Raw genomic sequence first — 144,179 nt, forward strand, 5'->3', positions numbered from 1 at the left:
GCGTCACACAGAGTCAGACACGACTGAATCGACTTAGCAGCAGCAGCAGCAAGGTACTCAAGGTACTCAAGGAGACGACAGATGTTTGGATCAACGTGATCCTGTGTGTTAAGTTCTATAGGGAGATGGGTATGTATGAGATGCTGCGTGAGCACACAGGAGAGTAACTAAGTTTGATGTTGAGCAAGCTGCCCAAAGGAGAAATCTTAAGAAAAGAGTGAGACTTCTAAAGGAAGTCAAGAAAGAGGTTTCAAACAAAGGGAATATGTCCCTGACCCCACTGGCTGCCCCTTTAAGCACCATTTCCTCTTCAGTTATTCCTTGCCATCGAAATCCCAACTTTGTTTGTATTTCTAGTAGCCTCATGAATCACTTAAGGCTTGAGTAAGCCTTAGAGATTAAATCTTGGTTAGTCTAAGTCAATAGGAACAGTTCTATTACCCTTTTCATGGTTGGTTTAGAAAAGATGACTTCATTCCATCCTGGTCCATGAGACTGATTTGAGAGATGATTTTTTATGGGGATTCTGGGACATCTCATGTGAGGATGGGGTGGTCTTTTCTGGTTTTTATATGCTGCAAAGTCAGGATATGATGTTTGAAACTAACAGATACACTTGTCACCACAAGAGACAAATTTGATAAAAAAAAAGGGGGGGGGGGGCAAAAAAACAACAATCCTGGAACCACTAACTGGAACTAACTCTGATTTCTTGTTGTGTCTCATAATAAATCACTTTATTTCATAAGTAATTTTGAATTAATGGATAAATAATAACAAAGGCTTTAGGGACAATAAATTATCATAGTTCCATAATCCTCATACTTACACGAAGGGCTTGGCTAATGTTTCTGGAATCCTTATTGTACTGAACTGAGTAGTTAAGGATGAAAAAGCAGCAATTTCCCTGAGGCTATGGATGAAACACCAGGGCCAACTCTCACAAGCTTGAGACACCAATAAATAAAGAAGAAACTAGTTTGATTCTATGGGAAAATGCAAGATGCCCTAGCCTAAATATGAATGCCAAAGGTAAATTTTGCTAATCTCTGGAAGGGTATAGAGCAAGTGAGTCTGGCAGGAAACAATAGATTGGTCTCTCTGACTTTAGTTCCTTTAAGTTGGCAGGCTCACCAAGTAGACTCACTCCTATAAAAGCCTGCCCTTAAACCGTCAAAGCTTTAATCATGAACCACTTGTACTGATTTTGTTTCACCAAGAGAATCATTTTCAGTTTATGGTTTCACCATGATCTTTGGTCTAATATGCTCAGGGCTTCTTCACTGTTTTTCCCTCCACTCTTCCCCAACACTCAATTTGACACTCCATCAACATCTGGGGCTTCCTCAAAAAAAACATCCTACCATTTTTGGTCAACTAGAATCATCTCCTCTGGCACAGACCACTCTGAACAAGATCTGCTCCAGCTTTATGAAGATTCTAAACAAGATCCACCAAAGTATCTTCTTACAGAGATAGAAAACTGACCAAGTTATTTGAAAAAAGCCCCATTCTTTTAATTTACTGATATTCAACATGTACTTAGGCTTCCCTGGTGGCTCAGATGGTGAAGAATCCGTGAAGAATTCAGATGGTGAAGAATTCGCTGGGTTGAGAAGACCCCTAGAGAAGGGAATGGCTTCCCACTCCAGCATTCTTGCCTGGAGAAGTTCATGGACAGAGGAGCCTGGTGGGCTACAGTTCATGGGGTCACAAAGAATTGGACACGACTGAGTAACTAAGCCAAGAAACATGTACTTGGTTTTTTGAACATATAATAGCAAAAAATTATCAACCTTACTTTTGCAGAGAACATTCAGTTATCTCGACATCAGTATTACAGTATAATTGTTGAACCCACATCAATTCATATTGACATAAATTTAGAATATGTACATGTACCAAATAATAAAAAATAGGTATAATAAAAGTAAATAGTCATGGTGTTTATTTTCCTAAAATAGGTACATTGGAGCAGATGCTTCAGAAAAGTGCTTAGATATTAACAGGACAAAACCCTGTCTCAGAAATATTTTTATTAAAGAAGATCTAGCTTTTTAGGATAGGCTTTATAATTCTTTCTTAAGCACAAGAGAACATTTCTATAAAATGGACAAAACCCTATTTTCTTAATTCTCACTGTTTTCCAAAACTATGAGCCAGACTGGAAGCTGTAGGAACAGAAACCTATCACTCTTGTTTGTTCTGAAATTCTAGTGCTTAAAAAAATGCCTCACATATAATGGGTGTGCTTCTCTTTAAATATATATATATATATATTTGGAATCAGAAGTCTGAGTACTGCTTTTCTAAAATAAATTTTTTATTTATTTATTTTTGGCTGTTCTGGGTCTTTGTTGTTGCTCGCAGGCTTTCTCTAGTAGGGCGAGTGATGGCTACTCTCTAGTTGCAGCGCATGGGCTTCTCCTTGGGATGGCTTCTCTTGTTGTGGAGCACAGGCTCCAGGTGCATGGGCTCAGCATTTGTGGCTTGCTAGGTTGCTCTGTGGCATGTGGAATCTTCCCAGACTAGGGATTGAACCCGGGTCTCCTGCACTGGCAGGCAGATTCTTATCCACTGCTCCCCCAAGGAAATCCCTGAGTATTGCTTTTGAGTAATATGTGAACCGTGAACTTCCAGATGTTCAAGCTGGTTTTAGAAAAGGCAGAGGAACCAGAGATCAAATTGCCAACATCTGCTGGATCATCAAAAAAGCAAGAGAGTTCCAGAAAAACATCCATTTCTCCTTTATTGACTATGCCAAAGCCTTTGACTGTGTGCATCACAATAAACTGTGGAAAATTCTGAAAGAGATGGGAATACCAGACCACCTGACCTGCCTCTTGAGAAACCTGTATGCAGGTCAGGAAGCAACAGTTAGAACTGGACATGGAACAACAGACTGGTTCCAAATAGGAAAAGGAGTACGTCAAGGCTGTATATTGTCACCCTGCTTATTTAACTTCTATGCAGAGTACATCATGAGAAATGCTGGGCTGGAAGAAGCACAAGCTGGAATCAAGATTGCCAGGAGGAATATCAATAACCTCAGATATACAGATAATACCACCCTTATGGCAGAAAGTGAAGAAGAACTAAAGAGCCTCTTGATGAAAGTGAAAGAGGAGAGTGAAAAAGTTGGCTTAAAGCTCAACGTTCAGAAAACTAAGATCATGGCATCTGGTCCCATCACTTCATGGCAAATAGATGAAACAGTACAAACAGTGGCTGACTTTATTTTTCTGGGCTTTAAAATCACTGCAGATGGTGACTGCAGCCATGAAATTAAAAAACGCTTACTCCTTGGAAGGAAAGTTATGACCAACCTAGATAGCATATTAAAAAGCAGAGACATTACTTTGTCCACAAAGGTCCTTCTAGTCAAGGCTATGGCTTTTCCAGTGGTTATGTATGGATGTGAGAGTTGGACTATAAAGAAAGCTGAGTGCTAAAGAATTGATTCTTTTGAACTGTGGTGTTGGAGAAGACTCTTGAGAGTCCCTTGGACTGCAAGGAGATCCAACCAGTCCATCCTAAAGGAGGACTGATCCTAAAGGAGATCAGTCCTGGGTGTTCATTGGAAGGACTGATGTTGAAGCTGAAACTCCAATACTTTGGCCACCTGATATGAAGAGCTGACTCATTTAAAAAGACCCTGATGCTGGGAAAGACTGAGGGCAGGAGGAGAAGGGGACTACAGAGGATGAGACGGTTGGATGGCATCACCAACTCGATGGATGTGGGTTTGGGTGGACTCTGGAAGTTGATGATGGACAGGGAGGCCTGGCGTGCTGTGGTTCATGGGGTCGCAAAGAGTCGGACATGACTGAGTGACTGAACTGAACTGAACTGAGTACCTGATGGTCTGAAAACACTGAAGCAGACTGTGAGGGTGCTGTTATGCAGTGAGTGTCACTGTGCTTCCGGAAGACTATGACCTATTTCTGATTTCGACCACGGACTCTTAGATTTGAAGGTAAGTGAAGAGGTCTTTTCAACCTCTTACCCACTTTAGCAAAACTGCAGTTTGTTTCTGCTCTTTTTGGTTTTAGTTTGCTTGCTACATCCAATCATTTGTCTTAGGCATTCTTTTAAAAGAAAGAAAAAAATTACTCCATCTTCTATATGACTGTATTTTCCGATCCAGAAGAATAGTTGTCTTTCTGCACATGCACATCCCCAATTTTTTTATGACATTGCTTCTTGACTCTCATCATCTTGATATTTAATCCTTTCACCTTTCTCTGGGACATGGAAATCTCCTTTAATATGTGGTATCATGAATTGAACTCAGTACTCCTGATTCACTCTTTTTTTAATCCCAGTTAAAAATATAATAAATCTAGAGAAAACTTAAAGGAACATTGTATTATTCGCCTGTATTAACAAATATTTAATATTCTCTTTGAGTTTTTCTTTGTCCATATAAAAATATAACATTTTTTGCCTGAAGCTTTGCTAAGTTGCTGACATTAAAAAAAAAATTGCCCCTAAATATATTTGTCCCTAAAAAATAGTATGTATTTTATGAGAACAAAGACATTTTCTCACATTATCACTGTATCATTAACACATCCAAGAATGTAACATTGCTATGACAATAAACAGTCAACATTCAAATATACCTAACTGTCCAATTGTTATTTATAGGTACTTCTTTTTTCCCTGTCCCAGGATCCAATCAAGGATCATGGTTTACATTTGGCAGTTGTGTCTCTTTAATATTCTTCAAATTCTCTCACTTTTCTTTGATTATTTTCTGTTTAAAAAGACTTTGGGGCTGATGTCTTACAGAATATTCCACAACTGGAATTGGTCTGATTGCTTTTTCATTATTAGATTCAGGTTAAACATTTTCAAAATAATACTACATAGGTAAAGTTGCGTCGTATCACTCTACTGCATTAAGTGGAGCATGGTGTCAGCTGGTTCCATTTCTGGTGGTAAACATTTTTGTCATTTGATCACCATCATTTAACATGGTGTTCCCAGACTCTCCTTTATAGAGGTCAGTATTCTCCTTTGTAATTAATCCACATATAGGGGGTAATATTACTTTAAGACTATATGAGCATCTTGTTCTCTAAGATTTATACCTACAGTTTTAGCATCTATTGATGACTCTTGCCTTCATCAATTATTACACTGGCTGGTGCAGCAGTTCTAATTTTATCTCTTTAAACTTTACTAGCTGGCATTCTAATATAAAGAAGAGCTTTGCCTTTCCTGATGTGCTTTGTGTGCTTTTCATCTCCTTTGTTCTCAATATTATACTCCCACCAAAGGAGCCTAAGATTGCAGTAAATTATTTCTCATAATTGGGTCACAATGGTCACTCAAAGAACAAATTGCAGTTCCATTTGAGCATCTAGAGTTTTAAACAATTCAGTATATATTAGAGCATTAAAGTGTAAGAATTAATTAGATATGTCCTACGTAATTCATAGGGGATATTGCTATTTCTTTAGCATCCTGACTTAGTTAATTTTTACTTTTTCAAAGCTCTCTACTGACAATGTATTTTTATCTACTGTCTGTCACTGAACTGTAGATACATGCTTAGCAATAAAAATGATCACATAATATTGCTGAAAATGATTGTAATTCTACCCATAGCTACAAAGTCATTTGCCAATGATTTTCCCCACATCAGCATTATATGTTAACATGTTAGGGCACAAGTGTTTTTTATTACATGGTAACATTAAATAAGAATTATAAACACTAAATATAGGAATAACATGGTACAATTGCGACGTAATACTTCTCTGCAGAAAACCCTTGATAGAGATACTGTTAACATTTAAGCATATTAATTATCAGAAAATGTTCTAAATGGTTTGAAATTAGGATTATCTGGCTCACCTTTTTTTTTTTTCCCAGAGAAAACAACAAAGCCTAGAGAAACTAAAAATCACTTCTTTATTTCTTTTCACAAGGACACTTCTTTTCAAGGACACGGGTTTTTTCTTTTTGGTTTGGTTCATAAAATCACAGAGATTCCTGAATTGGTGTTTCTCTCATGAGTGTCATCATCCCTCAAGCTTACAGAAGAAACAGATGTGGCTTTTCTTCCCATAAAGACTGTATGAGGCTGCAGCAGTTAAACATACTTCTCAGCTGCATCTTCGCAACTGCAATTTGGCACTGCTTTTTAATTTATCAAATTGAAAAACACATAAGGCAAAAATTATGAGCCATTTCTCTTGTTATTATACTGATTATACAGATTCAGCATGAGCAAGACAGATGCTAATTTGTGCATAAAGCACATTCCTTTTGACAGGAAAATATATATACATTGTGGTTGAAAAAAGACAAGGGTAGTGCTAAAAGCATTTTTTGATTTGTATGGAAAGTTTTCAGTTAAAGACATGATCTCCTGCTTTATCACATCACTAATAATTCCTAGATATAGAGTGTCAGTAAAGACACCCACACAAATCTCTTCCCATGGAGCCTGGTGAGCTTGGCAATTGAGATATTTGAACCAGGATGAATCCAAGCAAATCACAGAAGATAGGTGTGATTGAGAGAAAACAATGAGGTCATCTGTGTCCCAATTTCTTGCACCATTTCTTCTACAGAAATTCCAGTGTGACCTTCAGCAATTCCCTTAACAGCTTTTGGTTTCTGTTTTCCCATCAAGATGTTTGGGTTACATGCTGGCTGTGTACCTTTCAGCTATAACATTTGATATATGGATTTTATTTTTCAAGCTGTGTAGAATGAGTTTGTGATCTAAGCATCTTTGAACTGATATAAATTCAGAGTCAAATAACCCCCATGACAGGTGGATTTTCCCCAAATCCCATTATGACCCAGAAAATTTGGTATTAAAAGCAACTTTCCTCCCGATAAACTTATAAGCACTTAAGTGTCATAAATTCAAGACCCAGTCAGTGGAACAAGAATGATGTCTGCCAAGAATGATGGCAAAGCAGAGTTTTAGAAGAATGGAAGATTAAAGCTTAAAGTGAAGAGAATGTCTGTGGTGATGGATGAACTTCTCCTATTTAACCTGTAATAAAAATCATACTCTTCCTTCAAAGCCTAGTCAAAAAGCTACTTACCCTATAAAAATGTCCCGATTGCCCCTCACCAACCCTATTTTCCATTCAGTTTCCTTTCCATTTTGTTCTATCTTCCCTTCAGTGCGGTCTTCTATTAAAATTAACTATTCACATGTCAATTTCTCCCACTGTTTTGTAAATTTCTTGAGCCTGACACTTCTCTTTTGCTTTTGTGTTCATTCTTTTTACTTTCTTACAATCAGAGGTCTTGGTAAAAAATGTGAAACGAATAAGCTACTACCAACTGAAAGAATTTGGGAAAGTTCAAAAGGAGAGAGGAGATGCCATTAATATGGTCTATCAACCTTCCAGGATCCTCCTTGCTGGAATCTTACCTCCACTGAGTGATGTGCATACCACCAAGAAGGATCCTGAGTCAGAATGATTGACTACAGACAACCTGGAAACGAATCCCATCACCATAAAACCCAAGACTGAGCCACGTGGCACAGCAGTTCTCCTGGGTTCCCTTACCCTGCTACTCTTCACCAAGGCACCCCTTTCCAATAAAGACTCTTGCTTTGTCAGCATGTTGTGTCTCCTCAGATAATTCACTCCCAAGCATTAGACAAGAGCTCACTCTCAGGCCCTGCTTCCTACAACAAAATGATTAAACTGGCCAGTTGTCTTGGTGATCACTAGATGCAATTTCTAAGTATTAGCCTCATTACTCAAAAAGTAAATAATCTCACATCAATAAAAAAGAATTAACTCCTCTTTACTGCATTTGCTATTGATTAATGACATGTATTTTCCACTCTCTGTTCTCATTATGATTGTAGACAGTTAAGTACTCATCAATTTCTGGCAGACTAATGTTAAGATTTACCTGACTGAGCTTCTTGAAGTCAGGGATCATGTCTTGTCCAGTTCTGCGCTGCCGGCATTGGTCATGACATCTGGCACTAAGTATCTGCTCTATTAAGGCTTACTGCATGGAACAATCCTGACCTAGGGAGCTGGGTTAGGATTAGACGGGGAGCTTGGGGAGAAAACAATAGATTAGTTTTTTTCTTGGATGAATTCAAAAGAGACTTCCAAGAACGTAAACAAGGGATTGCAGCTCCCAGTGAGCCACACTATTTGCAATATTTTCAGAGTGACTAGTCTTTAACTAACTGTTGTTGACCCCGGAGTAATTCAGGGTGGGGAAGTGTTTAGGGCACTGACCCCTGAACAGTCCTAAACCCACATGTAAATTCAGTCTGCCCTCTTCATCTGGGGGTTCTGATCGGTGGACTCAACCAATCATGTAGTAGTATAGCATGTATTCTTGCCTGGAAAATCCATGGATGGAGGAGCCTGGTAGGCTGCAGTCCATGGGGTCACTAAGAGTCGGACACGATGGAGCAACTTCACTTTCACTTTTTACTTTCATGCACTGGAGAAGGAAATGGCAACCCACTCCAGTATTCTTGCCTAGAGAATCCCAGAGACAGAGGAGCCAAATGGGCTGCAGTCTATGGGGTTGCACAGAGTCGGACACGACTGAAGCGACTTAGCAGCATAGCATGTATTTACTAAACTAAATTTGCATATAAGTAGACCTTCACAGTTCAAACCCATATTAAGGGTCAACTGTAGTCTCATTTCAACAATGTATACTTTTTAATAAACTTGTATCAAGGGATGTGAGACAGTGAGTGTGAGATCATGAGATACAAAAGGAATCATTTAATATTCTAAACTGAATCATCTAAGGTTATCTCAGTCCTGAATATTCACTGGAAGGACTGATGCTGAAGCTGAAACTCCAATACTTTGGCCACCTGATGCGAAGAACTGACTCATTTGAAAAGACCCTGGTGCTGGGAAAGATTGAAGGCGGGAGGTGAAAGGGCTGACAGAGAATGAGATGGTTGGATGGCATCACTGACTCCATGGATATGAGTTTGAGTAAGCTCTGGGAGTTGGTGATGGACAGGGAAGCCTGGCGTGCTGTAGTCCACAGGGTCGCAGAGAGTCAGACATGACTGAGCAACTGAACTGAAAGTTATCTCATTTTTTTCTTATTTTTAAAAATATCCCCCAAACAGCATTTATTTACCCATTGAACTCCAAAAGATATACTTTGAAAGTCTAGTATTTTATAATCATCCATTTCGATTGACATGGGCTGACACATAAGGATGACAGCCAAAGAGTTACAAAAAATAAGTCCATGACTCTTAAATAATCGTAACCTCCCCCCACCCCTAAAAGTTACAGGTATCAAAACTTTAGATGTATTGCATTGAAAAGAAGGTTTGTGCACCTCATTATTTAAAGAGGGAAAACAAGGTGCAACTTAATCGTCATGTGAGGCAGCTTATTATTAACCAGATGGAAAGAAGAAAGGATCTCTCTGTCTCAGCTTCCCGCACAGTTTTCCATCAGTTTAAGAAACAGGCGAGAGCAGTGAATTCATTTTTGCATGTACAGACATACTGCTTTAACAAACATTACCAGCTTGTTTTAAATGAATCATTTAAATAACTGACTGTTAAATAGCCTGTGTCCGCTACTTCTCCCTTCTAACTTCCCCATTGCTTTCACCTTCATTTCACTTAGATCAGCAGGCATAGTACTGAAAAGGCCTCCTTGGGAATGCACCTGTCTGCACAATTGGAAAAGGAAGCTTCCACAGGCTCAAAGCAATGCCAGACAGTGAATTTGTCCAGAACTGCTTCCTGGGAGAGCAGAGAGTAGATGTGAGTAGTCCGAGTAGCTATACTGCCACACAGACAAGTTTAGCACTAGATACTCAGTGATTGTGATGAGGAAGGACTGGCGGGACAGGGTGGGGTCAGGACCGAGGTGCCTGCGTTGTTTTCTCCAGCTTCCTTGTCCTGTTGGTTGCTCCTCCAGAGGGTGAGGTTGTCTTGCAGCAGCAGCATGAAGAGCATGTAGTCCTTCTGGATCTCTGTGTCCAGAGAAGCTGGACATCAGGAAGCTGAGGCCTGGCCTAGCCGGATGGGGGTGCGTGGGCTGCAAGTGCTCTTGGCTGATTGCGGAGGCTTCCTTTCCACAGAGTGAAGAGTTTGGGACTACATCGTTTTTCTTCTCACCGGAACCCACCCCTGCCAGGTAGCGACAGGAGTCGCCTTTCATCTCCAGGGAGAAGACTTTACTCTCACACTGGAAATCACTGTGGTTCCTGATGAGGAACTTGTCCAGAAAAGCCAGCATGGCGTTGCACACCGTTTCCAGCTCCTTGTTGGTCTTCGCTCGCTAAACCTTAACCTTCTTTAGTTTCTTCTCATTCCCTGTCCGCCATGGTTTTCTGGTTGATGATCCTCCAGGAAGACAGTCAGGCAATGCCCACGTTCTTGTAAGCCACAGAGAAGAGGTCTCGGTCTTCAGTGAAGACGGGTTCATTGAGGCTGGTCGCTTCCTTCATCGCAGAGGCTTTGGCCAGCCGCAGTCGCAGCTGCTTGTGGTGCCCCTTGTCGTTGTGGCCGGGCCTCTCCTGGCGCCGGGCTCCCTCGCTCGCCCATGGCGCAAGTGCTCTTGGCCACCGCAGAGGCCACTGCCACTGTGCACGCGCACAGTGGCTTGCCTTGTGGTCCAGGCTGCAGGTGGCAGGCAGCTCTGCTGGCCCGCAGCTCTGCTCGCCTTCTCGGCTGCCTAGACCTCTGGGCTGGGTTGTTTCATTTTCATATTTGTCTGGAGTGTCGAAAAAAGTTTATAATTCCTTTTTCCTCCTTTCTAACATGATTGAGATCTTTTTTATCCACTTCATGAGCTGATCCATAAAATGGATAGTATCTGTACTCTTCACTTAAATAGTGTCTGACTGAACTATAGGAGACAGCATGTGAGGGAGCGTGTGGGAAATCAGAGTCTGGTACAGCTGGCTGTACCTCAGTCCCTCAGTCAAGTGCGACTCTTTTGTGACCTATGGACTGTAGCCTGCCAGACTCCTCTGTCCATGGAGTTTTCTGGGCAAGATTATTGGAGTGGGTTGCCATTTCTTCCACCAAGGGATTGTCCCCTCCCAGGGATCGAACCCCGATCTCTGAGTCTCTTGCCTGGCAGGCGGATTCCTTACCCCTGAGCCACCAGTGAAGCCCACAGCTGGTTGTGCACTGGTCAAAAACCTAGCATAAGGGAGTGATGCCTGGGGTGATTTTTGGCAATTTTTAGTATATTCATTACTCAGTTTCCTATTGTTTCATCTACATGGCAGAATATATAAAGACTATATAGAATGTGATTTTCTTTATATTATGTATGATAAGAATACAGGAAAATATTCCCTCTATATGCTCTGAGGTCTAGGGTCTGAATAACATCGGAAATGCTACATGCATCACTTAGATATTCTTAACACCCATTAGCACATCAAGAACCTTTGAGAAGTTGTTTAACATTGTTATCCTAAAATTTTCTATGTGTATTTGACCATTTTGCATTTTCTTTCTCCTTCTTCCCTTCCCTATCACTCTTCCTCCATCTTCTACTTTGACAGAATATCTAATATTAATACTATATTTTAACCTCTGATGTGTTCTTTTGGAAGACCTGTAGATAGGTTAGAATTTATTGTGAAATAAAATCAGGCTAGGAGAAAACTATAGCATAGTCTAGATTGCATAGATCTGATAATTTACTCTCATGGAGTTTCTTTTTGATGCTATATTCACTTAAAAGTACTATCAAATCTACCTTTATATTTGATACAGGAATGCTATTTGGAAATATTGTCCATCCCAATGTTCACTGCACATGAAAGTGTTTTTTAGAAAAATTTCTGTTAATTGCTAGTGAAAATTTGCTTCTTCCAAATTAAAGCATCAATAAATATATAACCTCAGTTTACAAGATGTCAGGAGACAGTTGGTTTAAGAGTGATTATTTAGCAACTTAGTGATATTCACAGCAATTACAACTTCTTTTTTTTCAGCTGTGCACTTTCAGTGTCAAGCTTGTTATCAGGCTAGCCTATGTCATTGTTGTTAGGTGTTTGTAGTAGCACTGGGAATCAAATCCTCTTAAGAGTAACATCCTAAAGAGTAACATATGCCAAATTTTCTCAGAGAAATCTAGCTAAATGCAAAGGAACATCTCCAGAGAACCCCCAGTTATCTCCTACAATTTCATTGGCCAGAACCAGGTTAGGTGCCGAGCTACAACAAATACTAGCAGAACAACTATTGCAGAGGAGATGAAATGACCATGGCTAGCTTAGGTTAACCGTAATTTACCCCCAATCTACATAACTACCATAATAAAAATGTTTTTTTTTTAATAAGAAAGAGACAGGAAGAGATCTTGAGTAGGAAACATAGTGTCTATTCGAAACACTTCCAGGGGCTCCTTTTCACTTAAAAATAGAAAACAGATTAAATTTATAAGCCATACATGTATCTTTATGGCCATTCTACTTTATGGCCCTTTGTTCTACTTTTATGTCTTAATCTCATTATCAATTAAAATTTATTTTCCTCTTGCTCATGGTTTTTCTGTACTTTTTAAAAAATGTATAATTCTGATGTTTTAGACTTCACATGTTTTTCAAAATGATATATAGTATATGAAAACTAGAGCTATCAGATACAAACTAGGGGATGGAATGTGATTAGGTAACTGTTCTGTGTTTGAATATACAGGATTCATTGACATTCCAGCAGAACAGTTAGAAAGTACTTTGGGCCAAGCCTTTAAAAACATGGCTGTGGTAATCAACTTTCCTAGCATGATAACCGGAGAAGGCAATGGCAACCCACTCCAATACTCTTGCCTGGAAAATCCCATGGGTGGAGGAGCCTGGTGGGCTGCAGTCCATGGGGTCGGGAAGAGTCGGACATGACTGAGCGACTTCATTTTCACACATTGGAGAAGGCAATGGCAACCCACTCCAGTGTTCTTGCCTGGAGAATCCCAGGGACGGGGGAGCCTGGTGGGCTGCCGTCCATGGGGTTGCACAGAGCTGGACACGACTGAAGTGACTTAGCAGCAGCAGCAGCATGATAACACTGAATATTCTCATGTAATTAACATCTCTAACTTACAGAAAAGCAGCAGTGGTGGCACTCTAGGTAGAATTTAATTAGCCAAGACAAATAAATTAGGTTTCGTGCTTTATCAGGATAGAGGAATTGCAGAGGCTGGTTTGGAAATTTCAAGCCATTGAATATGCCATTTGACCTCTCAAGGAAATTAACTTTTCTAGCTGCCATTCTGAAAAGTTCTAATTAAGCTAAATTGTTATTATTGACTTATTTGTTACATTGGATGTCATATAGGCAACTTTCTTGAAATTCTGGAAAATCTTTCAAATGCTTTTCTTCTTAATGTACAACTGCATGATAGGTGAGATGGAAGGCAACTTACGATGGTACATGTCAATTGGACCATAGAGAAGATTTACAGATTTAATCATACAGATCCCCAAAGATTCACTTTATTCTTTCCATATGGGGACCCGATTTGAATTACATTTCCTTTTGTACAAGAGTCTTATAGGATAAAGAATGCATGGAACATTTGAAAAAAATTAGCCTATGTGGTAATGGGAAGAGACAGATGTTGGAAAGGCAAATGTGGACTCATTTTATGGGGAACTAAATAAATAATGGGAAGACTTACATAAGAGTGACAGTTAGTAGTGATCCTAAGGGAAATGATTCAATTAAATAATATATAGGACAAAAAGTATTAGAAAAGGATTGGTAGGTAGAAATATAACTAATTATAGGGTTATGCAAACTTGGAAACACTTTGTGTGGTTGGTGCTTGAACTAAAACATATTTCACCAGTACAATTACTTCAGCAGAAAGTAGGAAGTATGTGTTGGAATCAGCAAGGGCCCTGGAGGGCACAGACATAATGAAGAGGAAGAGAAAATTTGATATTCTTGCAGTCAGAAAAGAGAGAAACGAAATGAAGGGTAGATGTCTTTAGGAAGAACAGTTAAATGTATGTGATTATAATGTGTGATACTTAATAAATTTTTCCTATGTGATAGGTAATGTATGTTTTCTCAACCTCCCCATAAAATAATTGATAAAAGCTGATGTTTCTCACTAATTCTTTGTGAGATAGCAGGCATTTCAGGACTGTAACAAAGGCTGAGTTCTGGTCTCGGGTTAGTTCAACTGAATCTTGGAAGGACAGCTACTTAAGATTTCATCAGTTGGATTTTGTTCTGTAAATGGACTTATTTCATGTTTATTTATTTCAGTTTTGGAAAGAGATACTGCTTTTTATTTTTCTCCATGGCAGACATCTGGAGTTATCTTGGGCTCTGCTCTGTTCTCCCATCTCACCAACACTTCTTGAAAAAGGGCCTTCTGTTTGGGGGATAGGGGTGAATTACTCAGGTATATGGCTTTATGGGCAATAATGAGGGGCAGTAGGGCACACCGGTTCAGCATTTCTGTAGTCTTTGAATTAATTACCTTGATTATTTTGTCTTTGGACAGCCCCTGCTGTTGGATGACTTCCTATGGAATACTGGGGAACTTCTCTGGGGTTTTGCATGAGATTCTTGGAATACATGGCTTTCACCTTTGTAGTAGTCCTCTCTACCTGTTTTGGGTTTTGCGTGTGTGTGTGTGTGTGTGCACAAACATATGCATGTATTTTAAACACTCACTCTCTTATTGATTCCAATTTCCAACAATTTCATAAAAATTTTTTTGCCTATCAAAATAATCTCTTCTTGTTTCTACCTAATGTCTATTTATTTTTATTTCAATTAGAGTTTGGAAGGAAAGAGAAGCATGTGAGATTAGTCAACTTAGCCATCTTTAACCAAAGACACAGGTATATATTCTTGACAGTTTAAAACACTTTATGTTCAGGGTGTACATTGGGCCCCTCCAATGAACTGGTATCCATTTTTTTCTTAACAGGTTACAATATTAAAATTGATTCAGTTGTTCATATTATCATCATTTAGTCATTAAGTCATGTCTAACCCTTTTCGATCCCATGGACTGTAGCCTGACAGGCTCCTCTGTCTGTGGGGTTTCCCAGGCAAGAATGCTGGAGTGGGTTGCCATTTTCTTCTCCAGGGGATCTTCCCCACCCAGGGATTGAACCTGAATCTCCTGCATTGCACGCAGATTGTTTATCGTCTGAGCCACCAGAGAAGCCCTCATATGTCATACTTTCTGGCTAAGGGGAAAACATCCTTTTGGCCCAGGAAAGCTCTTCCTGGAAATAACCTGATGTATACCAGTTTTTATATAACCCAACTCACGTAATTCCTGCTTTGGTTTTAGACATTAGCCTAAAGCAGGATTTGATTTAGTAAACAACAGTTAGTCAACTTTTGTAGTTATTGATCAAGGCATTGCATCTGCATGTGAAAACCATCATAAGTAAAAGGAAGATTGATGGAATATGAGCTGGTACCGTACTTCCTGCTTGCTAATATCCTTTTATTCCCCTTTTAGAGCTAGAATATTAAATTTTGACTTATAGGTAATTATTGCTAAGTGCATATTCAAGCTAATAAAGAATTATTAAACACACTTAGTGAGGAATCAATTTTCAAAGTGATTGAGTCAAAAGACGCCAAATATGGAAAGGTCTTGAGCATAAATAAAAAGCCCTGAATATAAATCTTGATGCTGTCACTCTTCATGATATTTTTTATGAGAGAGTTACCTGTGCTACTGCCTTCCTCCCAATTTCTTCCTCTGGGAGTAATATCATCTTCCTAGGAATAATAGTCATTCTAGGAGTGTTATCATCCTTTCATTGTTGTTGAGAGTAAATTAAAGCATCCATAGTATTTAATAGGACTTCCCTGGTAGCTCAGACAGTGAAGAATCTGCCTGTGATGCAGGTGACCTGAATTTGATCCTTGGGTCAGGAAGATCTTCTGCCCACTTTAGTATTCTTACTTGGAGAATCCCATGGACAGAGGACCCCGGCAGGCTACAGTCCATGGGGTCACAAAGAGTCGGACACAACTGAGTGACTATCACTTTCACTTTTCAACATAGTATTTACAATAGTAAGTGCTTAATAAATGTAACTTAAACTGTTATTGCTATTTTTGCATTCCACCCTCCTTCACATTGTCCTAGTCTCCTTTAGCCCTAGTTCCTAGTTCTCACCTCTGTGTTGGGATCTCTGCAGTCTTACACACTCCTTCTGGGATCTCTGCAGTCTTACACACTCCTGTCACTCTTATTCTCACATTCAGCACTGTTCATCTTTTTCTTGATTTACTGATGATCAATCTTAAAGGGAAAATTGTATCCCTTTGTGCTTTTTACCTTTTTCCGCCTAAACCCCCCAAACCGTATTTTTGCTTCAGTAACCTCTCCTGCAACATCTGCCCCAAGGCTGGGCTGGAAATGCTGGCTAACAGAGCATGCTGGATGGCAGGGTTTTTGCATTTAGTCAGTTAGTAAAAGTAAGTAATTATGAAACACAGGAAATGTAGACATGTTATATAAACTCTACTAAAAATCATATTATTTAAAAAGAAATATATTGCTAGTATTTTCACTTTTTATATTTATCATATAAAAGTTTTAAAACTAATCTCAAAAATATACAAGCAACTCCTACAGCTCAACTCCAGAAAAATAAATGACCCAATCAAAAAATGGGCCAAAGATCTAAATAATGTATAGATATAAGCCAGCTTTTCTTTAAATGTTTCCTCCAAGAGACTGTTTTGGTATTAATAATGCCAAAATGGGATTAATGATAACAAATGGGAGTAAAAATAAATTAACAGATTTGAAATTAAAATTTTATACATTGCACTCTTCCTGGCAAGGCACAGACATTCCTTGAAGCTCAGCCTAAGCAAACTCTCATTTACCACTCCCTTTGTTCACACACATGTGCGCTCACACACATACATACACACTCAGATGCAAAAACCTGAAATTTTTATGTAGTATCTACATTTTTGTTATGCATACAAAAATTTGATCAGAACGTAATAGCTGAGACAAAATTGAGTTATAACACTCACGCTATCACCCGGATCAAGAAAAATTCACCTAAGACATTCTACACAAGTATTTTTGATTTTTTTCTTTTCCTATCTTCTCTCAGTATTTCAGGGGAATGGACAACAAAAGTTAAATTACTGCTCTCTTAAACCTAGTCGTCATTGTCAGCTGTGCAAGAAAACTCCTCAACAACTAAAGGTATCACATGTCACGACAGAAGAGATAATAGATGTTCAGAATTCCCATTCTGTTTTTCATGTGTCTATTGTGAGTAGAAAGTTTAAAGATTTGTGAAGAAAACAAACTTATGGTTCCTAAGGAGGGTAGGGAGGGGTGGGATGAACTGGGAGATTGGTACTGACATATGTAAACTACTATGTATATAACAGATAACTGATGAGAACCTTCTGTATAGCAGAGAGCTCTACTCAAGGCTCTATGGTGGTATAAACAGGAAGGAAATCTAAAGCAGAGGGGACATATGGCATACATATAACTGATTCGCTTTGCTGTACAACAGAAACTGACACACCTTGTCAAGCAACTCTACTCCAGTAGAATTTTAAAAGTTAGAAAAATAAGATTTACAAGAACACAGTTTGGAAAAGCAGGAATAAATTCTACTTGTCATGGAACTGTAAGTCAAATATTGTTCAAACTCCAAAACATCTCTGCAGGATTTCCATATAGTGATGTTTTGGGAGACTCCTGGAAAAAAAATCTCTGACATTTGGTCTGCAAGATGAGTCTCTATCTTGGATATAGTTGAATGAGTAACTTCTACCAGTTCATTGGCAGTTGAGTTTGAGTTTCTGAAAAACACTCAAGTTGATTGATACATTTATAAACTCTAGAGATTTTCATTTGAGCAAAAAATGATTTTAAAAAACACAATGAGGCAAAAATTTGGCTTCAAAGTTTCCATAAAGAAGATGCAGAAAGCTAAATGTAACAAGACTTGTAGCTCAAGGATGTATATGTTCTGCTATGACTATAGTTCTGTAGGTTGCATCTGCACACTGACATTAAATGTTTTAATGTTTTTTAAGACTTAAAACAATGTTATGCATATAGTAGATATTTATGTGCCTTTGGAATGTCCTGAGCCCCTTTCCTATAGTGAATTTCTTACATTATGAATCCTGCTTCCTAAGATGAAGGCCATAAACATGTTTTTCCAGGCTCCCTTGCAGCTAAGGTACAGATGTGTGACCTTGACTCTGCCAGACACACATTAAAATATGAGGTCTCTGATTGGTAGAGAGTGGTGTGAAGAAGGTAGTGCAAGGGGGATTCAAGTCTGATGATGAATTTGATTGCAGGTAGATGCTCAGTTTCAGAAGCAGCAGCAGCATGCGGCCTAGGTTCCAGCACCTGATGTTGGAAAGACAAAATACAGAGCCTGTGCCCTGCATGCAGGCCTAGTGTCCTCTAGAGTCATTTTGTCCCACTCCTAGTTATATAGCCTTTAAGCCTGATTCTTCAGAAGTCTGTAAGCTATCTGAACCCCTCTATTAAATTTCTTTTCTACTTGAATGGTTCAGAACAGCTTCTTTTGTCTGCATCTCACAACTTCAATTAGTACAGTACCTAAAACAATGGTACTATCAATATTACTGCTACTACTAATAGTTTATATTTGTATAGAACTTTTGTAATTTTAAAATAACATCTGACTTCCCTGCTGGTCCAGTGGTAAAGAATCCACCTGCCAATGCAGAGGACATGAGTTCCATCCCTGGTTTGGAAAGATCCCACATGCCACAGGGCAGCCGAGCCCTTGTGCCACAACTACTGAGCTCATGTGCCTGGAGCCTGTGTTCTGCAATAGGAGAAGCCTTCACAATGAGAAGCCCATGCACCTCAACAAAAAGTAGCCTCCACTTGCCACAACTAGAGAAAGCCCTCATATAGCAACAAATACCCAGTGTAGCCAAAAATAAAAATAAAATAACATCTTTTGTGTCTTGACTTTCAGATGATCTCTTTCAATTCTCATATCACCTTTAAAACCTGGGATGTGGTAGTTTCATCTGACATGTAAGGAAGCCATAAAACAGCAAGGCTAAGTAGCTTGTCTTGTCACAGAGCTTCCTGGTGGAGACAGAAGTAGAAATTAACATTATTTTTGCTTTGATTCTATTGGCTTCACCATTATTTAATCCCATAAAGAAATGAACTTTTCCCCTAACCCTTGCTCAAGCTCCTTGATTTCTTACATGCTTAATAATAATAAAAAAAGATTCCACCAGAGAAACATTTTGCAAGTAGAATTATTGGATTTGTAAACATTCTGTGTTACAAGTGACTTGCATCCAGCATCTACTCATCTTTCTCCTAGGTGAATGTTCTCTAGTGGCGGGGGCAGTTACTTATTTCCTGCACAGTTCCTGATCTCACTCTCCTCTGGCTCCAAAGATGAGGGTAAGATTTATACCCATGTAGAGTGATTGGTTCAGAAGGCAATAGCAACCCACTCCAGTACTCTTGTCTGGAAAATCCTATGGACGGAGGAGCCTGGTGGGCTGCAGTCCATGGGGTCCTGAAGAGTTGGACACGACTGAGCGACTTCACTTCCACTTTTCACTTTCACACATTTGAGAAAGCAATGGCAACCCACTCCAGCGTTCTTGCCTGGAGGATCCCAGGGACGGCAGAGCCTGGTGGGCTGCTGTCTATAGGGTCTCACAGAGTCGGACACGACTAAAGCAACTTAGCAGCAAGAGCAGCAGAGTGATTGGTTGAGGGAGGAATGGGGACATGATCCAATGAGATGCCATTTGGATAATCCTGGAGAGGCATGTTATCCTCTGCTGGTTTTAAACATGGAAGGATGCAGGCCCAACCTTCATAATGTATAGGTAAAGTTGACCCAGAGAAAAGAACTGAGAGATGGGTCCTGATGTCATTGTGTGAGCCTTTGATTCCAGCTGTGCCTGGGAGTTTCAGTTACATGAGCCCCTAAATTACTTTCATGCTTAGTCCAGTTGGATTGGATTTTTTGTAGCCAAAATAATTTTAATTGATCATCTGTGCCCTTCTAACTTTCTTGGGCTTCACCAGTTCTGCATAATCCAACAGAGCAGTAGTCAGGCCAAGAGATAAGTCAACCAACTAGAAATCTAATTTTCTTTCACAACTTAGTTACTATTTTTTCAGGAAAGGACCCCAAATATTGTTTTCCCAAATGTAGATAAAGATTTAAGAGGATAGCAATAGATTAGACTTAGGAATGTATAACTTTCTCAATATTTCCTGCATTAGTCCTGTCCCTACTTTATTAGTAGTCAATAACCACTTAGCTAGTCCCTTTCTAAATTTAGAAATTGCCTTATAATATCCATTAATAGACTTAACAGAAAATACTCGTAATGTTTTTTACATTCTAAGCAATTTATTAAACTTGCATATTCAAAACCTAGGTCCTTGAGATTTTAAGTTCAGTTCAGAAATTTATTGTACTTCTGCAAAATTTTTGTAGCCAATTTTAAGGCATATTTAAGTGAATTTGGGTGCCTTTTACAAACTGTATACCCATATTCTGAAATAATTTAAACTGCATTCATAAACTTAATCATTTTCTGTAATTTTTAAGTACTTTAATATCTGACTCACACAAAATCTTCTTAGTATTTAAATAACTTTCATAACTAATATATTAAAGTTAAAAATGTGGCAGATTTAATGTTAAGTAGTCAATAACTTCATGCAAAGATGGGCTCAATATAGGACAGAAATGTTAGGGACCTAATAGAAGCAGAAGATATTAAAAGAAGTGGCAAGAGTACACAGAAGAACTGTACAAAAAAGATCTTCATGACCCAGATAATCATGATGGTGTGATCACTCACCTAGAGCCAGACATCCTGGAATGTGAAGTCAAGTGGGCTTTAGGAAGCATCACTACGAACAAAGCTAGTGGAAGTGATGAAATTCCAGTTGAGCTATTTCAAATCCTGAAAGATGATGCTGTGAAAGTGCTGCACTCAATATGCCAGCAAATTTGGAAAACTCAGCAGTGGCCACAGGACTGGAAAAGGTCAGTTTTCATTCCAATCCCAAAGAAAGGCAATGCCAGAGAATGCTCAAATTACCTCACAATTTCACTCATCTCACATGCTGGTAAAGTAATGCTTAAAATTCTCCAAGCCAAGCTTTAGCAATATGTGAACTGTGAACTTCCAGATCTTCAAGCTGGTTTTAGAAAAGGCAGAGGAACCAGAGATCAAATTGCCAACATCTGCTGGATCATAGAAAAAGCGAGAGTTTCAGAAAACTCTATTTCTGCTTTATTGACTATGCCAAAGACTTTGACTGTGTGGATCACAATAAACTTTGGAAAATTCTTCAAGAGATGGAAGTACCAGACCATCTGACCTGCTTCTTGAGAAACCTGTATGCAGGTCAGGAAGCAACAGTTAGAACTGGACATGGAACAACAGACTGGTTCCAAATAGGAAAAGGAGTACGTCAAGGCTGTATATTGCCACCCTGCTTATTTAACTTCTATGCAGAGTACATCATGAGAAACGCTGGGCTGGAAGAAGCACAAGCTGGAATCAAGATTGCCGGGAGAAATATCAATAACCTCAGATATGCAGATGACACCACCCTTATGGCAGAAAGTGAAGAAGAACCAAAAAGCCTCTTGATGAAAGTGAAAGAGGAAGTTGAAAAAGTTGGCTTAAAGCTCAACATTCAGAAAACGAAGATCATGGCATCCGGTCCCATCACTTGATGGCAAATAGATGGGGAAACAGTGTCAGACTTTATTTTTCTGGGCTCCAAAATCACTGCAGATGGTGACTGCAGCCATGAAATTAAAAGACGCTTACTCCTTGGAAGGAAAGTTATGACCAACCTGGATAGCATATTCAAAAGCAGAGACATTACTTTGCCAACAAAGGTCCATCTAGTCAAGGCAATAGTTTTACCAGTGGTCATGTATGGATGTGAGAGTTGGACTGTGAAGAAAGCTGAGCGCCAAAGAATTGATGCTTTTGAACTGTGGTGTTGGAGAAGACCCTTGAGAGTCCCTTGGAGTGTAAGGAGATACAACCAATCCATTCTAAAGGAGATCAGTCCTGGGTGTTCACTGGAAGGACTGATGTTGAAACTGAAACTCCAATACTTTGGCCACCTGATGCAAAGAGCTGACTCATTTGAAAAGACCCTGATACTGGGAAAGATCAAGGGCAGGAGGCGAAGGGGACAACACAGGATGAGATGGCTGGATGGCATCACCGACTCGATGGACATGAGTTTGGGTGGACTCTGGGAGATGGTGATGGACAGGGAAGCCTGGGGTGCTGCGGTTCATGGGGTCGCAAAGAGTTGGACACGACTGAGTGACTGAACTGAACTGAGTCAGTAACTAATAAATTTAGTAAGGTGTTATCGTAAGTCAAAAGTCAACTCAAATGCTGCTTTTAAATTGGAATTACAAGCTGTGGCTCTAGTAAGCTAGATGTTAACAACTGTATAAAATCCTAAATTTTCACAGATTCTTTCTTAATCACTATGCAGAGTTAAGCAAACTGTACAGTTATAGGAAATAGTCCTCACAAGAACCTTTACTTCAGACACTAGCTGCAAATTCAGGGTCTCCAGTGCCACCTTCACTTAGGACCAGCTGGCTGCAAATTCCAGGATTCCCATGGCCACACTCAGGTTTGATAATTTGCTACAAGGAGTCACAGGAATCATTGAAAGCCACTGTACTCACAAAGATTATACAGGGACAGTGTACAGGACAAAATTATCCAAAGAATGTTACATTAAACAGAGTCTAGGAGGGCTTCCCTGGTGGCTCAGATGTTAAAGAACCTGCCTGCAATGTTGGGAGACCTAGGTTCGATCCCTGGGTTGGGAATATCCCCTGGAGGAGGGCATGGCAACCCACTCCAGTATTCTCGCCTAGAGAACCCCCCATTGACAGAGGAACCTGGCAGGCTATAGTCCATGGGGTCACAAGGAGCTGCATGCGACTGAGCATCTAAGCACACACACACACAGGAGGCCTCCACACAGAGCTTCTGGTCATCCCCTCCTTGTGAAGTTCTGTACAGCACTGCCTCCTCCTGGCTGTGATGTGTAACAACATGCAGGGAGCACTGCCAACCAGAGAGGCTCACTCCAGCTGCTGGTGTCCAGAGCTTTTACTGGGGCTCAACCGCAGACTGCCTACTTTGGTCTAATCTTTTGTCTCCAAACCTTCCTGATGTCAGGCTAATGCCTTTATTTTCTAGTTAGTCTGGAGGTCAAAACTGATTAGCATGACTCAGAGCCACCATAAGAAATCAGTGTTAGGTTCTCTGGTGGTCAAAGGCCCCAACAAACAGATAGTTTTATTGATACCAGGCTGGGCATGCCAGGGGGTAGAGCTCACCTTCCACAAGACAGACTTTATTTGTGTAGGATTAATTCATCAGTACACAGTGCTGAAGTATATTCCTCTATCTGATTTTCCTAAGTGTTTCTAAGTGATTATAAATCGTATGGGTTTGAAAGATGCTTTCTGTGGAAGGTAATTACTATCCCAGTAAACTGAGATTATGTTTCCCTTTAGTTTTTCACCTGGCATGAGTTCTGGAGTTGTGGCCATCTGAGGCACTCCGTGTTGTTCACTGAGATGACTATATTGTTGGCTTTGTCTTCTTAGAACTTTCTGGATTTGGGCCAAATTTACAGGTAGTCAGATTGGTTTTTAAATGAGAACCTTGAGATCTACAGGTGAAAGGTTTCCTAAGTAAAATGAATAAACAAACATTTTGTATTCTGCAAAGTGGCATATACTGTTTTATATGCATAATTTTGATGTTACATTAGCAAGCTCCTTACGAGAGAAATGGGAATTCCCTGGTGACTAAGATGCAGGAGACCTGAGTTTGATCCCTGAGTCAGGAAGATCCCCTGTAGAAGGAAATGGCAACCCACTCCAGTATTCTTGCCTGGAAAATCTCGTGGCCAAAGGCGCCTGGCAGGCTACAGTCCATGGAGTCACAAAGCGTCAGACACAACTGAGTGACTTCACTTTCTTTCTTTCACTTTAAGAGAGAAACAGTAAATTTTCATTTTGTTGTAGTAACTGTAAGCAAATTCCTTCTAAAGCTTACTTACCAGCCATGGTTTGGACATAAAGAGTATTAATAATGCTTTGAAGCAATTTTGCAACATAATAGGAAATCATCATTTTGGGATCCTCTGATTTCTTTAAAAAGCTTAGAGATTTGTTTCTAAAAAGCATGGTGACAACATACAGCTGTCATTATGGGCTCAAAACAAAAGGAAATCACTTATTTGTGTGGATTTGGGAAGCAGGACACCTAAGCACACGGTAAGGCAAGTCCAGCCCAGATGGCTGTCTGACAAAACTCATATTTCTTGTCAATAGTACAGCAGGATGCCTCCAAAAGTGGGAAGTTAAGTTAGCAAATTCCACGAGCTGTGTCTTTGTGTTCAGGCCATAGATTATGTACTCAGCCTCTTAGACTCCAGAAATTAATTGTAGCAGAGCTCATTACTTCACAGATTTGCGTATACCTCTCCTTTGCCCTAGAAAATAGTTTCCAAAGATTAAATGTGAGGTTTTAATGAAGTTATCTTTTTATCATTTATTTTTAAAATTCCTAGCTTCAAATCCCATTGTTAAACTGGAGTTCAGTATCATTTTTACATGTGGAATTTACTGTCACCATCATATCATAGCTAACATATCAGCATATCACATCTGAAGCAAACAAAGTCAGAATTTCAGCCAAAATAATGTGGGATTTAGATGAAATAATAACTAAATATATACTGTTTTATATGCATAAAGAAAATCCTTAGAATTACAAAGGAGGCCAGTTATATAGTAATATGAAAGTGAAAGTCACTCAGTAATGTCTAACTCTCTCCAGGCCAGAATACTAAAGTGGGTAACTTTTCCCTTCTCCAGGGAATCTTCTCAACCGAGGACTGAACCCAGGTCTCCCTCATTGCAAGTGGATTCTTTACGCTGCACCACTAGCAAAGCCCACATGGTAATAGAGACATCAAAAACCCAGAGTTGATATACAAATGCACATATATTCTATTAGAACATCAATAGTAAAATCTACAGTGGTCTAGTAGTTGCCTTAATTTCTATGTAGCAGTGAGCAATGGGCTTCCCAGGTGGCGCAGTGGTAAAGAATCCGCTTGCCAATTTAGGAGATACAAAAGACGCAAGTTCGATTCCTGGGTTGTAAAGATGCCCTGGAGTAGGAAATGGCAGCCAGCTCCAGTATTCCTGCCTGGAAAATTCTGTGGACAGAGGAGCCTGATGGGCTACAGTCCGTGGGTTTGTAAAGACTCAGACAAGAGACAGAACACACACACACACAATAAGCATTAAATAATATCTGCAACAATTATATAGTAGTAACAAAGGCTCAAGTAATTCTATTATTACTACTATGGTAATAAATTATTGCTGTTGGTCAGTCGCCAAGTCGTGTCTGACTGGCGACTGAGCACGTCAAGCTTCCCTGTCCCTCAGCATCTCCCGGAGTTTGCCCAAGTTCCTGTCCATCACATTGGTGATGCCGTTCAACCATCTCATCCTCTGTCACCCTTATCTCCTTCTGACCTCAATCTTTCCCAGCATCAGAGTCTTTTCCAATGTGTTGTCTCTTTGCATCAGGTGGTCAAAGTATTGGAACTTCAGCTTCAGCATCAGTCCTTCCAATGAGTATTCATGGTTGATTTCCTTTAAGGCTGACTGGTTTGATCTCCCTGCTGTCCAAGGGACTCTCGACTCTTCTCCAGCACCACAGTTTGAAAGCATCAATTCTTTGGCACTCACCCTTCTTTATGGTCCAGTTCTCACAGCTGTACGTGACTACTGGAAAAATCATAGCCTTGACTATACAGACCTTTGTCAGAAAAGGGATGTCTCTACTTTTTAATATGCTGTCTAGGTTTGCCATTGGAGAAGGAAATGGCAACCCACTCCAGTATTCTTGCCTGGAGAATCCCAGGGACAGAGGAGCCTGGTGGGCTGCTGTCTATGGGGTCGCACAGAGTCGGACACGACTGAAGTGACTTAGTAGCAGCAGGTTTGCCATAGCTTTCCTGCCAAGAAGCAATTTGCTTCTTGTCTTCTAAATATAGGGTTTGTTAAATTTCACTTAAAGGTTTGTGAAAATTGAGATATAATGTGTGTGTATGTGTCCAGGGAGTGGATGATGTTGGCCAAAGACTGAATTCTACGTAAATTGGTTTCAGAAATGCAAAAACTACCCTCTTTTAACAGGTGGCTATCTAAATGGATTTTGAGAAATGACTTACAGTTTGCAATTTCTCCGACTTTACCTCCCTTTGTTGTTCTCAGTCTGTTTCCTCCAAACTGTTAAGCAGTAAAGTAAAGGCCCCCCAAGGGTGCTTGGGCGAACTGAAGGAGATTATTTTTGTACTTTATTGATACCCTTGGCTGTCAAGAGAGTCAGTCCTCCAGTTCAGAATGGTGGCAGCTTCAAAGCAGAAAAGCTTTCAAAAAGGATATGAAAACAAGCTCAGAGCCTGGAATCTGCAGCAGACAAGGAAGGAAACTTGGAAAATTGGTCCAGCAAGGTAAATAGACAGAAGGCCTAAGGGAATTCCTTGAGAACAACTTAGAATTCATTGCTTTCTTGTATTAAACACATGAATTTTACCTCTTATATGAATGCAGTATATATCTGTCAATGTGTACTTTGCCTATTTGTATGTCTATGTGTGAGTAGTTGTTTGATCTTCTCAAAAAAAGCCTACTGTGTGCAGTGTTACTCCACACTTTAGAAATGATGGAACTTGAGGCACTGAGATGTTAAAGGCTTGCCTAAGGTTACATACTTTGTAAGGAGCAGATTCAGGCTTAGCATATAAAGCTTGTTTCTTAACACTTTCCCACATGGATAATTGAAGGGATTGGGCTGACCAAGCCTTGTTCTGGTGTACAAAATGTTTACACGGAGCTTTCAAAAGGTCCTTAAAGGTGATTTTTAGTATGCTAATTTTCGTTGACATACAAGCATTTTATGCTGTAATGCCATTAAAATCAGATCAGATACTACATATATGAACTTTTCCAGAAATTACCAAATGTATGGATTTCTCCCTTAGTTAATATTGTACCTGATTCTTAACTTCAAATCTTTCCAGCACAGAGTGAGAAGATTCCTCTAACTAGCCATGGGCTTCTCCAAATTACCTGCCCAACCTCACGTAGAGTTGATGCATGAGCTAGCAGTGCATGAAGAAGTTCATTACAGAAAGGAATTGGATTTGATTAATTTTTTCTAAACACTGATTGACTACGACAGTCCATTTTGCTAACATTCATATTGCAGTAAAGTTTAATTGTGGATTATTTCACCATAAGGCAAACTAGACTGACATAAAGCAGAGAATGAAAATTTACAGTGTTGTGTATATATCTATTTCTAATTTTCTGTTAGTTGCTTTTCTATATTATTTATGACTTTAGGCACAGACCTTTATGAATATACACAATTGTGTTCCTAAAATAAAAAAATTTTTAAAAATTGTTAAAAACAAAGAAATAGATCATAAGAAATACAGGATCAGTAGCCAATATGACCCCATCTATATGTACACATGAACTTTTCCCTATTGACATGACATTAATGGTCAGGTCGGTCAAAAAATAGATAAACCAATGTGCCATCTGATGTGGCTGTTTCAGAATAATGATTTTGCTCTTACGTATCACTGGGGTGTGAGGATGGTAGAAAGCTTTTCTAACTGCAGGACACTAGCTTAATACATTCTGTCACCAGACATTTTTCTTTTTTTCTTTAATTTTTTTCAAAATGCCTCTCTATTCATTTACCTCTTAAAGTGACTAAAGGATTATAGATACCGCTTTGGAATTAGTTAGGCTCATCCAAGACACTTCCTATTAGTCAGAGGAAAAAAAAAATTAGCTTGTAAAGGAGCTCAAAATAAAATTAAAAAAAAGTGAGTGGAGAAGGAAGATGGTGAGAGGGACATTCAGGGGCAAAAGTCCATATTTTAATGGTGTGTCCAAGTTCATATTTAGTAATTGCTGTTCATATTGGCTTTTGACCCATAAAAATTTGGATAGATATGCCAATCAGACAAGCACTGAATGAGAAGTGTGTGCACATTAATCTCAGGTCCCCAAACAATTCTGTTTTACTGACATACCTTGGGTATTGGATGATACTGGATATTAAAATAATGAGCAAGACTATTAAATTGAAAATACGAAGTTTTCAAGTTTAAATCAAATCTTGTCCTTGTTTGATCATCACAACCCGCAATAAAAAAGATTTCCTGGTTTGTTTCAGTAGAACAGGCATTTGAGGAGGATCAGTAGGTTCAGTTCATTGTTATAATTAACATCTGGGTTGATAGCTTCAGCAATAAAAATTCTGGTATACTAGAACAGGGAACCAACTACACAGTCTTGTTCAAAACAGTAAGTACATGTCTCTCACTGCATTCTTTCGAGGATGAATTTTTGTGCCAGTTTCTTTTTAACACTTCATATGAAAACGTGCACACTGATATTTTAAAATTTTGTTCAACTTTGTTTTAGTGTCCCAAAAATACCAGTTTGCTCTAGAATCAATTAAATAAATAATTAAGATCAAAGTAAAGAAAAAAAATTTCCTCTAATCCTTTCTCCTGCTGTCATTATACCTAGGCTAACCACTGAAACATATGGGTCCACGTCCTCCCAGACATATACATTGGTGTGGTAAAGGACCTGCGGGCCAATGCAGGAGATGTAAGAAACATATGGGTCCACATCCTCCCAGACATATACATTGGTGTGGTAAAGGACCTGCAGGCCAACGCAGGAGATGTAAGAGATGTGGATTCAGTCCATGGGTCGGGAAGAGCCCCTGGAGAAGGGCATGGCAACCCACTCCAGTATTCTTGCATGGAGAATACCATGGACAGAGGAACCTGGCAGGCTACAATCAATAGGGTCGTAAAGAGTCAGACACGACTGAAGGGACTTAGCACACACGTAACTGAGTGACTGAGCATGCATGCACACACAGTGTTTCCACATATATTCATATATTTCTGATGCAAAATATTCAATATCTTCATTTTAGAAACAAATTGAAAAAGTTGCATCTTTTAGATCTTTACTCGAATAAAATTTCTGATTTCCTTCTCGTTCTTTCCTAATTGCTTATAATTTAAGCTTGTAGCAAATAAATGTACAATCAAGCTAATGATTATTAACCAGCTAATTGCCAATTAAACATTTTTTTTTTTTGAGAGTCAGATATGTTTCCTCTTAACGTTTCTGAGTTTAAATCAGTACATTTAAGTATATTCACTGAAGGTTTATAACACGTCCAGGAATAATATAAGGGCTAGAAGCAATAACAAAATATAATAACTGATCTCACCATTTAAAAGTGATTTCAGTGTGCCCAAGGATACAAAACAAACATTGGGAATAGATTGGAGAGCAGCTGATGCAATGTGGAAGAGAGACAGTGAAGGAACAAACCCTGAGAATTAAAGACACCTCTGAGAAGGCTTCAAGGGCTAGAAGGAGGCTGTTGACCCTGAGAGACTTAAACCTTAGGAAGGAAGGAAGGGAAAATAATTTCAGGCAGAGGAAGCAACATGAGCCAACGCATGAAACTGATAATGATCTCGGTGTGACAGGCCTTTACACAGTGGGAAAAGGTGGTAGTGAAAATTTGATGTGGGAAGTGACAAAAGAAGTATCCATTATTAAATTACAACATTTTGATTTGAAACCATCTGAATGAATGATTTTGATTTATTGGAAGCCTTATCAAATATCATCTTCATCATCTCTCTAGCTCTCTATGGAAATATTCAAGTGCCTGCTCACATCCCACATATCTTTCAAATCAAATGTGCCCCACACTGCATTCATCATAGCCCCTCTATTGAATGCCCCAAATTACCACAATAGAGTCTGTTAGTAAAGCAAAACCTAGCTTGTGCTTCTTGAAGCAAGAAAAAACCATGAATCTAATAGAGTCTTACAGTGTCTTAGAAGAGGAATATTTACAGAATTTTGGCTTCTAGGCTTAGGTGGCATAAGTTGGTTCCCCCAAGACAGAACTAATTGGGGCTGCACAAAATCTCCCTAAGAACTTGATAAGTAAAGTCTTGATAAGCAAACTTTTATTTGGTAAGTGGGCTGCTGCTCAGGTGAACAGCCTCTTATCTTTAATAAATCTATCTGCAGGAATTTCCTAACACAATTGATGGAGCTGTTTTTTGCTTTACAGCCTTATCTTTCTCTGGAAAAGTTTTCCCGGAACAAAGAACTCTATCATGTTGACATAGGTGGTCTGCAGGCTTGTCTAAGTCATGTGGACACAGATGGTCTCAGTTCTCACCTCCCTAAACCAGGTCCTTCTCAGATGTTTCCTGCCTGAGTCACTGGTAACACCCACCACCCTGCTGCTCTCCCGGGGAACGAGCTTGACGTCATGTTCACTTCCCCATCCTCTGATGCAGGCTGTCACTCTCAGCTCCCATACTTCCCAAATGTTTACCAAATGCTCTTCCAGCATCTCTCCTGTCTCCACACTTTCTTTCACACAAAGGTTAAAGTTACATTTCTAAAATAAATAACTGCATGTATAACTTCTCTCCTAAATGATTTACAATAGTTTCATACTTTATATATGTATATGTGTGTGTGTGTGTGTGTGTGTGTGTGTGTGTGTGTGCGTGTGCTCAGTCGTGTCTGACTCTTTGTGACCCTATGGACTGTAGCCCACCAGGTTCCTGTATTCATGGGAATTTCCAGGCAAGAATACTGGAATGGATTGTCATTTCCTTCTCCAAGAGACCTTCCTGACCCAGGGATCAAACCCACGTCTTGTGCGTTTCCTCCATTGGCAGGTAGGTTCTTTACCACTGAGCCACCTAGGAAGTCCATATATAGCCCATACAAATCTATGTGTATATATAGATGTATACATGATGGTTTCATTAATCAATTGCATCTGAATTAAACTGGACAAAAAGTTTCCCAATACTAAAAAATAAAACCTGAACTTAATAGCATTGACTTCAAGACCCTCCCTGAGCTGATCTCAACCTCTTAATTCACTTCATATGATGCTTTTTGTGTGTAAATAGTTTCCTTAACACAACACAGAGTTTTCAGGGTTTTGTCCTACCTGATACACTCTCTCCCTTTTCTCCACTCAAAGGTCCTTTATTCAGTGTTACAACTCTCTGTTTCCTTCCTATTGCTCTCTATCTTCCTACTAGTCTCCTTAATTACCAACTGATTTGATTAGTGTCCCAGGGTTATGTCCTTGCCTCACCACAGTTTGTTTGTCTTTTTTTCAAATGCTCTCAGCTATTTTAATGCATCTGTCTCCTCATATTTGGTGGTTCTCCAATCCACATCAATCTTCCCTAACTATCCTCTAAGCTCCAGATGCAAATTCACTGTGCTACTCACAGCCCCTTGGGATTCCTACAGGCATCTCAGATTCAACATGCTTGAGACCAAATGCATCCTTCATCCTATAACTCTTATCACAGTATCATAACCCAGAGAACAAACCTAGGTGCTAGTTCCCTCACCTCTCACATCCCATCACTGACCTTGCTTTGCCAAATTTACTTCCTTAGAGTTTTTCAGGTCTTTCCCATCCCTGGAGCTCGTCTCTATCCCTCTACAGTTGCTCCAGTTCATGACTCACAACTCTTGCCTGAGATTTGGTGACGACTGCCTAACTGCTTCTCTGATACCTTGTCATTTTCATATGCTATGCTATGCTAAGTCGCTTCAGTCATGTCCAACTGTGTGACCCCATAGATGGCAGCCCACCAGGCTCCCCCGTCCCTGGGATTCTCCAGGCAAGAGCACTGGAGTGGGTTGCCATTTCCTTCTCCAATGCATGAAAGTGAAAAGTGAAAGTGAAGTCGCTCAGTTGTGTCCGACTCTTAGCGACCCCATGGATTGCAGCCTAACAGGCTCCTCTGTCCATGGGATTTTCCAGGCAAGAGTACTGGAGTGGGGTGCCATTGCCTTCCACTGAGCCACCTGTGTTTCTAAAATGTAAAATTGCTGTCCCCTGAAAGTCTTCAGTGGCTCTTCAGTCCAGTTCAGTTCAGTTCAGTCGCTCAGTTGTGTCCGACTCTTTGCAACCCCATGAATTGCAGCACTCCAGGACTCCCTCAAGACTCCCTGTCCATCACCAACTCCCCGAGTTCATTCAAACTCACGTACATCAAGTCGGTGATGCCATCCAGCCATCTCATCCTCTGTCATTCCCTCTTGCCCCCAATCCCTCCCAGCATCAGAGTCTTTTCCAATGAGTCAACTCTTCTCATGAGGTGGCCAAAGTACTGCAGTTTCAGCTTTAGCATCGTTCCTTCCAAAGAAATCCTAGGGCTGATTTCCCTTAGAATGGACTGGTTGGATCTCCTTGCAGTCCAAGGGACTCTCAAGAGTCTTCTCCAACACCACATTTCAAAAGCATCAATTCTTTGGCGCTCAGCTTTCTTCACAGTCCAACTCTCACATCCATACATGACCACAGGAAAAACCATAGCCTTGACTAGATGGACCTTTGTTGGCAAAGTAAAGTCTCTGCTTTTCAATAGGCTATCTAGGTTGGTCATAACTTTTCTTCCAAGGAGTAAGCGTCTTTTAATTTCATGGCTGCAGTCACCATCTGCAGTGATTTTGGAGCCCCCCAAAATAAAGTCTGACACTGTTTCCATTGTTTCCCCATCTATTTCCCATGAAGTGATGGGTGGCTCTTAAAAGCCTACAAAGTACAGATAAGCCTCTTCAACATGCAACATAAAACCTTCTATAAAACCTGGTCTCTCTGAATCCGTGCTATATCATGTGCCTTGTGTTTTGCATTTCAGCAATTATGATTTTTTTTTGCCTTTGAGATTATGTTTATGTTTCCTTTGCCTGGAGTTTATTTATTCCCCAAGTCTTCTGAATAACTCTGTTATTCTTTAAAAGTCCATTAAGCATCTTTCTAAGGGAGACTTCTGGGATAAGATGAATTCCTCTTTGTATTCTCATAGCAGGGATGTACTATTGAACATAACGTAATAACATTATTTCAGGACAAGGAAATGGCAACCCACTCCAGTATTCTTGCCTGGAGAATCCCATGGACAGAGGAGCCTGGCAGACTACAGTCCATGGGGTTGCAAGAGTTGGACACAACTTAGCAACTAAACCACCACCAATGACATTATTTTTTATAGGCCAATTCTGGTGCATTCATAGGACTTGGACCTTGTTTTGATTCTATCTAATTCATTTAATCTTCACAAACATACAATAAAATAGGTGTTTTAATTATTATCATCACTTTACCTGTGAGAATTTGAAGTTTACAGTTTAGTGACTTTCCTAAGCTAGCAAATAACAGAGCCTGAACTTAAGCCCAGATCTGCTTGAGTTTTAACTATTATTCTATAGTAAGATGATGATATAGTGAGTTCAGTGTCTACATATGGTATATACTCAATGTAATTTAATTATTAACCAAATGCATATTATTCATTTTTATATATTTAGTATATAAGTTACTGTAAGTGTTCAATAAATGCTTCTTTCTTTGAAATAAAAGATGATTCTTATCTTCTGAGTTGTATTAAATATTCCTTACACAAAGATTTCTGTGCTCCAAAAGCATTTGTTTTTAATTTTTATAACAGTAATTTGAGTTTCATTACTGTGAATCATTCAAGTGTTTGTGCTTCTTATGACCATAAACTTAGGGTCAGAGAATATATGTATTTCAGATTATTTGTCCACATGTCTTCCAAATGGTCTTTCCAGAATTAGATTAGAATTAGATTATCAAAGTATAATATAATTTACATACATAGAGTTGTATAGATCTTAAGTGTTATAATGAATGATGACAAATGCAGGCACTTACCCCATCAAAATATAGAACATTTTAATCAACCCCAAGAGTTTTTTAAATTCCTCTTTCAAATCAACTAGTGTCCCATCCAACATGGAACACCCATTTTCCCCCTTGGCTGTTTTAAGGATTTTCTCTTTTTTATTCATTGTCAGCAATTTAATTACGATATGTCTTAGTGTGATTTTTGTTATGTTTCATCTGCTTGTAGTTTGTGAGTTTTCTTGGGTCTGTGTTTATATTGCAAATCAAATTTTGAAAATTCTTAGCCACTGTCCCTTCAAATATTTTTGTGCCGCACCCTATCTCTTGACCTTTTCTTAGATGCCAATTACATATTTGTTAGACCGTTTGATATTGTCTCATTGATCACTGAGGTTCTGTTCATTTTAAGTCTTTTTTCTTTATGTGTTTTTTGTGTTGTTTCTATCACCTGATCTTGAAACTCACTATTTTTTCCTTGTGTTGTTTCTAATCTTCGTTAGGCCCATCCAGTGAATTTTTATTTTATTGTATTTTTAGCTATAGAATTTCATTTGGTTCTTCTATATGGTTTCTATTTATTTATTTACAGTCTCTATCCTTTCCCTCCCTATGTTATTGCTGTTGTTCAGTTACTATGTCATGTCCCACTCTGCAACCATGGACTGTAGCACACCAGGCTTCCCTGTCCTTCACTATCTTTTACAGTTTGCTCAAACTCATGTTCATTGTATCGATGATGTCATCCAACTGTCTCATCCTCTGTTGCCCCCTTTTCCTCCTGCCCTCAATTTTTCCCAGCATCAGGGTTTTTTCCAATGAGTTGGCTCATTCCTCCATATAGTTATGTTTTATTTTCAGTCTTTCAACATGAACATAGTTATAACACTATTTTTCACTGTCCTTGTCTGTTAACACATTTGAATCACCTATGTAAGTTATGGTTCTATGGTTCTGTTTTTATTTACTGATTTTTCTCCTGAGTATAGGTCATGTTGTTCTGCATCTTTTCATGTCTACAAAGTTTTTGCTGGATCCTAGATATTGCAAATGCAGTATTTGTGAAGGTCTAGATGTTCTTTCCTTCCTTGAAGTGTGTTGAGTTTTATGTCAGACATTTAACATCTTTGAAGATCAGTTTGATTCTACTGAGGCTTTCTCAAGCTCTTCTTCAACAAGTTGAAAGTCTATTTTGCTGAACTAGCCCTACTCTTTAGCAGTTGTCTTTCTGGAGTCTCTTCAGAATCTCTTGAGTGTTTAAAAAAGATTCTTTACTATGGTTGGTCAGTATTCAAATGTCTCTCATTTGAGAGACAACTGGCCCTATGCCAGTTTTGGTGGTGAGTCTGGTTAGAGCTCCAGGTATTTGTTCACTCTTACTAGCACTTCTTTGCCATTTTCATATAATCTCATCCTGGATGTATGCAACCTAGAATTAAGCTAAAGATCTACAAGGGCTCAGGTTGATTTCTGGAGCTCTTTCTCTGTGTGTCTCTCTTGTTGTCCCTCAGCTACAAGTGCCTCTCTCACCTCTGATCTCTGTCTCTTAATCTCAGTGGAACCACTTTGCTTTATTTCTGCCTTGTCCGCTTCTGTTCCAGAAGTGCCTTCATGAAGCAATCTGGGTCATTTGTGGGGTTCTTCTTATTGGTTTCCCTTTTCTCATAGATCAGAATCCTGTAATGCCTGTTTTCTGGTATATGAAAAAATTACATATTTTAACCAGTTCTGTAGTTATAGCAGGAGCTATAATCCAGGATCAGTTAACTCCACTATGGCTAAAATTGGGAGTCATTAAAATTAGATTACATTAGAAAAAGTAGCTGCTAATGTTATAACTTTATAGGCTCAGTGATATTTGTGGCAGGATAGAGAATCAAAGTATTACATTTTAAAGCACATTTAAAGGATATATTGATCACTTCATTCTTATTCTTATTCTTAAAAGGACTTCTACAGTAGTTATTTTTTCTATAATCTCACCAAATAAACATTTTGACTTCTATGATGTCTTTCTTTTGATTGTGTTATTATTTGACAACAAAACTGTCAAAGGCTGTTGCTCAATGGTGAGTCAGTGGCTCTCTGCAAATTTTATTTGCGCTAAAGCTATTCCTCATTATTCATAAAAAATAGCTTGTGCAAAAAAAAAAAATACTACCAAAGATGGTATATTCAGGGTATATGATGGACAGGATGCATCTTACTAAACTCATCTAGTCCACTGAGCTGTGATGAGCATCTTCCTTTATCTGGGTGAGTGAGCACATGGTATGTCTCATTTAAAAACCAAAACAGTTCTCAGAAATTTATAGTAGCATGAAGTCATAGTTTAGTAACATCTTTTGACAATAAGCATGTCTATAAGAAAGAGCTTGAGTTGACTAAGGAAGGATCTTTGGCAAAGATTTCAAAATGTTGCGATGACATTGTCTCTACTAGCAGGTTGTTTTCAGCTTTGTTGCCTCTCATGAAGAACTGAGCAGAAGATAGCCATGAAACCCAAAGAAAATGAATGACTTGAAATAGCTACTCTAGACTGTGACTCTGATCAAGTGTTTTATAATTGAGGCTGAAGAAAATAAAAACACTTTTTTTGAATCTGGGGAAAAATATGGAGTAGTAGTAAGTTTTGGAAATATAAATGTAATGTATAGAGTAGGTTTTATGGCCTGAAGTTACTTGGAGTTTAGAAGGCTTAGAGGAATAAAGTGTTGGTCTTACTCAATGGGCTTTGGAGGGTGAATGGTGGACACTATGAAAAGGGAAATATGCGCTTTCAAAGCCCTCTGCATAGCAGAATGCAGAGGTGGAATATTGGAATTCATACCGTGAGCAAACTTTTTTTTTTACTTTCAAATGTGTCTATGACTCTGTCAAGTCCCCATTTTAACAAACTCTTGAGGGGACTGATTATTTTGAACCAAAGTGAAAGTGGAGTAACAGTTGAAATCTTGCTATATTCAGAGCTGGTAAACCAGCTGTCTGAGACGGCAAAAGGAAGCCTTTATTTGTGGTGCTTGTTGATTTTGGGGGTGCAAATATTCTTACCATGATCAAGTTTATATTTCCCAGATTTTAACAACTGGCTTAAAACTTGCTGACACTTTTATAAGACCTATGGGCAGCTTCAGCACACCAATAGCTATATGATATGGTACAGTGCAAGAGAGGTTGTGATGATCTTAGTTTAGAATTCTGGCCCCATTTTTTGTGAAGTATGACCTTGGGAGAATAACCTTTCTGGCTGTATCCAATAATTTGTGATTTATTAATACTACAAAGGGTTGTTGTGCAAATTGAATGAGGTAATGATTGAGTGCTCAATACAATTCCTGAAACATAATAAGCATTCAATAGTTGGTAGCTATTATTGACTATATGGAGTTTTGAGATATTACAATGCAGTTACAGAAGAGTAACTGCTTTTTTAATCTGAGGATTGAGAAAATAAAATACCTATTATGAATTCTGTAATTTTGGCAAAAATATTTTCATTATAAAGTGAATAGATATAGCAGGCTTATCTTACCTACATTTGAAACATTATTTGTATTTATTCTTACTACAGAAAATGCTGGGATGCAAATGGGTTTTTAGATATGTTTTGATAAATTAATTGTTTCCTAAGGGTCAAAGATTCATAATTTTGTAACCACTATACTAATAATTTTGCAGTGAAAGGTTGAGTGAGGCAAACGAGTCATCACCTGCAGAGATGAGTGAACAAATGAGTTGATACAGGTCCCTGGAGTTACTACTGCATATTCACAAATGCAGTTTTCTAATCCAAACATCTAAGCACTTTTCTGTACTTGATGATGGAATTTCAAGTAAGACTCAATTTTAGGTAAATTGGACGGAACTGAATTTATTTTTCTAAGAGTGTATAATGTTTCATGAGGAACAGTACTTTTACTTCTGTTTTTCAGAACCTTATTCTTCTGAGGAAAATATCAATATATTTTTATCTATTAAAAAATACTGATGAAAGTGGCTCATATAGTAGATTTCTTAGAGTAGAAATGTCTTTTTATCAGAATCCTTCAAGAGCTTTTGCATTTTGAAGTTCACTCTATTATTATTTTAGATATTTTGTTCATTTAAGGCTCAATCCAAAGAACACTGAATTTTTAACTCTCAGTTAATGTTTTGCTCCTTTAACAATGAAAATATCATGAAAATTTTATAAATGTATTTCAAAGGGTAGCATGAGAGTATTTCTAGAGCTCTTTTTGGGGGTAGAAATAACAAGATCACCTTTTTATTTTGATGCTACTGTGCCAAGCCTATCAAAATACATATATTACAGTGTAATTCATATTTAACAAATGGCTATGATTATATTTGAATTCAAGCCTATCAGAGGTAATAAGACTGCAGCTACAATAATTCAGAGTAATACAGACAGCATCCATAGATTTCTCTAGCTTTCCACTTTTGTGTAATCATAAAGCTTCCCAATTACACTGTTGGAAAATCACTGAAAAATGCAAATGGATAAGAGGTTGTCAAGCAGTCGTGGGAACTGGCAAGAATAATAATGTTGGCAGTTCTGTAATCACCAAGCATACAAAAGCTGACAGGACAAGCACTTTCCTACCAATTGACTGAATATATATTATTGCTGCATGTTTTAAAAAGCACAGGTGGCAAAACACCATTTTCTGAGCTGGACTTTAAAGCATTTTCAGACTCATCATGATTTGCTGACTGGCAGAAAGAAAGAATGCTGTTTAATATTGAATTAGTTATTCCATAATCAGCTGTGTTGAATGCATTATAAGGACACATTTCTTTTTCAGCAAAGGAGCAAACAATACACAAAATATCCTACTAAAAACAACATTTTTTGGAGCCAGTCTAACTTTCTCCATTGATTGGGCATTATCCAAGGAGCCATGAGGACTGTTTCCCTGTTTGGAAAGTTCTGATCACTTGGTGAGCTGGGGGCAGGACCTGGAGGGCTCCATAGCTGGATCACTCATCAGTGAGCCTCATATATTAGGTTGGCCAGAAAGTTCTTTTGGGTTAAGATTGGACAAAAACTCAAATGAACTTTTTGGCCAACCCAATATAATGGAGGCAAAAAGGCAAGAAAGAAAACTGAGGGGCAAAGATGATTCTGCTGTCTGTCCAGGTGCCCAAGGTCTCAGTTTACCTGCCTCTAAATGACTTTTTTTTTAAGGGCCTGTATTTGTTTCCTGAAGAGGGGATGGCAGCTCACTCTGGTATTCTTGCCTAGAGAATCTCATGGACAGAAGAGTCTGGCAGGTTACAGTTCATAGGGTCACAAAGAGTCGGACATGACTGAGGCAACTTCGCACCTTAGCATGTATCTGTTTCCTAGGGCTGCAGTAAGAAAGTATTACACGCTGGGTGGCTTAAAACAACTTCGGTTTATTTTTTCACGGTTTTGGGGAAGCGAGAAGTCAAAGTGTTGCAAAGGCTATGTTCCCTGTGAAGTCTTCCGGGGAGGATGCCTCCTCGCCTCTTCCAGCTTTGAGTAGCCCCAGGTGAACTTTAGCTTGTGGCGATGGAACTCTACTTGCTGCCTCTGTCTTCACATGGTCATTTTCCCTTTGTGTCTGTGTCTTTACAGAGTGTTCTCCTGCGTGTGTTTATGTGTGTGTCCAATTTTCCCTTCTGTAAGGATACCAGCTGTGTCCTGTTGGATTAGGCTCACTCTGATGATCTCATCTTAAATTTGATTATAACTGTCGAGATTATATTTCCAAATAAATTCATATTCTCAGGGACCAGGATCTAACATTTATATTTAGGGGACACAATTCAATTCACAGTAGACTAGGAAACAGATTACTTTTACATTCTAAACAAGAGAGTTAAGTCAGTTAGAGTAATAGGCTAGGAGTACTCTATGGGCTTCCCAGGTGGCTCAGAGGTAAAAAACCCACCTGCCAATGCAGGAGACACAGGTTTGAGTTTTGGGTCAGGAAGATCCCCTGGAGAAGGAAATGGCAACCCACTCCAGTATCCTTGCCTGAGAAATCCCATGGACTGAGAAACCTCTCTGGCTGCAGTCTACAGGGTTTTAAAGAGTCGGACACTAAGTGACTGAGCACATGAGTGCTCTAAAATATTTAAGACAAAAAATAAATTAATGGAGTGTGAGTCATCACTCATTTAGCATTATAGGAATTTATGAATGTCCTCTCTGCCAGACACACACTGGGCATGCCAACACAGTGATGAACACAACAATGGAGCTTGGAGTTTTGTATATTGGATAATATTCAGTTATTCAATATAAATAATATTCAGTTAATCATAGTTGAGTTAGATCTAGTGAAGAGAAAGTTTGGGATGCTAGGAGAGCATATACTGAGAGGATTTAATGTAGTTAGGAAAATCAAAAAAAGGTCTTTGAAAAGCAAGATAAGTATGGTAATAGTAGCAACAATAATAGAAAATAATGATGGACATCGAATGGTGGACAGCAGGTTTTGGAGGGAAAGTTATGACTTTGATTTGGACACTCTGAATCTGAGAGTAGAACTATGATTTCTGAGGTCTCCATTATAGTGGTAGCATTTTAAACTGTGGAAGTGAGTGAGTTTGATGGGTAGAGAGAAAAGCGTATGAGGAGGATGAGGGCTTTACTGGGTTCCAAGGCTCTCCAGTACTTAAAGAGCAAGTAAGAAAGGAAAACAAAATTGGAAAAGTGAGAAGGAGGAGGTAAATTAGAAGATGTGCCATAATGTGACAGAAGCCAAGGGAAGAGAGGATTTCAAGGCAGTAAACATGTCTAAGACTTCAAGTAAGATGGCAATTGAGTAGTGTTAATTATACTTCGGAGAAGGCAATGGCACCCCACTCCAGTACTCTTGCCTGGAGAATCCCAGGGATGGGGGAGCCTGGTGGGCTGCCGTCTATGGGGTCGCACAGAGTCAGACACGACTGAAGCGACTTAGCAGCAGCAGCAGCAATTATACTTCATAGTGTAAAAGTTATCAACGCTTTTATCAAAAATAATCTTAGTGATGTGGAGAGGGCAATGCGTGTATTGAATGAATGAACTGGTGAAATAAGGAAGCTGAAAAGTAAGAATTTTGTACCTACTTCAAGAAGTTTGACTTTGGGAGAAGTGAAGGTAGTGGCTAAAGGTAAAGTGGAATCTTGGTGTGTGTGTGTGTGTGTGTCTGTGTGTGTATACATGTGCACCTATTTAAACAGATAGTTTTGGTTTAGATCAAGCATAAATACTCATAGCAAGGATTCAGTGAAGAGAGAGTTATTTAGATAAAGAGAGACATCACCAGCCTAAGATTCTAGGAAGGTTAAAGGTGGTGGGATTCATAACAGGTGGAAGGGTGAGGGAGCAGATTTGGGCCCAGGAAATTGAAAGTTTGTATTTCATGGATCCCAGTTGTTTTGAGGGATAAGAGGTGAAGTAACCTGCCCTGAGTGTAAAGAAGACAGACGTGCCAGTTTGTGGAGACTGAAGTAGTCATTGCAGAGATGGAAGGCAGTCATAGAAATCCAAGTTTGAAAGCATGTTGGTTCAGAAATCTTTGTCATTCTGTTTTCCAGATGTATTTCAAATGTCTAGAATGCGACTGGTGCATAGCCCACACTTTGCACCTTGTTGAAAGACTGTTTTGTGAATTTGAGGTTGCAAGGTGACCATTACCTAAAGGCCAGAACACAGGAACAGAGTTCTGTCTTTGTTTATATTTGACCTTGAGTCCCTTTACACAAGTTGAAGACAGTTCTTAGCAGACTTAAAAGGGACTTCTGGCTGTAGGAATTTGAAATGGTGTGAAGAAAGGTAGCCTATTCTGTACTACAATTTATATCTATAAGAAAAGATTACATACATTTTCAGCCTAGTTTGGTTCACTTATCTAAGTTCTTGCTCTCTTTCAATTTCTTCTTTGCTTTAAGGCATCTTTGACAAGAACACATCCACTTTGAGGAAGCTTTTGTCAAAGGATTACCACTTCTTGTTAAGAAATGCGTGCACCTGAGAGAGATCTGTCATAAAATGAGTGGCAATTATTCTGTGTTTAGAATTAGTATTGGAAGTGGTAATGGCATGTTACTTCCATGCTTTCCATATGTCACTTTAGTCTGTGCAACAAATGGCTTGAGTCAGTTTTGACAGCTTTTGCCACTTCTGATGGAAACTTGATAAGTGACTTGACGATATCAATTTTTTAGTGTTAAGCAACTCAACTCTCAATTCTGAAGTAAATATCCTTGTATTGCCACACATCCTGGTGGTATTACATAGGCTTCTCTTTCAATGCTTATATTTTATTTTGGAATTAAAGTTAGCATAATCATATAGTAATTTTCATTCTTGATAATGATTTAATAACTTTGGATTCACAGAGAGCAAACCTACTAAAATTGTCCCGGGAGCATATATGTGAAGATGTGTGATATCTTGATTAATTCCTGCACTTAATTAATTCTCCCTGTCCCTTTTTCCAGTTTGCCTGTGTCCCTCTCTCTAATAACAATTGAGACCCATCCTTTGACAATATATTTATAAATGATAGCACTTTCTTTTCCAGATTGCAGTATTGAAAATAAAATTTAAAGTATTTTATATTTTAAAAGGGCTCATCGCACAAAACCAGTAATTCTCAAAAAGATGTAACATACCATCAGTGATAAAACGCTCTGAGTAAGGCTGTCAAATATATTTAATTATGAGAACCATGTTAGTAGCCTCATAATAGCTTTTATTTGGTAGTTTAGAAAAATGCTATTCCTCATCCAGAATCAACAGCTTTTAAAAATTTTTTTTCAATGCAGTTTGTTTTCTGCAAGGAATAACTTGTACATGAAATGCATTTCAGAATAGAGCTTAATTCCCTCTGAATGGCTTGAGTATAAGTGACTCATTATGGGCTAAGTGACAATTAATTCATTTTCATCATTCATCGATTCATTTCAACTTTGGTTAGGCAAATTAACCACCTGAGGTGCACCTGTTTGAATGCATGTGTTAGGCTTGCATATAAAGTAACTACAGAAAAAAACAAACAACCCCCCCCCGCCAAAACCTGTTTCTATATCCTCAGGGACAAGTAGAGTGCATTGCAAGTGATAAGTGCTTGATAAACAGTTACCAAAAAAATTAAAATTTGCTCAAATTCCACTATTACTCAGTGGAATTTGAAGTGAAGTGCATATTTCTACCATGTATTATTTTACCATTCACTTTTCTGCTATCAAAAAGTCTACAGCAACTATTGCTGAGATATTCTTCCATTAAGCATCTAATGCGTATTTAGAGTAGGTGTAGTATTCAAATAGCTCATCTAACTGTAAGAAGTGTGGAACCTATAGCTACAGAGAAAAGAGTTGTAAAATTACAATGACTTTAGCACCTAAGACTTGCTATGATCTATCCTCAAACTGCTGTGACTCCTAATGGTCAAAACAGAGCCTTGAACTGTTTTAAAAAACTATGTAGGGAGAGGAGCCAAGATGGCGGAGGAGTAGGGCGGGGAGAACACTTTCTCCCCCACAAATTCATCAAAAGAGCATTTAAACGTCGAGTAAATTCCACAAAACAACTTCTGAATGCCGGCAGAGGACATCAGGCACCCAGAAAAGCAACCCAACTCTTCGAAAGGAGGTAGGAAAAAATATTAAAGACAAAAAAAAGAGACAAAAGAGGGAGGGACGGAGTTCTGTCCCGGGAAGGGAATCTTAAAAAGAGAGAAGTTTCCAAACACCAGGAAACCTTCTCACTGCCGAATCTGTGCCGAGCTTTGGAAGCACAGAGGGCAACATAACAGGGAGAAAAAATAAATAAACAATTAAAACTCGCAGATTGCGAGCCCTATGGTAACTCCCCCAGGGGAGAAGCAGCGCAGACGCCTGCATCCGCCATTAGCAAGCGGGGGCTGGGCAGGGAGGCGCGGCGCGGGCTGCATCGCTCAGAGTAAGAATCTGGCCTGAATACCCTGAGCGCTATCTGAGCGAAATAATTTGGGCTAGCAAACCAGACTGTGGGATATCTACCACGCGAAAAGCCAGCCCTAACCTAAGACCGCCAGGCCCGCGCACGGAACAAAGGACTGAACAGAGATAGCCGGCTGCAGGCCTTCCCCCTCCAGTGACAGGCAGCCAGAGCCGGAAGGGGGCAATCGCAGCCCCAGAGAGACATTATCTATAGAACTGTAAGCAGGCTTCTTTGCTAACTAAAACTTCTTGGGGGTCTGGACGGTCAACATCTGCCTGAGAAGGTGCACCGGTTTTACACCCAGATAACGGAGTGGTGGGGAGGTGATAAGTCACAGCATTGGCGCTCGCCAAACACCTCATCACCTGAGCTGCTCCGACCTGGGAAGAGCACAAAACGCAGGCCCAACTGAGTCTGCGCCTCTGAGGACTACCCGAGTGCCTGAACCTGAGCAGCTTGGACCTGGGAGGTACATGCAGCCCAGGGCCGGCCTCGGATTGTTCCCGGCGGAACAACCTAGAGCCCGAGCAGTGTGGGCAGGGTGGTTACACGCGCCGTGAGCCGGGGCAGACCCAGGGTGGCTGAGGCACTGAGAGCCCACGCCAGTGTTATTTGTTTGCAGCATCCCTCCCTCCCTCCCCACAGCGCGACTGAACAAGTAAGCCTAAAAAAAAAAAAAAAAAAGTGTCCTCCACCGTCCCCTTTGTGTCAGGGCAGAAACCAGACACTGAAGAGACCAGCAAACAGAAGAAGATATAACAGAGGGAAACGCCTTGGAAGCTACAGGCAATAGATCAAAACCCTGTGGTTACTACGGACTACATAGGAAGGGGCCTATAGATCTTGAGAAATATAAGTCTGACCAAGGAACTAGCCAAAAATGAACTGAACCCACAGCACCCACAACAAAACCAAGAAAGTCCTAGATATATTTTTATTATTTTTACGATCATTCTTTCTTTTTTTTTTAATTAAAAAAAAATGTTAAGTCCTCTATTGTTCCTTTAATTTTCACTTTTATAACCTATTACTTTGCAAAAAAAAAAAAGACCCTATTTTTTTCTTCTTCAGCAAACTTCATATATATATATTTTATAATTTTTTGATCTTGTTTTTTTTTTTTTTCTTCTTTTCTTTAACATTGTATTTTTGAAATTCCAAACTCTACTCTAGATTTTTAATTTTTGCTTTTTGGTATATGTTATCAATTTTGTACCTATAGTTTTTTTTTATATAATTTCTGTGACTTTTTTTTTCTTCTTCTCTGTTTCTTTCTCTTCTTCTTTTATATAACATTGTATATCTGAAATTCCAAACTCTACTCTAGATTTTTAATTTATGCTTTTTGGTATTTGATATCAATTTTGTACCTGTATTTTCTTTATAATTTTTGTGACATTGTTTGTTTTTGTTTGTTTGTTTTCTCTCTTTATTTTTCTTTTTTTTTTTTAACATTGTATTTTTGAAATTCTAAACTCTACTTTAGATTTTTAATTTTTGCTTTTTGGTATTAGTTATCAATTTTGTACCTGTACTTTCTTTATAATTTTTGCAACCTTGTTTGTTTTTTGTTCGTTTTTTCTCTCTTTCTTTTCCTTCTTCTTTTCTTTAACATTGTATTTTTTTTAAATTAATTTTATTCTATTCTCAAACTTTACATAATTGTATTAGTTCTGCCAAACATCAGAATGAATCCACCACGGGTATACATGTGTTCCCTATCCTGAACCCCCCTCCCTCCTCCCTCCCCACACCATCCCTCTGGGTCGTCCCAGTGCACCAGCCCCAAGCATCCAGTATCGTGCATTGAACCTGGACTGGCATCTCGTTTCTTACATGATATTTTACATGTTTCAATGCCATTCTCCCAAATCTTCCCACCCTCTCCCTCTCCCACAGAGTCCGTAAGACTGTTCTATACGTCAGTGTCTCTTTTGCTGTCTCGTATACAGGGTTATCGTTACCATCTTTCTAAATTCCATATATATGCGTTAGTATACTGTATTGGTGTTTTTCCTTCTGGCTTACTTCACTCTGTATAATAGGCTCCAGTTTCATCCACCTCATTAGAACTGATTCAAATGTATTCTTTTTAATGGCTGAGTAATACTCCATTGTGTATATGTACCACAGATTGCTTATCCATCCATCTGCTGATGGACATCTAGGTTGCTTCCATGTCCTGGCTATTATAAACAGTGCTGCGATGAACATTGGGGTACACGTGTCTCTTTCCCTTCTGGTTTCCTCAGTGTGTATGCCCAGCAGTGGGATTGCTGTATCATAAGGCAGTTCTATTTCCAGTTTTTTAAGGAATCTCCACACTGTTCTCCATAGTGGCTGTACTAGTTTGCATTCCCACCAACAGTGTAAGAGGGTTAAATTCCAAACTCTACTCTAGATTTTTAATTTTTGCTTTTATGTATTTGTTACCAATTTTGTACCTTTAAGAACCCAATCTTCAGGACCCATTTTTCACTAGGGAGCGAGATTACTGGCTTGACTGCTCTCTCTCCCTTTGGACTCTCCTTTTTCTCCACCAGGTCGCCTGTGTCTCCTCCCTAACCCCTCTCTACTCTACCCAACTCTGTGAATTTCTGTGTGTTCCAGACGGTGGAGAACACTTAGGGAACTGATTACTGGCTGGATCTCTCTCCCTCCTTTTCATTCCCCCCTTTTATCCTTCTGGCCACCTCTGTCACCTTCCTCCTTCTTCTCTTCTCTGTATAACTCCGTGAACATCTCTGAGTGGTCCATTTGTGGAGTGCACATAAGGAAGTGACTACTGGCTAGCCCACTCTCCACTATTGATTCACCTCATCTCATTTGGGTCACCTCTAACTCCCTCCTCCCTCTTCTCTTCTCCATGTAACCCTGTGAACCTCTCTGAGTGATCCTCACCATAGAGAAACTTTTCATCTTTAATGTAGATGTTTTATCAATGGTGCTGTATAGAAGGAGAAGTTTTGAAACTACTGTAAAAATAAGACCGATAACTGGAAGCAGGAGACTTAAGTCCAAACCCTGACTCCAGGGAACTCCTGACTCCAAGGAACATTAATTGACAGGAGCTCATCAAATGCCTCCATACCGACACTGAAACCAAGCACCACACAAGGGCCAATAAGTTCCAGGGCAAGACATACCAAGCAAATTCTCCAGCAACAAAGGAACACAGTCCTGAGCTTCAAGATACAGGCTGCCCAAAGTCACCCCAAAACTATAGACATCTCATAATTCATTACTGGACATTTCATTGCCCTCCAGAGAGAAGAAATACAGCTCCACCCACCAGAACACTGACACAAGCTTCCCTAACCAGGAAACCTTGACAAGCCACCTGTACAAACCCACACACAGTGAGGAAATGCCACAATAAAGAGAACTCCACAAAGTGCCAGAATACAGAAAGGACACCCCAAACTCAGCAATTTAAACAAGATGAAGAGACAGAGGAATACTCAGCAAATAAAGGAACAGGATAAATGCGCACCAAACCAAACAAAAGAGGAAGAGATAGGGAATCTACCTGATAAAGAATTCCAAATAATGATAGTGAAATTGATCCAAAATCTTGAAACTAAAATGGAATCACAGATAAATAGCCTGGAGACAAGGATTGAGAAGATGCAAGAAAGGTTTAACAAGGACCTAGAAGAAATAAAAAAGAGTCAATATATAATGAATAATGCAATAAATGAAATTAAAAACACTCTGGAGGCAACAAATAGTAGAATAACAGAGGCAGAAGATAGGATTAGTGAATTAGAAGATAGAATGGTAGAAATAAATGAATCAGAGAGGATAAAAGAAAAACGAATTAAAAGAAATGAGGACAATCTCAGAGACCTCCAGGACAATATTAAACGCTACAACATTCGAATCATAGGGGTCCCAGAAGAAGAAGACAAAAAGAAAGACCATGAGAAAATACTTGAGATAATAGTGGAAAACTTCCCTAAAATGGGGAAGGAAATAATCACCCAAGTCCAAGAAACCCAGAGAGTCCCAAACAGGATAAACCCAAGGAGAAACACCCCAAGACACATATTAATCAAATTAACAAAGATCAAACACAAAGAACAAATATTAAAAGCAGCAAGGGAAAAACAACAAATAACACACAAGGGAATTCCCATAAGGATAACAGCTGATCTTTCAATAGAAACTCTTCAAGCCAGGAGGGAATGGCAAGACATACTTAAATGATGAAAGAAAATAACCTACAGCCCAGATTATTGTACCCAGCAAGGATCTCATTCAAGTATGAAGGAGAAATCAAAAGCTTTTCAGACAAGCAAAAGCTGAGAGAATTCTGCACCACCAAACCAGCTCTCCAACAAATACTAAAGGATATTCTCTAGACAGAAAACACAAAAACGGTGTATAAACTCGAACCCAAAACAATAAAGTAAATGGCAATGGGATCATACTTATCAGTAATTACCTTAAACGTAAATGGGTTGAATGCCCCAACCAAAAGACAAAGACTGGCTGAATGGATACAAAAACAAGACCCCTACATATGTAGTCTACAAGAGACCCACCTCAAAACAGGGGACACATACAGACTGAAAGTGAAGGGCTGGAAAAAGATTTTCCATGCAAATAGGGACCAAAAGAAAGCAGGAGTAGCAATACTCATATCAGATAAAATAGACTTTAAAACAAAGGCTGTGAAAAGAGACAAAGAAGGTCACTACATAATGATCAAAGGATCAATCCAAGAAGAAGATATAACAATTATAAATATATATGCACCCAACACGGGAGCACCGCAGTATGTAAGACAAATGCTAACAAGTATGAAAGGAGAAATTAACAATAACACAATAATAGTGGGAGACTTTAATACCCCACTTACACCTATGGGTAGATCAACTAAACAGAAAATTAACAAGGAAACACAAACTTTAAATGATACAATAGACCAGTTAGACCTAATTGATATCTATAGGACATTTCACCCCAAAATAATGAATTTCACCTTTTTCTCAAGCGCACATGGAACCTTCTCCAGGATAGATCACATCCTGGGCCATAAATCTAGCCTTGGTAATTTCAAAAAAATAGAAATCATTCCAAGCATTTTTTCTGACAACAATGCAGTAAGATTAGATCTCAATTACAGGAGAAAAACTATTAAAAATTCCAACATATGGAGGCTGAACAACACGCTGCTGAATAACCAACAAATCACAGAAGAAATCAAAAAAGAAATCAAAATTTGCATAGAAACGAATGAAAATGAAAACACAACAACCGAAAACCTGTGGGACACGGTAAAAGCAGTCTTGAGGGGAAAGTTGATAGCAATACAGGCACACCTCAAGAAACAAGAAAAAAGTCAAATAAATAACCTAATTCTACACCTAAAGCAACTAGAAAAGGAAGAAATGAAGAACCCCAGGGTTAGTAGAAGGAAAGAAATTTTAAAAATTAGAGCAGAAATAAATGCAAAAGAAACAAAAGAGACCATAGCAAAAATCAACAAAACCAAAAGCTGGTTCTTTGAAAGGATAAATAAAATTGACAAACCATTAGCCAGACTCATCAAGAAACAAAGGGAGAAAAATCAAATCAACAAAATTAGAAACGAAAATGGAGAGATCACAACAGACAACACAGAAATACAAAGGATCATAAGAGACTACTATCAACAATTATATGCCAATAAAACGGACAACGTGGAAGAAATGGACAAATTCTTAGAAAAGTACAACTTTCCAAAACTGGACCAGGAAGAAATAGAAAATCTTAACAGACCAATCACAAGCACGGAAATTGAAACTGTAATCAAAAATCTTCGAGCAAACAAAAGCCCAGGTCCAGATGGCTTCACAGCTGAATTCTACCAAAAATTTAGAGAAGAGCTAACACCTATCCTGCTCAAACTCTTCCAGAAAATTGCAGAGGAAGGTAAACTTCCAAACTCATTCTATGAGGCCACCATCACCCTAATACCAAAACCTGACAAAGATCCCACAAAAAAAGAAAACTACAGGCCAATATCACTGATGAACATAGATGCAAAAATCCTTAACAAAATTCTAGCAATCAGAATCCAACAACACATTAAAAAGATCATAGACCATGATCAAGTGGGCTTTATCCCAGGGATGCAAGGATTCTTCAATATCCGCAAATCAATCAATGTAATACACCACATTAACAAATTGAAAAATAAAAACCATATGATTATCTCAATAGATGCAGAGAAAGCCTTTGACAAAATTCAACATCCATTTATGATAAAAACTCTCCAGAAAGCAGGAATAGAAGGAACATACCTCAACATAATAAAAGCTATATATGACAAACCCACAGCAAACATTATCCTCAATGGTGAAAAATTGAAAGCATTTCCTCTCAAGTCAGGAACAAGACAAGGGTGCCCACTTTCACCATTACTATTCAACATAGTTTTGGAAGTTTTGGCCACAGCAATCAGAGCAGAAAAAGAAATAAAAGGAATCCAAATTGGAAAAGAAGAAGTAAAACTCTCACTATTTGCAGATGACATGATCCTCTACATAGAAAACCCTAAAGATTCCACCAGAAAATTACTAGAAATAATCAATGACTAGAGTAAAGTTGCAGGATATAAAATCAACACACAGAAATCCCTTGCATTCCTATACACTAATAATGAGAAAACAGAGAAATTAAGGAAACAATTCCACTCACCATTGCAATGAAAAGAATAAAATACTTAGGAATATATCTACCTAAAGAAACTAAAGACCTATATATAGAAAACTATAAAACACTGGTGAAAGAAATCAAAGAGGACACTAATAGATGGAGAAATATACCATGTTCATGGATTGGCAGAATCAATATAGTGAAAATGAGTATACTACCCAAAGCAATTTATAGATTCAACGCAATCCCTATCAAGCTACCAACAGTGTTCTTCACAGAGCTAGAACAAATAATTTCACAATTTGTATGGAAATACAAAAAACCTCGAATAGCCAAAGCGATCTTGAGAAAGAAGAATGGAACTGGAGGAATCAACCTACCTGACTTCAGGCTCTACTACAAAGCCACAGTTATCAAGACAGTATGGTACTGGCACAAAGACAGAAATATAGATCAATGGAATAAAATAGAAAGCCCAGAGATAAATCCACGCACATATGGACACCTTATTTTTGACAAAGGAGGCAAGAATATACAATGGATTAAAGACAATCTCTTTAACAAGTGGTGCTGGGAAATCTGGTCAACCATTTGTAAAAGAATGAAACTAGACCACTTTTTAACACCATACACAAAAATAAACTCAAAATGGATTAAAGATCTCAATGTAAGACCAGAAACTATAAAACTCCTAGAGGAGAACATAGGCAAAACACTCTCTGACATACATCACAGCAGGATCCTCTATGACCCACCTCCCAGAATATTGGAAATAAAATCAAAAATAAACAAATGGGACCTAATTAACCTTAAAAGCTTCTGCACATCAAAGGAAACTATTAGCAAGGTGAAAAGACAGCCTTCAGAATGGGAGAAAATAATAGGAAATGAAGCAACTGACAAACAACTAATCTCAAAAATATACAAGCAACTCCTACAGCTCAACTCCAGAAAAATAAACGACCCAATCAAAAAATGGGCCAAAGAACTAAATAGACATTTCTCCAAAGAAGACATACAGATGGCTAACAAACACATGAAAAGATGCTCAACATCACTCATTATCAGAGAAATGAAAATCAAAACCACTATGAGGTACCATTTCACACCAGTCAGAATGGCTGTGATCCCAAAGTCTACAAATAATAAATGCTGGAGAGGGTGTGGAGAAAAGGGAACCCTCTTACACTGTTGGTGGGAATGCAAACTAGTACAGCCACTATGGAGAACAGTGTGGAGATTCCTTATAAAACTGGAAATAGAACTGCCTTATGATCCAGCAATCCCACTGCTGGGCATACACACTGAGGAAACCAGAAGGGAAAGAGACACGTGTACCCCAATGTTTATCGTAGCACTGTTTATAATAGCCAGGACATGGAAGCAACCTAGATGTCCATCAGCAGATGGATGGATAAGCAATCTGTGGTACATATACACAATGGAGTATTACTCAGCCATTAAAAAGAATACATTTGAATCAGTTCTAATGAGGTGGATGAAACTGGAGCCTATTACACAGAGTGAAGTAAGCCAGAAGGAAAAACAAATACAGTATACTAACGCATATATATGGAATTTAGAAAGATGGTAACAATAACCCAGTGTACGAGACAGCAAAAGAGACACTGATGTACAGAACAGTCTTATGGACTCTGTGGGAGAGGGTGAGGGTGGGAAGATTTGGGAGAATGACATTGAAACATGTAAAATATCATGTAAGAAACGAGATGCCAGTCTAGGTTTGATGCACGATACTGGATGCTTGGGGCTAGTGCACTGGGACGACCCAGAGGGATGGTATGGGGAGGGAGGAGGGAGGAGGGTTCAGAATGGGGAAGACATGTATACCTGTGGCGGATTCATTTTGATATTTGGCAAAACTAATACAATTATGTAAAGTTTAAAAATAAAATAAAATAAAATAAAAAAAAACTATTTAACCCTTTTTAAAAGAGCATCAGTATGGTTATTGTAGAGACTCCATAGATAGCAGGATGGGCCCCATCCAACATCTGGTTTGATGTCAAGACAGATGATGTCACACACACCCAAAGTTTATGAAATGATTTATTACTAAGCTCCCAGGCAGGTCTGAAATGACTCAGAGAGCAGGGAAAGGAGTCTTAGAGTCTTAATGGATGTTAGGAGGTGGGGTCAGGATGAGGGTTCATTCCTGTGTGGTTTGAATCTTCCCATTGGTTCCCAAGGAAAGAACACCTGGCCTTTCTTAACTTGCCCAGATTGGGGGTGGGGGACAGGAGGAATAAAGGATTGGTGAAACTTAAAAGATGTCTGTGATCAAACATCAAAAGTAGAACCAGGGTCTTTATTACAAAAGCCATTATGGGAAAGCAAAATCAGAATTTGGGAGTGTCGATTTTCATCTTTGGATCATTTTAAATGATCTATTTCTTGGAAGAAATCAAGAAATCATTTCCTTTTGGGTCTTTAAGGCCTCACAGGTTATGATTAACCCTGGGCCACCGCTTTCCCTTCTAACCATTGTTTCTACCATTTTCCTTCCTGGAACCAAGTGCTGGCCGTACGGAATCATGGGTCAGCTCACTAACTCTGGATCTTTGCTCTTGCTCTTCTCTTTTTCTGGACATCTTTCCCACCTCATTTGCAGGTATATGTCTTATCTATTCTTCAAGCTCAGCTAGAGGCTGGAACCTTTTCCTGGTTGTGCCTCTTGGAAGAAATCACTGCTTCTTCTAAAGCCCCAAAGCATATTTGGTTTGCTCTGATAGCACTTGTCATTTTCTAGCTGGTCTCTGAAAGTGCCTAAAGACTGGAATCGAAGAGACGGATTGATTTTTGTATCTTCTGCACTTTCTCAAAAGATATCTGTTCTAAGAGGGCAGGAATTTTGTTTTGCTCATTCTTTTTCCTTAACACTTGGAACAGTGTTCACTATATACTATTTTGTAAATAAATAATAGACAATATTTAGTGAATAAATAAAAGTAAAATTCATAAAGCCTCTCTGACTCAAACTTCTATTAGATTCTTATATTGCTTCATTATGCACTGCGTAAGTAAAAGGAAAAGGCAGATTTTATTGAGAGTTTAGCATTTCAACTGGTTAAGTTGGCAGTTGAGCTAATTTAAAAGGAAAAATCAATACTGAACCAAATATTCACAACTGGGCATCTCAGATATGGTTCTATACAGAGAATCTAGCATTTTCAGAAATTTAGATAGATTTTGATTGAAACAGGGAGTGTTAAATAACCTGTGATCACTGAGAAGGTACTTGGCAAGCACAGACATTTTGCTTTGGCCCTGTTTTCAGAGATTTATGCTAAATCTGTTCTTTTTATCACAGCTGTAGGCAAAATTAGCAGATGCTGAGAGGCTGGCTTCGTCAGATCGTGCACAAACTCCCCTTGGCCATACTTGTATGTACAGCATTCACTGGAGGCCGACCTAAGACAGGTTGTAAGACAAGGAGTGATCTCAATTACTGGTATTGTGAACACTTAATGGTATCAGGTGGGCCAGTCTGAGTGAGGGAGGTCTAATGAGGAAGGAGAAATCAAGAATGAATACTTCCAAAGTCTGGCCTCTAAATTGGGAGATTGGGAATGACATATACACACTAACATATATAAAACAGATATTAATAATAAGAACCTACCGTATAGAACTCTATAATGACCTATACGGGAGAAGAACCTGAAAAAGAGTGAAAATAGGTATATGTATAACTGATTAAATTTGTTGTACACCTGAAACTAACACAACATTGTAAATCAACTATACTATAATAAAAATTAAAAATGAAATGATAAGAGTAAAAACTTGAAGTTCAAAGAAAAAATAAGCTTGGCCTCAATGTTCAAGGAGTAACTCTTCTCCAAGCAAATGTGACCCAAACACAGGCTGCAGAAGGTTGCGGTATCTGAACTCACATATGCACTCCTCAAACTGAAGGTGTCAAATTCCAACATCAAAATCCCTAGGTAAATAGGATTTCAACTGATGGTTGGTTGTTTGTTTTAAAGAAGTTTCCTTGCCTTTCTACTCCCAGTATCCCTCTTCATATTCAGGAACATAATCCATGCTCTTCATTCTTAGATTATGGATGCCACAATGGAAAAGACAAAAGGAAAAAGAGAAGGATACATGATTACAAAAGGAATTGAGCAATAGGACTAGGAGGTCTGGAAAGTTAATTACTAACAAGCCTGGGGCAGATTGTACTTTTCACTTCTTGAATATGCACTGGTCTTGAGATTTGCTTTGAGGAAAGTGACACTGTGTGTAATTCAGAGTCCAGGGTTCAAGAGGTCTTACAACTTCTGCCTTTGCCCTCCTAGCTGCTGCCCTGAAACTTCCATGTAAGAAGCCAGCCTAGTTTACTGGAAGGTGAGAGGTCACGTGATTGGTTGACTCTCTGCATATTAGAGAAGTCAACTTAGACAGACCTTTTGTTTTGACTGAAGGCAGCTGTGTGAGTGAGTGCAGGTGAAACCAGCAGAGGAACCACCTCGCCAACTCACAGATTAGTGAGAAATTACAAATCATGTTGTTTTGAGTCACTTAGCTTTGGGAAGATTTTGTTACGTGACTAAAGATAACTGATGCACAGCTTGATTGTGAATTTCAATTTTTTTTAGTCTACAGGGCAGTCTTAATTCTTTCCACTTTCCAACTTTTTTAGGTTTTTAAAAACAATATAATTTCAATATCTTTAAGTGTTATATACCTCTGAAAGATCATTAATTTGTTCATTCATTCATACTCACGTTGGTGTTCTTCAAGTATCATATATGTATTAGGAAGTAGCAAGTTGAGACTTTAGAGGTAGGTGGACACTAGATGGTTTTCAATTCAGTATGGGCTTACAGTTAAAAATAAAATAGAATAGATAACAATATTACACATAGTAAAGGTAAGTATGGTTTCAGTTATTAAAACATATGTGTATACTGAGTCACAGTATGAATGTTTCTTTTACCTTATTAAAAAAAAGTTTAAAAGCCACTGGACAAGATCATGGAAAGCATCACACAGTATCCTAAAAGCTTTGATTTTTTCCCAATAGTCTGCAGTGTCATTGAAGAGATTCAGGCAGGTTTATGTATGAGCTTTAGACTGATTGTGCTGGAGGCTGTGTGACAGATCTGTTTGAAGGAGGAATGACAGAAGTAGAAAAATTAGAAGTCTAGGCTGAAACAGAGGTAAGCAGAGAGAGTTTCTTTTAACAAGGATTTACTACATTTGGAGAGAAAGGAGTAGATTTGAGAAGTGTTTAAGAATTTAAATCAGAAAAAATCTGAGGTTAATTGGATATGGTGGTGTAGGGAAGGAAGGAATCAAGGAATTTGCAGGTTCTGACAGATATATGGGAAATAATGCTAGGAAAGGCATACAAGAATCTGGAAAAAATGGTACAGATGAGCCTATTTGCAGGGCAGGAATCGAGACAAAGGCATAGGGAATGGATGTGTGGACACTGGGCGGTGGGTAGTGGGATGACTAGGGCGCCTGGGATTGATGTATGTGCACCGCCATGTGCAAAACAGATAGCTAGTGGGAACCTGCTGTATAGCACAGGGGGCTCTGCTCAGTGCTCCGTAGTGACCTAGATGAGTGGGATGGAGTGGGGAGGGAGGTCCATGAGGGAGGGGATATATATATATATATATATATATACACATGGCTGATTCACTTTGTCGTATAGCAGAAACTAACACACTGTAAAGCAACTATATTCCAATTTTAAAAAAAGACATCAAGGATGATACAGAGTTCTATCTTGTTTGAATGGCATAGCCACAAACAGGGATAAATAATGTAGGGATAAGAGCAACATCTGTATTGGAGGTTTTACTAATTAATTTAGTTTGGAGCATGGCAAGACTGTGCTGTCTGCAGGACATTCAAATAACTAGCTAGATAAACGAGTTTGAAGCTGGAGAAACAGATGTGAGCGTCATTCAGTGGTAATTGAAATCAAGAAGGTAGATATGTAAAGAGACTATAAAGGGAGAAAAATGGGCCTAAGAAAAGAACTTTTAAATACTGGGGAAACCCTTGAGTAGTCAAAATAAAAAGAGGTTAGAATGATGCCCAGGGAAGAAGGCCAGATCCTGCAGTGTACCAGAAATCAAGGGAAGGAGGCTGGGTTTAATAGTGTCAAGTGAAGCAGAGAGATCCAGGAAACTAAAAATATTCTTTAGATAGGTAGGGAATCATTTATATCAGTGCAGGGGTGGGGGAAGGAGCAGGTGGTAGTTAAATTAGTAGAAAAAGAAAGGATGTCTGGATGAAATTAAAAGGTAAGTATCTTCCCCAACCTCCCTTGCATGAAAGTGAAAGTGAAAGCCACTGAGTTCTGACGGACTCTTTGCGATCTCTCAGACTATATAGTCCATGGAATTTCTAGGCCAGAATACTGGAGTGGGTAGCCTTTCCCTTCTCCAGGGCATGAGCTCATTCTATTCATTGCTTCTTCATTAGCATAATTCAGGCCTCCACTGCCTCTTGCCTGGTCTGCTAGTTCCACTCTGCTTGCTGTACAGACCTTGTGATTTAAAGAATCATAAGAATTGTGACCACAGAAGGTCACAGAAGAATTGTGACCCCACTCCAGTACTCTTGCCTGGAAAATCCCATGGACGGCGGAGCCTGGTAGGCTGCAGTCCATGGGGTCGCTAAGAGTCAGGCATGACTGAGCGACTTCACTTTCACTTTTCACTTTCCACTTTCATGCGTTGGAGAAGGAAATGGCAACCCACTCCAGTGTTCTTGCCTAGAGAATCCCAGGAACAGGGGAGCCTGGTGGGCTTCCATCTATGGGGTCGCACAGAGTTGGACATGACTGAAGCGACTTAGCAGCAGCAGCAGCAGCAGCAAGAATTGTGACAAGTAGAATGAAAACAATATATGAGTTACCTTTACAGCAGTTAAGTGACAAGTATTCTGCCTACTATGACACAGAGCTGATGGTAACATGGTAGCAGCAACATTTAACCTTTTCTGGGAGGTTTAAAAAACTTCCCAGAGAATGTGTCATTTGAACTGAATCTTGAAGAATGAGTGGGTTTTTCTCAGAGGATCAGGACATTTGAAGTAGTAGGAAGGCATGTACAAGAGGAACAACAGAGCACATGGCCAGAAGGTAGGTGGGTGTCTTAGTCTACTTGGGCTGCCACAACAGACTGGGTGGCTCAAACAGGAGAAATCTACTTGTCAGAGTTCTGGGGGATGGGAATCCAAGGTTAGGATACCAGCAGAATCAGACTCTGGTGAGTTTTCTTTTCCTGCCTTGCAGATGGCTGCCCTCTTGCTGTGTCCCCACTAGGTGGAAAGAGAGATAGAGCTCTTTACTTCTCATTAGAACACTACCTCCATCATGAGGGCACCACCCTCATGACATCATCAAAACCCAATTATCTCGCCAAAGCCCCATCTCCAATCATCATATCAAGGGTTAGGGCTTCAATACATGACTCTTGGAGGGACACATTTTGGTCTACAACACTCTGTCTCCCCCTAAAATTCATGTCCTTCCTTGGATGCAAAGTGCATTTATTCAACTCCAACAGCTCCCAGAGTCCTAGATCATCAACTCTAAAGTCTAAGGTCTAAAGTCTCATTTAAATAACATCTAAAGCAGGCACGGGTGAAACTCAATGCAAAATTCATCCTGAGGCAAAATTCTCTCCAGCTGTAAACCTGTGCAAAATGTGTTTTGAAATCCAATTTCCAATGTGTGTGTGTGTGTGTGTGTGTGTGTGTGTGTGTGTTGGGTAGTTTAAGGGTAGAGTGCCACAAGGCTGCCCCCCACTACACCTTCAGATGCTAGTGACAAGCCCAGATTGTTAACTGTAATTTTATCCTGCTCACTGGCTACAGATTAGAAGTTTCATGACCCCCTTCCTAGACTTCAGATGAAGTTTACAAGTTCAGGTTGTCACCTGTACTTATGACTAAAGTGAAAGCAACTAAAGTGTTAGTCACTTAGTCATGTCCAACTCTACAACCCCATGAACCCCCGCCAGTCTCCTCTGTCCATGGGATTCTTCAGGCAAGAATACTGGAGTGGGTTGCTGTTCCCTTCTCCAGGGAATCTTCCCAACTCAGGAATTGAATGTGGGTACTTATGACTGACTGACTATAAATCAGAGGTTTCCACAATACCCTCTCTTTTGGTTTAATTAATTTGCTAGTGGGGCTTATGAAACTCAAAAAGAACATTTTACTTACTAGATTGCTAGTTTATTATATCAAGGGTGCGTGCATGCATGCTAAGTTGCTTCGGTTGTGCCTGACTGTGTGTGACCCCATGGACTGTAGCCCCCAGGTTCCTCTGTCCATGGGGATTCTCCAGGCAAGAATACTGGAGTGGGTTGCCGTGCCCTCCTCCAGGGGATTTCCCAACCCAGGTATTAAACCACATCTCTTATGTCTCCTGAATTAGCAGGCAGTTTCTTTACCACTCACGCCACTTGGGAAGCCCCAGTTTATTATAAAAGGATGCAATTTAGGAATATACAGATGGGGGAGATGTGTAGGGCAAAGTATGTGAGAAAAGGAAAGAGCCTCCAGGTGTGTCATTTTCCCCAAGTCTCCATGTGATCACCAACCCAGGAACTCTCTGAACTCTGTCCTTTTGGGTTTTGATGGCTTCATTACATGGGCATCATGTAATGACAAAGAGACGTTACTTGGTCAACAAAGGTCCATCTAGTCAAGGCTATGGTTTTTCCAGTAGTCATGTATGGATGTAAGAGTTGGACCATAAAGAAAGCTGAATGTGGAAGAAATGATGCTTTTGAACTGTGGTGTTGGAGAAGACTCTCGAGAGTCCCTTGGACTACAAGGAGATCCAATCAGTCCATCCTAAAGGAGATCAGTCCTGGATCTTCATTGGAAGGACTGATGTTGAAGCTGAAACTCCAGTACTTTGGGCATCTGATACAAAGAGCTGACTCTTTTGAAAAGACCCTGATCCTGGGAAAGATTGAGGGCAGGAGGAGAAGGGGACAACAGAGAATGAGATGGTTGGAGGGCATCACCGACTCAATGGACATGAGTTTGGATAAGCTCTGGGAGTTGGTGATTGACAGGGAGGCCTGGCATGCTGTGGTTCATGGGGTCACAAAGAGTCGGACATGACTGAGTGACTGAACTGAACTTACATGGGCATGACTGATCACTGATGATTGATTTAACCTCCAGCTCCTCTTCTCTCCCTGGAAAATCATGGGGTGGGACTCAAAGTTCTACCCTGTACCCTGGCATTGGTTTCACTGGTAACCAACCACAATCTTTAGGTGTGAGTGTGATCTAAAAGTCGCCTCACTAAGGTAACAAGAGATAACTCTATCACTTTTACACAGACAATTCTGAGAATTTTAGTAGCTCTGTGCAAGAAATGGGGATAATTTCAGTTCAGTTCAGTCACTCAGTCATGTCTGACTCTTTGCAACCCCATGAATCGCAGCACGACAGGCCTCCCTGTCCATCACCAACTCCCAGAGTTTACTCAAACTCATGTCCATCGAGTCAGTGATGCCATCCAGCCATCTCATCCTCTGTCATCCCCTTCTCTTCCTGTCCCCAATCCTTCCTAGCATCAGGGTTTTTTTCCCAATGAGTCAACTCTTCACATCAGGTGGCCAAAGTATTAGAGTTTCAGCTTTAGCATCAGTCCTTCCAATGAACACCCAGGACTGATCTCCCTTAGAATGGACTGGTTGGATCCCCTTGCAGTCCAAGGGACTCTCAAGAGTCTTCTCCAACACCACAGTTCAAAAGCATCAATTCTTCAGCACTCAGCTTTCTTCATATACATATATATATCCTAGTATAAATCACAACATCACACTGTGGAACCTAACAGATTTTGTGTTCCCAAAGTACGACGGTGAGACAGCACTGGGTAAACATTTTCAGTCCAAAAGGGAGAAATCAGGAAGAAGAAACAGGGATGGGTCCCAAGCAATCTAGTACCCAGCAAGGTAAATTGCATCAGATCCCAAGACTCAGGATTAAGCCCCTTTGATTTAATGACCCACCTTCCAGATCCACTGGAGCAGGAGTCCAGCTCTCATGGCACTGCTGCCCGAGGGTTGCACTGCTAAAAGCTTTGCTGGGCAGGGATGTTATCCCAAAGGCTCCTGGTAGCTCTGTCCTCTTGGCTCTGGAAGATCCCATCCTCATAGCACTGATTAGAATTTCCTATCTTTATCCTCTTTAATCAAACCTGGCAATGTCAATGCTCAGATAATCCCATAATCTCTTTCAGTTCAGTCCCTCAATCTTGTCCAACTCTTTTCGACCCCATGGACTGCAGCACGCCAGGCTTCCCTGTCCATCACCAACTCCCAGAGCTTGCTCAAACTCATGTCCATAGAATCAATGATGCCATCCAACCATCTCATCCTCTGTAGTCCCCTTCTCCTCCTGTCTTCAATCTTTCCCAGCATCAGGGTCTTTTCCAATGAGTTTTATAATAATTTCTTTATTGTGTGAGAAATTTCTTTATTGTGAGAGAGCCCTTGGTGTTCTCTTCTGAAATGGTTTCTTATTTTATTTTATTTTTTTTGCAATTTGGCCAGGATGAATACTATCTAAATCTTAAAGTTTTGGTTCATTTTTGATGAACAGTTCATTACTTACTTCTTCTCTTTTCCTGATTTTTACAATCACTCAGGAGGAATCAACCTTAATACTTTGCTTAGAAATCTCCTTAGCTAAATATCCAATTTCATCATTTGAAAGTTCTGCCTTCTGCACAAAACTGTAATATGAACACAGTTCAGCCAAATTCTTAGAATTGCCCTCCCTCCAATTTTCAATAATGTGTTTCCATTTGAGACCTTGTTACTGAGTCCAAGTTTGTACTGCTCACTGCACCGCAGGACAGTAAATTGAGAGACAGGTTACTGGAGCAAGGACTAGTGACTTTACTTAGAAAGCCAGCAGACCAAGAAAATGGTGAACTGGTGTCCCAAAGAACTGTCTTCTCCAAGTTGGAATTCAGGCTTCTTTTATACTAATAATTGAAAGTGTTAGTTGCTCAGTCATGTCTGACTCTTTGTGACCCCACCGACTGTAGCCTGCCAGGCTCCTCTGTCCATGGAATTCTCCAGGCAAGAATATTGGAGTGGGTAGCCATTCCCTACATCAGGGGATCTTCCTGACCCAGGGATCAAACCTGGGTCTCCTGCATTGTAGGCAGATTCTCTACCTTCTGAGACACCAGGGAAGACCTTTCTTTTTTAATACTAAAAAGGGAGAGAGTAAAGCCCTGGTTCTGACCAGACTCAGAAGGCGATGTGCTAATTTCTTCCTTCCTGCCTCCAGGCCAGGTCAGGACATTTTTTTTCTGTGAGCTAAACAAAGATATGTTAGCTTAAGGTTTATCACCTGGGAGTCAGGGTTCCCAGAGATGGGCCATTATGTATAATTTACACTTATAATTTTGGCAATGTCCCTTTAAAGTTTCTTTCCTATCACAACGTCACCAGAAATGGCCCCTAATGTCCATATTTTTATACCATTCTGTTAATAATTATTTGTATATTCTCTAAGAAGATGGAAATTTTCCCTCCAGGTCTCTTCTCTTCTTGTTATGAGTCCTCAAAAATTAAACTTTAAAACTCCCTTCATAGCAATGTTGGGTTCTTCTAGTATGCATCTCAAAACTCTTCCAGACTCTACTCATTACCAGTTCCAAATCTACCACCCCATTTGTAGGCATTTCTTATAGCAGCACCCCACTTCTCAGTACCAAGATCTGTCTTACTGTGGGAACCAGTAATATATGAAGAGATTTACTATAAGGAGTTGACTCACACAGATTTCAAGGCTGAGAAGTCCCAGGATCTGCCATCAGCAAGCTGAAGACCAAGGAGAACCAATGGTATGGCTGTAGTCTGAGTCCAAACCTAAGAACAAAGAGAGCCAATGATTTAATTCCAGTTCAAGTCCAAATCCAATGGCAGAAGAAGACCAATGTCCTAACTCAAAAACATTTAGGAAGAGAGAGCACACTCTCTCTTATTCTGTCTTTCCTTTCTACGCAAGCCTTCAAGGATTGGCTGCAGACCACCAAGAAGAGCACTCTGCTTTATTCTACTTATTCAAATGTTAATCCCATCTAAGAATACCCTCACAGACACACCCAGAATAATGTTTAACCAAATATCTGGGCACCCCATGACCCAGACCATCTGACACATAAAATTAATCATCACAGTGTGAATGGAAGAGCTCCTGGGGATTGAAGTTGGATGGGCAGAGCTGGAGCCATTTAAGAGCCTACGTGGTGAGCCTTCTAAGGTTTTTTGTTCTCTCTTTGCTAATAAGGAAGCATTTAAAAGTATTTTAGCAGCAAGGATGTATGATCAGATCTGTGTTTTAATTTCTTATTAATATTGATGGTGGTGATATAAATTTTTTCAGAAATTCACACAAAAGACCCAGAAGTCTGGTTAAAACACGGCAATATTTAGAGGCACTCTAGATTCTCATCCCCAACTTCAGCACTTATTGTTGTTGTGAATTTGTCAAGTTACTTAACCTCTTTCTAAGTCTCAGTTCTTCCATCAGTAATTAGAGAAACTGCACAGAGTCCTGTGGATCAAATGCTATCACGACTAAAATAACTGGAAAAAAGTACCTTTCCCCAGATGTTAGTTCTCCTACCCTCTCTGTGGACACAGTCAACCTAGATTTGCTGCCTACATCAGAGCATATTTTCATCAGTAAAGGAAACAGTATTAAGAAATTATATTTCTGTGTTTGGAATTTCATTTTATTATTTATAAAAAAGAGAGTTGACTGATAGAAGCAAGTGGACTGCTTTGTGTTTTATTATAAAAAATTTCAAACATGCACAGGAGAGAGTATAGTTCATGAACTTTTATTTACACATCACAGACTATCAAGATTTTTGCATACGTGCTTTATTGATGGTTTTCTGTGACGTATTTCAAGCACCACACGTCACACACACCATAGTGTACCCTAAAAGTATGGGTATATTGCTGCATAATTAAAATGCATTATCACACCTAACAACACTAAGTAAATATTCATGTGTTCTCAACAATAGTGATAGTTCTGTGTGCTTTTCAAACTATTCACATTATGTACTAAGTTATTTCAGTCATGTCTGACTCTTTGCGACACTATGGACTGCAGCCCTCCAGGCTCCTCTGTCCATAGAATTCTTCAGGCAAGAATACTGGAGTGGGTTGCCATGCTCTCCTCCAGGGGATCTTCTTGACCCAGGGATTGAACCCATGTCTCTTAAGTTTCCTGCATTGGCAGGCAGTTTCTTTACCACCAGCGCCACCTGGGAAGCTCCATTCATATTATAGGGGCTTCATTAATAAATGCACAGAAATTGATGGACAAAAAATAATCTATCATTTCTAAATATATGCATAATCTTAATAGTCCCCACAAAAAGAGCTATTCAGTTAGATTGGCTTATAATTTGAAATACAGGGTTTAGTGTGAGTTAATAATATTCACACAAAGACTTGTGCCATTGATGGTGATGACAGTTTAAATGTGACAAATCAATACTAATGCAAAAGTAGAAGCCACAGGGAAGGCTTCAGAACATTACCAGCAGGCTAGCTTTCCTTGTATTCTCTGTAAAAGCTTGTATTTTACCTTAATTAAAAAGCCATTGACATTCAATTCAGTGATGTGTGTGTGTATGTGTGACAGAATATGTATATATGTGTGTGTGTGTGTATATATATACACTCTTTTTAAGTGAAGTTATTGGAAAGCAATACTTTCTTCATAAATTAGAATAACAAAGCCTTATTGTTGAAATTGTTTTTGTACAACTACTCAAGTTGAAAATGTCTTTATCCTTGAAACTGACTTTATCCTAGTCATGGATTGGTGGCGTTTAATATTCAAGCTTCCTCATTCTTTTTTTGAAAGGCTGTCACAGGAGAATTGCATGTAGAATATATAATGATTTATTTAGTCTCGCAGCCCCTCATACGTGGGAACCAAGAAAAGAAAAGGAAGACAAGCTGATTCTCTCTTATTAATAGAAACAACTGTCTGTGAATTAAATAGCTGACAGTACAAAATTAAAAATAGTGACATAAGAATCTGATTTTTAAAGTGTTTTTGCTATTCATAGCATCCATCCAGATTTTAGAAAATTTATTTATTTATTTATTTTATTTCTTTGGATGCTCTGGGTCTTCACTGCTTTTTGTGGGCTTTCTCTGGTTGTGGTGAGCAGGAGCTATTCTTTGCTATAGTGCTTGGGCTTCTCATTGCAATGGCTTCTCTTGTTGTGGAGAACAGGCTCTCGGGTGCGTGGGCTTCGTTAGTTGACACATGGGCTCAGTAGTTGTGGCACATGGACTTGGTCGCTGTGGTGCATATGGAACCCTCTGGGGCCAGGGACTGAACTCACATACCCTGCATTGGCAAGAGGATTCTCTTAGCAACCTTGGCATGTGTGCTAAGGGCGGAGGGCATAAGATGACTGGAAAATGAAGGTCAGCCATATTGCCATATTCTGAGTATAAGTGTGGTGGCTTAGAAATACTCTTTGAAATTCCGGGGGTTACACATAAGCCAGTTAACTCTGCAGCCGTGTCCTTCATAAGTTTCAGCTACAAGCAACCAGGCCTAGCTTTGATATGATTGCAAGATGATTTTGGCGTCAAAAAGACAAGAAGCCACTTGACATCCCCATAGGACATTTAATAGCTGTCTCATACTCATCTCCCCAAACTCATGTCCTATCAAGACTCCCCCTGCCTTAACAGCTCAGGCTAAGAAGCTCTACTTAGACTAGCCTTTGAGTCTTTTTTCTCTCACAGCCCATGTCCAGGGTTCAGAGAATCCTGCAAGCTCTACCTGTAAAACATATTCAGAACTCAATCACTTCATCACCACCTGGGTCCAAGTCACTACATGTCTCCTCTGGATTATTGTAGTAGCCACTTAATTGGTGCCTGTTTTCCCTCTGGTCCCTCTGTAGTCTTGCCTCAACACAGCAGCCAGGATGCTTTGTTCTAATTTTTAGGTTCCCTACTTGAAACTGTCCAAAGACTTCTAATGCCCGAGTAAAGTCTGCAGTCTGTGTTATGACCTATGAGGCTCCACTTGATCTGATTTTCAGGTTACTTTGCTCCCCCTCGTTCATTTATCCTTCAGCACACTAGACACACCATGTCCCAGGAATTTTGTACTTGTTACTCTCTCTGTCAAGAACATCCCTCCCTCCCCCAGGATAGCCACACTGCTGGCTGTCTTATCTCCTTCAGAGTTTTACTTAAATATCTTCTTGGTGAGGCCTTCCCAGGCCTCCTCATTTAAACTTGCAATCTCCTGCAATGTTCATTCTTCTTTTCCCCAGCTTTCTTTTCCAGGTAGCATTTTTCACCACCTAAGCCATGACTTTTTTTGTTTATATACATACCTTTATTGTCTATCTCCTCAACTACATTATAAGCTCTCTGAGACAGACGGCTTTTTAAAATTGCTACATCTCTTGTGATAACAAGAGTGTCTCATATATGCACGCTCAGTCACTCAGTTGTGTCTGACTCTTTGTGACTTTGTGGACTGTAGCCCACCAGGCTCCTCTGTCCATGGGATTTTTCAGGCAAGAATACTGGAGTGGGCTGCCATTTCCTCCTCCAGGATCTGATATATATGAACAAAGGTACCCACGGAGCTATTTAGCAGTATTTTGCATTATATATTTTTTAAAACATGCTGCCATATAACATTTTCTTTTCACATCCAACAATTTGGCATAGAACTCTTTCCACATTTTTTACGTTTTAAAGGTAGAGCTTGCAGGATTGCTAGAGAGTTGGACCATAAAGAAAACTGAGCACTGAAGAATTGATGCTTTTGAACTGTGGTGTTGGAGAAGACTCTTGAGAGTCCCTTGGACTGCAAAGAGATCAAACTAGTCAATCCTAAAGGAAATCAGTCCTGTGTATTCATTGGAAGGATTGATGCTAAAGTTGAAGCTCCAATACTTTGTTCACCTGATGCGAAGTACTGACTCATTTGAAAAGGCCCTGATGCTGGGAAAGATTGAAGGCAGGAGGAGAAGGGGATGACAGAGGATGAAATGGTTGGATGGCATTACTGACTCGATGGACAGGAGTTAAAGCAAGCTCTGGGAGTTGGTGATGGGTAGGGAGGCCTGGTGTGCTGCAGTCCGTGGGGTCGCAAAGAGTCAGACATGACTGAATGACTAAACTGAACTGAGCTGAAAACATGCTACCATACTGTATACACTTTCTTTTCACATCCAGTAATTTGGCATAGAACTCTTTCCACATTAGGATGTGGCTCAGCCTCATCTGTTGGAATTGCAGTATGCCTTATATGGATATGAGCTTCCCTGGTGGCTTAGTTGGTAAAGAATCCACCTGCAATGCAGGAAACCTGGGTTCAATCCCTGAGTTGGGAAGATCTCCTGGAGAAGGGAAGGCTATGCACTCCAATATTCTTGCCCGGAGAATCCCATGGACAGAGGAGCCTGGCATGGCATGGGGGTGCAAGAAGTTGGACATGACTGAGTGACTTTCACTTTCAACTGATATAGGTCAGGAATTAAAGGACGTTTGAATTATTTCCAATTTTTAATAAAGACACTGTAACATGCATGTTCTGTACCTGATTCCTTGAGCATTTGAGACTGTATTTCTTTAGGGTAAGCCAATTTGTGTTTTTTCACCTTTGCTAAGCTGGAACTTGGAGAAGGCAATGGCACCCCACTCCAGTACTCTTGCCTAGAAAATCCCATGGACGGAGGAGCTTGGTAGGCTTCAGTCCATGGGGTCATGAAGAGTCAGACACGACTGAATGACTTCACTTTTACTTTTCACTTTCACGCACTGGAGAAGGAAATGGCAACCCACTCCAGTGTTCTAGCCTGGAGAATCCCAGGGATCGGGGAGCCTGGTGGGCTGCCATCTATGGGGTCGCACAGAGTCAGACACGAATGAAGCGACTTAGCAGCAGCAGCAGCAAGCTGGAACTATGTTTCCTGGAACTCCCTCTCTTATATAGTTCCTACACACTAAATCTCTAAGAAGCATTTTTTCATGAAATTTGAAGGTGGAAGTTATCAGTAGCCATATTGTTTTTATACTTGAAAAGTCGGTCTGGGCACCATGTGCTGCCTCTGCTCACGCACCCGAAAACTCAACAACCAGCTCCCACGACAGCCCTGCGGTAGAAACTGAGCCGCACTAGGCCAGCCCAGCCGCACCTTCTCCTTCAGCTTCTCCACCTCCTGGGTAAGGCACATGTTTATTCTGTGATGGCAGGCATGGGCTCCTCCTGTAGGACACCCCCATTACTCAACTGAGAGGTTGGTTGGGGCTGCGTCTCATGCAGATTCTTATCCTTCCTCGTGGCTTCAGCCTCAGCCTCCCAGGTTTCAATTCATTCTTCCTTCTCCCACATCACTTCCATCTTCCCCTCCTGACCGTCAGCCTTTGGATTTCATGCTCCAGGTCCAGACATATAAACAATAGCAATGTACTGACTGTGCAGCCAGCTCCCACAGTTGCACAGGATCAAGCCAAATACATGTATTTGTATACCAATGGTCCTGCTTCTCTGTTGAAATGTTGATCGATGCAGGTAGATATTGAAAAACAAATTTTCTAGGTTTTAGATGGTTTTCATTTTAATAGATTAGAAGATGGATCTCTCATCTATGAAACATTGGAAGCATTTTCTCCCAGGGATCTATAAATTATGAAACTTGCACCTTAACAACATGAAAAAAGTGCTTCCCTGGTGGCTCATATGGTAAAGCTTCTGCCTGCAATGTGGGAGACCTGGGTTTGATCCCTGGGTTGGGAAGATCCCCTGGAAAAGGAAATGGCAACCCACTCCAGTACTTTTGTCTGGAAAATCCTATGGACAGAGGAGTCTGGTAGGCTACAGTCCATGGGGTCGCAAGCAGTTGGACATGACTGAGTGACTTCACTTTGACTTTTTAACAACATGATCAGATAGTGGAGTGTGTTTCTTGCTGAGAAAGGTGGCTATGGAGGAAACCAGGGAAGGGAAACAAGAGTAACATGAGACCAAATGCTGTGTAGTCCTCATTTGCACAGCTGGCCTCAGTTAACAGGACCACTGTGAATCAATTTACATTTTTAAATACTGCCTTTACAATGCCAGAAATCAGAAACGTAATTTCCACAAAATAAAAGCTTAGATTTTTTTTTTTTCTGTTGAATGTCATTGAAGGTTTGTTGTTCATGAACAAAAGCAATTTTCCTCAGTGTGTGCATTCTTACCCTTGGCAGATGTGGGACAGATGTTTTTACTATCGACACATGGAGACTTACAGGAAAAACACCCTTCTAATTACTCAAAGCAGACAAAAACTGTGTTTCATAACTTAGTGATGAAGTAAAAAACATGTCTCATGGCTTAAAACATTCATATTAAGATGCCATAATAGTCTGTTGTTCCTTTGATCACATCTATGTTCTAAGAGTCAGTTCTATATATCTCTGTCTTTATGGAGGCCCAGTGAGATGCTTTAAAGTCTAGCCTCTTTGTTAATACTGATTGAAGTGAATTTTGGAAAACAGAGTCCTCTTTAGATTTTCTAGTTTCCCTCTGCTATAAAGAGTTTGTGTCAAGCAGTAGTCCCTAAAGTTGTCAATAACAAAAGGCCATTTTAAAAGGTGAAGATGAGGGGAAGGAGAGGGTGGGATGAATGGAGAGAGTAGCAGGGAAGCATGTACATTACCATACGTAAGATGGATAGCTGGTGGGAATTTGCTGTCTGACTCTGGAAACTCAAACCAGGGCTCTGTGATGGCTTGGAAGGGTGAAATGGGATGGGGATGGTAGGGAGGTTCAGAATGAAGGGGACCTATGTATACCTATGGCTGATTCATATCAATGTACAGCAGAAGCCAGCATAATATTGTAAAGCAATTATCCTTCAATTACAAATAATTTTTTTTTTAACTGAAGGAGCTTTCTTCTTTTGGACAAATGTTTGGTTGGAGGGATATGCTTAACAGAACAGGGCCTGCCTGCCTCTTATGGTGTGCATTTGAATTTCCATAGTCAACCTGGCAAATGTAGCTTCACCATAGGAAGTGACTGTGGCTGACCCAGAGAGTCCCAGAAATGGGGTCCACATATGCCTTTAACAGAATCTACATGCCTTGATGACTTACACTCACAATGAGCAAAAGCCAATTCTTGTGAGATTTATGTTTTATTTTGCAAAAATTAGATGAATTCAGATACTAAGCCGAAGGTTAATCGTTATCACTCTCCATACGGCAACTTTGTGGATCTCTGGAGAGCTCTACCTCTTATCTCACTGGCAGCCAAGGGCCCAGCACAGCTGGGAAAGAGCAGGAGTTTAAGCTGCTCTACGATGAGATACTTCACAAAACAGTCCTGCTTGTATTCCAGAGGCACCTGTTAAGTCACTCTCCAGGGAATCTGCAAACACGTTCTAGCCTTCTCAGGTGAAAGTTAGGGATGTGTTCAACCTTGGGAACAGCTTTACTGATAATGTATGAAATCTGAACAGAGTTCTGGAGTGTCTGCCCTGATCTGGCCCCTAAAATACTTAGAAATAGGTGTCTTCACTTCTTAGAAATTCTTTTTTCTTTTTAAAACACCATGAGGGTTCATTATAGTTGAGAAATGCCCCTTTTTTTCTAGACCATTTCTGGTCTAAGGTTCTGGGTTTGGTCTTTCTAGCCATCTAAATTTTCTGTGAGCAGGGCACATTCAGCCAGTCCTGGTTTCCCTAGAATACACTCTGCATTTGCAGTCCTATGATTTAGTTTTCCTTTTCCTGAGGAGAAAATAACTTACTTTCTAGCCCTGACTCTGATGTCATTTCCTTTCCTCTTCATGCCACAGAGGATTCCATTCTGGAAAGTGGCATTTACGCTTCTGGGAAAGGTGAGATATGGTATACACAGTTCATATAGAACTTTGGGTCCAGAGTAGACATTGGCACAGCAGTAAGCTCAGATGCTGTTTGATACCAGCCAGCTCATTCTCACTCACCTCTTCCCTCTGCCAGAGAGTACCTCCAACCCTGACAGGCATACCCTGACACCCAAAGTTTCACATCTGTCTTCCCCTGCCTAGCTTTCTCTGCTCATTGGTCTTGAAGACACAGCCCCAAGCATGGGTCTCTAGGGACCTCATTTCACGGAGTGGTGGTGAAGAGGAGGGATCTCAGAACCAGACTGTGTGGGTTCCAGACCTGGCTTTTCATTTACTCATTGTGTAAACTCAGGCAAGTTGCTTGATCTCTTTGTATCTCAGTTCCCTTATCTGTAAAATGAGGATTAAAATATTTTGTCTACTACAAGTGTTGTCTGTGTTTACTGAATTAATGTGTCTGCTTTCTTGAATAGTGCTGGCCACTAGTAAGTACTATGTAAGGGTTAGCTAATATATTCTGACATTTTTAAAATACTACAGTTATTTCCTAAGTATTTCTTTTTTTTTAAAGGACAGTTCTGGATTATTGGTCTTTTTTTTTTTTTTTAAGTTAGAATGTCCAGATTCTTCAACCCTCTCTTTCCTTTCTCCTTTTTACTTTCCTTTTAATTTCCTCTCTGTACCTGCATAGGACAAAATGAGTCTACCTGGCTGATTCCTGGTGCAAAGGGTTCCTTGGGTAGCACTTTGGAAACTTTGATGGTCTTAAAGATGGGTCCCATAATGCATTCCAATGTTGTAACACGACACCAATGGCTTTCTTTATCTAGCAGCAACAACCATGCAGAAGTAGGAGGAGATACTTACCATGGACTGGATCTTGTGATAGGCATATAAACCTATAATCTGTCTCTTTGCAAACTTAATCTTAACATTTAGAGACATGATGGTAAATACCAGATGCAACAGTTACAGGGGTGGAAGTGATCTCCTCTGGGAAGGGAAACTGGGGGAAGGGATAGGTGGCCCAGAACTGCAATTGTCTTCTTGTACACTGTAGAATGATTTGACTTCCACCTGTTTCTTCTGCTATTTATCATCATTATCAAGAAACATGCTTATACTTTCATTTCTTGATTTTTTTTTCAGTTTTATACATTATCCTATGGTTTCCTGTAATTGGGAAATGAAGATTTAGCTCTCTTATAGCCCTTCTCCCATCATCTCAATATATTTCAGTTAGCTCAATACTGTATTTAGACAGTGTACTGACTGTAAATATTATTTACAGCTGAGCCATGTAGTATGTAGTGCACCTCTTTTATTGTACAATGCTGAGCATCCTTGGAGTGAAGAGCCATTATTTCTATTTATCAGTCACTTATTCAGCACCCTTGATATCTTCAAACACACCAGGTAATTACCAGATTTGGTTTTGTTCATGCTATTTTTCCTCCAGCTCCCCATCTTCTTGCCCTAAGCCAGTAGTTACCTGGGTCTCTCCTCACCATCACCAGAAAACAGTACTGTGAATTGTTTTACTTCTATCTTTTGTTGGATTCTGGTTTTTTGAGTCTTATGTCTTCCTTTTTTTGATCAAGTGGAGCACATTCTCCACTAGTCTCCTGAGAAAGGGAACAGAGAAGATAAATTTGTTGAGGCTTTTCACATGTGCATATCTATTATCACATATACTCACAACAATCGGCAAAGTAGTTTTATTATACTTAGCTTATTGGTAAGAAAACTGAAGTTTAAAGAGGTTTAAGAAATCTTCCCAACCTCACAAAACCTCACACACAGGGAAGTAGAACTGAGAAGGAAACTGGCAGAGTTGTATACATGCAGGCACACACATACGATATAGAATTGGCTAGTACCGTTTATCCTTAATTAATTTTATTTTTACAGAAACAAATTTTAGAGAATTAATCTGAAGAGTATAAATCTTTTTTCATTCATTTAATTTTTTTCTTTCTAGCTTTGCCTTGACAATTAATTCACCATTCTTTTTGAATGATAATCCTAGATAAAAATGTCACTTTCTATAATTAGAATACCAGCTTGAATATTAAAAGATAATAATCAATGGAGAAAGTTTACAGATACAACAAATTGAGTTTGACTATTCCATGTCAAATGAATGTTCAGATCAGATCAGATCAGTCGCTCAGTCGTGTCCGACTCTTTGTGACCCCATGAATCGCAGCACGCCAGGCCTCCCTGTCCATCACCAACTCCTGGAGTTCACTCAGACTCACATCCATAGAGTCAGTGATGCCATCCAGCCATCTCATCCTCTGTCATCCCCTTCTCCTCTTGCTCCCAATCCCTCCCAGCATCAGGGTCTTTTCCAATGAGTCAACTCTTCGCATGAGGTGGCCAAAATACTGGAGTTTCAGCTTCAGCATCATTCCCTCCAAAGAAACCCCAGGGCTGATCTCCTTTAGAATGGACTGGTTGGATCTCCTTGCAGTCCAAGAGACTCTCAAGTTGGATATTTAATTTTTTTTTCATGGGCATGATATAAATAGCAATAATACTACAAGGATTTATAGCTTCTGAGTAATTAAACAACTTATCTTAGAAATACTGGCTACAGTTTTTATTAGAGAAACAATCCTTCACTCTAAATTCTTTATTGAATCATGTGACTATTGAAATTGAAGACTAGGTAATGACCTTAGATGGACAGGGAAGCCTGGCGTGCTGCAGTCCATGCGGGTTGCAAAGAGTCAGACACAACTGAGCGACTGAACTGAATGGCCTTAGATGACCTTGGGTTCTCTTCGTTAGCCCTAACATGTTAAAACCACGTCACATAAAAATGAGGAATAGTGTGTAAAGGGGATACCAATGATCAGTTCTTCCATAACTGTTATGAACTGAATGTTTGTGTTCCCTCAGTGTTCATATGTTGAAGCCCTAACCCCTAGTGTGATGGAATTTGGAGACCAGGCTTTTGGGAGGTAATTGGGGTTAGATGAGGCTGTGGGGGTGTGGCCCCCAGTGGAATAGTACCCTTATAAGCAGACAAGGAGAGACCAGAGTATACCCTTTTTCTCCACCATGCAAGGATACTGAGAGAAGGCTACTGTTTACAAACCAGGAAGGTGGAATTAAATTAACTAGCAATTGATCTTGTACTTTCCAGTCTCCAGAACTGTTAGAAATAAATGTTTGTTGTTTAAACTACCCCATCTATGCTATTTTGTTATCTTAGCCAAAGCACATAAACATAATACCTCATTTATTAAATTTTGGGATATTTTAAAACCTAGGATATTATGACAAGGAACATTTTATATTTAGAACAAACCATTTATGTGTTTGTCTAAAATATCATGTAGTTTGGAGGTCCGTATAGCATTTTTTCAAAATCAGAGCTCTACAGTTGGAAACACTAGGGTTCAAGTTTCACCCCTGCCACCGTTGGCTGTGGGAATCTGAGCAAGTTTCTGCACTTGTGACATAGCATTAATAAGACACATCTTGTAGGGTACTGTGACAGTCAAGAGACTAATGTCCATCAGGTACTTAGCATCATCCTTTGTATGTAATAAGTACATAATTAGATTAGATTGGTTTTTAAAAGTGACTTACATCTCTCTCTCTCTCGTTTTTTTCCTCTCTCTCTCCCCTCTTTCCCTCTCTCCCTCTCTGAGGTGGCAAAGTCAGGCCCAAATCAAGAGTAGTTTCTTGACTAAGAAGTCTGTTTTAGTCAGGATCAAATCACAAGGAAGAAAGTACAAAATCTTTTGAACAAGGGAAGTTTACTATAAAGAATTATTAATAGTGGAATGAAGTGACAGCAAAGTAACTTTGAGAGGAAAAGAGGACTGTAAAAGATACAGGGTTAGCAGATACAGGGAGCACCCACCACATCCTAGGGTGAGATACAGTGTCTGAGGAAGGACCCTCACCCCACCTGGCTGAGATCCAGGCCTCCCTGCGGGGACTAGGTGATGACTAGATGGCAGAAAAGTCACTGTGGAGATGTAGGACTGGCCAGGGATCTTCCCTCCATGTTGTCAGAGAAGGTTGTCCGGAGAAACTATCAAGCCTCAGAACTTGTGATGTGCTGGGGACACCTGCTGACCATTAGATGCTGCTGCAACTGGGAGCTAGGGAGGCTGCCCTCTGCGGGAGTCTAGTCCTCTGCTCTGAACTTCCAGGGCACTGTCAGGTCATCTGAACAAAATACAGGTCAGCCCCTCTGGGTTGCTGAATGATCATACTTGTAAAATCCTAGGCATACATATACCAAAACTTGGAACAGTGACCCAGGCTGGGGTGCCAGCTTGCATTGTCTGGGGCCCATGGTTATGCCACTGCTGCTTGAGTTGAATGCTAGGCAGAGTGTGCTGCACCCAGATATTGGAGAAAGGTGCATGCTTCTGGATCTCAGCACAGAGGGAAAGCAATGGGAGAAAATTACTCTCTGCTGGTGACTGGAAAGAGATCCACCTGAGAACCAAGAAGAGAAAGCTTATTTTTCCCCAAATCTCTCTCTAGAACACTCTAGAGAACACTCTCTAGAACACTCTATGCATGTGTGTGTGCTCAGTTGTGTCTGACCATTTGTGACCCCCATGGAATGTTGCCTGCCAGCCTCTTCTGCCCATGGGATTCTCCAGGCAAGAATCCTGGAGTGGGTTGCCATTCCCCCCTCCAGGGGATCTTCCCAACCCAGGGATTGAACCGGCATCTCCTGTGTCCCCTGCAATGGCAGGTGGGTTCTTTAACATTGAGCCACCTGGGAAGCCCCGCACTCTCTATAGATGAGGCTTAATATCTTGTTGAGTGGCAAAGGAGAAATATTTGCAGAGCCCAATTCTGTTACCATACTCCATGAAAAAAGGGTGATATTGCAGCTGACCTGTAATCACTTCGGTAACCTGTACCATGTCACAATCAGAAACTCACATACAAAGAAATCATCATATCAGGATAGTGTGCCCAACACTGTGGGCCCTACAGAGGTCAAGAACAGTAATCCTTAATGGGGGATCAATGTGACATATACCACTCCAGGTGTCTGACATCCAAGAAAGAAATTTTAAATCTTATACTCAGAGAACTTAAGGAGAAAGAGAAACAGAGTAGAGAGTTAAGTATGGCCGTACAAACTTTTCACCAAGAAATTACAGAGGTGGCCGATTTTTTAAACTATGTTTTTGTGTAATTTATGTCTTTTTAATCATCCACAGACACACTTAAACTGCTTTCTATTTAAGTATTTATTAAATTCCACAATAAAGTATATTTCTCTAAAAGCACTATACACCACAAATAAACATTACTTTAAAATCATACAAAATCATATCACAATATTCCACATGTACCAGTTCTGAATTTCCCAAAGCCTGAACATCATTCCTTGGTAGGTTAGCCAGAACTGTTTTCTTTTTGTTTCTTTGTGATTTTGGTTAAAAAAATTCTTTGTCGCACATCTTATTTCTTGCCAACTTGTCACATTTGTTTTTTTTGGCTATTGCTTCTCTTCAGAAATGCATCTTGGTAGGTAAAAGAACATGTTAGAATCCAATAGACCTGGTTTAAATTCCAGGTCTTACATCTTTTAACTTTGTAGGCTTAACCAATTTATCTCTCTAGATCCCTAGTATTTCGGTTTCTTCATCTTTGAAAGGAAAATGTACATAAAAACCATATTCTTACAATGATTAACAGTCATATAACTTATATATAGACATACTCATGGTATTTGGTAGACTGTTGATACACTAGAAACGTTAGTTTATCTTTTGCGGCTTAACTAGCATAAGAAAGGGGAGAACAAAAACTAATCAGTCTGTTTTCTGCTTGTTAATATTTGTGATAATGGAAGTGAGGGGAGGAAATTTTGAAATCATGGAAAAATACAGTTTGGCTGTCATCCATCTGTGGACGTCAGTTTGATGAATAGTCTCTAGAGTGAGAGAGGCGCAGACTTGGTCCTACCAATCAGAAAGTCTTAACAAATCAAGTTGTGAGTTTAGCGTGATGACAAGTCCATTTATTCATCTCTTTCTCTTAGGACTCTGGCTGCTTTGGTGCCCTCAGGAAATGCTATAACATCAGAGTTAGATTAGATATTCTCCATAGGCTTGGTTCTTGGATGTTATTATAACATCCTGAGAGCATACAGAATGTTTATATGTGCTGGATTCCTCTGGCTTCTTCATGATGAGCTTTCATGATGAGCCAAGGCCAACTGGAATAGCCCATGCAGACAAGATGATACCGTGATAAGCTCACATTCACCAGATGGTCCATTCTCTACTCTCTCCCATGTGGCAAAAAGTGAAACTGCCAGCCTCTTGATTAAACCACCCTTCATCTTCTGTCCCATCCAAAATGTCAACTTCATAAATTATCTACTCCACCCATTCTTCACCCTACAGTCCCCTGACTGCACCACATACCTTACACCCAACAACATACCAGAAAACAAATGTTAAAAAATTCCCGAGAGAAAGCAGAACTTCTTGAAGAAAACAGAATTCATTTGTTCTGCTTTCATTTTCCTTACTAATTAAAATAATTTAAAAGCCATACATCATAAGAAAAATAGAACCCATAGGAATGGATTGATACCCAAGATGTATAAGGAGAGAGAAATCAAGCAAATATCTGTTTAAGACAACTTCAAAATCAGCCCCAAATCAATTTTTTTCATGAAATGCTGGAAGAAGTTAATGGAAGATCACAAAATTATTTTCAAAATTATGGAAAACAGTGACTAACAACACAATTTTTTGAAACGGGGAAGAAGTCCACAAATTTTAGAATAAAAGCTTCACCATGATCATGGGAAAGATTATGCAATGGATTATTAAATGGCAGTTTGTGAGCTCTCAGAAAGGAATGAACGCTCTCTGGAGATCAGCATAGTTTTATATAACTGAATCATGTCAGATCTCACATTTCCTTTACTGACAAGGGTTTTGAATGGGATAGGGCAGCAAAGTGCTTTGGAAATGGTATATATTAACTTCAGAAAGACAGTTACCAAAATATCTCTTGATGTACTTTGGGCAATTCATTAATTTATTTATGATACGGTTAATAAACCCATATTATTTGTCAACGATTATGCTTGCACTATGCAAGATAGAAGAATGTAGCCTGGATGATGATAACTGTGGGTAGATTAAATACTTTCTAAAATATGTATTTCCAAAGTATGTACTAGAATTCTAACAGTTGGGAGTTAGCAAGACTGTAACAGTCCTAGCTGTCCTATATTTTAATGAAAATTCTTAGCTACCAAGAATTGCTCAAGTTTAAGTGACATATTTGAAAACAGAATCAAGGCTGAGTGATAACTTGACAGAGTATAGTGATGGATCAAAACAGACTATGCAAAATTAATTGGAAATGACACAGTATCTAGCACTTAGTTTCAAGAAATCAACTGCACAGGTAATAAAGAATCTTCATTAAAACAGATGCTCAAATGAAAACATCTTTGTTATTTCATTTCCCTGGAAGGCCAGTATTTATTGTGACCTCCCTACCAAAAAGTTGATAGAATTTGAGCTACCTGCTAGAGGCTCAAAGTCAGAATAAGAGTCCATCAAATGGACACTACCTTATACTTGTCAGACCATTTCTACCATGTTATGCTCAGCCTTGGGTACTGAATTTTAAAAGGGACAGTCTGTGTCTACCAGCATGCCAAGTTGAAGGCAACAGTCCTATGTATGTTTTGGCAATCTTGTCATAGAGAGTCAACTGAACTAACTGAAGGATGTCTGCACAGAGAAATGAAAACTCTCAAAGGAGATAAAATAATTATCTTTAAATGTTGAAGGGCTGCAATGTGGAAGAGGTGTTTAACCAAGTTTGTGAGCTTGTGACCTTCAGAGCCTTGGGATACCCAAGGGACTGAGAGGTGTTATTTGCTGTGTAGGGTATTGGGGATTTGAAGTGAATGGAAAAGAGGTGGTAGGAGGGGTTTGCTTGAAGGAAAACCAATGTAATAAAAAAGAGAAGCAGAGACTGGTGAGTAGAGCAAAGCCTTTGAGATCCAGTGCACCTGGATCCAAGTCCTGGCTTTAAACTAGTGTGATCTTGGGAAAGTTGTCTAACCACTCTAAATTCAGTTTATCACCTGTGAATTTGGAATAATGGTAGTAACTAATTCAGAAGATTGATATGAGTGTGAAAATATGTGATGCACATAGAGAGAGAAGTGCAAGGCATGTCATCAATTAATATTACCTTGTCTTTCTTCTTCTGTAATGCATTGGAGGAAAGCTAGGATTAGCATTTGAACATTAAATTGAGTTAGTTTTTGGCTTTCTAATGTAAGAATTTCTGATCTGTTGTAACATCCCAATATTACATCTTAAGTGATAATGAGCTCTCCTCCGCTTGAATGTTCAGACAGGTTTGGGGAGGAGCTTTATATCATATACAACATCATTCTAGAATGATCCTATTAGTTCCTAGGTTTTGTAAGCATGAGGATCTGTATTTAGCATCAAATATTTCTCACAACTTTTCATGTGATAGTGTTTGTATTTTTACTATTCAAGTAAAATAAGCGAAACATACTGAGTTATTACTGTGGAAAATATGAGTGACAGCTACAACATACTGAGTTTTTACTGTGTTGTATGTGTTTTACAATAACTCTACAATAAACTTTAGTACAGTAAACTCTTTGTAATAAACTTTGTGAGGCAGACGAAGCAAACTGAGTCTTCTAGAACTTAAAAGCATTGGACTAGGGCTACAGAATTTATGGAGGACAGTGTAAGCTTTAAAATATTTTTTAAAAAACTAATTCTCATACAAATAAATAGTAAATGTGTGCCAAAATGTTATTTAACTTATCATTGAGGAAATTAAAAAAAAAAACAAGGTTTTTTAGAAGATATCAGAAACTGATTATATTGTATAGAATCCATTAAAGAAAGAATGCTGGGATAAAAGTGCTAAATCAGATATAAAAATTTTATTGCCTTAATTCCATGAGGACAATAAAAATATAATCTTGGAGTTATCCTCTCTCCCGGACAGGACTCTCTTTTATCGTTATTGAGCAGGGAACAGCCTCCAATACCAAGTTTCATGTGTCGACTGTTGCTGTTGTTTAGTCGCTAAGTCATGACTGACTCTTTTGTGACCCCATGGACTCCTCTGTCCATAGGATTTTCCAGGCAAGAGTACTGGAGTGGGTTGCCATTCCCTTCTGCAGGGGATTTTCCTAACCTGGGGATTGAACCTATTGCATTGGCAGGTGGGGGCTTTACCACTGAGCCATCAGGCAAGCCCAAATATGTAGACTATTTATTGAGAAATGTTTGTAGGATCAACATCTATGGAAGAGAGGATAAGAAATCACGAGTGGGCAGAAGGAACAGCTGAGGTGTGACCCTGTCCCAGCAGATTCAAATCTGTTTTCTTAAGCTGGGAGGAATGTGTTAGACTTTTATATACTTTCCTTTACATAATTTCACCAGTCATGAGCATGAGAAGCTGTTACTCTTGGGAGGAGGCATGACCTTGAGAAAGCCAGTTTTCTTCAGTGAGGCAATCCCCAAAGAGGACTGACAACTGAACACTGTCTTTTGGTAGTATTTCTGGTAGTTGGGGGACTATGACCTTCATTTCCAGAGAAGGCAATGGCACCCCACTCCAGTACTCTTGCCTGGAAAATCCCATGGACGGAGGAGCCTGGTAGGCTGCAGTCCATGGGGTCGCTAAGAGTCAGACATGACTGAGCGACTTCACTTTCACTTTTGACTTTCATGCATTGGAGAAGGAAATGGCAACCCACTCCAGTGTTCTTGCCTGGAGAATCTCAGGGACGGGGGAGCCTGGTGGGCTGCTGTCTATGGGGTCGCACAGAATCGGGGCATGACTGAAGTGACTTAGCAGCAGCAGACCTTCATTTCAGGAGGGAGATCTTGAGGAATAACTTTCTCAATCTACCATAAATAAAAATAAGTTGTATCTTAGTATTCTACTCATTGAAATCTAAATTTAAACTATTGTTAAATGTCTGGACCTTAATCAGTAGTAAACAGTGAGTCCAACAAACTTACACTTCCCTAGGTCCCAGAGAGTCACGATGGTTTTGTCAGATAATAATTAGCATAACAACTAAGGATATGCAACTATCTTTTGCATCATTAAAAATTTTTTTTGGCATTTTACTTTTTAAATTATTAACATATGATACTACATTTACAGGAAACTTGGAATATACAGAGCAAAGTTATATATAATTACACTGTATATTACAATTATTTTTTGAAGTAGGTATATTAAGATTTTTAGCTGGAGTTGGGCTTCCCTGACAGCTCAGTTGGTAAAGAATCTGCCTGCAATGTAGGAGACCACAATTTGATTCCTAGGTTGGGAAGAACCCTAGAGAAGAGATAGACTACCTACTCCAGTATTATTGGATTTTCCTTGTGGCTCAGCTGGTAAAGAATCCTCCTACAATTCCAGAGACCTGGGTTCAATCCCTGGATTGGGAAGATCCCCTGGAAAAGGGAAAGGCTACCTACTTCAGTATTCTGGCCTGGAGAATTCCAAGGACTGTATAGTTTTTGGAGTCACAAAGAGTTGGACATGACTGAGCAACTTTCGCTTTCAACATCAAACTCTCAAAAATTAATAGAATGGATAGGCAGAAAAGTAAGATATAATAGATCTGGAAAGTGCTATGAACCAATTCAACATTATTAAGATTTGTACAATTTTTACACAACAGCAGGATACAAATTCTTTTCAAATTCCCATAGACTGTAAACCAGGAGACACTGGAACATATCCAGGCACATAAAAAAAGGCACAATGATTTCATGGTCTAAAGGTCCTGAAATCATACAGAGTTTGTTCTCTTATCATTGTGGCACTCTGTTAGAAATCAATATCAAAAGATATTTGAAAATAACCCAAATATTTTCAAGTGCATTGTGACGTTTACCAAGAGCGATCTTTGATTTAGCTATTGAAAGCCTCATTAAAGTTAAAAGACTGAAAAAACACAGAGGGTTATTGCAGAGAAGAAAGCATTCAAATGATAAATTAATATCAAAATGAGAAAGTAATATCAAAGATACCTTAAAAGCCCCATGTATTTGGAAATTAAATGTCCACTTTTAAATGATACATGTGTCTAAGAAGCCATAACAAGGAAAATTAGAAAATATTTGTAACAATAAAAAGGAAAAGAGAATTTATTAGAATTAGTTTCATGCGGCTGAAGCTGCTCAATGCAACTAAATACAATATGGAATCTAGAATAAGGTATGAAAACAAATAATGGCCACTAGCATAAAATTTTATGAAATTTAAACAAAATTTGTAGTTAATACTGTGTAATATGTTAATATCCTGTTTTTTTTGTTTGTTTGTTTACAACGTAGTATTTCTTTATAGTTTCGGAATTGGATTAGAAGTTTCAAGCCTCATTCAATTTTTTTTTAAATCATTAAGATAATAAGCTTTCTAGACTCTTAGCAGTAATACTAGTTCATCATTTAATTTTTTTCTTAACAATAGTAGGGAGATATGACTCCAAAGAAAGCTCTCATCAATTAAGACAATATCATGAAGTAGTTAAGAATTGAACATCTTGAACTCATAATTTTCAGGATATTAGCACAGATGAACTCAAGATGTACTATTGCTTCAAACTATGGATATTTCTTGGTAAAATATGAATATGAGATACTCCTCTCAGGGATTTGCAACCCACAGATTGCAAATAAAAGAATCAGATAATTTTAGAACAGTTTCTACCTTACGGATTCTGAAGTGCTTGTCTTCCTCAGAGAAAGAGCACACTATGGATATTTACTTTTTTTTTTCTTTTAAATTAATTTCTTTATTTTAATTGGTGACTAATTGCAATATTGTGGTGGTTTTCACCATACATTGACATGAATCAGCCATCGGTGTACATGTGTCCCCCCATCCTGATCCCCCCTGCCACTCCATCCCTCATCCCTCTGGGTTGTCCCAGAGTACCGGCTTTGAGTGCTCTGCTTCATGCATCAAAAGAACAGCAAGCAAAACCTCTTTCCTAAATGTACTTTTTTTTCCTCATTAATGACTGAAATTCTTTTAACAAGAACAAAATCTTGCATGTCATCACTAGTGTTAATGCCTAAATTTAAATGACCTTATGAGCAGCAACATTATGAAGTGGACATTATTATTGCTGACCATGAATTTTAGAAATTCTTTCCTTGCTGGCCTACTTTGAAGTAAGATGTGGCTTGTGACTCGATTTGGTCAATAAAATATGAGTTTAGTTATCATTTCCAGGCAGAAGCATTTATAAGCTGGTGCATGATTTTCTCTGGTCTGTTTCCCAGTTGCAACAATTGGAGAAGCATACATAGATGGGGAGGTGCCATCAATGTCTGAAGAGGGCTGGAATGCAGAATCACCACATGGAGACTGGCTGCCCTGGAGAGCTGCCCAAACCCTGCAGCAGACTTTGTGGGACTGAGAGAAACTATGTCAAGCCACTGAGATTTTTGCCATTATGACCTTAGTATAACTGAGCTTAATTTACTAATAGAAATGAAGACTTCTATGTATGCTAAGGTGTGACTGACTCAGATCATCTCCTTTCCTTTCAGCAGTTTTTGGCAGAAAGGAATGGTAAAGAGAAGCCAGGAAGGCATTTTTGAGGATACTCAGTCAAGAGAATGTGATGGATGTGAAAGGTGGACCGTAAAGAAATCTGAGCACCAAAGAATTGATGCTTTTGAACTGTGGTGTTGGGGAAGACTTGAGAGTCCCTTCGACTGCAAAGAAATCCAACCAGTCAATCCTAAAGGACATCAGTTCTGAATATTCACTGCTGAGCATACACACTGAGGAAACCAGAATTGAAAGAGACACATGTACCCCAATGTTCATCGCAGCACTGTTTATAATAGCCAGGACATGGAAGCAACCTAGATGTCCATCAGCAGATGAATGGATAAGAAAGCTGTGGTACATATACACAATGGAGTATTACTCAGCCATTAAAAAGAATACATTTGAATCAATTCTAATGAGGTGGATGAAACTGGAGCCTATTATACAGAGTGAAGTAAGGCAGAAAGAAAAACACCAATACAGTATACTAACACATATATATGGAATTTAGAAAGATGGTAACAATAACCCTGTATACGAGACAGCAAAAGAGACACTGATGTATGGAACAGTCTTTTGGACTCTGTGGGAGAGGGAGAGGGTGGGATGATTTGGGAGAATGGCATTGAAACATGTATAATATCATATGCGAAACGAGTCGCCAGTCCAGGTTTGATGCACGATGCTGGATGCTTGGGGCTGGTACACTGGGACGACCCAGAGGGAGGGTACTGGGAGGAAGGAGGGAGGAGGGAGGAGAGTTCAGGATGGGGAACATGTGTATACCTGTGGCGGATTCATGTTGATATATGGCAAAACCAATACAATATTGTAAAGTTAAAAAATAAAATAAAATAAAAACTAAAAAAAAAAAAAAACTGAATATTCATTGGAAGAACTAATGCTAAAGCTGAAGCTCCAGTATTTTAGCCACCTGATGTGAAGAACTGACTCACTGGAAAAGACCCTGATGCTAGGAAAGATAGAAGGCAGGAGGAGAAGGGGATGACAGAGGATGAGATGGTTGGATGACCTCACTGACTCAATGGACATGAGTTTAAGCAAGCTGTGGAAGTTGGTGATGGTCAGGGAAGCCTGGCATTCTGCAGTCCATGGTGTTGCAAAGAGTCGGACACGACTGAGTGACTGAACCGAACTGAGTCAAGAGAAAGGAAACCGGTTGGTGCAACAAGGAAATATTTGTAACATTTTCACGTTTGTCCTGTGACAAACTTTCATGGATGTAGTTTATTAAAAGTATTTTTGTAGTTTATTGGAAGTATTAAGCATACTTTTGTAGATGTGTTTTTGTAATATTAAAAGTTTCCTTCTCTTTCCTTCTTTCTTCCTTCTCCCTCCCTTCCTTCCTTCAAGATTTGATATCAGAGGAACTAGAGCAGAGAAACCTTGAAGCCTGAGTAGAAAGTCTCAAAAATTATATAAAGACTTTCTTACAGTTTACGGAATATTATGAGATTTTGAATATACATATCATATTTGAACTTGTGACTATTGAAAAGTGGTTTACCATTCAGAAGTCCTTCCAAGTACAAGCAGCACATATCTAGGCCACTGAAAGTTTTATTAGTTACTACCTCCACTACTGGGAAAGTACATGTAAAATGTAAGTCACAATCTATATAGTTTCTAAAAATGTAACCTTCATTTTTTATTAGAGTCATACAGGCTTATAACAAGATCACAACCACAGTCCTATATCCACTTTACCGTTTCCATCTTTAACTTCTACTTTCAAGAGTCAAATACACTTCACTCTTTTAATAATTTTTTACAATATTTACCTTTAAATTTCATTTATTGCTTATAGTTCTCTTTTTCTATTTTTATTTTATATAGTATATTGAGTTACAACTAAGAATGAAGATTAACCTCCATTAAATTGGTAATTGCCCCAATTACCATCCCCTTATACACACCACCCTCCCCTAATTTTAAATATTATAATTTAAGCAAAATCAATATTCATGGATAATACTATGACTATACATATTCACAACTAAGCCATGTAGTATATTGTGAGACATTCTATTTTGTGTATAAGTTTTCTTTTCTCTGGATGTTATAATTATCTCTGTTTTTTAAGTTTAGTTTTCTAATTGCTGCTGCTGCTGCTTAGTCACCTCAGTTGTGTCCGATTCTGTGTTACCCCATGGACTGTAGCCTGCCAAGCTTCTCTGTCCATGAAATTCTCCAGGCAAGAATACTAAGGTGGGTTGCCATGCCCTCCTCCAGGGGATCTTCCTAACCAAAGGACTGAACCTGGGCCTCCTGCATTGCAGGCAGATTCTTTACCACTGAGACACAAGGAAGCCCCAGCTTTCTAATTACTTAGCTCTAAGTCAATGCTCTGACAACATTATAAAACTATAAAAGTCCCAGTGATACATTCAAACACATTTGCTGGTTTCATTTTTGTTCTTGACACAGTCCTCCTGGAGTCCTCTATCTTCTGAAATTATTATGACTATTTGCTCTCTAGGCCTGCTGCCTAGATGTCAAAGTGCAATCTTCCTTCACTATGAACCTGCATGCCTTCAGCAATCATGAACATGCTTGAAAAGAATAAAAATTGGAAAAGCCTCATCAAAGAAACAGAAACTCTCAACAAAGAAACAGAAGGTATAAAGAAGAAGTCAGTGGAAATTTTAGACTGGAAAAGTGCATAACCAAGATAAAAAAGTCATTGGATGGACTGAAGAGTGGAATAGATGGGACAGAGAAAGGAATCAGTGAACTAGAAGATAAAACAATAGAAATTACCCAATTTGACTAATAGAGAGAAAAATGACTGAAAAAAATATGAACAGAGTCTGCTTTGGGTCCCTGTGGGGTGATAATAAAAGATCTAACATTCATATCATCAGATTCCCAGAAGAGCGTAAGCAATGAGGCCCTGAAGGAGTACTCAAAGAAATAGTGACTGAAAACTTCCTGCATTTAGCAAGAGGAAAACACCCCACAGATTCAAGAAAGCTAGTGACCTCAAACAGGGTAGGTCCAAATAAATCTATGCCAAGACATCACAATTAAACATCGGAAAATTAAAGACAAAGGAAAAAATTGAAAGCAGAGAGGAAAATGACATCTTACCTAAAAAGGGAAAAGCAGTTCCAACAACATTGGACTTTTCATCAGAAATCATGGAGGCCAAAGGGATTGGCAAAATATTTTTCCATTGCTGAAAGGAAATGATTATCAACTGGAATCTTTTACTCAGTGAAAATATTTGTCGGTAACGAAAAGGAAATTAAGACATTCTCAGATGAAAGAAAACTAAGAAATCTGTTATCAGCAGACCTAACCTAAAAGAATGGTTAAAGGAAATTCTTTAGACAGAAATCAATAAAATTAAAAACAGAAAACAATAGACAAATCAGTGAGACTGGTCCTTTGAAAAGATTAATAGAATTGACAAGCCTCTAGGAAGATTGACAAAGGAAAGAAACTGTGGACACACATACAGTATCAGTAAAGAGACGCTGCAAACATCGAAAGGAAAATAATGGAATGCCACAAGCAACTTAATGCACACAAACTTGACAATTTTTAGAAAATGGGTCAATTCTTTGAAAAACTCGAACTACCACAACTCACTCAATATGACTCAATGTGAAGTAGCCAATTTGAATAGCCCTATAAATATTAAGCAAATTGAATTTGTAACTCAAACACTGATCACAGAACTCTCCAAGCCTACATAGGTACTCTGGAGAATTTTATCAAATATTTAAAGGAGAACTAACAGCAATTTTACACAATCTCTTCCATAAAATGGAAGAAAGAATATGTCCCAACTTATTCTGTGAAGCTTACTATAGAGATACAGTAATCAAAACTGTGTAATGTTAGCATTGAGACAAATACAGATCGACGGAACAGAATAGAGAACCCAGAAGTAGAACTAAAATACACAACAGATGTTTTACAAAGGTGCAAAAGCAATTAAATGGAGGAAAGGAACTTTTCAGCAAATGGCCGTGGAGCAGTTAAACATCCAGAGTGGAAGAACCCAAGAACAGAAACTCAATCTACTTCTCATAACTTATAGGAAAATGTAACTGGAAGTGTGTCACAGACTTAACTGCATTATGTAAAACTATAAAACTTCAAGAAAAAAACAGAAAAGAAAATCTTCCAGATTCAGGGCTAAGGGAAATATTCTTAGACTTAACACCAAAAGAATAATCCATTAAAAGTAATGTTGATAAATCAGACTTCATTTAAAAAATTGCTTTTTGAAAGATCCTGGCAAGAGATTGGGGCTTCCCAGATTGCTCAGTGGAAAGAATTTGCCTGCAGTACAGAAGATGCAAGAGACACAGGCTCGATCACTGGGCGGGAAGATCCCCTGGAGGAGGAAATGGCAACCCACTCCAGTATTCTTGCCTGAAGAATCCCATGGACAGGGGAGCCTGGCAAGCTACAGTCTATGGGGTCAAAAGAGCAGGACAAGACTGAGCGACTGAACATGCACACACAAGAGATTGAGATAAGAAGCTACTCACTGGAGGAAAATATTTACAAACCATCTCTCTGAGAAAGAACTTGTATCTCACTATGTAAAAACTCTCAAAACTTACCTGTAAAAATAGAAACCATTCAACAGAAAATAAGCAAAGGTATAAACAGACATTTGACTGTTGAGAAGATACAGTTGTCAAATAAGCACATAAAAAAATATTCAACATCATTAGCCAATGAGATAGCACCACACACCTAACAGAATGATTAAAATAAGAAGTAGTAACATCACCAAATGTTGGTGAGGATATGGGAAAATTGAATTACTCATACACTGCTAGTGGGAATGTAAAATGTTATAGTCATTCTGGAAATATTTTTGCAGTTTCTTAAAAACTAAATGTGCAATTTTTGATCCAGCAATTACACTCCTAGGTATTTATCATAAAGAAATTAAGTGTTGTGTTTACATAAAAACCTAAACATAAATATTCATAGCCCCTCCCCAAAGGAAACAACGCAGATGTCTTTCAATGGATGATTAAACAGTTATATGTCTGTACAACAGAACAATAAAAAAGGAATAAACTATTGATATATGCCATAACCTGGATGGATCATCAGAAAATTATAGTCATTTAGAAAAGCCAATCCAAAAGTTTACATGATATGCAATTCCTTTTATATAAGATTATTGAAAAAACAAGACCATAGAAATGGAGAACAGATAAGTGCTTCCCAGAGATTAAGGAGGTGTGGATGGGAGGGAAGTACATTCAGCTTTAAAAGTTAAATATGAAGGATCTTTTTGGGATAGAAATGTTCTGTATCTTGATTGCATCAATGCCAGTATTCTGGTTGTGCTATTGTGCTATAGTTATACAAGATTACCACTGAGTAATCTTGAGTAAAACTCAGTAAAACTGAGTAAATGGTACAGAGATAGCTTTGAATTATTTTACAACTGCATATGAACCAACAATTATCTCAAAATACAACGTTTAACTTAAAATACTATGGCATAATATGAAAAAATAGAATTTTGAAATATTTGGTAATTGACAGATAGACCAATAAATGCATGTTATATCTGTATATGTATATTTAGTGAACATATTTATACATATTGCAATGTACATATATTAGTGTGTATATGAAAAAACCCATGAATTTACTATTTGGACACTTACAAAAGCATTGCCAACCCACGATACACACACACACACACACACACATAGCGAATTGATATTTGAAGATTCAGCATTCACAGTTTACACTAGGATTTAAGAACTCCAGGGAATATAATGTGGACAGTGTTAGTCATTCAGTCCTGTCTGACTCTGTGACCCGGTAGACTGAAGCCTTGGAGAAGGCAATGGCACCCCACTCCAGTACTCTCGCCTGGCAAATCCCATGGACGGAGGAGCCTGGTAGGCTGCAGTCCATGGGGTCGCTAAGAGTCAGACACGACTGAGTGACTTCACTTTGACTTTTCACTTTCATGCATTGGAGGAGGAAATGGCAACCCACTCCAGTGTTCTTGCCTGGAGAATCTCGTGGACAGAGGAGCCTGGTGGGCTGCTGTCTATGGGGTCGCACAGAGTCGGACACGACTGAAGTGACTTAGCAGCAGCAGACTGAAGCCTGCCAGGCTCCTCTGTCCATGGAGTTCTCCATGCATCAATACAGTATACTAACGCATATATATGGAATTTAGAAAGATGGTGACAATAACCCGGTGTACGAGACAGCAAAAGAGACACTGATGTATAGAACAGTCTTATGGACTCTGTGGGAGAGGGAGAGGGTGGGAAGATTTGGGAGAATGACATTGAAACATGTAAAATATCATGTAAGAAACGAGATGCCAGTCCAGGTTCGATACACGATATTGGATGCTTGGGGCTAGTGCACTGGGATGACCCAGAGGGATAGTATGGGGAGGGAGGAGGGAGGAGGGTTCAGGATGGGGAACACATGTATACCTGTGGCGGATTCATTTTGGTATTTGGCAAAACTAATACAATTATGTAAAGTTTAAAAATAAAATAAAATTAAAAAAAATATCCGCATGTGAAAGTGAAAAAAAAAAAAAAAAAGAATACTGGAGTGGGATGCCATTTCCTTCACCAGTGGATCTTCTTGACCCAGGGATTGAACCCGAATCTCCTGCATTGCAGGCATATTATTTATCTTCTGAGCCACCAGAGAAGCCCATCCAGGGCATGTAGGAACTTATAATTTTGCCAATTAATGGATTTTATTGGCACATTGCAGTTCTACTGTGTGTTAGCAAGTTGTTTACCTAAGCAGGGGGCAACTGCAACACAATTTTATGCTTTACTTTTCATTCCCTATTCTTTATATTATTCCTCATGCTATAAATTTTTTTTTTCCTGAAAAATAGCCATTAAGTAAGAGAAAGATACTAATAAAAATGTAGTTAAATTCAGTGGTAGATGTGCAGGGAAAAGACAAAGTGCTAATAAAGGAGCAAATCATTTATAACATAATTTTGTGTTTTTAAAATTTGAGGGATTCATCAAGGCATTGATATACATCCCTCGAGAATGCCGATGGCTCACAAATGCATATAAAATACGTATTACCATTTCACTAAAGAAATTTAAGTATAAAGTAAGCAATTTTAATAGCAGAACAGAGTACATAAGGATTTTTGTTAAATTCATAAGGATTCTTACAATATAACTAAGGATGAGCCAATGACATTGAAGTCATATGAACACATAGTCATTTTTAAAACAGTGTTCTAATGCTGTGGTTGTAGTTGGAGGAGGCAGAGTTGTATCAGTAAATATTATTATTATTATTTGGTATCAGTAATTAGCACTAGTAAAAATACTCAATATCCTTTTCTGTCCTTTAAGTTGAGACTTTTTCAGGGTGCTTTAAACAATCATCCAAATGATAAAAGAAAAATACTACACATTATTATATTTTCTTTTTTAGTGTATTTAGTATTGCTTCCCTCTTCAAACATCTATAGCTTCCAGTTTCACTGAATTTTGCCATTATAAATAAAACATTTGGAAAATGATTTTTTCAGAATGATTTTTTTCTTGCATGAAAGTTTTAAGTTAAAATTTACTCCACTTTTATCACCTCACATGAAACTTACAGTTCAATAATTTTGTTTCACATGAGTTTTTAATAGCTGACCATGGTGCTTGAGTGAATGCTGACATCAGCTATAAAATGTTTGTGGGCCAATCAACATAGTCTTACAGATCATATATAAATCATGTAACATGTATACTTAACTTTTTCAGAACTTTGGCATAACTTTTAAATTCTCATTATCGGAGGACATATGAAATTTGGGAAAACATAAGAATTGTTTCTGGAACTTTCCAGTTCCCTCGGAAAATAATTGAGTGCTGATATACTTAGGATTCCAGAGTAAATTTTCCCCATCACAATCAACATTTTACAATGTCTGTAAGTGGTAATTCCTTTTCCTCAAAGTTTCTTTCACTTTATACTTAAGCAGGCAAGTTCCTTTTTCTCAAAGTTTCTTTACACTTAAGCAGGCAAGTATTAGAGTTTTTGAGGAGAGTTAGAGAGAGAAGGGGGGGCGAGGATTAGTTATGCAGCCTACACATTTATTTTACATACATTGTTTAAGCCTCAGAGAACTGGGCTGGAAATTTTAATCATTTATTTGCAGAAACAGAGATCTTACAAAAACTTTTAAACTAATAAATTTGATAAATTAGCCTTTATAATATCTACTGTATAGTAGAATGGATAAACTACTGTATTTGGAGTTAAAAACATACACATATATTTTAGATTTAAGTTTTGGCTCTAGGCAATGTTCTTATGCTCGGACAAAAATGGAAAATCTTGTTCGTTGCAAAGCAGAAAGACACAGATCTTTCCTAAATAGCCCAGGGACATGCATGTTTATAAATATTTAATATTGCTGTTATGTCAATATAGCTAGGAGATATTTTTAGTTTCATTCGTTTCTCTCTATAGATGATCAAGCTTTTTAAGTATATTAGCCCGTTTTACTCCTTCTATCTGCTAAATTTATCAGTTCTTGTGAAAACTATTTGATACTTGTTTCCTTATATATTGGGTTTTTTATGAGTTGCACATAGGTTCACAATAGTTATGTCATCAAGTAATGTATATATTTATACATAATGCTTTTAACTCTGAATTCTGTTTGCTCTAATGGTACTACTTTTACTATATTATCTTTCTCTTGGTTAGTATCATTTTCCATTCCTCCATTTTAAAACTTCCTATGCGGCAGATGGTGACTGCAGCTATGAAATTAAAAGACGCTTACTCCTTGGAAGAAAAGTTATGACCAACCTAGATAGCATATTGAAAAGCAGAGACATTACTTTGCCAACAAAGGTCCGTCTAGTCAAGGCTATGGTTTTTCCAGTGGTCATGTATGGATGTGAGAGTTGGACTGTGAAGAAAGCTGAGCGCCAAAGAATTGATGCTTTTGAACTGTGGTGTTGGAGAAGATTCTTGAGAGTCCCTTGGACTGTAAGGAGATCCAACCAGTCCATTCTGAAGGAGATCAGCCCTGGGATTTCTTTGGAAGGAATGATGCTAAAGCTGAAACTCCAGTACTTTGGCCACCTCATGCGAAGAGTTGACTCATTGGAAAAGACTGTGATGCTGGGAGGGATTGGGGGCAGGAGGAGAAGGGGACGACAGAGGATGAGATGGCTGGATGGCATCACTGACTAGATGGATGTGAGTCTGAGTGAACTCCGGGAGTTGGTGATGGACAGGGAGGCCTGGCGTGCTGGGATTCATGGGGTCGCAAAGAGTCGGACACGACTGAGCGACTGAACTGAACTGAACTGATGCCATTAAGTTCTAAACTTGAACTTGTAAATAGCTGAATTTTGTTTTTTTTTACTCAAGTTGAGAATATCTGCCTTTTAAATAGGTTTATCTTCCTTATATTTATAATGATTACATTAAAGAAATCTTTTTATTTCTTTATCATGTAAGTCCTTCACTTTGGACTCATTCCTTCTTTGCATAACATCCTTATTCTGCCCTTTCTAAACTGCTTTCAAAGTTATACTTTCTGTTCTATATATTTGAGTCAGTTTCTCAACGACAGTACAAACAACTTGTTGGGCTGTGTGATTCTTTGCTGTGAGAGCCTGTCCTGTGCATTGTAGGATGCTTCTGAACAGCATGACTGACCTCTACCTTCTCCTAGAGTTTGGGCAACCAAACGTGTCTCCAGCCATTGCCAAATATCCCACAGTGGGGAAACTCACTCCCATTTGAGGACCACTGTTTTAAAGGTTATCTGTCAATTGTCATGTGTACATATATCTTAACAAAGCTTAATGTCGCACTGCATCTTCTGCCCAGAGATGAGGACCTTAAAATGCTATATTTGAACCCCTTCCTTGTAGATTCAATTTCCCTTCTGGTAAAGTACTTTCTTCTGAAATGATGCTCTCTGTACTCACTGGGTTTGTATCTGAAAAATATGTTTATTTTAGCTTTACTTTTAAATGACAGTTGAGATTGGTTTAGAAGGATGATGCTACTTTTCCTCAGCAATTAGGAGATATTACTCCAATTTTGTTTGGCATGTATCATTGCTCATGAGAAGTATGCTGATCATTACTTGTAAATGATTTGTATTCTCTAAGTTTTTACTATTTCTCATCATCTTTGATGTTCTGTAGCTTCCTTATGATATTTTATTCTATTTGTGAATTTGTTTTTAAATTCTACTTAGGATTTAAGAAGTGTTTTTAATCTGAGTATTCACTGTTCCCTCAACTCTGGAAAATTTTCCAACATCATCTCATCAAATATTACTTTCCCCTCATTTTATGGATTTTCTCCCAGAACTGCAGTAGAAATAAGTTGGATATCTTACTCTTTGCATCTCAACTTTCACATCTTATCCCTTTGACTGTGTTTTAGTATCAGTGATTACTTTATATTTATCTATCATTTTATCAATTTTTCTTTGGTACTGTCCAACATAGCTGCTTACACATCTGAGTTTTTAATGTTAATAAACTACATTATTTAATTCTAGACTTTACATTTTCATTCTTTATATTTGACTCCTCTCTTTTCCCCACAATGTTTATTCTTGAATTTTGGTTATATTATTTTCATCTCTGAAAATTGTAAACCTGCTTTTTAATATCTAAGATTTGCATAAAGGTATTGATGAGATGTGAATTTTCCCATTTTTATAGCTGCCGTTTCAGATTTTGGCAGTCTATTTCGTTTGAGTATGCTGAAATTTCTACAAATGGGCTCCTTGTCAGTGGCAGTTATTTTTTGTATGGAGGATCGAGTGGCCTAAGATGTCGGAGTGTCCTTTTAGTTATTAGATAAATGTCTTGGCTTTTTGCTTCTTCAAAAATCATGTCCACAAGCTTGTGTTTTCTCTTTTTCTCAGTTATAATTATTCTTTCTGTGACCCACAGAGATTAGCTGCCCTTGCCATATCCTAAGGCATCAGGTACTCTCTCTTCCTTTAAGACAGATAAGACAACTCATGCAGATTCTTTTCTTAGGAACCTTAGTCCCATCTCTCAGACACAAAGCCCAAGGCCATCAGGAGCATCTTGGTGAAACTGTGTTAAAAATCCAGTCATTTAGACAGACGTTCAATCTAGATATGCTATGGGACGCTGCAGTTTTCAGTCACTCTTTGGTTAAGTTTCCTCTTATTTTCTGGCACCAGGGAGTGCTCATTTTTTAACTTTGGGGCTTGGGTTTGAATTTAAATTTTATTGGTTATATTTTATCAATATAACGTTAATATATAATTTCTATGTTAGAAGTTTTCCACTTCAGTTGAGTTTTCTGTATTGACTAGAACTCATTTAATTTTCTAATGTATCAATATTTCTTACTACTACTTTTGCTTCTATATTTTTAATTTTTTAAAAAAGAAACCATTATTTTATCCAATTTTACTTAGATCTTACTCTGTTCTCTCCTTGAAACCTTCTACATCTGTTTCATAGAAACTGCCTCTTTTCATGTCCTACTGAGAATACAAAGCCTGTTTTGAAAAAAACCCCTGCTAGTTCATACAGTTCCACATAGTTCATACACTTTTCAGATGTCTGCACTTCATTTTTGCTTTAGGATGAAGTTCTTTCCTCTTTCATCTCCAGTACATTTTTTGTAAGTTCTACACTTTTTCTGGTTGACCTTCTAAATCCAGCCTCTACCCTCCTTCACCCTGTGGGCACTTGCTGTGAAACCAATATGTATGAACTCCATCAACAGACTGGAGAGTCTTCTGGCTTCCAGTTGAGTTCAACCAGGAGGAGCATCTGTAGGCAAAGAGAGGACAGAGAGAGAATAAGGTTGGAACAGTTATTTCCCTATCTTAATTCCTTCCAGGTTATTGACTTGGCACAGCACCCACGAGGGACCCTAGCATTGTAGCTACCTTCTCGAGATTCCAAGATCTGTTACCTGACTTCATCCCTTCAGACTTGGTGTAGAAATGGCTACCCGTGGTTGCTGCCTGGGAATCTGCACCATCCTTCCTTGTATCTCTACACCCTGCCCACACCTTGGTAGAACAATCCCTTTATTGAATTCTTTTCTTGTCTTAGTTTTTGTTTGTTATTTTCTGAGTCTTGATTTTAAAAGTTTAACTTCAGATTTTTTCTATTTTTTTCTCATTCTTTATAGGGAGATGATCTATCGAGAGCAGGCAAAATACATGTGGAGTTTCCTTGGCCAGAGTCTTAAAATATGTTAGTCAGTTCTGTTTTCCATGTTTATAGCTTGAGTTTATTGTGTTCATATTATACGGCTTTGTTAGAATCAAATAAGAATTTATCCTATCCCATTGCCTAGCTCTCCAACATTCTTTTCTGTATTGCTTCATGCCAGCTGTGACACTCCTATTTAACTAGCCAAGCTACATTCTCCGTAGGAAGGGAATAGAATAACACTTCCTGGCATACATAATTCAGAAAAAGCTCTCTCTATATTTATTTGTCATGAAAATGGTCACTCAAGGGCTACTTCATCTAACTGAAGGTTTAAATCAAAGAGGAAGACTCCAAGCTGAAAAGGTTTAACTGGAAAAAGACATGCGGAAGCATTCTGCTTCCTCTGGGCCAAGTACCTCTTGTCAGACTAGCCCTTCTGGGATTGATAAAAACTATCAATTCTTGAAAAACACAAATAAAACTACTACTTGATAGCACTGAAGAGTAATAGAAATGTGTGGAAATTGGAGAAGAGATGATACTTGGAAGAAGGGAAAGGATTCTGGTGTTTCCTGTTTACAAAACATTTATGCTCCACCTCCAAGGATTGCTTAAACTGATGGAAAATGCACAGTGTTACTTGCTTAAAGAACCAGAAGACAGGATTCAGTGGGCAATTGCAACCACTGAAATATGAGGAGGAAAAACACCAGAAAAGGAGAAAATTAGAAAGAAGGAGCCTCAGATTCTGTGTGTAACTCTGCCCAAATCTCTGGAAGCTCAGCTAAAGCTGAAAGAACTGAACAGAGATTTGAGAGGCTACCCACAGCAGGGAAACAGAGTTTGATATTTTGCCTTCAACCAAATAAACTGCTTGCTGTTAAAAAAAAAAAAAAATTGCAAGTATTTCCTTACTGAACTTATCAGTCCAGGGCAAAGCTTATCTGTGTAATGAGGGTTTCCTTCCCTTCAGTTCTGTTTCTTTCCCATTTTTGTTCCCTCACTTTCTACATCCCGCCTTCTGCCAACTCCTTGAGATATTTTCTTAAACCTCCATTCATCCTTCTACAAACCAGACAGAATCTCCTATTCCTTCTGCTACCTTGTTTTTCAGTCATTACTTACAAGGAACAAAAACACACTGAAAATAGCTCTTCAATAAAAAAGAAGTTATTTAAAGTGAATAACCATTCAAAGCATAGAAATTCAAGACAGCTGAAAGAGGTCATGCAGAGGAAGCTGGGCCTAGTAACAAAGTCATCAGGTCTAGAAAAAGGAAGAAATTTCTCTTTCTAAAGCTACATGACTCTTTTGTCATTGCTTGTTTCTGCATCCAATATTGAAATCCTAACTAGAGCTCTCCACCCATAAGTCTACATGACTACTTGGCCTCCACTCCCAAAATGACTCATTCTTTGAGTCCAAATTGCAGGAAAAACCAAAAAGCAAAACCAAGAGAGCCACTTTTTGTATTGGCTGACTTTGAGTTCTGTTGCTAATTACCAGTCCCATCAGCAGTGGCTGGTGAGATACATTTGTTGAAGGGAAATGGGAAGATGGGTTACATCACCCCTACAGGAGTCCTCTGGGATGCAGAAGATTTTCTTAAAAGAAGGCATGCAAATGGTGTTGTCAAATATACTGCAACCTTTGAAATCAATAATTTATGATACCTTGCTATAGCACTTAATAACAATAGATAATTATTTTCATAATGGGGACACTGCCGGGATACTTGTTAAGCCAAAAATATTTCTTTTGCTGTCCTCAAAAGCAGAGTTGCATAGATCAAGGAAGTGGTCATTTTGATTGTCAAGGATCTTAAGCCATATGTTTTTCTAAAATTCACATAGCATGTTTGATGTATTATCTAATTTTTCAGACCAATAGTGGTAGATGTTATAGGCTAATGCAGTCTCTATTTGTATTAGTTTCCATCCAGGACCTCTAAATATTCTTTTGTCAGTTATCATATATATAATCCTTTTATAAAACTGAAAGAGTAAAGTGTTAACACCCAGTAAAAGACCCTACGGGAACATAGGGACTACATCAAAATGTTAACAATGGTTATCTCTGTGAGTGATTTTCTTTTATTTAAAAAATTCTAAAATATTCTATAACTAATTGTATTGCTTTAATAATAGAAAAATTAACTTCATAAAAATTACGCATTCTAAGTGCACAGGGGTAAATATTTTTGTAAATGAGAACTGTGGGCATAAATAAGTGATTAAAGTCTTGTAAACATGTAAGTATGGTTGAGAAAAGCACAGAAGTAAAAACCAGCACAACTTAAAGAGAGTGCCATAAAATAGCAAATAACTTTAGAGCTACAAAACAAAAAAAAAAAAAAAAAGAAAGAAAAATTGTCAACATAAAAGACAATAAAGGAAAGCTAGAAGTAGACTTTGACATTTACCTTTAAATACATGCAGTAGAATTTTGAGTAAAACTGCTACGACAACAAACATCCACTAAAAACTTCAGTTAAAAATTCTGAGAAGAATTTTTTCTTTTTTTGGCCTTGGTAACCTTTTCTAAAAAAACTTCCAGTGGTCTGACTAGGAGATGACAAATGCAGACAATATCCATGATAAGAATAAGAAAACATGAGGAAGTAAATACACTTCAAATTTGGTCACTTAATCAGATCATTGATTAATTTATTTATCTTTTCTCTTCTGTAAGTCTAGAGACCAGAAGGAGGGAAATCAAAGTAATAGTAGAGAAGTGATTTCTAAGTGTTAGTCTTGAAGCAACCGGGGCTGCCATTGATCAAGATATTATATTTTCAGGAGAGCGAGAAAAATGAGAAAATAGTAAACTTCATGTTAAGGTAAATTTATTAAATTTACATGAGATTATGTCCTTAATATACTTTCATTATTAAAATATCCTTTCTTCTATGAAATGACGTAGGTAGTGGATGGTGATTATTAATATATTTCCAGCAAAATGAAAGAGCTATAAATGCTATATTTTCCCAAATTTTCTGAACCTGTTAGATCCAAGAGTTATAGAATTACAGCTTTAAACCATCATCAATGTACATAGTCTTTAAAGACAATAGTTCAACTGAGCAAGGAGATACACATCCACAAATAGGAATAGTACCATGCATTATGTGGTCAGATGATACGGTGAGTGGCACAGATGTGGGCTGGTAGGACCAGGAAGGTCTCAGGTGGTGGTGAGTCTGCCTTGTGATTTATACGCTGGGTGAGATGTTAACTGATGATGGCAGAGAACAGAGCACTCTGGAAGAAGACAATGGGGTGATAAAGTTCAGAATACACAAGGGCCTATGAACTGAGTAGACATATTTGTGGACATGGCAAAAAATAAGATCAGATAGACAGGACTGATGAAGTTGAGAAAAATCATTCACTTCAAGACTGTGTTAGGTTTTTTTTTTTATTATTAAGTAATGGCAATTATTTGGCAGTATTAAAACAAAGTGAGTGACTGTTTGAAATTATTACTGTTAAAGTTTTTTTTTTTTTTTCTATGTCTTTGGTGCTCTGATGTTTAAACTATGTATCTAGGTTTGAATTTATTATCATTTATTCAATTCTTGACATGTTGATCTTCTTGAACCTTTAACAAAAATTTGAGGAAGTTCTCAGTAATTTGAATATTATCTTTTGCCATTTTCTGTAAAATTTCAATCTTTAGCTCCTAAGAGATATATTAGAACACCTCATTCTGATTTGTGTCTCTGAATATAACACCTGGACTTGCCAAAGGACTCCAATCAGTGCTCAAATGGGTCTTGCTCTTTGAGAAGATGTTGCCCATCTGAGCAGTCTTGTCTTGATAACACTCAGCCCAAACCTAATATCTGATGTCTCAGGTCTGCTTTGTCTGCAGGTCTGGTGTCACCAACTTTCATGTTTTCTTTGGCTTCCCAGTATTTCTCTACCGTGGACCAGTGACTTGCTCTATGTCCAGGAGACAAAAGTGAGGCCACCTTTGAAGTGGGATGGGAGATCTCTTGGAGGTGTGAGGATGATGATCTAGTCCTGAATCACAGCAGGCTCTAGGCTCACTCAAGGGATTGAATTCTTGGTCCTCTCCACCTTTAACATACTTTCTCCAGATAGCTTATAGCCTCATTCTTCAATTTTTTTCATTTTTATTCAAGTGCCATTCAATGAGATCTTTGATGAAAGCTATTTAAAATGGAAGCAAGGTTTTATGTCAGTTTCTTGATTTGCAGATAGTTTATATTTAACTCTCAAAACTGCATGAAATACACTCTGGTTATAAGATGTTCGGGAGACTTTTTCTTCCACCTTTGATGAACCAAAATTCCATGTTGTCTCCCTTTAATGGTGACTGAGCTTTCTCTCATTCTTTCTTTTACCGAGGGTAACATCTTTTAGGGATAGTATAGTCGTAGCTTTCCTGGGAATCTGTTTTCTAACTCTCTGTCTTGAGTGGATCCTATATCTTGTTTCTAACTCTGGGATGGGTTTATGAAGTGAAAGTTGCTCAGTTGTGTCTGACTCTTTGTGACCCCCTGGACTATATGGTCCATGTAATTCTCCAGGCCAGAATACTGAAGTGGGTATCCTTTCCCTTCTCCAACCCAGGGATCGAACCCAGGTCTCCCATCTTGCAGGCGGATGGGTTTATAAAGCTCAAAGTTATTACTATGATTAATCAAACTCCCAAAGATACTTACTACCTTAGCTCACTGCTTATCACTATTGTTGCAATTGTTGTTATTGTTCAGTCACTCAGTCGTGTCCAACTCCTTGCGACCCCATGGACTGCAGTACACCAGGCTTCCCTGTCCTTCACTATCCCCCAGAGTTTGCTAACATCTGTCGCCATCCAACCATCTCATCCTCTGTTGCCGTCTTCTCCTCCTGCCTTCAATCTTTCCCAGTATCAGGGTCTTTTCCAATGAGTTGCCTTTTCTCATCAGGTGGCCAAAGTATTGGAGCTTCAGCTTCAGCATCAGTCCTTCTAACCAATATTTAGGATTGATTTCCTTTAGGATTAACTGGTTTGATCTCCTTGCTGTCCAAGGGACTCTCAAGAGTCTTCTCCAGCACCACAGTCCAAAAACATCAATTCTTGGGTGCTCAGCCTTCTTTATGGTCCAACTCTCATATCCATACATGACTACTGGAAAACCCATCAGTTTAATCCAGTTCAGTCATTCAGTTGTGTCTGACTCTTTGCAACCCCATGAATTGCAGCACGCCAGGCCTCCCTGTCCATCACCAACTCCCAGAGTTCACCCAAACTCATGTCCATCGAGTCAGTGATGCCATCCAGCCATCTCATCCTGTGTTGTCCCCTTCTCTGCATGCCCCCAATCCCTCCCAGCATCAGAGTCTTTTCCAATGAGTCAAATGTTCGCATGAGGTGGCCAAAGTACTGGAGTTTCAGCTTTAGCATCAGTCATCCCAAAGAACACCCAGGACTGATCTCCTTGCAGTCCAAATGACTCTCAAGAGTCTTCTCCAACACCACAGTTTAAAAGCATCAATTCTTCAGCCTTTGTTGGCTATAATGTCTCTGCTTTTAATACATTGTCTAGGTCTTCATTTTAGTGTTTGGGAATTTTTCCATTATATTCCTATGATCTCAGCTATATATTTATATAGATATTTACTACTATGTTACTTTTTCTCACACTTCTAGGAGGCATAATTAATTTTTTATCTAACATATCTCATTGCTGGAAATGAAAAATATAATCAGTGTGTTAAAATATTGACAATGGTACAAGATAAGATTAGAAATATACCTGTGGTGTATTCATTTTGATATATGGCAAAACCAATACAATATTGTAAAGTTAAAAAATAAAATAAATTTAAAAAATATATAAAAGCTTAGTAGTGTATCAGTTAGAAGGCTAGTACAAAGCACTTCTTTTAAAGACTATTTTTTTAGAGTACTTTCAGGTTTACAACAAAATCCAGATGAAGGATTTCTCATATAACCTCTGCCACCACGCATGCATAGTGCTCCCAGTTTCAACATCATAGAATGGTATGTTGCTTCACCAAGGGTGAACTTACACTGACACATACAATCACTCAAAGTCCACAGTTTGCCTTAAGTTTCACTCTTGTTTTTGTATATTCGTGCATTTGTGCATAATGACATATGTGCTCAGTTGCTCAGTCTTGTTGACTCTTTGTGACCCCATGGACTGTAACCCACTAGGCTCCTCTGGAATGGGTTGCCCTTTCCTACTGCAGGGGGTCTTTCTGACCCAGTGATCAAACCCACATCTCCTGCATTGGCAGGTGAATTCTTTACCACTGAGCCACTTGGGAAGCCCTGATAATGGCATTATAACATCATTCAAATTAATTTCACTGCCCTAAAGCTCCTGTTTGTTCTGCCTACTCATGTTCCCCTGTTCCCATCACGCGTGGAAACCACTAGTCTTTTTGCCATCTCCATACTTTTGCTTTTCCAGAATGTCATATAACTGGAATCATAAATTATCTAACCTTTTCAGATTGGCTTCTTTCACTCAGTAATATGCATTTATGTTTCCTTTCATGGCTTGATATATATATATATATATATATGTATATTTTACTGATGAATATTTCATTGCCTGTGTGTACCATTCACACACTGAAGGATAGACTGGTTATTTTGGCAGTTTGGGCAATTATGAATAAAGCTACTATAAACTTCTGTGTGTAAAATGGATAACCAACAAAGACCTACTGAATAGCACATGAAACTTTATTCGATATATGTGTCAGCCTGGATGGGACGAGGATTTGGGGGAGAATACATGTATCCATGTATATGGATACATATATATATATATGGCTGAGTTCCTTCACTGTTCACCTGAAAGTATCACAAAATTATTAATTGGCTATACCCCAATACGAAATAAAAAGTTTAAAGTTAGAAAAAATAAATATCTGTGTGTCGTTTTTTTATGCATTTAGGTTTCAACTCCTATAGAATTCCTAATACAAGCAAATGTGTTTGGTGGACTGTTTGGTAAAATGCGTCAGGTTTTAAAAGAAACTGCCAAGCTGTCTTCCAAAATAGTTGTGCCGTTTTACATTCCCACCAGCCAAGTATGAGAGTTCCTGTTGCTCCTTATCCTCACCAGAATTCCATACTGTCAGTGTTCCAGAATTTGGCCTTTCTAAATAGGAGTGTAGTGATTATGATAAATTTTTGACTTGACCAAATAAGTTATGTTTTAAGGCAGAATAAGAAGATTTAAACAAACTTCCCTACTTGTTTGGGCCTTCTCTATCCATCCCTAACGTGCCGTGTGCATTTGTGCTGCCACATTAACCAGAGCTCTCCAAAGACAGGCGTGACTGTCAAACTGCAACACTTGTTTTTCCCCTTTCTTCTGATGCTAACAATATAACTGCTCAGAAGAAAAGCATCCTTTCCCAACTCTGTAAGGGGTCATGGTGACTTGTTGCTTGCTTTGTACATGCTTACCTGGACTATGTATCCTTGGCCAACTTTATGTAAAATATCAATGCTGTTTTGATGTACAGTCTTTGCCTTGAAAATGTATGTGACTGTGCCTTCAACTTCTAATGGTTAGAAGAGTTGTCAGGCCTTTCTGAGAATTTGTTTTGCAGTTTATAACCCTCAATTTGGCTCGAATAAAATCCATTTGTTTTCTTTATTTTTAATGAATTTTCATCAACAGATTTAACAATTTTACATGTTTAGTCATAAATTAGAAGAGATTTTGATAATTCAGAAATGTTGTGTACTGAGTGAGTATGAAGTGGTGGAGGAAACATGAAGCCAAAGCAGGAATAATTTGGGAGCTGGGAGGTAAGCAGTTGAATAAAAAGCATCACTCTATATTGTCACCGTGTTTATTTAACTTATATGCAGAGTACATCATGAGAAACACTGGACTGGAAGAAACACAAGCTGGAATCAAGATTGCCGGGAGAAATATCAATAACCTCAGATATGCAGATGACACCACCCTTATGGCAGAAAGTGAAGAGGAACTAAAAAGCCTCTTGATGAAAGTGAAAGTGGAGAGTGAGAAAGTTGGCTTGAGGCTCAACATTCAGAAAACGAAGATCGTGGCATCCAGTCCCACCACTTCATGGGAAATAGATGGGGAAACAGTGGAAACAGTGTCAGACTTTATTTTTCTGGGCTCCAAAATCACTACAGATGGTGACTGCAGCCATGAAATTAAAAGACGCTTACTCCTTGGAAGGAAAGTTATGACCAACCTAGATAGCATATTCAAAAGCAGAGACATTACTTTGCCAACAAAGGTTCGTCTAGTCAAGGCTATGGTTTTTCCAGTGGTCATGTATGGATGTGAGAGTTGGACTGTGAAGAAGGCTGAGCACCGAAGAATTGATGCTTTTGAATTGTGGTGTTGGAGAAGACTCTTGAGAGTCCCTTGGACTGCAAGGAGATCCAAACAGTCCATTCTGAAGGAGATCAGCCCTGGGATTTCTTTGGAAGGACTGATGCTAAAGCTGAAACTCCAGTACTTTGGCCACCTCATGCGAAGAGTTGATTCATTGGAAAAGACCCTGATGCTGGGAGGGATTGGGGGCAGGAGGAGAAGGGGACAACAGAGGATGAGATGGCTGGATGGCATCACTGACTCGATGGATGTGAGTCTGAGTGAACTCTGGGAGTTGTTGATGGACAGGGAGGCCTGGCGTGCTGTGATTCATGGGGTCGCAAAGAGTCGGACACGACTGAGCGACTGATATGATCTGATCTGATTATCTGAAGAAGTAAACACATGACTTTGACTTTCACAGAAGAGGGTAAGGGGAAGATGTCTTTACCAAGCTTGAAATACCAAGAGCAGATTTATATCTTCTCTTAGGACAGAGGAGCCTGGAGGGCTACAGTCTATGGGGTCACAAAGAGTCTGACACAACTGAGTGACACTTTCTTAAGACTAGATAGGAGCTTTCTACTTCTATAAACATTAAATAAAAATTACAGAAGAATCCAAAAACTGACTGTTGTTGCCATTGTTCAGTAGATAAGTTGTGTCTGATTCTGTGACCCCCATGGACTGAAGAACACCAGGCTGCCTTGTCATTCACCATCTCCTGGAGTTTGATCAAATTCATGTCCACTGAGTTGGTGATCTTACCATCTCATCCTCTGTTGCCCCTTCTCCTCTTGCCTTCAATCTTTCCCAGCATCAGGGTCTTTTCCAATGAGTCAGCTCTTCACGTCATGTGGTCAAAGTATTGGAGATTCAGCTTCAGCATCAGCATCAGTCCTTCCAATGAATATTCAGGCTTGATTTCCTTTAGGATTGACTAGTTTGATCTCTTTGCAGTCCAAGGGACTCTCAAGAGTCTTCTCCAGCACCACAGTTAGAAAGCATCAATTTTTCAGCACTCAGCCTTCCTTATGGTCCAACTCTCAGATTTATACATGCCTACTAGAAAAACTATAGCTTTTACTATATGGACATTTGTTAGTAAAGTGATTAAAGCCTTTTGATACACTGTTTGGTTTGTCATAGCTTTTCTTCCAAGGAACAAGCGTCTTTGAATTTCATGGCTGCAGTCATTGTCCGCAGTGATTTTGGATCCCATGAAAATAAAATCTGTCACTGCTTCCAACATCTTATGGTACCAAGAAAATATGAAAGTAACATAGTGAGATACCACTGGCAGCAAGAGTCAGTCTAAGGAAAGGGGAGGTACTCTGGATAGTTTAGTAGATTACAGGTCCTTGAGCAGTGACTGAACTCATTAGGAATTTCACATTTTCACAAATATAATTTCATGTCCATGGTTATAGTTCCATTAGCTATTCCATTGACTAGATGATTGTATGCCTTAAGTTACTTGTGTTAAAAAGTAATATATTACTTAGTGAAATTTATTTTCAAAGTGTCGAATGCATGAAGCAATTTTGAATCTAGATTATGTGACAGGTGTTTGGGGTAAGCATTGTAATTCTGTCACAAAATTGCAAAATGGAAGCAATCTTGTCTTTGTGAAATATAGCTCTTCTATGCCCACTTATTTGAAAATAAAGCTGCTTTCGTGAAAACAATGTCAACACCCTCATGACATGTCATTGACAGACAACTTTCTATTGCAAGAATAAAGTGCTAAGAGTCAAGAGGGCAGGTAGACTTTTTCTCTTGACTTTTCTTTTCTGCTACATGGTTTGATCTACAGGGATTTAAAATTGTTAGCATATGGTGTGTGAATAAACTACTAATGTTCATTAAACACCCACCAATTAGTTAACACGTTACAAAGCTGAAGGAAGTTCAAGAGATTTTCTTGTTCAGGACATTTAGGCAGATGAATATCTAAATCAGAAATACCCAACTATTTGACAGGATCAGCTCATTAATCAAGTAGCTGGTATGGCACAGTGTAACAGCATCAAAGATTATAGCCTTCAACACTGGGTATGAGGTCTGATTGGAAATTGCTACCATATATCTCTCTTTCCTTTTTACAGTTTTCAGGTAGCTATCCACTTTTTCTCTTGCTTCTGATCTGCAGTATAAGTAACTCCCACAAATAATTTGGGGCTTCATCAAAACCACAACCTGTCTGAAGGTGTTATAGAGCTTCTCAGAATCCAGGAGTTGGTTCATTATCTTTAGAGATGAAAGTTTATTGACATGAGTCCACCACTCTGCATGTGGTGATACTCTTGGTATGTGTGCCAATTTTTAATGTTGGTGGTGTGAGAGACTGAAGGAAAATACTAAGGGGCAGCAGAGCCAGCAGGACTTTGAGCAATCCTATGAGGTTTAAGAAACAAAAGTAGATGTATATAGACCTGTGAGGGAGGCCAGGGCTTGAGGCTCCAAGATTTGGGAGACAAATAGGGTATAAAGAAAATGTTTTAGAAGTGGTGAAAGAGGAATGGGCTATTTCTCTTCTAAGTATTTGTTCATTTATAAGCCCACAGGGCAAGATATCCAAAATTAAGCAAAAAATAAAAATCAAGCAAAGATTTCAGTAGTCTCCCTTGTTTGCTGGGGAGACAGAAATTGTAGGAAAGAATATCCCAAATGGAAAAAAATAACCTTGGTTTACATTAAAGGCTCTCAACAAGGAACCTCTGGGAAGAGGGGTAGTTGTTTTACATGCTAGGAGACAGAGTTCAAACCTTGTAATGTCTGAAAAACAGCATCATGTCACCTAGATTGAGACAATCTGCCAGCACTCTGGCTGGCTGTCAGAAAATGAGCGTTAAGTCTCTGGAGGCAGATATTGTGATCCAGAGCCTCTCACATTTTTCATGCACAATGACTGAATATCAAAAAAATTACCAAGCGTACCAAGAATTATGTCCAAGAGAAAATGATAAACAATAGCAATCAGTCGTATGGTTGATGCAGGCTATTGCAATAGAAAACTAAGACTTGAAATTTATGGTAATTAACATGTTCAAGATAATAGAGGGTGAGACAGGCGATTCAACCAGTGATCTGAAATCCACAAAAGGAAATTGTAGCACTAAACATATAATTTAAAATAAAAATGCAATAGATGTGTTTAATAGCAGATTGACACATCTGACAAAAGGATATATGTCTAAAAAGACAAGAAAGACTGAAGCACAGAAAGTAAAAGAAAGGAAATATAAAAGATACCAAAAGACACATTGGAAAGTTCCTATATATGTAATTTTTATGATAGAAGGAACCTGAATGGAGCAGAAGCAAGATTGGAAGACCAAATGATTGAGAATATTTCAAAAGTGGTGTGAATAATCAGGCTAAAGTTTCATTAAGAGCTATGAACATAAGCATGGATAAAATGGAAACACAAACCAACCGAAAAACATGCAACTGCATCATAGTAAAAGTGTTGCAAACTAAGATTGGGGGAAAATATAAAGAACAGAGAAACCCAAGACAAAACACGTATTAACCTTCACAAGATCAATAATAAAATTAATGGCTGACTTCTCATATGGATAAACACAAGTCAGACAATGGAATTGTATCTTTAAAATGTTGAAAGAAAGAAAATTGCCAATCTAAAACTTTTCCTTAGTGAAAAGTTTCTTCAAAAATAGAGGTAAAATAAAAATGCTTGTAGGTAATGATTCTGAGAATTTTGCACTTGGAGGGAAGCACTATAAGAAATGTTAAAGGGTTTGATACTAAACAGAAATGATTCCAAATAGAAATATGGAAATCAGGAAGGAATGAAAAGCAACAAAATGGTAGCTATAAGTAACTCCAAGCAATTATTCACCATGCAAAGCAACAACAATCCTGATTTCCCAGGAAGATTAACATAATTTTTAACTTAATATTTAATAAATACTTTTCAGAAGCACATCTTTTCTTTCCATCTAATGTTCTCTTTCCTTTGAGCTGTGGAAAATCTACTTCTAATAGTGAATGATGAGATGTCATTTAGGTTTATTTTAATCTCATTTTATTTTTGTTAACATGTATGGTGGCCGCCCTATCCTAGACCTTTCCCCGACCCCTTGACTGTTCCCTTTGTCAGATTTAAATTTTGAGAAAAGCCATTGTAGGCAGCAGACCTTTGACAATTCTGGTGCCTAGATTGTATTTATCTTATTTTGTCTGGCTGTCCTTTTTTCTTTGCTTTGTTTTGTTTTTGGTAATTGCTTTATCCATATAACCTCTCTGTCAAGGAAAGTTCCCACGGCTCCTTTTCTTTCTTTCTTTTGCCTACCCACCTGTTTTTTTTAATGACTACATGTCCCAAGCTAATATTTGTTCACACCTTTATCATTTATGTACCCAGATACTTATAGGCTTTGAATGACAAGTTTAAAAACTACTTCCCATGTAAGAAACAGAAATTTAAAAAAAAATATTTTGTGACAAGAACCACTCTGAACTAGAGATAGACACTGAAAAAAAGACAGGGTCTCAGTGTTTTATTGATTTTAAATATATGCAGCTTACTTATAGCCATAGGTGCTATTATCATTCAAATTTTGGACATGCTTAGTCAAGAACTACACAAAGTCTGCCTGGAATATGGCATGTCATTCAGCAGCCCAATGATTTATTGTCATTTCAAATGGATATTCTTTAAATGTTTGTTTAATATTTATTTAGTAGGGACAGGAAGGGGCCTACTTTTAATGAACTGCCTATCTATTATGTCTAAACTATATAATTTAATTTATGTACTGCTGCTGCTGCTGCTAAGTTGCATCAGTCGTGTCCAACTCTGTGCGACCCCATAGACGGCAGCCCAACAGGCTCCTCTGTCCCTGGGATTCTCCAGGCAAGAATACTGGAGTGGGTTGCCATTTCCTTCTCCAATGCATGAAAGTGAAAAGTGAAAGTGAAGTCACTCAGTCGTGTCTGACTCTTAGCGACCCCACAGACTGTAGCCTACCAGGCTCCTCTGTCCATGCGATTCTCCAGGCAAGAGTACTGGAGTGGGGTGCCATTGCCTTCTCTGAATTTAGGTACTATATGTTACATAATATTGTATTTTACTTGGAATTATTCTTTATTTACAATCCTTCTGTTACTCATGGCTTATATGGTATTAGTCACTCAATCACTATGGCTAGAGGTAATCACAAGGTTATCAGATCAGATCAGATCCGTCACTCAGTGGTGTCCGACTCTTTTCGACCCCATGAATCGCAGCACGTCAGGCCTCCCTGTACATCACCAACTCCCGGAGTTCACTCAGACTCACATCCATCGAGTCAGTGATGCCTGACTCTGTTGTCCCCTTCTCCTCTTGCCCCCAATCCCTCCCAGCATCAGAGTCTTTTCCAATGAGTCAACTCTTCGCATGAGCTGGCCAAAGTACTGGAGTTTCAGCTTTAGCATCATTCCTTCCAAAGAAATCCCAGGGCTGATCTCCTTCAGAATGCACTGGTTGGATCTCCTTGCAGTCCAAGGGGCTCTCAAGAGTCTTCTCCAACAGCACAGTTCAAAAGCATCAATTCTTCGGTGCTCAGCCTTCTTCACAGTTCAACTCTCACATCCATACATGACCACAGGAAAAACCATAGCCTTGACTAGATGAACCTTTGTTGGCAAAGTAATGTCTCTGCTTTTGAATATGCTATATAGGTTGGTCATAACTTTCCTTCCAAGGAGTAAGCGTCTTTTAATTTCATGGCTGCAGTCACCATCTGTAGTGATTTTGGAGCCCAGAAAAATAAAGTCTGACACTGTTTCCACTGTTTCCCCATCTATTTGCAATGAAGTGATGGGACCGGATACCATGATCTTCGTTTTCTGAATGTTGAGCTTTAAGCCAACTTTTTCACTCTCCACTTTCACTTTCATCAAGAGCCGTTTTAGTTCCTCTTCACTTTCTGCCATGAGGGTGGTGTCATCTGCATATCTGAGGTGATTGATATTTCTCCCGGCAATCTTGATTCCGGTTTGTGTTTCTTCCAGCCCAGCGTTTCTCATGATGTACTCTGCATATAAGTTAAATAAACAGGGTGACAATATACAGCCTTGACGTATTCCTTTTCCTGTTTGGAACCAGTCTGTTGTTCCATGTCCAGTTCTAACTGTTGCTTCCTGACCTGCATACAGATTTCTCAAGAGGCAGATCAGGTGGTCTGGTATTCCCATCTCTTTCAGAATTTTCCACAGTTTGTTGTGATCCACACAGTCAAAGGCTTTGGCATAGTCAATAAAGCAGAAATAGATGTTTTTCTGGAACTCTCTTGCTTTTTCCATGATCCAGTGGATGTTGGCAATTTGGTCTCTGGTTCCTCTGCCTTTTCTAAAACCAGCTTGATATCAGGAAGTTCATGGTTCACATACTGCTGAAGCCTGGCTTGGAGAATTTTGAGCATTACTTTACTAGCGTGTGAGATGAGTGCAATTGTGCAGTAGTTTGAGCATTCTTTGGCATTGCCTTTCTTTGGGATTGGAATGAAAACTGACCTTTTCCAGTCCCGTGGCCACTGCTGAGTTTTCCATAGTCTTACTCAAAAATGCATTTTAAAATCCTTTCTGCTTATTTTCATGGTGGAAAAAAAAAATGTTTCCTACTTCTTTCCAGTGATTTCCCTCTTTCTTTTCTTATTTTTATTGAGATGCAATTGACATGTAGTATTGTGTACGTTTAAGGTATACATTTATACATTGCAATACAATTACCATCACATTATTTGCTAACAGCTCTATCAGGTCACATAATTATCATTTCTTCTCTGTGGTGAGAACAGTTATGATCTAGTCTCAACAACTTTGAAGTTTGTAATACAATATTGCGACAATGATTATTGTGCTGTGCATGGACATCCAGAACAAATTTTAACACTAGTTATAAGTTTGTACCCTTAAAAACATCTCCCCAGTTGTGTCATGAAAGTCCCTGAACCCGTTGCCATTCTAGAAGGTACACAGAATGTTCAGAACTGAGATGATGAAACCTGCTTCTGGTCATTGCACTGTGTCTGTGTGATTTTGGTTGGAAGTTTCTGCTGACAGTGACTATGCCATGTTAGGGGCCTCTCAGCTGTCTGGTCTCTCAGTTGAGGGTAGGCTTGTCAGCAGTTGGAATGCATGTAAAGCAAGCTGGCTGTCAAAGAGCAGAACCTCTCAAGCAAGATAGGGTGGCGCTAATGAGGCTTGTTCTGAAACCAGTGTCCACTTCAGGGCACTGTCTACATCAGCGGGAGTGTAACCAAATTACGTTCTGGCAGTTATATCAGGAATTCTGTCTGGAAAGTCCAGTGAATTGGCACCACTGCCTGATTTCCTGCAATGGAGCTGTCGCACACTTTATTGGAGTGGCCTTTTTTTAGGTATTAATATGAGTTTCCCTGGTGGCTCAAATGGTAAAGAATCTGCCTACAATGGAAGAGACCTGGGTTCGATCCCCAGGTCAGAAAGACCTCTTGGAGAAGGAAACGGCAACCCACTCCAGTACTCTTGCCTAGAGAATCCCATGGACAGGAGGAGCCTGGCGAGTTACAGTCCATGGGGTCGCAAGAGTCAGACATGAATGAGAGACTAACACTTTAGGTATTAATAGCTTCCTGGCTTGCGGCTCAGTTGTGTTTTCCAGTCTAACTCTATTGATACTGCAACCAGCAGAATCTGCACCTTTCCCTTTCCAAGCCATCTCTTCCAAGATTTATATATATATATATATGTATTTGTAATTTTGAACAGTTTTTTTTTTTTTTTTTGCCATTTAGTATATCTTTCATGAGCATTTTAAATTAGATGATATTTCAAACCATGCCAACATGTAAAATGGGCCTAACTGGAATTGTTTTTCAATACTTATGGTGCTTCTCACGTACCATTTCTTCAGGAGAAGCAAACCTCAACATATCTTAGGGTTAAATTCCATAATCCCAATGCAAGTTCATGATGTTACATCTATACCATATTTTACAATTTATAAGAGTTTTCCATTGTGGAAACAATCCAGGCAGTGAACCGCAAACAGTAGGGGAAGAAGGATCAGAGGGCTCTGCACAGGGATGTCTTTTCTTTTCAATCTCTAATATTTACTCTGAAAAACAGGGATAAATTTATGCATTATCTTGTCTACTTTATATGAGAAATTTGTGTTCTTCCTAGGGATGGATGTGTGTGTGTGTGATAGCATTGTGTGTGAAATAATTACTTTAAGTTAAGGATCTATTTTGTTCCCTTTTGGTTTTGCATCACAGTTTAGTATTTTCTGGCATTCATCAAACTTTAAATGATACCATGCCCATAATTACTTATTTCTAATTTCTAAGTTATTCTCTTGACCACATTGATTGTGGAAAAATGACATAAGGAGAAATACATTTCACTTCACTGTCAATCCATTTAATATATTTAAAAATATTTTTAGTACATGTTTATCCAATTTACACCATTTTTATGAAGATGGGATTATTTATATTATTATTTCCCCATTAAATCTGTCTTGAACACTTAAAAGACTAGCTAATTTAAAATATTTCATTTTTGACAGATTCAAGATGTTTCACATTCATAGTATATCACATGAGATTAAGATGTTTTGGTATTTTTGTTCTGTGGAGAAACACTGAGTTAAGAAATACTATAGAGTTCATTGGAGAAGGCAATGGCAACCCATTCCAGTACTCTTGCCTAGAAAATCTCATGGACGGAGGAGCCTGGTAGGCTGCAGTCCATGGGGTCACAAAGAGTCGGACACGACTGAACGACTTCACTTTCACTTTTCACTTTCATGCGTTGGAGAAGGAAATGGTGGCCCACTCCAGTGTTCTTGCCTGGAGAATCCCAGGGACGGGGGAGCCTAGTGGGCTGCTGTCTATGGGGTTGCGCAGAGTCGGACACGACTGGGGCAACTTGGCAGCATACAGTTCATAAGATGACTCATAATTAAACTGTGTCAAGATTGAATATCCCATAGTTGATTGTATTTAATAGCCTAGTATTATTGGGAAGGTTGGATTGCTAACCTTTTTTTAACTTCAGAAGTATTTTTCTTCTAAGTGTTAACATATTAAAAATGAATAAAATATCAAATAAAACTTTAACAAAATATTTTCATCTTTCCCAATGTGTTGAGAATCTAGCATTTATTAGTACACAAAATTAAGATAAAAATATTCTAAGGACTAAATAATGAAAATACTAAAATTTGTCCATAATGTTAAAAGTAAAAACAAATCATTCAAATCTATATAAACACATTGAAAAGGGGTTTGAATACTTGTAAAACTCCTTTTAGGCAAAGGGATTTTCAGAAAAATGGCTTTAGGAAACAGTCTATTTTTGTAGCTGTATCCTTAAAATCTCTAAATCTATCATAAAATTTATTCACACATATGTAAATGTTTTGCATTACTATTCATAAAAATATTTTTATCCTCCAACACATTCCTAAGTATAAATAGATAGGAATAAATATAAATACAATGTACACATATGTTTATATATGTGCATATATTATATCTATATGCGTGCATATCCATTATCCATTATCACAGTAATATTGTATAACAAACAACTAGGACACCTTAGAAAGGAATAAAATGACATACATTTATTTATCTCACACTGACATGCTCAGGTGCTCTTGGCTGGCCTGGCTGGTGCACCTGCAGTCAGCTGGAGTGACAAGGCTGCTCTGCTGTTGGAAGCTGGCCCTCTTGCACCACTAAGGATGGACTGGTTTGGACTGATGTAGGATGTCTGGGCTGAAATGACTAGGGTGATGTGGTCCTGCTACATTGACTTGCAACCACCAGCAGACTAGCCTGGTTGTGTTCATAGCTGGTAGAAGTACAAGAGCAATAACAGACACATGTGTGCTTTTTTTTCCATCCCACCTTGCACCATCACTGCTAGCCTCCCCCTAAGGAAAGCAAAATCACATAGCTGAATTAAAAATCAAGGGGTAGAGAAATATACTTCATCTTTGTTTGAGGGAAGACATGCAAAGTCATGTAGTGAGAGTGTGACTGAAAGGAGAAGTGAACAGTTGGAAGTAGTAATGCAATCTATATATTGAAACTTTTATATTTAGGTTTTTAAATGAGACTTGTCTTGATAGAATTAGGAGTCTTTTGAACTAGAAATCAGTCAAGGACTATCTATAATTAATAAAAGAAAGGTCTTGAAATTTTCTCTAATACTAAAGATAACAGTTTTGCTTTGACACGTATTTTAGTCAAAATTAAATATTTCTTTTAATTATAAATAAGATTCCATTATTGAAGGTGGAATTGAGTATGTCCTTTTAGGATCTGAAAGCACATGGTAAAAGAGTGGGGAGGAAAATCGTGGGCATGATGTGTGTGACTACCTTCTAGAATTCTGTGACATTGCGTTTTCTCTCTGCTTGTAATATGTCTTGTACTTCTCTTCTTTCCGCATGTTCCGACATCATAAAAACACTTAATGGCACTTAAGCTGCATCAGAGCAAAGAAAACAAATGAGCAAGCTGAAACAAATGGATTTCACTTCCAAATTCAAAGCATGAGACTGTGAAAAAAAAAAAAAAAAATCCCAAGGGTTTGGAAACTAGTCCTGGCAGTCAACCACTTAAAGGGGATTTTATGCCCATATAAGATAAACCAGAATGGGAGGGAAAGAAAAGTAGAGATCAAAGCTGTGGAGTCTAAATCATGAAACTAGGAAGATGGAATACAATCGGGAGAAGCTAGAGACTTGGTTTCTCAGAACAAAGGAGCTCGTCTCACCCTTCTGATGCTTGTTATTTCTAAATATTTGTAGGCTTGACGGGCAGTGCTACAATTATCCCTCCTGGTTATTAAATCCACTCTGTATTAGTAATACTTTTGGAAACCTTATGTGCTAAGTTGCTTCCCTGTGGAAAAATAAGCTTTTTTTCCTTAATGATTGCTTAAGAAAGAATAAATGAAAAATGAAGTATTAAAAAATCTATCTGGAGTATGACTTCATTTTAAAGAAGGATGTTTTAGGAAACAAGAGAAAAATAAATTACTGTTAAAAACAAAGGAGAAAACTCCTATAAATCTCCTGTAAATTGTAAACATGGAAAACAAAAAGCTCTATTTTGACTGCTGGAATATTTTGTACTCAACTGTAACCATGAAAAAGTTTCTAATGAGTTGGTCTAAATCATTTATGCTTGGAGTTGTTCTTAGATCCATACAGTTATTTTAGGAAAGAGAGAAAAGTCAAGGGACCAATAGAGAACAGAGATAACATAAACCTGAATTTGCTAGCACATGCTTTTAAAATCCACAGTGCCTATGATTTAAAAACTACCTTCAACAATTGCTGAGGTAATTCATTCCACTTCAGAGTACCTTAACATTTTTGAGATAAGGATCCCTTGAGAGGCTAATCTGAGCTCTCCTTCCCTGGAACATTCAGAAACCAGAATTTTAGATCCATTCTGTAGAAAGGAAGTAGTAATTTGTAATTCTATTGAAAATATTATAACCTTGCTGAGTTTTAAAATATAAAAATCATGCATAATGTTAATTATAAATGAGATGACCAAGTGGAGAATTTTTACCATCTAATATTAACTATAATATTATTGATAAATTGGTATAATGCTCCATAATTAAAGTATTTTAAGAGCATTATGTGAGTTGACCCTCACATAATAATTATTATTTTTATTATCATTATCAACATAATGATCATTATTATTACTTTATGAAATCTTAGTTTAAACAATTTCTTCAAAATTGCTTTCATATACACTTTTATTTTATTTTTTTTTCTTTAATAGAAAATTATTTAATTAGTATACATGTGTTCCCCATCCTGATACACTTTTATATATACATCCATATACACTTTTACACATTATATCACATTTTTCTGGGCAGTGCATTTCATTTTTCTCATCTGTAAAATATGCTTAATAGTTCCTACCTCACAAAGAAAAGAGTTCATTGAGATAATAATACACATGAACCCTTAGAGTAATTCATGGCATAGAACAAATGCTTGATAAATATAATTCATTATCATCATAATGAATATATATTTAATCAGAATTTAGATGTCAATAGTTTAACAGGAACTTGATCCTGTCCTAAGAGTAAATTAAAAGCCTAGAAATTTCCTAGATAGTCTAGGATAGTCTAGAATCAGTACATATTTATCCTCATGACTTCTATGTAAATATATACATTGCTGAAATTGACCCTTAAAATCACGTGGTTTTAATAGAAGATTAGACTGTATTTAACTATTTTAAGTGAGTGTTATGAAACTAGGGTCCACTTAATTTTGGATCCCCAGTAAATTGGAGTATTTCTTCTTTTAAGCCTTGGAGACAATAATAGGAGAGTATGTTCACGATTAAGCAAGTTGTCTTCAGAAAGTGACTTTATACGAGGGTGCCTTGTGTCACCAGGCTCAGTTTCTGAGAAAGAGTTACACAGGATACAGTAACAGGCTGTAGATACACAGGCTTTAGATTTGTAAGAGCTTCCAATCTGAGCCGTAAAGGCCTTTCCTTTCCTGGTGATCTAAACAGAACATGACCTCTTTGAAACTCTACCTTAATGTATCTCATTGTTTCTTCATCTTTGATATACAGGATTTTCTATGCATGGAAGACACGCTTCTACTTAATACAGAAAGAGCAAGCAAGAATAAGAATCCTGTCAGGATGGATAACTTTCACATTTTGTCTGTAACTATGGGTCTCTATGAGCTTCCCAGGTGGGCTCAGTGGTAAAGAATTTGCCTGCCAATGCAGGAGATGCGGGTTCAATCAGTGGTTTGGGAAGATTGCTTGCAGAAGCAAATGGCAACCCACTTCAGTATTCTTGCCTGGGAAATCCCATGACCAGAGAAGCCTAGTGGGCTACAGTTCATGGGGTCACAAAGAGTTGGACCCTATCTAGAAACTAAACAACAACAACGGTGGTTTTGTAATTAGTTAGTCTTAATCCCAGAGCAAAAGGAAATTAAGATTCATCCAGTCTTTTTGCCATTGTGTCTCCATTAATTTCTTGGGTAGCTGAAATTTACTCTTGAGTGGTTTCTTCAAAAGCATTCAAAGGTATTATATATTCTAAGTTCTTGCAGGTTTAGTTTGTTGTTTTCATTCTTACATAAGAATTTGGGAAGTTATAAAATCTCATCCCTTTGAAAACACTGGAGGCATTCCTCCACTGTCTTCCAGTCTTCCTGTGGAAATTCTGGAGACTAGCCTGATGTTTTACCACTTATCTGTAACTTGATTTTTATACTTGTACTTTTAAAGGACTCTTTTATTATCTTGGAAGTCAAGTGATTTTACTGTTCTATAATAAAATTAGATGTTCTATATCCATTTTCCCCTTTGGCATATGCTATGCTTTTTCTATCTCTGGATTTATGATGATAATTGAAACACTTTTTGCATTATATTTTAAATAATTTTATGTGTCATTATTTTGAATCTCACCTGTAGGGGAGCCATTTAGGTATATGTTTGATTACATACTAATTATTTTTTCTGTAGTATTCTTTGTCTCTCCCCCTCCACCAAATTTTATTCAGAAATAATTGACATATATGAATGTGTAAGCATTAACATTATGCTTAATCGCTAAGTACTGTATGACTTTTTTGAGGCCCCATGGACTGCAGCCTGCCAGGTTCCTCTGTCCATGGGATTCTCCAGGAAGGATTCTGGTGTGGGTAGCCATTCCCTTCCCCTGGGGATCTTTCCAACCCAGGGATCAAACCTGGGTCTTCTACATTTCAGGTGAATTCTTTTCATCATCTGAGCCACCAGGGAAGCCCTATAAAGTGATGGTCTAATGTGCAATCTACAGAGTAGGACCCCAGCCAGGGGGACCTCTGTATGTGCCTGACACTCAGAACAACAGAGAAGGACCGCAGGCAAGAGAGCCCTCTATGTGCCTGAACGGGCAGAACTATGAGAGAGACTGGCCAAAGAGGCCTTCTGATTGCCAGCAACCAGAGGCTTGAAAAAAGACTCTGATAGGACCATAACTCCTGCAGCGGAGGAAGTCCTATGTCCCTACATACTTGGAGCCGACAGGGTCCCTGCAAGCCAAGCAGGTGCGCCACTTTGATGCTCAACTCTCACTGGGGCAGAGTTGCCACAGGCGAAAAAAGTTTGTGTCTATGTGCACAGGGTCGCTTTGGTTGTGCCTGACTCTGCGATCCTGTAGACTGTGGCCTGTCAGGCTTCTTTGTCAGGGAGGGGGGTTCTCCAGGCAAGAATACTGAAGTGTATTGGCCAATACTGGTTGCCATACCCTTCTAGAGCACTATTTTTCCTGCTGCCCTAGCCGCCATCTCCCCTTTGTACCCGGTGCTGCCAGAACCCCTGCAACACAAGCAGCTGCACCACCTCCCCACCTGGCCCTCACAGAGGCAAACCCAAGTCCTCCAGGGCAGAACCAGGAGCAAACCCCAGTGGACGACCTACATGCAGAGGTGGAAATAAAACCACAACTGAAACCCAGGGGCAGTGTGGCTAAGGAAGAAGACACAAAATCTTCCCACCAGCTGTACAAGCTGCAGATTAAATCCACACAATCAACTAGCCAGACTCTGTGTCTATGTAATATATAAAAGATCATTGAGAGCTCCCACAAAAGAAAATGCATTAGTTCTGATGGCTGTGGACATTGGAGGCAAGAACACACAGGACTAGGAACAGATTAGAATCTGAGCTGCCCCCACAGTAAGTCCAGAGACCAGCACAGTGTTGGAGGGCATCCTAGGGAGGTGAGGTGGACTGTAACTCCCAGCGAGGGAAAGGACTCTGACAGCAGTGACTCAGGAAAAACATTTATTATTCTTATGTTTTGACTTGTTCTATAGATTCTTTTTGGATTCCCCCCTCCCTTTTTCCCCCTCTGTTGTAGTTGGTGATTTTATTGGCACTATGAAATCTAATGAAGCTTTGGAGCTTTTTTTTTCTTCTCAAGCACACTTTTTATTGTTGTTGTAAATCTCTGCCTCTACATTGGGGTTTTGCAGTTCTGTGGAGTTTTTTTTTTTTTCTGCTTTTTTTAATTTTAATTTTTTAAACTATCATTATTTTTTCTACATTTATTCCTTTGTTTGCCTTCCCTGCTGTTTTTTGCCCCTTACAGTTAATCTTTAATGTATATAACTCTTCTTCATCTACCTCTATTTAAATTTGCATATCTATTCTTTCTTTTCTTTCTTTCCCTTCCTGTCAACATATATGTTAGTTTTGTTTTCATTGCTTTTTTTCCCACTTGGCACCTTGCTTTAGTTTTGTTTTCCAGTTTGTGATTTAGTTAGTTTTGTTCTTAACTGATAAGTATAATTTTTTATTTCCTTTGTTCACTGGGTCAATCTACTGTACTTTATTTTTGTTGGACTGTTTTGACTTTGTTCATGGGTGTATATGTATATGTGCATATTCCATTATTTTAATTATTATTTGTCTGATTTTGTAACTGCTATTTGTCTGGGGTTCATTTTGGCTTCTCATTTTTTGGATATTTGTTTTAAGCTCACTTAATGCTATAACAAACTATTTGTGGAATCTTTGTTCCTGACAAGATATGAAGCCCTGAGCCCTTGGAGTGGGAGCACTAACTCCAGACCCTAGCCTACCAGAGAACTAACCCTAGGGAGTTTCAAATAGTGAGAACTCATACATAGGAAGGTACTGGAATACAAGACCCAGCACCACTCAACCACACCCTGTGCAGGATGCCTCATCTAAACATCAAACAAAATAAAAATACAAACCAAATTATCAGCAGACAGGATTAGCACTTCACTCAGCCTTGCCCATCAGAGGAAAAACAAAAAAACAAAAACTCAGCACAAATCTCACCCTATACAAAGTTTACACAAACCAGTGGACCAACTTTAGAAGGGCAGAAACCAAAAGGGAGAAAGAATTCAACCTTGAAGCCTGGGAAAAGGAGATCACAAACACAATAAGCTAAAAAAAATAGTGAAAAGGCAGAGAAATACTACACAAACGAAGGAACAAACTAGAAAACACAGAAGTCCAAATAAATGATGAGGAAATAGGCAAACTACCTGAAAGGAATTCAGAATAATGATAGTAAAGACGATCAAAAGCCTTGAAAACAAAATGGAGAAAATGCAAGAACCAATTAACAAAAGACCTAGAATAATTAAAGAATAAACATACAGAGACAAACAACACAATTACTGAAATTAAAAATACTCTAGAAGGAATCAATAGCAGAATACCTGAAGCAAAAGAATGAATCTGTGAGCTGGAAGATAAAATGGTGGAAATAACTTCTGAAGAGCAGAATAAAGTAAAAAGAATGAAAAGAACTGAGGATAGTCTCAGAGACCTCTGGGACTATATCAAATGTACCAACATTTGAATTATAGGAGTCCCAGAGGAAGAAGAGAAAAAGAAAGGGTATGAGAAGATTTTTGAAGAGATTATAGTTGAAGATTTCCCAAATATGGAAAAGGAAATAGTCAATCAAGTCCAAGAGGCACAAAGAGTCCCATATAGGATAAACCCAAGGAGAAACACACCAAGACACATACTAATCAAACTAACAAAGACTAAACATAAAAAAAGAATATTAAAAGCATCAAGGGAGAAGCAACAAATAACATACAAGGGAAACCCCATACACTTAACAGCTGATCTTTCAGCAGAAACTTTGCAGGCCAGAAGGGAATGGCAGGATATATTTAAAGTACTGAAAGGGAAAAATCTACAACCAAGATTACGGTACATGGCAAGGATTTCATTCAAAATTGATGGAGAAATAAAAAGCATTTCAGACAAACAAAAGAGAATTCAGTACCACCAAACCAGCTTTACAACAAATATTAAACTTATATAGTCAAGAAATAGAAGAAAAGAAAAACAAATCTACAAAATCAATCCCAAGCAATTAAGAAAATGGCAATAGGAACATATGTATCAATAATTACTTTAAATGTAAATGGATTAAATGCTCCAACCAAAAGACACAGACTGGCTGAATGGAAACAAAAGCAAGACCCATATATATGCTGTCTATAAGAAACCCACTTCAGACCTCAAGACACATAGACTGAAAATTAGAGGATGGAAAAATATATTCCATGCAAATGGGAAGGGAAAGAAAGTTGGAATAGCAATCCTATCAGACAAAATAGACCTTAAAACAAAGAAGATTACAAGAGATAAGGAAGGTCACTACATAATGATCAAGGGATCGATCCAAGAGAAGGACATAACAATTGTAAATATCTATGCACTCAACATAGGAGCACCTTAATACATAAGACAAACACTAACAAACATAAAAGGACAAAATGACAGCAACACAATAGTAGGAGACTTTAACACCCCACACACACCAATGGACAGATCATCAAAATAGAAAATTAATAAGGAAACACAAGTCTTAAATGATACATTAGATGAGATGGATCTCACTGATATCTTCAGGACATTCCATCCAAATGCAGAAGAATACATATTCTCCTCAAGTGCACGTGGAACATTCTCCAGGATAGACCACATCTTGGATCACAAATCAAACCTCAGTAAATTTAAGAAAATTGAAATCATATCAAGCATCTTCTCTGACCTCAACCCTAGGAGACTAGATACCAATTACAAGGAAAAACTGTAAGAAACACAAATACATGGAGACTAAACAACACAATTCTAAATAAACAACAGGTTACTGAAGAAATCAAAAGGGAAGTAAAAAAATTTCTAGACAAAAATGACAATGAAAATATGACGTCTCAAAACCTATGAGATGCAGCAAAAGCAGTTCTAAGACAGAAGTACACAGCAATACAATCCTACCACAAGAAACAAGAAAAACATTGAATAGATAACCTAACTTTACACCTAAAACAACTGGAAAAAGAAGAACAATAAACCCCAAAATTAGTAGAAGGAAAGAAATCATAAAGCTCTGAGCAGAAATAAATGAAAAAGAAATGAAAGAAACAATAGTAAAGATGAATAAAATTAAAAGTTGGCTCTTTGAGAAGATAAACAAAATTGACAAGCCTTTAGACAGACTCATCAAGAAAACAAGAGAGAAGAATCAAATCAATAAAATTAGAAATGAAAAAGGAGAGGTTACATCAGACAATGTGGAAATACAATGGATTATAAGAGATTATTATGAAAAACTATATGGTAATAAAATGAATAACCTGGAAGAAATGGATAGATTCTTGGAAAAGGTCAATCTTCCAAGGCCAAACCAGGAAGAAACATAAATTATGAAAAACCCAATTACAAGCACTGAAATTGAATTGTGATAAAAAAATCTCCAAAAAAACACACAATAGCCCAGGACCAGATGGCTTTACAGGAGAATTCTGTGAAACATTTAGAGAAGAGCTAATGCCTGTTCTTTTAAAACTCTTTCAAAAGTTGCAGAGAAAGGAACACTTCAAGGCTCATTCTATGAGGCCATCATCACCCTGGTACCAAAAATCAGACAAAGACAACACATGCAAAAAAAACTACTGACCAATATCACTGATGAACATAAATGCAAAAATCTTCAATAAAATTTTAGCAAATAGAATTTAGCAACACATTAAAAAGCTCATACACCATGACCAAGTTGGGTTTATTCCAGGAATGCAAGGATTATTCAATATATGCAAATCAATCAGTATGATACACCATACTAAAAAACTGAAAGATAAAAACCATACGATATTCTCAACAGATGCAGAAAAAGCCTTTGACAAAATTCAGCACCTATTTATGATTAAAACTTTTCAAAAAATGTGCATAGAAGGAACCTACCTCAACATACTAAAGGCCATCTATGATAAGCCTACAGCAAACGTTATTCTCAATGGTGAAAAACTGAAAGCATTCCCCCTAAGATAAAGAACAAGACAAGGGTGTCCACTTTCACCATTATTATTCAACATAGTTCTGGAAGTCCTAGCTACAGCAATCAGAGAAGAAAAAGAAATAAAATGAATCCAGATCAGAAAATAAGAAGTAAAGCTCTCACTGTTTACAGATGACATGATATTCTACATAGAAAACCCTAAAGATAGTATCAGAAAATTACTAGAACTAATAATCGAATTTGGCAAAGTTGCAGGATACAAAATCAATTCACAGAAGTCACTTGCATTTCTATATACTAACAATGAAAAATCAGAAAGGGAAATTAAGGAATCAACCCCATTCACCATTGCAACAAAAAGAATTAAATATCTAGGAATAAACTTACTTAAGGAGACAAAAGAACTGTATGCAGAAAATTACAAGACACTAATGAAAGAAATCAAAGATAACATAAACAGATGGAGAGATATTCCATGTTTCTGGGTAGGAAGAATCAATATTGTGAAAATATTGATCTGTCTACAGATTCAATGCAATCCCTATCAAATCACCAATGACATTTTTCACAGAACTAGAACAAAAAATTTCACAATTCATATGGAGACACAAAAGACCCTGAATAGCAAAAGAAGTCTTGAGAAAGAAGGATAGAGCTGGAGGAATCAACCTGACTTCAGGTTATACTACAAAGCTACATCATCAAGACAGTATAGTACTGGCACAAAAACAGAAATATAGACAAATGGAATAAGGTATAAAGCCCAGAAATAAACCTATGCACCTATGGGTACTTTATTTTTGACAAAGGAGGGAAGAATATGCAATGGGGCAAAGACAGCCTCTTCAATAAATGGTTCTGGGAAAACTGGACAGCTACATGTAAAAGAATGAAATTAGAACACTTCCTAACACAATACACAAAGATAAACTCAAAATGGATTAAAGACCTAAATGTAAGACCAGAAACTAAACAACTCTTAGAGGAAAACATAGGCAGAACACTCAATGACATAAATCAAAGCAAGATCCTTTTTAACCCACCTCCTAGAGTAATGGAAATAAAAACAAAAGTAAACAAGTGGGACCTGATTAAACTTAAAAGCTTTTGCACAGCAAAGGAAACTATAAGCAAGGTGAAAAGACAACTCTCAAAATGGGAGAAAATAATAGCAAATGAAACAACTGACAAAGGATTAATTTCCTAAATATACAAGTGGCTCATACAACTCAATGCCAGAAAGACAAACAACCCAACCAAAGAGTGGGAAAAAGCCCTAAACAGATGTTTCTCCAAAGAAGACATGCAGGTGGCTAACAAACACATGAAAAGATGCTCAACATCACTCATTATAAGAGAAATGCAAATCAAAACTACAATGAGATATCACCTCACAAGTGTCAGAATGGCCATCATCAAAAAGTCTGCAAACAATAAATGCTGGAGAGGGTGTGGAGAAAAGGAAACACTTGCACTATTGGTGGGAATGTAAACTGATATAGCCACTATGGAAGACGGTATGGAGATTCCTTAAAATACTAGGAATAAAATCACCATATGACCCAGCAATCCCACTCCTATGCATGTACCCTGTAGAAACCAAAATTGAAAAAGACACACGTATCAATGCAGCACTATTTACAATAGCTAGAACATGGAAGTAACCTAGATGTCCATTGACAGATAAATGGATAAAGAATTTGTGGTACAAATACACAATGGAATATTCAGCCATAAAAAGGAGCACATTTGAGTCAGTTCTGATGAGGTGGATGAATGTAGAACCTATTATATAGAGTGAAGTGAGTCTGAAAGAGAAAGATAAATATCATAATTCTAATGCATATATACAGGATCTAGAAAAGAATTTATTTACAGGGCAGCAATGGAGAAACAGACATAGAGATGGACGTATGGACATGGGGAGAGGGGAGGAGAGGGTGAAATGTATGGAAAGAGTAACATGGAAACTTACATTACCATATGTAAAATAGGTAGCCAACAGGAATTTTCTGTATGGCTCAGGAAACTCAAACAGGGGGCTCTGTGTCAATCTAGAGGAGTGGGAAGGGGCAGGTGATGGGAGGGAGGTTCAAAAGTGAGGTGATATGTGTGTACCTATGGCTGATTCATGCTGAGGTTTGACAAAAAAACAACAAAATTCTGTAAAGCAGTTTTCCTTTAATAAAAAAATAAATTAATAAAAATTAGAAAAAACCCTCAACATTCAGAAAACTAAGATCATGGAATCTGGTCCCAAAACTTCATGGCAAATGGATGGGGAAACAATGGAAACAGTGACAGACTTTACTGTTTTGGGGCTCCAAAATCACTGCAGATGTTGACTGCAGCCATGAAATTAAAAGACGCTTGCTCCTTGGAGGAAAAGCTGTGACCAACCTAGACAGGATTTTAAAAAGCAGAGGCATTAATTTGCCAGCAAAGGTCCATCTAGTCAAAGCTATGGCTTTTCCAGTAGTCATGTATGGATATGAGAGTTGGACTATAAATAATGCTGAGCGTCAAAGAATTGATACTTTTGAACTGTAGTATTGGAGAAGACTTCTGAGAGTCCCTTGGACGGCAAGGAAATCCAACCAGTCAATCCTAAAGGAAATCAATCCAGAATATCCATTGGAAGGACTGATGTTGGAGCTGAAACTCCAGTACTTTGGCCACGTGATGCAAAGAACTGAATCATTGGAAAAGACCCTGATGCTGGAAAGATTGAAGGTGGGAGGAGAAAGGGATGCCAGAGGATGAGATGGTTGGATGGCATCATGAACACGATGGACATGATTTTCAGCAAGCTCTGGGAGTTGGTGATGGACAGGGAGGCCTGGTATGCTGCAGTCCATGGGGTCACACAGAGTTGGACACAACTGAGTGACTGAACTGAACTGATCCTTCCTCATCCTCTGATTAAAATGTTATCACAGTTGAAATTATATTAATAATTAGTTTCCATCATTATAACAATGTAAATATTTTTCACTGCAAAACCTCTTAGAATACTATGATTACATGTTCTTTATTTCTTTTTTTTAAGTTGAAGTATAATCGACCTACAACACTACATTAGTACCAGATGTACAAAATAGTGATTCAATATTTCTGTACATTACAAAATGATCACAATAAGTCTAATTACAATCTGTCACCAACAAGGTTATTTTGATAGTATTGACTATATTCCCCATGCTGTGTATTTTATCCCCATGATTCATTTATTTGTACCTCTGTATTGCTTAGTCTCCCTCACCAATTCCCCTCCTCCTTAGCAACCATCTATTTGTTCTCTGTGTCTCAGACACTTTCTGCTTTGTTTTGTTTTGTTTGGTTTTTTAGCTTTCACATGTAAGTGAAATCACATGACATTTGTCTTTCTCTGCTTGATTCATTTTACTTTACATTCTCAGGGCCTATCCATGATATTGTAAATGGTAACATTTCATTATCTTTTATGTCTGGGTAATATTCTATTGCATATACATACTACCGCTTTATTCGTCTATTAATAGACACTTTGGCTGTTTCCATATCTTGGCAATTGTAAATAATGCTGTGATGAACACTGGAGTACATTTATGTTTTTGAATTAGTGTTTTCATTTTTTTCAGATACATACCCAGATGTGGGGGTCTCAGGCTGGTGCCAACCTGTTGGTTAGACGAGCCAGGACCTTGAGCAGCTGGCTGTAAGGCTCACAGAGTGCAGGATTCATGTGGGCCCGCTGGTGGGTGGGTAAGCCTCTGGTGCTAATAGGCTACAGGGAAGACTGTGAACTAGTACCCACCAACACCAGAGTCTTTGAGATAGAATGAACTCCACAAAATGGCTGCCACTAGCCTCTATGTCCCCAGGGAGAGTTCCGGCTGTCTCCCGCCTCTCGCGAAGTATCTCCAAGATCAACAGGTGAGTTGGACCCAAAGTCTTTTCCAATTACTGGCTCTGCTCTGGGGCTCAGAGTGTTTGAGATTTTTTACATGCATCTTTTAAGAGCAGAGCCTCTCTTTCATACAATCTTCTGGCTCCCCCCCATGTAAGCCATACTGGATTTAAAAGCCATCCATTATGGGGACTCATCTTCCCAGTTCAGGACCCACAGACTGAGTAGCCTATATGGCACTGAGACCCCTGACTGTTAGGGAGAACTCTGCAGTTGTGATTACCCTCCCATTTGTCGGTTTCCTAACTCAGATTATGGGTTGTGACTCTATCACATTTCTGCTCCTCCCACACGTCTCTTTGTGATTCTTTCCTTATATCTTTAATTGTGGAAAATCAGGTCGTTCTCATTGATGGCTGCTCTGTTGTCATTTAGTCATTAGGTCATGTCTGACTCTTTTGGGACCCCATGGACTGTAGCCCGCTAGGCACCTTTGTCCATGAAATTCTCCAGGCAAGAATACTGGAGTGGGTTGCCATTTCCTCCTCTAAAGGATCTGCCCAACCCAGGAATCGAACCCACATCTCCTGCATTGACAGGCAAATCCTTTACCATCTCACCAGCTGGGAAGCCCCAGCTGCTCTACAAACAATGGTAATTTTGGTGTGCCCATGGGAAGAGGTGAGTTCAGTCTTTTGATTCTGCTATCTTGGCCCAAGCAACTCTTCTTTAACTCTTTTTTTTTTTTTTTTGCATTGATTGATTTTATTTTTAAACTTCTATTTCCTTTTTCTTGTTGTTCTTAATGTTATACTTCCTTACAGGGAGTATAACAACATAACTTTCATTTTTGTGATAGCTTTATATAGCTACCAATTCTTTAAGTGTTTTTAATTTATGACATTATTTTTGTTCATCTGCTCTGTGGCAAGATTATTTTGGTGTGAGATCTTTGCTATTTGCTTTTCCTGTTTCCTCCTTCATGTTATGTTATATTTGGTAAGAACCAATGCTGATTAGTTATTGATGGTACCTTATCTTTGAGTGTGGTTTTCATCCTTTACCTGTACCAGTAATTTATAGGAGGTTCATTACAGGACTGGACAGTTTATAGTACTGTTGGGTAGCTCTTTACTCCATCCAACATAAGTGAGCAACTGTAGAGCTGTCTCCATTTATATCATTATCTTTTGCTTTGCCTCATGAACTAAATGCTTCCTCGAAATATGGCATGTCACTGAGATTTTTTGTTTAGCCTTACTCACCCTGATTTTTTGTTGCCATATTAGTTCATGGAAGTTCCCACAGTTAACCCACACATTCTGATGTTTCAGTCGAGAGATGTTGACTTCAGTTATTCATGTTGGAAATTCTGCCAAGTTAGTCTGAGATCTGCAGCCACAGGCATCCATCTTCCCTGTTTACCTCCCACTCTTTTACTTTCTCCAAACTTGGAAATCCTAATTTATATCATATCTTGTTATTCTGATTCACAGATTCATTTCCCATAATTATTAAAAGTAATTTTTTTGTTCTCTTTATTTTCTAGTACCATCTTTTATACTAGAGGCATAAAAATGTGATTTTTACAAACAATGCTGAAGGATTACTCAAAAGCATTGGAAAATCTTCATAAATATGAATTATTTTTTCACTATAAATAACATTCTTTCTCCTTTTAAAAACATAAGACTTCTTAGACAGGAAATGTCACAAAATATACTTGCAAAACAAAAGCTCCCATGTAATAACCCAAATCCATTTGTTCATTTAATAAAGAAAAATTACATCTGGAAAATATTGAAGTGATTATGAAACTGAAACAAAGTAAGAATCTAATATAATCTTGACTAAAATGGCTAACAATCAGAGAAATGTCTCAATAATTAACTATGCTGGACTTAGATGTCCCTAGTACTTATAAAGATTCTTAGTTACAAAGGGCTTTATTCTGATAGTGTAGATTCCTCCCAAATCTTTTATAATGAGATGGTGATAAACACTCAGTTTTTACAGGAAGGGAAACAAAGTGGGTTTTCCCCTACCAACATCAGGGGCACGTCCATGAGTATTTGAAACAGAAATATACAAAGAGAAAAATGGAGAGGTTTTTAGACACAAGTCTATGTTTTCAGAGGCAGAATCTGTTTGCATTACAAGCACCTCCGAACATTGTGAGGGTGAACCTATAGGCGGCTTAGAGACTGTGCCTTCCAGGTTCCTGTGGTCAGAGCTCTGGTTTAATTCAAATTCCTGCTCAGCCTAGTGGGAAGGACGGGGCTGCCTACCAGTGATTACTGTACATTCAGAAGAGATCACGAAGGTGAAATATATTGTGTATTTCATTAAAAATACCATGATTATACTTGAAATAATTGTTTAGTTCCACTGTCCTATAATCAGGAATTACAATTTTACCATACTAGTATAGGGGTAACCAATCTAGTCTTAAAGGGACTAAAACGTATTTGGTGAACTTACATTTTTTTTTTTTTAAATCAGACATCTTTATAAAAGGATACCCAATTGACTGACAAAATTTTCAAAATAAAATCTTTGCTAGTTTTTACCCAGCATGAAGTCCTCTTCGTGGTTATTAACAATTCGTTTATGATTTTATTTTTGTCCCTCATAATTTTTACAGCATTTGAAATTTTACCACTCCATATTTCTCAGATTAAATGTATTACTTATGCTTCAGAAAGATTACTAATAGAACTCGTCTCCAATTGTCAGATACATTTTCATTCTAAAATTAATTTTTTTTAGGCTATACAGTAGCTCTCTTGCTTTTTCGATGATCCAGCGGATTTTGGCAATTTGATCTCTGGTTCTTCTGCCTTTCTAAATCCAGCTTGAACATCTGGAAGTTCACAGTTCACGTACTGTTGAAGTCTGGCTTGGAGAATTTTGAGCATTACTTTGCTAGCGTGTGGATGAGTGCAATTGTGTGGTAGTTTGAACATTCTTTGGAATTGAAACTTTCTTTGGGATTGGAATGAAAACTGACCTTTTCCAGTCCTGTGGAACTCCACTGCTGAGTTTTCCAAATTCGCTGGGATATTGAGTGCAGCATTTTCACAGCATCATCTTTTAGGATTTGAAATAGCTCAATTGGAATTCCATCACCTCCACTAGCTTTGTTAGTACTGATGCTTCCTAAGGCCCACTTGACTTCACATTCCAGGATGTCTGGCTCTAGGTCAGTGATCACACCATTGTAATTAATTGGGTAGTGAAGACCTTTTTTGTACAGTTCTTCTGTGTATTCTTGTCACCTCTTCTTAATATTTTCTGCTTCTGTTAGGTCCATACTATTTCTGTCCTTTATTGCGCCCATCTTTGCAAGAAATGTTCCCTTGGTATGTCTAATTTTCTTCAAGAGATTGCTAGTCTTTCCCATTCTATTATTTTCCTCTATTTCTTGGCAATGATCTCTGAGGAAGGCTTTCTTTTCTCTCCTTGCTATTCTTTGGAACTCTGCATTCAAATGGGTATATCTTTCTTTTTCTTCTTTCCTTTTGGCGTCTCTTCTTTGCACAGCTATTTGTAAGGCCTCCTCAGACAACCATTTTGCTTTTTTGCATTTCTTTTTCTTGGGGATAGTCTTGATCCCCATCTCCTATACAATGTCATGAACCTCTGTCCGTAGTTCATCAGGCACTCTGTCTATCAGATCTAGTCCCTTAAATCTATTTCTCACTTCCACTGTATAATCATAAAGGATTTGATTTAGGTTATACCTGAATGGTCTAGTGGTTTTCTGCACTTTCTTTAATTTAAGTCTGAATATGGCAATAAGGAGGTCATGATCTGAGCCAAAGTCAGCTCCCAGTCTTGTTTTTGCTGACTTTGTAGAGCTTCTCCATCTTTGACTGCAAAAAATATAATCAATCTGATCTCAGTATTGACTGAATGTATATGTCCATGTGTAGAGTCTTCTCTTGTGTTGTTGGAAGAGGATATTTGCTGTGACCAGTGTGTTCTCTTGGTAAAACTCTATTAGCCTTTGCCCTGCTTCATTCTGTACTCTAAGCCCAAATTTGCCTATTACTCTAGGTATTTCTTAACTTCCTACTTTTGCATTCCAGTCCCCTATAATGAAAAGGACATCTATTTTGGGTTTTAGTTCTAAAAGATCTTGTAGGTCTTCATTGAATCTTCAACTTCAGCTTCTTCAGCATTACTGGTTGGGGCAGAGACCTGGATTACTGTGATATTGAATGGTTTGCCTTAGAAATAAACAGAGATCATTCTGTTGTTTTTGAGATTGCATCCAAGTGCTGCATTTTGGATTCTTTTGTTGACTATGATGGCTACTCCATTTCTTCTAAGGGATTCCTGCCCACAGTAGTAGATATAATGGTCTTCTGAGTTAAATTCACCCATTCCAGTCCATTTTAGTTTGCTGATTCCTAGAATGTCAATGTTCACTCTTTCCATCTCCTGTTTGATCACTTCCAATTTGCCTGGATTCATGGACCTACCATTGCAGGTTCCTATGCAATATTGCTCTTTACAGCATCAGACCTTGCTTCTCTCACCAGTCACATCCACAACTGGGTATTATTTTTGCTTTGGCTCCATCCCTTCATTGTTTCTGGAGCTATTTCTCCACTGATCTCCAATAGCATATTGGGCACCTACCGACCTGGGGAGTTCCTCTTTCAGTATCCTATCATTTTGGCTTTTCATACTGTTCATGGGGTTCTCAAGGCAAGATTACTGAAGTGGTTTGCCATTCCCTTCTCCAGTGGACTACGCCAAAGCCTTTGACTGTGTGGATCACAATAAACTGTGGAAAATTCTGAAAGAGATGGGAATACCAGACCATCTGACCTGCCTCTTGAGAAATCTGTATGCAGGTCAGGAGGCAACAGTTAGAACTGGACATGGAACAACAGACTGGTTCCAAATAGGAAAAGGAGTATGTCAAGGCTGTATATTGTCACCCTGCTTATTTAACTTCTATGCAGAGTACATCATGAGAAACACTAGGCTGGATGAAGCACAAGCTGGAATCAAGATTGCTGGGAGAAATATCAATAACCTCAGATATGCAGATGACAGCACCCTTATGGCAGAATGTGAATAATAACTAAAGAGCTTCTTGATGAAAGTGAAAATGGAGAGTGAAAAAGTTGGCTTAAAGCTCAATATTCAGAAAATGAAGATAATGGCATCTGGTCCCATCACTCCATGGAAAATAGATAGGGAAACAGTGGAAACAGTGGCTGACTGTATTTTGGGGGGCTCCAAAATCACTTCAGCTGGTGACTTCAGCCATGAAATTAAAAGACACTTGCTCCTTGAATTTAAAAGATCAACCTTGACAGCATATTAAAAAGCAGAGACATTACTTTGCCAACAAAGGTCCGTCTAGTCAAGGCTATGATTTTTCCAGTAGTCATGTATGGAAGTGAGAGTTGGACTGTAAAGAAAACTGAGTGCCAAAGAATTGATGTTTTTGAACTGTGGTGTTGGAGAAGACTCATGAGAGTCCCTTGGACTGCAAGGGGATCCAACCAGTCCATCCTAAAGGAGGTCAGTTCTGTATGTTCATTGGAAGTACTGATGTTGATGCTGAAACTCCAATAATTTGGCCACCTGATGCAAAGAGATGACTCATTTGAAAAGACCCTGATGCTGGGAAAGATTGAGGGCCAGAGGAGAAGGGGATGACAGAGGATGAGATGGCTGGAGGGCATCACCGACTCAATGGACATGAGTTTGGGTAAGCTCCGGGAGTTGGTGATGGACAGGGAGGCCTGGCATGTTGTGGTCCATGGGGTCACAAAGAGTCAGACACAACTGAGTGACTGAACTGAACTGAACTGAATACAGTAGCTCAATAATACTTTTGATAAGATAGAGATTAAAAGGGACTAAGAAATTTTCTATATTTAATAACAACAAAGAGCTCCCAACTATTTATATGTGAGGTCTATATATTTCAAGAATATTTTATCATTCCCATTTTTGAAGTTCATGTTTCCTGACCTTACTGTGACAAGGTTTTATTTTCTATTTTTACTCTTTTTGTAATCTGCCCTACTTTACCATGTTTTTTGGTCTGTATTCTCCTCAGAGCCCTTTATCCAGCCCCAGCTACCATCCAAAAGACTAGAAAAGAAAGCACTTACCAATTATTTTTACTTCTGTAGCACTTAGCATAGTGTTAATTTAAAGTGCCTTATAGACATATACCAGCTTTTATTACTTGATCATAGTTTTTCCAATGATCAAAAGCCTTTAATGGGTTTTTATTTCTGATAATTTTTCATCCAGCAATGATTGCCTCCTCCTTTTTATCCCTCTCTATTTATACTTATTTTTCCATTGTGTACCCCATTTTTTAGACAGTTTTACCTCATCACAGCCTCTTATAGTCTTCTTCTAAAATTTTCTTAGACCAATTTTGTTAACAAAATTTTGTTTTATACACTGCTGTTTCTTTTTTCTGGTCTTATTCACACTTGTATAAAATACCATAGTTGTATTAGGGTAAAAGTAAATTAACAAATCTGTATTCTTCTAAGAACTCTAGCCCCCTTTTGATTCCTCACATGTGTTCAGTAGATTGTCTTAAATGCCTATGCGTCCCTTTTTTTCTTTTTCTGTCTGTGTGTGGCGGTGATGGCTCCTACTGCTGCTGACTCCAAAGCAGCAATTTTGCTGATCATGCCCACTGAAGATTTCATGGCTGTTCCAGGTCTTTCCTGAGATGACTGAAGCTCCACGTCACAGGTCTTGCTGTGTGTGCTAAGTGCACTCTCTTGCATCCTGATGAATGATTTCCTGTTATTGCAGCAGTGACTGGCCCAATCTCCCATTGCTGCAGAACCTGGAACCATTATGGTGACCACCTTGCACATGAAGTCTGATGTTTACTCTTTTAGGTTTTACTCTGTCTTTTATTGCAACTCCTTAGCCCTAGTCTGTACAGTTTGGTCTTTCTTAAAGGGCAAATGGAGTAATAATAATAAGAGGAAGACTGTTCAGAAACACCCTGATAATTGGCCAACTTCCAGTCTATATGCTTGTCAGAGCATAAATATACTGCACGACCAATAGCTTAAATGTAATTCTCTCTTTAAAAAACCCTACTATTGAAGCAATGAGAAGTTGTAAAAATCAGTAATTTGCCAGTCAGTTCTCAAAACAAATGATAAAATAGCATTTCCCCCAATTATTTTTCTGTATGCATCTCCTATTTATTTAGGATATAGGGCAAAAGTCAAAGCATTTACTTCCTTTGAGGCTCATCTATTCCTAATATAGAATTCTGAAAATAGGAACTCTCTTATATGGTGATGAGGACCTTTGCTCTTAGATATAGATACTTATTTGAAAAGCATTAATATGAACAAAGCATTACCATATATTTAGTACGTTATTAGTTAAAACAATCGTGGTTACTGGATTGCTGTAAATACCTTCACATATATGAAAAAGAAAGCTAGGTACCTGTTCTCCATGGATTGCAAGGTAGAGGGAAAGGAGAGGGAATTCAAATACCAGGAAGAGAATGCTGATCAAGTGCTCATAATACTGTAAGTTGAGGAACATACACAAAATTCCAAAGAAAGACATTTAGTTCTCTCTTGTTTACTTTTCTTTAAGAGTTAGATCATCATCATCTGCCTCAGGTTTTAACAAACAGTCACCCCTGGACTAAACTTACATTACCATTTGTACAACAGATAACCAATGGGAATTTGCTGTATGACTAGGGAACTCAAGCTGTATAACAATCTAGAGGGGTGCAATGGGGAGGGAAAAGGGAGGGAGGTTCAAGAGGGAAGAAACATATGTATGCTGTGCTAAGTCACTTTAGTTGTGTCCGACTCCGTGTGACCCCATAGACGGCAGCCCACCAGGCTCCCCCGTCCCTGGGATTCTCCAGGCAAGAACACTGGAGTGGGTTGCCATTTCCTTCTCCAATGCATGAAAGTGAAAAGTGAAAGTGAAGCTACTCAGTCGTGTCTGACTCTTAGCGACGCCATGGACTGCAGCCTAGCAGGCTTCTACATCCATGGAATTTTCCAGGCAAGAGTACTGGAGTGAGTTGCTATTGCCTTCTCCTAGACAATGTATACCTATGGCTTATTCATGTTGATATTTGACAGAAAAAAAATTCTGTAAAGCAATTATCCTTCAATAAAAAAATAAATAAAAAGAAAAAAGGCTATTTTCAGACCTTTTCTGCTTAAGCTGTCTATGGTCACTAATGTACCCAATATCTATGGAGACAGGAATGCTTTTGAAAGCTTTTACCTCAGATTAGTACTCGAACCCACGTGGCTGGGACTTGAATCCAGCCCAAACACAGTTTGGGACTTAAACCCACATGGCTGGGACTTGAACCCTGCCAAAACCCACAGTACCTGGTTTCAGGACCCAGTGAAGCACAAGTTCTTGATGTCTCATCACAGAAAGAATTCAGTGAGAGACAGTGATAGGTAAGAAGTGGATTTATTCAGATACAGAGAGAAGCACACTCCACAGACAGGGTGTGGGCCAATGCAGAGGGCGAATGTGCCTACAAAATTTGGTGTGGTTAGTTTTTATAGGCTGGGTAATTTCATATGCTAATAAGTGGGAGGATTATTCCAACTATTTTTGGGAAGAGGTGGAGATTTCCAGGATTTAAGCCACTGCCCCCTCCATGGTCTTCTAATAGTACTGTGGAACTGTCATGGCACCTCTGGGTGTGTCATTTCCTTGTTGATTGAGGATTAGTTCAGTTCAGTTCAGTCATTCAGTCGTGTCCGACTCTTTGCGACCCCACGAATCGCAGGATGCCAGGCCTCCCTGTCCATCAACAACTCCCAGAATTCACCCAAACTCGTGTCCATCGAGTTGGTGATGCCATCCAGCCATCTCATCCTCTGTCGTCCCCTTCTCCTCCTGCCCCCAATCTCTTCCAGCATCAGAGTCTTTTCCAATGAGTCAACTTTTTACATGAGGTGGCCAAAGTACTGGAGTTTCAGCTTTAGTATCAGTCCTTCCAAAGAACACCAAGGACTGATCTCCTTTAGAATGGACCGGTTGGATCTCCTTCCAGTCCAAGGGACTCTCAAGAGTCTTCTCCAACACCATGGTTCAAAAGCATCAATTCTTCAGTGCTCAGTTTTCTTCACAGTACAACTCTCAAATCCATACATGACCACTGGAAAAACCATAGCCTTGACTAGAGAGACTTTTGTTGGCAAAGTAAGTCTCTGGTTTTTAATATGCCATCTAGGTTGGTCATAACTTTCCTTCCAGGGAGTAAACGTCTTTTAATTTCATGGCTGCAGTCACCATCTGCAGTGATTTTGGAGCCCAGAAAAATAAAGTCTGACACTGTTTCCACTGTTTCCCCATCCATTTCCCACGACGTGATGGGACCAGATGCCATGATCTTCATTTTCTGAATGTTGAGCTTTAAGCCAACTTTTTCACTCTCCTCTTTCACTTTCATCAAGAGGCTTTTTAGTTCCTCTTCACTTTCTGCCATAAGGGTGGTGTCATCTGCATATCTGAGGTTATTGATTGAGGTTTAAGATCTAGTCTTGCCTACCTTCTTGGTCCCATTTGATTCTAATCAGTTTATGTTGTGTCCTTGGGCTATGCCATTCTATCAAAAGGTGTGTCCTGCTGCTTTCCCTCCTGTTAAACTTTGAGTAATGGCTCATGCCAACACTTGTCACTAGTAGCAATAATTCCTAAGATGTGTAAGATCCAGGAACAGTTATGGCTAAGACATAGTCTTTTATATTTTTAACTATGTAATTACAGTATGTTATATTTTATGCCTTTTGAGATTTCTAGTCCACTGTTTAGGTAAAAGTGTGTTGATTTACTAACGTGTATAGCGTTAGTAAATTGTTAGTCAATTGTTAGTCAAAAAAGAGATGGCAAGAGTGAATGTTGACATTCTAGGAATCAGCGAATTAAAATGGACTGGAATGGGTGAATTTAACTCAGATGACCATTCTATCTACTACTGCAGGCAGGAATGCCTCAGAAGAAATGGAGTGGTCATCATGGTCAACAAAAGAGTCCTAAATGCAGTACTTGGATGCAATCTCAAAAATAACAGAATGATCTCTGTTCGTTTCCAAGGCAAACCATTCAATATCACAGTAATCCAAGTCTATGCCCCAACCAGTAATGCTGAAGAAGCTGAAGTTGAATGGTTCTATGAAGACCTACAAGACCTTTTAGAACTAACACCCAAAAAAGATGTCCTTTTCATTATAGGGGACTGGAATGCAAAAGTAGGAAGTCAAGAAACACCTGGAGTAACAGGCATATTGGGCCTTGGAATACGGAATGAAGCAGGGCAAAGACAAATAGAATTTTGCCAAGAAAATGCACTGGTTGTAACAAACACCCTCTTCCAACAACAGAAGAGAAGACTCTATACATGGACATCACCAGATGGTCAACACCGAAATCAGATTGATTATATTCTTTGCAGCCAAAGATGGAGAAGCTCTATACAGTCAGCAAAAACAAGACCAGGAGCTGACTGTGGCTCAGACCATGAACTCCTTATTGCCGAATTCAGCCTTAAATTAAAGAAAGTATAGAAAACCACTAGACCATTCAGGTATGACCTAAATCAAATCCCTTATGATTATATAGTGGAAGTGAGAAATAGATTTAAGGGCCTAGATCTGATAGAGTGCCTGATGAACTGTGGAATGAGGTTCATGACATTGTACAGGAGACAGGGACCAAGACCATTCCCATAGAAAAGAAATGCAAAAAAGCAAAATGGCTGTCTGGAGAGGCCTTACAAATAGCTGTGAAAAGAAGAGAAGTGAAAAGCAAAGGAGACAAGGAAAGATATAAACATCTGAATGCAGAGTTCCAAAGAATAGCAAGAAGAGATAAGAAAGCCTTCTTCAGCGACCAATGCAAAGAAATAGAGGAAAACAACAGAATGGGAAAGACTAGGGATCTCTTCAAGAAAATCAGAGATACCAAAGGAACATTTCATGCAAAGATGAGCTCGATAAAGGACAGAAATGGTATGGACCTAACAGAAGCAGAAGATATTAAGAAGAGATAGCAAGAATACATGAGGAACTGTACAAAAAAGATCTTCACGACCCAGATGATCACGATGGTGTGATCACTGACCTAGAGCCAGACATCCTGGAATGTGAAGTCAAGTGGGCCTTGGAAAGCATCACTACGAACAAAGCTAGTGGAGGTGATGGCATTCCAGTTGAGCTCTTTCAAATCCTAAAAGATGCTGCTATGAAAGTGCTGCACTCAATATGCCAGCAAAGTTGGAAAACTCAGCAGTGGCCACAGGACTGGAAAAGGTCAGTTTTCATTCCAATCCCAAAGAAAGGCAATGCCAAAAAATGCTCGTACTACTGCACAATTGCACTCATCTCACACACTAGTAAAGTAATGCTCAAAATTCTCCAAGCCAGGCTTCAGCAATATGTGAACCATGAACTTCCTGATGTTCAAGCTGGTTTTAGAAAAGGCAGAGGAACCAGAGATCAAATTGCCAACATCCGCTTGATCATGGAAAAAGCAAGATAGTTCTAGAAAAACATCTATTTCTGCTTTATTGACTATGCCAAAGCCTTGACTGTGTGGATCACAATAAACTGTGGAAAATTCTGAAAGAGATGGGAATACCAGACCACCTGATCTGCCTCTTGAGAAATTTGTATGCAGGTCAGGAAGCAACAGTTAGAACTGGACATGGAACAACAGACTGGTTCCAAATAGGAAAAGGAGTTCGTCAAGGCTGTATATTGTCACCCTGTTTATTTAACTTATATGCAGAGTACATCATGAGAGACGCTGGACTGGAAGAAACACAAACTGGAATCAAGATTGCCGGGAGAAATATCAATAACCTCAGATATGCAGATGACACCACCCTTATGGCAGAAAGTGAAGAGGAACTCAAAAGCCTCTTGATGAAAGTGAAAGTGGAGAGTGAAAAAGTTGGCTTAAAGCTCAACATTCAGAAAACGAAGATCATGGCATCCGGTCCCACCACTTCATGGGAAATAGATGGGGAAACAGTGGAAACAGTGTCAGACTTTATTTTTCTGGGCTCCAAAATGACTGCAGACGGTGATGCAGCCATGAAATTAAAAGACACTTACTCCTTGGAAGGAAAGTTATGACCAACCTAGATAGCATATTCAAAAGCAGAGACATTACTTTGCCAACAAAGGTTCATCTAGTCAAGGCTATGGTTTTTCCAGTAGTCATGTATGGATGTGAGAGTTGGACTGTGAAGAAGGCTGAGTGCCAAAGAATTGATGCTTTTGAACTGTGGTGTTGGAGAAGACTCTTGAGAGTCCCTTGGACTGCAAGGAGATCCAACCAGTCCATTCTGAAGGAGATCAGGCCTGGGATTTCTTTGGAAGGAATGATGCTAAAGCTGAAACTCCAGTACTTTGGCCACCTCATGCAAAGAGTTGACTCATTGGAAAAGGCTCTGATGCTGGGAGGGATTGGGGGCAGGAGGAGAAGGGGACGACAGAGGATGAGATGGCTGGATGGCATCACTGACTTGATGGAGGTGAGTCTGAGTGAACTCTGGGAGTTGTTGATGGACAGGGAGGCCTGGTGTGCTGCGATTCATGGGGTGGCAAAGAGTCGGACATGACTGAATGACTGATCTGATCTGATCTGATAGCGTTAGAATGCTAATCCATATCGAAATTATCTTCTGATCAAGATAGTTTGGAAAATTGTGTGTTAAACAAAGTTGAGTGGATTTCCTTATCATTGGGCTTTTCAGAGTTTTATTATGCTAATGATTTTAAGAATTTTAAGACTGACCAAGAGAAAGATTTTATGGTTTAGTAGTTTGTGTCAGCTACATGTAAGAGAAACGCAATTACACTGGCTTAATTAAAGGGAGATTGTGGGTTTTTTTAACCCTCCACATTAAAAAGAAGCCCAGTTTAGGCAGTCCAGGACTGGCTTAGTGTTTTCATTAAGTCATCATGTTCTGAGCTTCTTCTGTCTTTCTGCTCAACCAATGTTATTGGGTGTTTTTCCACCTGAAGTTCAGGAAGATTCCTACATCTCCAGGCATTGTATTACAATTGCTTTCTGAGGTGCCTCACCTAAGTAGGTTTTTACTTAAATTTCAATGCCAGAACTAGATTATATACTTTCAGGAAGTCTGATGCCTGTGGAAGGAAGATTTTAAACCAGGAACACTGTCACTCTAACCAAATCACGATTTCAGTAGCAAGGAAGTTGGGGAAGAATGGGTCAGTTCAGTTCAGTTCAGTCACTCAGTCGTGTCCGACTCTTTGCCACCCCATGAATTGCAGCACGCCACGCCTCCCTGTCCATCAACAACTCCCAGAGTTCACTCAGACTCACCTCCATCAAGTCAGTGATGCCATCCAGCCATCTCATCCTCTGTCATCCCTTTCTCCTCCTGCCCCCAATCCCTCCCAGCATCAGAGCCTTTTCCAATGAGTCAACTCTTCACATGAGGTGGCCAAAGTACTGGAGTTTCAGCTTTAGCATCATTCCTTCCAAAGAAATCCCAGGCCTGATCTCCTTCAGAATGGACTGGTTGGATCTCCTTGCAGTCCAAGGGACTCTCAAGAGTCTTCTCCAACACCACAGCATTAAGCATTCTCTAACTTGTTATTTCCATAGTTTATTGTGATCCACACAGTCAAAGGCTTTGGCATAGTCAATAAAGCAGAAATAGATGTTTTTCTAGAACTATCTTGCTTTTCCCATGATCCAAGGGATGTTGGCAATTTGATCTCTGGTTCCTCTGCCTTTCCTAAAACCATCTTGAACATCTGGGAGTTCACGGTTCATGTATTGCTGAAGGTTGGCTTGAAGAATTTTGAGCATTACTTTACTAGCATGTGAGATGAGTGCAATCGTGTGGTAGTTTGAGAATTCTTTGGCATTGCCTTTCTTTGGGATTGGAATGGAAACTGACCTTTTCCAGTTCTTTGGCCACTGCTGAGTTTTCCAAATTTGCTGGGATATTGAATGTAGCACTTTCAAAGCATCATCTTTCAGGATTTGAAATAGCTCAACTGGAATTCCATCATCTCCACTAGCTTTGTTCATAGCTATGCTTTCTGATGCCCACTACACTTCACATCCCAGGATGTCTGGCTCTAGGTGAGTGACCACACCATTGTGATTATCTTTGTCGTGAAGATCTTTTTTGTACAGTTCTTCTGTGTATTCTTGCCACCGCTTCTTAATATCTTCTGCTTCTGTTAGGTCCATACCATTTTTGTCCTTTATCGAGCCGATCTTTGCATGAAATGTTCCCTTGGTATCTCTAATTTTCTTGAAGAGATCTCTAGTCTTTCCCATTCTGTTGTTTTCCTCTATTTCTTTGCATTAATTGCTGAGGAAGGCTTTCTTATCTCTTATTGCTATTCTTTGGAACTCTGCATTCAGACGCTTATATCTTTCCTTTTATCCTTTGCTTTTCACTTTTCTTTTCACAGCTATTTGTAAGGCCTCCCCAGACAGCCTTTTTTTTTTTTTTTTGCATTTCTTTTCCATGGGGATGGTCTTGTTCCCTGTCTCCTGTACAATGTCACGAACCTCAGTCCATAGTTCATCAGGCATTCTATCTATCAGATCTAGCCCCTTAAATCTATTTCTCACTTTCACTGTATAATCATAAGGGATTTGATTTAGGTCATACCTGAATGGTATTGTGAGGAAGGCAATGGCACCCCACTCCAGTACTCTTGCCTGGAAAATCCCATGGATGGAGGAGTCTGGGTAGGCTGTGGTCCATGGGGTCGCTAAGAGTCGGACACGACTGAGCGACTTCATTTTCACTTTTCACTTTCATGCATTGGAGAAGGAAATGGCAACCCACTCCAGTGTTCTTGCCTGGAGAATCCCAGGGACGGGGGAGCCTGGTGGGCTGCCATCCATGGGGTCGCATAGATTCGGACACGACTGAAGTGACTTAGCAGCAGCAGTAGCAGTGAAGGGTATAGTGGTTTCCCCTACTTTCTTCAATTTAGGCCTGAATTTGGCAATAAGGAGCTCATGATCTGAGCCACAATCAGCTCCTGGTCTTGTTTTTGTTGACTGTGTAGAGCTTCTCCACTTTTGGCTGCAAAGAATATTATCAATCTGATTTGGGTGCTGACCGTCTGGTGATGTCCATGTGTAGAGTCTTCTCTTGTGTTGTTGGAAGAGGGTGTTTGCTATGACCAGTGCATTCTCTTGGCAAAACTCTATTAGCCTTTGCCCCACCCAATTTGCCTGTTACCCGAGGTGTTTCTTGACTTCCTACTTTTGCATTCCAGTCCCCTATAATGAAAAGGGGACTTTTGCGTGTTAGTTCTAAAAGGTCTTGTAGGTGTTCATAGAACCATTCAATATCAGCTTCTTCACTATTACTGGTTGGGGCATAGGCTTGGGTTACTGTGATATTGAATGGTTTGCCTCAGAAAGGAACAGAGATCATTCTGTCGTTTTTGAGATTGCATCCAAGTACTGCATTTTGGACTGTTTTGTTGACCATGATGGCTACTCCATTTCTTCTAAGGAATTCCTGCCCACAGTAGTAGATATAATGGTCATCTGAGTTAAATTCACCCATTCCAGTCCATTTTAATTAGCTGATTCCTAGAATGTCAACGTTCACTCTTGCCATCTCCTGTTTGACCACTTCCAATTTGCCTTGATTCATGGACCTACCATTCCAGGTTCCTATGCAACATTGCTCTTTACAGCATTGGACCTTGCTTCTATCACCAGTAACATCCACAACTGGGTATTGTTTTTGCTTTGGCTCCATCCCTTCATTGTTTCTGGAGTTATTTCTCCACTGATCTCCAGTAGCATATTGGGCATCTACTGACCTAGGGAGTTCCTCTTTCAGTGTCCTATCATTTTGCCTTTTCATACTGTTCATGGGGTTCCCAAGGTAAGAATACTGAAGTGGTTTGCCATTCCCTTCTCCAGTGGACCACATTCTGTCAGACCTCTCCACCATGGGAATACCAGACACCTGACCTGCCTCTTGAAAAACCTGTATGCAGGTCAGGAAGCAGCAGTTAGAACTGGACATGGAACAACAGACTGGTTCCAAATAGGACAAGGAGTACGTCAAGGCTGTATATTGTCACCCTGCTTATTTAACTTATACGCAGAGTACATCATGAGACACGCTGGGCTGGACGAAGCACAAGTTGGGATCAAGATTGCCAGGAGAAATATGAATCACCTCAGATATGCAGATGACACCACCCTTATGGCAGAAAGTGAAGAGGAACTAAAAAGCCTCTTGATTAAAGTGAAAGAGGAGAGTGAAAAAGTTGGCTTAAAGCTCAATATTCAGAAAACAAAGATCATGGCATCTGGTCCCATCACTTCATGGGAAATGGATGGGGAAACAGTGTCAGATTTTATTTTTTGGGGCTCCAAAATCACTGCAGACAGTGACTGCAGCCATGGAATTAAAAGACGCTTACTCCTTGAAAGGAAAGTTATGACCAACCTAGATAGCATATTTAAAAGTAGAAACATTACTTTGCCAACAAAGGTCCGTCTAGTCAAGGCTATGGTTTTTCCAGTGGTCATGTATGGATGTGAGAGTTGGACTGTGAAGAAGGCTGAGTGCTGAAGAATTCATGCTTTTAAACTATGGTGTTGGAGAAAACTCTTGAGAGTCCCTTGGTCTGGAAGGAGATCCAACCAGTCCATTCTAAATGAGATCAGTCCTGGGTGCTCTTTGGAAGGACTGGTGCTAAAGCTGAAATTCCAATACTTTGGCCACCTCATGTGAAGAGTTGACTTATTGGAAAAGACTCTGATGCTGGAAGAGATTGGGGGCAGGAGGAGAAGGGGACGACAGAGGATGAGATGGCTGGAAGGCATCACTGACTCAATGGACATGAGTTTGAGTGAACTCCAGGAGTTGGTGATGGACAGGGAGGCCTGGCGTGCTGCAATTCATGGGGTCACACAGAGTCGGACACGACTGAGCAACTGAACTGAACTGAACTGTACTGACTGAACTTGCTATTCATCGTCCCCCTATCCAACTCCTTTTTTTTTTTAAAATAGACTATCAGGACATATGGAGCATACTGAATCTAGTCTCTTTAGATACATATTTAAAAAAACCTGAAACTCAATTATGCTTAAGTCCACATGTTTCTATTGTTTTATTTTTAATACAATTATAGAAAATTTGAAGTGAATGTCCAAGATAATAAAAATGTTTCTTTGTTTCAAAAGTTCTAAAGCATTTCTTTGAACTGTTATACTGTTAGTCACTTTAGGCCTCTCTTTACCCTTTTTCACAATTCAGATTTTAAAAATTATCTTAGCATTTATCTTCATTTGCAAATTGAGAGGTTTAGTTATTGAGATCATCATAAAAATAACCAATTTTAGAACATCAAGCAGACACTTTTAATGTGGGCCATTTGTCTCTGATATCAATTTGATCTGATTACTTTATTGCATATGCATGCTACAAGTGACAGATAGCTTTAATATCACCATGATTAATAGAATATTTTTCTTAGGCTCTCCTGCAGAGAAGAGTCTCATGATGAAATATTGATAGAGTTCTTCCAAGAACAACAAAATTGTTACAATACATCACAAATCTTTAAAACTAAGACTGTATACTCCCTGACTAAATAGGTAAGTTATTTTATGGCTGAAGATGGAAATATTATACTGATTTTGTTGTGTAAAAAATCATCTCAGGAGATTTTCATGTTTACCAGAAAGGAATCTTTCCAATGTCTTCGGTCCTCACGAACTCAGATTATATTTGACTGAATAATATTAAATTTGTCAGTAACATCGATTTGAAAGTCAAA

The 144,179-nt window shown here is 38.8% G+C and overlaps 1 pseudogene; it reads right to left on the reverse strand.

The window, feature by feature from the left end:
- Positions 1 to 9,808: 9,808 nt before the first annotated feature.
- On the reverse strand, positions 9,809 to 60,653 carry LOC784259 (14-3-3 protein eta-like; annotated as a pseudogene).
- Between the last annotated feature and the right edge of the window lie 83,526 nt (positions 60,654 to 144,179).

This window comes from Bos taurus, chromosome 1 (assembly GCF_002263795.3).
Source record: "Bos taurus isolate L1 Dominette 01449 registration number 42190680 breed Hereford chromosome 1, ARS-UCD2.0, whole genome shotgun sequence".
Lineage (NCBI taxonomy): Eukaryota > Metazoa > Chordata > Mammalia > Artiodactyla > Bovidae > Bos > Bos taurus.